Raw genomic sequence first — 144,179 nt, forward strand, 5'->3', positions numbered from 1 at the left:
CAGCCAATCTATGACATCATCATCTAAAGTTTCTTTGTCAAGTTCACCCCATCTTGTAAATGTAGTGGGAGGCTGATATTGAATAACTACCTTAGGTTCCTTTTGCAACAAATGTGGTTTTCCATATGATTTTGGAGATATTGGTAAATTCCCGATGAGTAATGTTTGATCCATTGAATATTCTCCACATCCTTGGTCCTGTATCTTCAATTTTCCTTTGACATCATCTAACAATTCATTAGGATCCACATAACTATGTGAGTGGGCCTCTCTATTGACTGGGACTTGCTGCTGTGGAGAATCCTTTAGGGTAGCACAAAATTGAAATGGATTAGGATCTCCTGGAATTGTTATCTCAGTTCCATTGTAAGGATATTTTAAACATTGATGATAAGTGGATGGAACTGCTTTCATTGCATGGATCCATGGGCGGCCAAGAATAATATTGTAAGGGAGATTGAGGTCTAGGACTTGCAGGAAAGTGTTTTCTATCACTGGACCAACTCTGATAGGCAATGTAATTATCCCTTTAGATGGGCGCTCAGCATCATCATATGCTTTGATTGTTATTCTTCTGGAAGCATCAATGTCCTTTTCTGTATAACCAAGGCCAATGACCACTCTCAAGGTACAAATATTAAGACCCTCTCCACCATCTATCAAGACTCGCCCGATTTTGCAATTATGGACAAAGACTTCAAGGTGTAAAGGATCATTATGAGGGAGCTTATTAGGTGAAATATCATTATCAAAAAATGCAACGTGTTGGGAAACAGCTAGATGTCCTATTTGAGCTTGAAACTAGTCAACATCAATGTCTGTCGGGATAGTGGACTCAATTAAAGCTTTATCTAGGACTGCACAATGCATAGGGGACATTTTCAACAACTCAAGGATCGATATTTGTGCAGGTGTCTTTCCTAGATGATCCAGGAGATTATATTGACTTGCAGGAGTTGGTTTGGGAGGAACTGCAGGAGCTCCTTTTAGGACTATTTTGGATCGAAGAGTGGTGACTGCGCAAGAAGGATCTTGTCCCTTCATTCTTAGGGCAGAAACATATTCATTTGACATGCGGAAATAATTGATGACATTATTATAACCAGTACTTGCATAATTTGTTGTTTGGGTAGAGTTTGAAGAAGATGCTTTACCTTTGTCATGATCAAGCAAAGGAGTTTTGAAAATAGTATGATCAGTGTTAGAGGTCGCATGGGGTGGATCTAACTCAATTACTTCTTGCTCTAACAAGTCTTGAATCAGATGTTTCAATTGAAAACATGATGCATTTTTATGTCCTTTTGACCAATGGTATTCACAATAGGCATTATCATTCCACCAATGCGGCTTTACCATAGGTTCTGCCTTGATATCTGGTAGCTTGATAAATTTTTCTTGTATTAATTGTTTCATTATTGATTCAATAGGCTCTCCCAATGGCATAAATTGTCGAGGAGGCCCATCCCTTGATCAGAAAGGTTTGCACTACTGGTTTTGCTCTTGGCCTTCTTGTTGAGTGTATGGTTGATATGGCGGCTGTTGAGTAACATTGCTCGCTGGTGTTTGATTTTGTTCCATAGTTGACATATTTGGAGCACTCAATTTTTTTATTGTGAATGGGGGTTGATTTGCATTCACCTCTCTTGCGTCAACAACTCCATCATTAGTGACATTCTTGTTCTTGTACCAAAATCTATTTCAGTCCCCGGAATTGTTTGTGTTGTCACTGTCTTTGTTGAGCTTAATGATTCCTTTAGCTACAAGAGTAGTTTCAATGTTCATCCCTTTCTTAATGAGTTTCTCTATAGTATTGGGACTTTTTAATTTGAGTTCATACATCATTTCTGGGACCAAATTCTGGATAAACAAGTTCACTTGTTGTTCTTTAGGTATATCTAGGGAAGAACGACTATACAAGCTTTGCCATCATTGCAAGAAAGTTACTAATGGTTCACCTTGCTTTTGCTTGGTGTTGCATAAATCTGACATAGTCACGTCATTGTCGATGTTGAATGCGAAGTGAGATATAAACTTTTGAGCCAGTTTCGACCAAGTCTTTATGTTTCTTGGCAGATGCGAATACCAATCCATGGCTTGTCCCATGAGACTTCGTGCAAATAAGTGCATTAAATATGTTTCCTCATAACTCACTTCAGTACATGCCACAAAAAATGCTCAAATGTGATCTTTTGGATTGCCATTCCCTTTATATTTCTCAAAATTAGGTGTTTCAAAATGCTTAGGGAATAGAGGCATGTATAAGCTCTTGTCAAATGGATTAGGACATAAATCCTGATCTGTATACAACTTCTTTGTTCCTTTAGTTTCTAATGCATCAACTTGTCGTTGCAACTTCTCAAGCTGTTGCGGAATTGTATCAGATTGTGGAGGTCCATCATTAATCCCAGTGGGTACTCTTTTCCAATACATAATGTTTATGATCAGTTGTTGATGCTCTGAAATGGCCATTTTTGGTGTCTCCGACATATAATGTTCTTGGTACGTCCCTTGTTGTTGTGGTTGTGCCATGCCTTGATATTGACCTTGTTGCTATGCTTCTTGTAGCCTAGGTTGATATTGCAATTGAGGGTGTTGTTGATATTGCACAGGCGCCAATTGCGGTTGTGAAGTATGATAGCTTGTTTGTCTTGGCACATATTGAGGCACATGTTGTTGTTGATGCTGACGAATCAAAATTTGTTGACTTTGTGCCAATTGTTGTCGTGGTGTAAATCCCATCATTTGCAAAAAACTTTGTTTGGGTGGTTTTTGTTGCTTCTCCTTAAGATGGGGTATGTCACTTGCATTAACTTGCTGTGTTGTTTGTCCAATCCACTATGATGGTTGCAAATTTGCATTAACTTGTAATGGTGCAGAGGGCGCTGCAACTTGTTGTCAAATGTGGTATTGTTGTTTTTGTACATTGCTTGTTTGCACATTCAATTGTACCTTTTGTGTATTACTCAATTGTTGCAACAATTGTTGTTGGTGCAAACCACTATCCGTAGTTCTTTGTGTCACCATTATCAAAGGATCTGTTGCAATAGTTTTTGGCAAATATATTGAACTTAACGGGACATAAGAACTTTTTTGCATCATGGAATTGTTTTGGACATTGGTGATATCAGGCATTCCAGTCGTGAAGCTCTCTTGCATCTTGGATTTTGATCCAATTTTATGCATGTAAGGAGCCACTTCTTGTTGAGGGATAGTTGTCAATATTTGCATGGTCTTCATTTGATCTTGTGTTACAGGTGTTGTGTTGAATAATGGATTATTTATTGTCTCAAATGGTGACTTTTGAGGAATAGTCACTGTCAATGCCTTTGAAGCACATTTACTCATCAAGGTAGGTTGAGTTTCTTGTTGCACATTTTCTTCATTTGGATGTGGAGAGAAACTTAACAGCTCACCGCCTTGTTGTTTTTGCACATTGATTTGCTCACTTGAGGAGGTCACATTACTCATCATGTTAAGATATTTTTGTGGGAACATCTTAAAGACCTTGTTTAAGAATTTATCCATCTTTTTTGTCAACTTTGGATCTTGAAGGAACATATCAACATCATCAGAAGCATCGGAATCTGATGAAGAATCTGGTTGGACATTTGGATTCATTTCTTGTTGAATGCCTTGATCTGAACCAAACCCTTGTGAAAGAGTTTGTTCCTCATGTAATGTTTGAATTTCATGTTGCAGGTTTGGTTCATTCCAATCGAAAGGTGCATTTCCTCTTGGTGTTGGTGGAACACTCCCATGTCCTGGTTTCATGGGTACAAATACTGGTTCATATAATGGAGGTGGTCCAAATTAAACCATCCCATATGGTGGTAATGATACATTTGATGAACCTTCAATTTGTACTGTTTGACTAGTTTGAAATTGTGAATTTGATATGTTGTCAATGGTTTGATACGTTGGTTCGCCCATCTTCTTAGATTTTGACCTTGTTTCAACAGGCATGTCACTTATGCAAATGCAATATTTTTTGAAATTTTCAAGGACAATGTATGATATGCAACTAAATGCAAACTAAATAAATGAGAATGCAATCTATGGCAAGAATGCAACCTATTTTTTTGGTTGTTTTTCAAGATTTTGACAAACTTATGAATGCAAATCTAAAAGAGACCCTTAGGAAATTGAAATGATGTCTAGACCTCAAAGGACAAAATGACAATGTCTCCCCTATATGCTTGGATACTAAGCTAGGTTTGACCAAATGACAATAATGACAAAAGGAGAAAAGGTTTGATAAGGTCTAGACTTCCTAACAATGACTTAGGGTTTATCAAAGATTTGGATTACTCAAGTATGACAAAACCTAGGGCATGCAAATATGAATGTATGACAATGGTATTACTCTAATGCAAGAGGACACATGCAAATGGATGACCCTTATTGATATGCAAAGGAGTATGACCTAGATGAAACCTAACCTTGGTAGTTGACAATGAATTTGCAAAATGCAAACCTAGGATGAACCTAAATCTAAGTGACATGAATTTTGAGACAAGATTTTGAAAAATGTTTGACAACCATGTTTGAAGGTGTTTTGAACTTTGTTGGATGAAATGTTCTTGTGTTTAACCTTGTTTTGAATCAATTTACCTCGTTTTTGAAATGAGATGCAATTCAACTTTTGACAAGCAAAGAAGACAAGATATTTCAACTTAGACTCAATACAATCATGCTCATTCACACATTTCTTATGGTAGGCAAGCATAGTAGGTACTTGAGAGGTAGACTCGTTATGGGATTCAAGGAGAATACATAGATGCTTGACCCCACGGGCTCCCCTCCACGGCGCTCACTTCTCAGGGAAGCCAAGCATCAATCCCCATGGAAATCTCCCCATGACGAACTTAGTATCTCTTCCAAGTATCCGAACTTGTCCTTCTCAAGCAACTAGAAGGATTTTTGGCCTCTAAATACAAGGTGTTTAGTAAGAATTTCTGTTAAGCATTACTCCTTGGTGTCACACAAGCATGATTGAGACATTAAGCCCACCAAGATACCAAACATATGTAGTCGTGCAAGCACGATTTAGACCGTGAGGTCCTACTTAGATGTTGATATGAGAAAGAGTTCAAGGGTCATCACTTCCCAAGTAACTGCAATTCCCACGTAACCCTTCCTGCAAGCTTTCACCCATCAGGTATTTGTTTATAGTGAGTTAGAATGCCAAGGTAGTCTAGCCATACTCACTTTGGGTCATTCCCTTCTCACGATGATCACTTGCTTACAAAAGCAAATGGTCGAGAAGGCAGGCCCTCTAAGGGTGACACACAATCAAAAACATGAGCATGGTATCGAAGATCTAGATTTCTGATCACCCTAAGAAGGATGAGAGCATACTCTCCTACTCCAATGTCAAACTCAACAATCAAAGAAAACATACATTCATTCCATCCTATTTAGAAATCATACTAGGTGCCTAAATATTAATTACAAACACAAAGTTTAGTTGTAGTCCAAGGCAACCTGCAAAAACCCAAGTCAAAAGTTTGATATGTTTAGTCTTTGACTATCGAACCTGCATAAAACATGTTAGTAGTTTCATTTGTTGTCTTTGTCATGCGTATGCCAAGGTTCTGCACAGAGAATCAATACCAAAAAACCAAAAAGCAGAAATAGCATGCAAAATAGAACAGTTTGCAAGTAAAAACACACTGCCTTTTACCTCTGTTTCTGTCCCTACATAGGTGCAGAATGATTGACACAGGCACAGAATGCTTGACACAGGCATAGATTATCCTTGACACAGGCGCAAAATGCTTGACATAGGTGCAGAATGCTTGACACAGGCACAAAAGTTCCCAAAAAACCCTGCATTACCCTGTTTCTTGGGTTTTTAACCTGCAAATCAACTCAAAAGCACTCAAAAGCATGGTTAAGTGGTTACTTCACATCAGGTTCACCAATTAATGTAGCATAGGAAATCTGAAATCATCACAAGCAATTCAATATTAGTCATGGCTCAATCACAAAAGCTCAAATGCAATGATCAATCCTAATTACATCCAATAGAGATATGAAAACAAGATATTCAAGATCGAAAACTTAAGCAAATCAAATGTAGACTTGAATGTCTCCTTCATGTGGCTCCATTGTCCTTCTTTCTTCTTCAAATAGCTTTGTTGTGGATCTCACCTACTAGTGCATACACATGAGATGAAAGCAAGTAGACAAGATAGTAGCGCAAGAATACTCAAAGCATGATTGATTCGACAAAGTGATTAGTCTTGATTGAAGAAATTCATCCAATTTATAGATAAATTGGAGAAAAGACAAGATTAGCATGAAATTGATATTAGAGGCAATTGATTTCAAAATGGCAAAATTGAGTTGAAGGAAGAAGGTTATGACACCTTCTATGTCATGAATTATGACATATTGCCAATGCAAAGGTTAGAGGACTAAAAGCCTATGACATCTTGCTATGCCAATAGTATGATGCATGAGAAACTCATGCTTCCACCAAAGCACAAAAATAGGGAGAACTAGAGAAAAATTAATTAGGTGGAAATTAGGAAAATTAGAAAATTAGGAAATTAGAAATGATGAAATTAGAAAATTGATGCAAATTAGGTAAATTAATTAATAATTTCTCATTCATTAATTAATTTACAAAAATAGGAGGAATTAATTAGCCAATTAAATACACATTTAATTGTGACAAGAAGACTTAGGATAAATAAATAAATTATTTAACCTAGAGGGAGAATGGAGAGAAAATGACAAACAAGGTTAAATGAATAAATCATAAAACCCTAGAAGATAAATTAGAAATGCAAGGACGACAATTAGGTCTTGATCTAAAATTGATTTGATGTCGATTCGATCATGATTTTGAATTGATAAATGATTTGATTGATAAATGCGCCAATTTACGAGGAATAATGACAAATTGATCCAAATTGACACGATTGAGAAGGACGACGATCGATGACAAATTGATTGCAAAATGACAAGATTGAAAATGATAACGATCGATGACAAATCGATCACAAAATGACAAGATTGACAAGAGGAAAAAACCCTAATTAGGATTGATGATGTCCAAAATGATGACAAATTAGCACGCACATTGATCCGATAGGATAAGATTGACCAAAATCATGACTGAAGATTGTTGTCGACAAGACCAATTTCAAAAGCGAGACAACTGAAGAATGCAGAAGAAGGACTCGATGCTCGCAAATGATAAAGACCAAATGCGTGACATAGGAGAAATGTTAATTCGACACAAAAACCCTAAAATAAGGCAATGCGTAAATGTTAAAGTACGATTCCGCAAGCGTTGACCATTTTTAGGTGTCTACACAAACAAGAAAATGTGATCCGGTGTGGACACACTTACTGTTTAGTCATTACTTCTCATGATGACTACATCTTCAACCGGTGAGGGTCGAGTAGTTTTGCAACCTCACAGCACACCGATTCATTCTTCCCTTCCAGTATTGATGTGATTCAGATAACATTTTGCCTCTTCATCACAAACAACTGCTCAAACATCTTTCTATCTCATCACACAAGTCAGGCACTAACTTGTGTATTGGTGACTCCTGAGGTCATCTTCCTTATCTTTACCGGTGTTCTGCAACACAAGGTGATATCCAAGATATCACATTGTGTACTCCTTCATAATAGTGTTGCACGTACATTTCTTCTATCAGTGATAATCCCATACTGGTTGACATCAATGAAAACATAATGCCAACATGTATTTCTTTGAACATCCTACTTCGAATCTTGTTCATTTGGAATGGCATCTACTTTAAAGACTGTAGAGAGGTTAATGATTACTTTTGAGCCTATGGAAGCTGTAGAGGCAGAACAAATTGTGTCGTATAATGCATTATCACAAGTTCTAAGTGGAGTTTTATCAAAGGTGATTTATCCAGTTATATTGATGACAAATAGAAGATTTAGGATCTCTATACATTTATACACAGATGAAATCACTTTGTGATAAGAACGAAAAATATTGAAACAAAGTATGCCAGGGTTTTCAAAAAGGGTTTTCATAATGCTACTTACTTTCTTGAATATTTCGAGGATGAGCATATTAGAATCATTTTGAGTTGAGTTCATGGAGAGAATATGTATTTAGAGAGAACTCACACAATAACTAAGGAAGCCATTCAGGCGGTAACTAGTTATTTCTCAACCGGTGAAGTACTTGTTGTCAGACAAATTTCAAAAAACATGATATTCTCTTTAACCAGTTCTACTTCTGATAAGCGTGCCTTTTCTATCAACAATATTAGAGACAAACTAGCAGCAATGGTGATAGGATACTGAGTATTTTACTCTAGTAGACTTAATAGTGTTCCATCTGCAACAATTCATATAGCTCACACAATGATTGTTGATAATGCAAATTATGATCTCTGTGAAGCCATCAAAAGGCAATTATTTCAAAATTTGCAATCTATTAAAAAGTACAACAGTAAAAAATTCAAGTATGGTCAGCTATTGGTTGGGTTATTCTTCTATTTCTAGAACTTTCTACTAGGAATTGGAGACATTGAGTAGTCAAAAGACCTACCAGTCTCTTCACAAATCAAGAAAATCATTAAGGTTGTAAATGATACTTTCCCTACAGCCATGAATAAGTATTTTAATGAATTTCAGAAAAAGATGAGCATGAGAATGAGACTACTAGAAGATGTGGTAAGGCACTTTAAAAAAGACATAGTCTTTACTGTTACCACTGACTTTTGCTTGATGCAAGCAATTGAGCCAAGAGAAGAAGAGATGGAAGGCATAAGTTATGAGGTGAACTATGATCTACTAATTGGTTATGCTAATACCCTATTAGCATCTCCCAAATACAAAAATAAGGCAAAATTGGATATTGTGGCAATCCAAAATGCACCAGCAGAAACCAATACTGCTCCTGTCACTAATGTGAAAGGAAAGAAAAAGAAAACTGACTCACCTCTAGTAATAAAGACTACAAGGGTGACTCAAAGTGTCTTAACCAAAAAGGAACCAACACCTAAAGTATATACAAAGAAGGAGAATGCACCAAAAAAGAGGAATCAAAAGCTTATTCTTCAACTAGAATCTGAAGGTTTAGATAATGAAGAAGAACCTAAGAAGGTGAAGGCTACCGGTAGAGTAGAAAAAGTAGTCAAGGAAGTACCAAAGGCAACTATGCCTATTGATATAGCATCCTTCAAGCCTAAAATCCATTTTGAAAGAACAATGAAGACACTAGGAAGAAAAAGGTTTGACAATGTCAAAGAGCATTTTGATTCCTTCATTGTAAATGAGAAAGAGCAAGTCATTCAATAGGTAATCACTCATTTATGTCATTACAGTAGATATACACATGAATTGGAAAAGGATATATCAAATTATTTATACACTATTCTTTTGAACAAATGGGAGGAAGCTATAAAATTAGAAAAAGAAATCATTGATGAAATATATGTACAATATTTTTTTGAACTTTCTAAAGATGATATTAGTGCTTTAGTTGCTTGATACAAATCTCAGTTTAAATTCAAAGCAAGAAGACTGAAGTTACTCAGCGGAAAGAAGGCAATTGTTGAAACTAAGACCCATCGAATAACCTGTAAAATCAAAAGAATGGAAGAACTCATCCAATCCTCTATGAATGAGGATAATGTTGTAGATGATGTTCTTCAACCGAAAATGGATGAAGAAGAGATTATACAATCTGATGAGGTCTATCTTCTCAAGAAAAAGGATGACTCCATTATTCATGTTGTTGATGATGTTCAAGACATGGTTGATCTATATGGAGACAACATTGCACCAGATATGGAGCTTCCTGCAATTACTGATGTACAGGTTAACTTAGTTGAGAAACTGAAAACTCAACTAAATATGGATAATCCACCGAAAATAGCACAACTAGAGAAACCCCAATCTCCATCGGTCATTCAAGTTACTCAGAAGGAGTCTACTGAAACAATTATCACACAGTCCTCTAAAAAGGAAATGAAGAAGAAGACAAAAAAAGAAATCATTAAGGTTGTATCCTCTGAACTAGCAAAGCAGAAGCAACTTGATGAAGATGGTGATGATTCTTTAAGTATTTCAGGACCTATTGATATGAGCAACCTGAGCACATCAGAAATGATGAAGATTGCAAGTGTCATGCAATCTAGAGCACATAAGAAGAGACTGAAAGAGCAAAGGGTTGAAGATGAAATAATTGAGACTGCGGTAGATATTTTATCTGGTCTGCTACCAGAAACATCTACAACACATCTACCTACACCTATTAGCAAACTTGGTCAGTTAGTTGTAGATGCATCTGATCAAATCAAGTCACAAAAGATACTACTCAACTCTATGCTAAAAAGAGTCACAAGAAGAAGTATGGAGAAAAACTGGCAAAGGATATTGATAGTGGAAAAATGGCTCCATTGCACAACAAATATTTGTTGAGCAATGATATTAAAATAGGAGGAAAGTATCTTGCTTCCACCTCTAATTTTTCTTTCTTTTATTCTGACATTTCAAAAAGACAAATAGAAATAGAGCAAGAGCTAGAAAGGATATGCAAGGCATATGTCCCACTTCAGGACTCTATATTTGCCTTTGGCAAATCTGTAGATAATTTGCATACGAGACTGGAAATCTATGATAATGAGAAGGCAAAGATACTCTAGTCTCTCAAGGAAATCAAGAGTTTTCTCACATCACAAGTAGAGATATTACAAAAATCCTACTCAAATGCAGAAGCTATCCTACCAGCTCCTGAAACTTGCACACTGGATTCAATGGAAGAATTCCATTCACAACTAATGTCTACATTCGAGTATACTAAGAATGTGTTGAAATCATGGACCAATGCTTTTTCATAATTGAAGAAGAGATACAATGTTATTTTCATGAGAATTGCTTATGCCTGAACTTTGATTTTTTAGTTTGTATATGCTAAACACTTTGATGCAAATTTTCTCTCTCTCTCTCTCTCTCTATATATATATATATATATATATATATTTCTTTTTCAATTTGGCATTGTTGTCAAAGGGGGAGTAGAAATATGTATGTGTTTTTTAGAAATTTTTTAATAATTGTATGCATTAAGGGGGAGCATGAGTATATGTGTAAATTTGTTGTGTATGGACACTTAGCATTATTACTGCAAAATTTTTCTAAGTGTTTCCATGAATTCCAAAGGGGGATATTGTTGGCTTGATGATGATTGAAATGCATTCATCATTTGTTGTCATTGATGAAACACTCAGACACACACACACACACACATGATTATATTTACTACAGGTGTAACTTTAATTATTTACACTATCAATCGATATACTTAGTGGTTAATCTCTAACCGGTACTTTGTGTCAACCGGTATGTGCATAAGAGATAATCTATGGTTATACTAAGTTGGCATCAAGATGAAGATCAAGATAGAGATCAAGCGAAGATTCAAGGACAACGGTTCATATGTTTTACTCAAACCAGTATTTGATTGTTCCAACCGGTATTTGGTAATTTGTGATGAGTTACCATCACCGATTGCTTGGCGGTAATTTTTGTGATGAGTTATGATCACTTGTCTAGATACACTGCACCTAGAAAATTGTGTTATGATTTCTTAAGGCCAACATGAAATCATAAGGTCTATATATTGACATTGCAATGAACTATTTTGATATAAGTGAAAGTGTTATGTTATGTGCAAAAGGAAAAAGAGTTAAGTTGTAGAGTATGCAGTAGAGAAGTGTTGAATATGTTTAGAAGGAACTGGTCAAGCAAGTATTGTGCTACTCATAATAGATCAAACCATTCTTGTTGTTTTCTAACAATTACAGAATAATCAAATCCCCTAACCAGGTAAGCTCTAACAAGATTCAATGTATAAATCCTTTAACAGGGTGATCCATTAGTTTGGATTAATAAATCCTCCACTAAGGTTACTCCTAACAGGGTATAAGCTTCTAATCAAGCTTTGGAATCTCTAACAAGATTTTCTCCTAGCAGAGCACTTTGTAGACCTTAACTGGTCAGTTATCTATTACTGCAAATAGTTAACTTGTGAGTTCCATCTCATCGTGGTATCATTTTGGATTGCATGCATTGTGTTTAAAAGCTTTCTTAAGTTCATCTACCAGTTAGTGTTTGAAGTAGTTTTATTTTTGGTGTCACTGATTCACCCCCTGCCCCCCCCCCCCCTCAGTGCTTTTCAAGTCCATCATTTTCAATGAGAGATGAAGGCTGAATTTATAGAGACTCAAAAGAGAGACCAATGGTCAAGATTGATTAGCAATGAGCGGTTGAGATTCTTCAAGAAAAAACACAATTCATTCAAGGTAATTGAAATAATTGAGAGATCAGATTAAGTTAATCTTGAGATAGATTCCAATTATAGCTTGATTCAATGCATTTAGATTATAAGTTTGAGTTTGCATTGGAGATAAATTTATATGATTCCATGCACTTGAGATAAAATTTAGGTGATTCCATGCACATTTCTTTAATTTTCTCAAGGTTTTTATTTAGAAAAAGCCTTTTCAATGCAACTGAATCTCTTTCCTCAAGAAAAGATTTGAGTTTTAATTTTAGAGAAAATGATTAATTCAATTTAATTTCTTTTCTGATATCTCAAGTTATCTCAATTTTAGAAAAAGAAATATCTTAAGCTTGATTTATTCTCTTAATTCAATTCTTTTATTTTGTTTTCAATTTAACTCTTTCTTTTGCAGATTAATTCCTTTTTTTGTGATAAATCTCTATTTGTAAATTAATTCCTCTTTTTCTTAAAATTAATTCCTCTTTTTATAAAGTAAATGGCAAATTGATTTATTAATTAAATATGCTAGGATATTTAATTAAATAAATAGAATAATTGATCAAAATTATTTACTTGGAATGATTAATAAATTAAATAAATATTTAATTAATATAGAGTGATTTTTTTGCCATGTAACAGTAATGATTGAAGAATTAATTAATTAGGTGCTCAAGGTTGATTTAATTGCCTCTAGTTAGGACCTTAGTGATGTTGTCAAGATTAGGGGCTCATGGTTTAGGTGACTATTTTTAGGGTATTACATTTTCCCCTCTTTGAATTAATATGTGAGAAATGCATTGGTTCAAAGAATAGTTGATGTCAAATAGATATCAGTTTTGAACTTGATATATCAGAGACCAATGAAGAGTGAGATGTTCAGCTTGATTTCAAGCAATGAAACTAAATAGATTTATTAAAGCGATACCGATCGTGAACTTGATTGAACTAGGATCGATGCAAAGCGAGATACCGTTCTTGAACTTGATGTATTAAGAAACAAGCATCAATCTAGAACTTGATTGAACTAGATTGAGTGAGAGAAGCAACTGAGTCTAAACTTGATTGAACAAGAATTGATTGAGCGAGGTGATAAAATTGATTCCAAACTTGATTGAACAAGAACCGATTGAGCAAGAGAAAATGTCCATCTTGATTTGATGTGATGAAACTGAACATCAATTTGAAGATTGATTCAGATAAGGACAAAGATTGATATGCCACTAGAGATCTCTCTATTTGACATCGAAGAATCTCAACTTAGTATAACATGATTAAGTTAGCATACCCCTAGTAACAAGGTTTGGTTGATTTTCTTTGACTGAGAAGATTTTTGCTCAACTTTATGATGAAGATTTGAAAAATTTCTCGATTTTAGATGATGATAATCATTGAAAATATGTAATGAGTATGCGCCCTCAAGAGAGAAATTGAAAGACAGTGAGAGTACAATGATTTTAGAAAATTGTGTGAAGATAAAATAGATATAGCGATGATGATTATTTGAGCACAAAGATTGATTTTGGGTTTAGAAATGATTTGAGATCAGAGTTGAATTGAGCACAAAATGATTTGAAAATTGACTTGAGGATGAAAGTGTTAAGTGGTCAATGTTGTGAAATTTTGACTAGAAAATTGACGTCAGATTTTGATTTCGATCTCAAAAATGGGCTTTGGACAGGGGATTTATCTTAGGGTACAAATTTTATGTCCATCAAAGTAAGTTTAAAAATTAGGGTTTTGGACTATATAAGGGGTTGAATGTGTCATTGTCAATTCATTTTTACCTCTCAAAGTTAAAAATTTGAAAAACCTCCTGCGAAGAAAAATGGCAATTCCGATTCAAGAGCATCGATTCGAGTGCTAGAGATAACATAATCGACCGCGGAACTATGCCCCAGCAGTAAGTCATCGATCTTAAGCCTTTGCATTTCTCAATTTTTGAATTTTTGTTGAATTTTTTGCATTTTAATTCTGTTTGAAAATGTGGTTATCATTTTATCGTTCGGTTTGTTGTTGTTTCGCATACGAGTTTATGTCACTTGGTGTTTTGTCATATGGGATTATAGGGTTTGTCATCTGGTAATTACCTTGGTATCATATGAGAGTGTTCTTATGAGACCATTTAGTCATGCGACATGAATTAAATTGTCATTTTGGTTTGTTTACTCATTTGGGTCATTGTGTTTGCTTGTACGAGTTGCTACTTATCTGTAGAAACTCGTATGGAAAACATGAAGTATTTTTTAAGGTGTAAACAACAATTTTTTATTTTGAATGTTGTATATTTGGACTCTTTAGCATGTTTATCACATTCTTAGTGCAAATTGGGTTATGCACTGACGATTTGTATGTTTGATTTTGTAGATTTAGTTGCCGAAAATTCAGTTTTGGTGTACCTTTCTGCCGATGATGAGGGTAGTGCATGATTTATCAGATGCAAAGAGAGGTCATATTGGTTTGTGTGGATTCAGATACCTATTACAGATGTTAGATATCCATGTGAATCATGGTATGTTGACCGCTTTAGTTGAGCATTTTCATCATGAGCATAACACCTTTCATTTACCGGTTGGACAGATGACCATCACGCTGGAGGATATATATAGGATATTGAGGATTTCATTTGCTGGAGATAAGGTGGATTATGATTCTACTCCATGACCAGGTATTTTGGCTCTGAGATGGATATTCCATGATGAGACTATCCTTGATTGTGCTATCACTTGGGATGATTTGATGAGTAGATATGGTGCACAGTACCCTCTAGCTTGCATTTTGGCTGGTATGATTGTTGTTTTGTGATGCCTGATAGAGGACAACATATATTTCTATGTGGTTGGGGTAGAATGCTTGAGAGGTTGTTGACTCATCTAGTGAGATTAGGGTGGGGATCATGCTTACTCATGCATATGTACCATGCATGAGGTTGTCTATCTAGAGGGGAAGTGCATGTCAACAAATGTGTTAGTTTTATAGATATGGGCATGGGAGCATATCCCGATGTGTAGACCTATTGTAGATGATTATAGAGAGGTGCACCAGCCTATTGTATGTTGTTACTCAAGTTATGTTACACAACCCCACCTGGGCAAGACTGACTATTGGAGGAGGCAGTTGGATGATTTGATCATTGTAGTATGGAGACCTTATATGGGTCTAGAGCTATGGGACGATTGGAGAGAACAAAGGAAGGATATGTTTATGACTCAACCTCTGATCAGTAGATTAGCTTCTATTATTAAGTGATTTGTCATATCTAGGGTTATGAGATAGTATGGGAGGCCGTAGAGTATATCCCAGGAGTTCACAACCTATTCTAGATATGGGAAGGAGGAGAGATGAGGATGGGCACCAAGACTATCATATGCACTGAGCATGTAGGAGTTAGCAGGTTTACAACTATAGAGATAGGATTATATAGAGGATGTGGAAGATGCAGGAATATTTCCCCAGTATAGAGATTGGATTCAGAGACATCCTTTTTCTTGATTTATAGATCCTAGAGAGCATGCATCTCTTATAAAGGAGGCTGAGGAGAATGCACCAGCACAGGCACAAGTTCCGGGTTACATATAGGGATGAGGGAAGGTACAGGGATAGAGAGCGGATGTACCTAGGCGAATAAGAGGTGATCTTGGTGCTAGCAGTAGCAAGGTACTAGCGAGAGGTCGATAGTGATAGAGAGGGGAGGGTGGATCCTTAGGAGCTGTTGGGGTTGAGGCTAGCATTCTAAGGTAGCAGTGGTTGGAGGTGATGAGGAGAGAGTGGCTCTTAGGCAGGTTAGGCAGCGGGGAGATGAGAAGGGAGGCAGAGAGGGGGAGATGGGGAGAGAGCAGGTAGTGCCAGACATAGTATGGTCTTTGAGGGCGAGGATGATAGGTTTATAGTCATAGTTGACAGTGGTGTAGATGCAGCTAGCAGAGTGAGACCGATAGATCGTTGAGATCAGAGATGAGAATGATTGATAGATTGCAAAGTTGAGAGCAGAGTGAGATGCTCTTTAATGAGAGGTTTTGCATTAGACAAGCCATGCAACTTATTATGTTGTAGCTTATAGTGTAGCGGTCCTAGTAGCACAACAGGTTGTGTCATATTCTTAGTATATGGCTTGATCTGAGGGAGCTAGGGAACCTAGATAGGACATCGGTCAATAGGCACCACCTCCTCCTTCTGGTGATGAGGGAGAGGCAGAGAGATAGATTTTTCATACCTCCTATATTTTGTTATATACCCCATTTTTGTAGCATATACAATTCTTTCTCCGATGAGACATTGTATTTAATAGTTGATATATTGAGATTATGATGAGATATATTAGCTCTTGATTTGATTTCATCGTACTTATGTTGATTGATTATGAAATGTCTTTCTATATGCTTTATTCTATATGTATGCATATCTTTTTAGTATGGATATATGTAATGAAGATGAATATGGATGGTTTTTTTTATGTCAATCAACCTAATCATAGCTACTCAATAATCCAATTTATCACTCAAGCTAATCAGAGCTACTTTATTAATCAAGCTACTCAAAGCTAATCGATCAAGCAATCAAAACTATCTATCAACCATGCAATCACTCAATCAAGACTCTATTTCATCCACAATATGTATTACACATGTTAAATCTAATCATCAAAAGTGATTTTAAACCTTCACACTTATCAAAAGTACCAACTTTGAACAAAAGCGCTAACCAAAATTGCATATGCACTAAACAATGATGCATATGCGCTATTATAAGCAAAAGCGCTATCTTTTCAAGCATATGCGCTAAACAACGATGCATATGTGCTATTATAAGCAAAAATGCTATCTTTTCAAGCATATGCGCTAAACAACGATGCTTATGCACTATTCTATGCAAAAGTGCTACCATTTCATGCATTTGCGCTAACATACAAAGCAAAAGCGCTAAAACACACAAAAGCACTAACAATATATGCATTTGCGCTAACATACAAAGCAAAAGCACTAACCAAAATTGCATATGCGCTAAAATAAATTGCAAATGCACTAATCTAAAATAAATAAAAATGAAATTTTCAAAAATTCAAAAAAGAGCACCTAAAGCATGAAATTTTGAATGAAAACTTGAAAACAAAGCTCGGGATAAGATACATACCGGATACCCATACTTAGCTGGCCGCTGATATCACCGAACTCACTCGAATTGATGACACTCCACTAGAATCACCATTTTGGCCACCTCAGCAAAAATATTCTCTCCAAAAGCTGACAAGGATAACAATGAAGTTAAAATTAGCCTTGGTTAATTTTATATTTACTATTTCAAGAGTAATTAATTTCAACAATGGGGCAATTTAATTTATTTTTTACAAATGAATTTAATAGACTAAATTTCTTATCACATTATCACGAGATTAATCATTCACACTAAATTTTTTGACAATTTCATGATCAATCTCCTGAGGGGGCACACAATCTGGATTTTCAATTTCTATTAGGCATTATTGAGACTTGATTTAATCTTTCAAACAATGTTGTCTCGACATCATTTCAAAGAAGGGCAAAATGTATACACCTAAAAATTGGCTATGAGCAATTAAATAAATATTTTATATTTATTTAATATTTATTCTTCTATTAAATAGATAATTCGAAAAGATTAAGTAATTTAATTCATTTTCATATCTTTCTATTAATTAATATTTTATTAATTAATTCATTATCCTATTCTTCCTAATTAATTAAATATCTAATATTTAATTATTTCTCTAACCAAGTTAATTAAATATCTAATATTTAATTATTTCTCTAACCAACTTAATTAAATATCTAATATTTAATTATTTCTCTAACCAAGTTAATTAAATATCTAATATTTAATTATCTTCTTCAAGCAATTAAATATCCAATATTTAATGGTTATTCTCCTATCCTATAGTCTCAAATATTAAATAATTCCTAAATTATTTAATCCCTTTATCCAACGCACCCTCCATCTCCACTTCATCTTCCCTTTGCCAACTCATCCAACATGTGGCTAAGAAAATTAATATTTTTTAATATTAATTCATGATTTATCTCCAACTTCCAAATTAATGAAATTGTATATGTACACACATTTCATAACCATTTCCTATATTCTCTCCAACACCCCCTACATCTTGGGAAGGACTTGAGTCCACTTGTCCTCTCATGCCTAAATTTCCTCCAACCATCCCTAGATTCCCTCAGTCAACAACCCAGTCAAGGTGAGATGAGTGACACTTGTCTTCTCCTTCCCCCTTTCTCTCAACCTTCACTTTTGCTCATAGCTAATCAAATCTGTAGATCTAATCATGACTGTTGATCTGAGCCACATCATTTTATCCTCTCAAAGTCTATAAAACCAAGAGCTTCAGTTGAGAGGAAGTTAGTCTTCAAAAAATAGTTTTCAAGCCAATCTTATGCATCCATGAGTTTTTGAAGCAATTAGCAATTAGCAATTAGCAAATATCATTTTAGCAATATTATCATATAATATCATTTAGCATAATCATGTAGCTTTGCATATTATACTATCAGTTAACTACAAGTTATCAGTCCATTCTTCATATGCCATCTTGGAAGCCAACAGTGCATTGTTTGAGAGCACACCATCTACAACTAGGAATAGTGGAGTTAGGACACAATGAGACATAAGCCATGAAGGTAAAATAATGATTTATTTTGGTATGTATTTCATGTAGTTTCATTGGTGGATTTTGGATTTCCTGTATGCATTTCCATTGTATTTTGTGAAACTAGCTTATTACAGGTAACATTCTGAGGATGAAATTCAAGCTCACACATTTTGGTGCCCACCATGGGGCTGGACCTCACATATATCTTTAAAAATCTCACAAAAATAAAATTAACATATTTGTAATGCAGATTCACGCATGTGTGAATTTTGACAGTGCTTTTGCATCTTAGGTTAGCACTTTTGCATAATTGGTTAGTGTATATGTCATGTAGGTTAGCGCTTTTGTCTGAAAATTAGCACTTTTGCATAATCGGTTAGCGCATATGTCATGTAGGTTAGTGCTTTTGTCTAAAAACCAGTGCTTTTGCATCATAGGTTAACGCTTTTGTATCATTGGTTAGCGCTTTTGTAATGTAGGTTAGCGCTTTTGCATCGTAGGTTAGCGCATTTGATAGAAAAGTTTGTAACCGTGATTCGAAATTAGGCTTGTAGAAGCCCACCTAAGGTTTTTCACTAACTTTTTACTATTTTGCAGGTTTTTAACAATTTCTTGCAGATTTGGAGGAGTTAAGTTAGGATTTAGTGATTTATTTTCTGGCTTTTTCAAAGTTGGTTAAAAAGAACTCGTATTTCCTTTTGGGTAAAAAGAACTTCATTTTTCAAATTTGGTGTTCTAAAAAGTACCTCACTTGTTTATGGGCTATAAAAATAATCACATTTGCAGGGTAAAAAAAACAACAAATCAAACATTTACTTTCTTCCAAAGTTAGGATTCACATCTCAAATTTTGGGCTCTAAAAAGAACAACAATCTTTTATTTTCTTGCAAAGGTAAAAAGCACAATCAATCTTATATTTTGCAAATTAAAAAGAACAATCAACTTGTCTGTTTTTACGAAGCAAGTTACTTTTTTTTGCAACGATTTTCATTTTGTTGACCAGGATTTCCAAATCCTAGTTTAGAAAATCATTTGCTATATGGGGCTAAAATAAACACCATGCTTGTTGGAGCAAAGTCTCCAAGTAGAAGATAGATCACATTGCTATGGAAAGTTAAAAAGAACACTTGTATTCCATGTATCAAAAGTGGTAGGTATATGCTCTCCCCTCAATTGGGTGACCAAAAAGCCAAACTCACTCTTTTACACTTTCTTTACTTTCAAGCAATTAATCCTTTAGAGGGCCTACCTTCCTGAGCTCCCTTGAGGGGGCCAGTGAGAGGGGAATGACCTAAAGTGGAAACGGGCTAATACCAAGTCCTTCCAATCCACTATAAATAAATAGTGTTTGTGATGAAAGTTCAAACAACATGTGCTGATAAGTTCAACCGACACTATGCTTCCCCATAAACCCTATGAAGCATAACCTCTATAGGCTGGGAACCTTCTATATTTATAGAGCTGAAAGTGCCACATGTATGGCCACATGACCGGAAGCCTTTACTAAAAACTATTTGTACTAGTTACCAAAAACCTTCTAGTTGTTGGTGCAAGAGGTCGGACCTCTGAAACGGCTCACACACATACGGTTCCTAGTAGAGATATAAAGTTTTCCATGAGGAGATTTCATGGAAACTGGTGCTTGGCTACCCCGAAGAAGTGAGTACCGAGGGTGGAGCTAGTGGGGTCAAGCATCTAAATATCCGCTTTGAATAGCGTAGCCTCGGGGGAAATTCCATGTGAGATTCAACAACTATTGTCTCAGCTTGCCATAGGGATTTGTACTTACTTGTGCTTTTCATTTATTAAAAATTGTGTCTTCTATGTCTGTAACATGTTCCAAATGGTCAAAAATTGAAGAAAATTATCATCTACAAGAGATCGAAAATCAACAAATTTATGAAAAGTGTGATCAAAAGGATAAAATGAAAAAGCATTCCAACACTTGAAACACCAACTCAAAATCAAAGTATCAAAACATCAAATTATCAAAATAATTCTTGAAGTAGGTTTATCTCTAAACCATCATGTATTTTCAAAATAGCTCAAACAACTAGGTTGCTAATCCTATAGGTTATTCCCAAAAGGTTCTATAAACATCAACATTCAACAAGCTATTGATTCAAACATCTTAAGTGCAAAAAAAAATCAACATCCTTGTCAAGTCTCTCATTGGGATAATCAAATCCTCTATCACGAAGCTTGATCAATCTATACTAGGTTCCTAATCTTGGATATATCTTTCCTATTTTGAACTTAGGTTACATCAAAACCAAAATTGCACCAACATTGGAATCAAACTTGTAAACTGTCAAATGCTTATATGACTTTTAAGTATCACATTAAGAAAAGAAAACCCAGTTACAAAGCTACTCAGAAGAGAATAAGATTCTTGTTATCAATTGCAAGATCTTACTGAAACATAGAACATTCCTACATCATTTTCATCACTACTTACATGGCTGCGGTACAGAATTTGACAGTGAAACTCTACAAAGATGTGCTTTTCAACAAAGAGACACTTTATCCCAACAAACAAACAATAGTGGTAAGATCAATAAAGCATATCTTCCTAAACCAATAATCACTTATTGACCTTATCCTCAGGAACTTTTGACAACTTTGAAATAATCACATGCTAGTTTGGACTAGAGCCCAATACAAATAGCTTAGAAAACAACAAAAAATGGAGGAAGAAGATACCACTTTTGGATTTATCACTGTTGACGAAGAAGTTGTCAATAGCACCATTAGAGACCTGGAACAAGATTTCAAATTTGATAGGCTAATGGAAAAATTGTTGGCAAAACAAAAAGAAAAATATCTCTTGATGTTGGCAAAATCTAGAGCTAAACTACCACAAGACTTTAACATAGAAAGATTAAAACAAGACGCGGAGACAAGTAACACCCAAAACACAGATGAGCAAAATAACAAAGATATGAACAATGAAGAAACAAGGAAAGAAAGGGATGACAAAAGAAAAGAGCATAGTGACAAAAAGACTCATGACGAAACAAGGAGAGACTATGCAGATAATCCCTTATCAAACCTTACTCAATAAATACAAGCTCTACAACAGCAAATACAAGACATGCAAAATGGGACAAGCTCCAAGAAATATTCGTTACAAGATATATGCCCCTATCCTTTTGATAAAAATTTGAATATGATGCCATTTCCGCAACATTGCGAGATCCCTAAATATGACAAATACGATGGAAAATCTAATCCTCAAGATCACATTAGGGAGTTTTGTACTATGAGCATGGAATTTGCTCACGAGGAAACTTACCTTATGCATCTTTTTCCTAGGAGTTTAAATGGACAATCAATGGAGTGGTTTTCAAGATTACCATCTAGAATCAAATCCTTTGAAGAACTTGTGAATAGGTTTATTTCACAATATTCCTATAATATAAGGAATGAAATAACAATGCTAGATCTTTGCAATGTTAAACAAAAGAATAGTGAATCCTTTATGATCTTTTTACAATGATGGAAATGCATTTTAATAGGTATCCCCGAGATGTACCTGATCAAGAAAAAATGGACATATTCATTGATAATCTTATCAGTGAAATGAGTTATCGACTAAGGATGCAATGTCCACCCTCTTTTGCCAAAATGATCAAAAATGGTCTGAAAATAGAGAACGCAATGGTAAATAAAGGAGAACTAAAACTTTACAATAATTCATACAATAGCAATGACAAACCCAAGTTCTAGTCAAAGAATAGGAATGTCAACAATGAAGGAAATGATGATAAGAATACTGCAAAACAACAACAACAACCAATTTTCAATCTATCAAGTCAAATCCCAAGCAACAACAATCTAGAAAAAAATAAACCCAAGTCCTTTTTCTCTAATCCTCAGAGAAAATTCACAAATATTGGAGAATCTTTAGAATCAGCTCTAAAAACTTTGCTTTCTAACAAATTGGTTGTTTTACTAGAAGCAAGAATTTTTGAACCACCAATCAAGCCAAATTGGTGGAATGACAATCATTTTTGCAATTACCATTAGAATAAAGGACACCTAACAAATGATGCCAAAGATTGAAACACATTATCCAAGATCTAATTGATAATGGAACCATCACGGTGGACAGCCATAAGACAAATGAATCACACTTGGCTTTTAAGACTCCGCGTCCAAACTATGGTAAAGGTGAATCATCTCGATTAGAAAATGACAAAGGGAAAACCAAAGTGAATTATGCTTATACATACAATGATGTAGTAAATGTGATCATTGTTAATGAAAATATATCTTCAGAACCAATCAACGTTATCACAAGAAGCAAAGCAAAGGTAACATTTCCAGGTATAGCAAAAGACCCAACGTCTACATCACAACAATACAATTTAGTAGAGCAATTACAATGAATACCCGCTCAAATATCAATTCTGGAACTTCTCAAGATTTCACCTATGCATAAGGAAATTTTGGAGAAAGCTTTAGTGGAAACAACGGTTTCAAAAGATTTGGATATAGATCAGTTCCAAAACATGGTAGGACACCTTATAGCCCCTCATTGCTTATCATTTTTTGAAAATGATGATGCATCTTTACAACATCCTCACAATGCTCCTTTGTATGTTGAAGTCTCCATTAATAAAACTCGTGTCAAACGTGTACTCATAGATGGAGGAGTTGGCTTAAATATTTGTGCATTAAGTTTGATAAAATCTTTGGGATATTCAGAGAATCCAGTGGACCCGAAAAAGAAAATAACCATCAAGGCTTACGATGAAGTTGAACATTCTTCTAAAGGAACTATTGTGCTACCAATAAAGATAGGACCCATGGTAAAGGATACATTGTGTCAAGTCTTAGACTTGAATCTCTCCTACAACATTCTTCTGGGAAGACCCTGGATTCACAAGATACAAGCAGTTCCTTCTACATATCATCAATGTGTGAAATTTCCTCATGAAGGGCAAGAGATCACTATAATTGCAGATTCTAGTCAATATTGCAATAATTTGAAGCCAACACAAGATACAAGAGTTCCACATAACATAGAATTAGTATATCCTACTAAAGAAATTCAAGAAAAGTTATGGGAAACTTTTGAAGAAAATAAATGATGAAGGAATGGGAAAGTATTCTTTGAATATATTTCCACTTTCCCCTAAGTCATATGGAAAACCTACAAATATTTAGTCGCAGACATCAAGAAAATCAAAACATATGTTTAAAGGAACCTTTGTTAGCGCTGGAACCCTTGAAGAGGAAAATGAAGACAAAAGTATTCTTAATTGGTTATACAAGGATGAAGATAAAACTATAGCAACAACAACATAAGTCAATATTCTCATAAAACAATATGGCAAAGGATATGAAATCATGCAAAAGATGGGATATGAAGGGAAAGGACCAATTGGTAAGCAACATCAAGGTATTTTAGAACCTATTTGTCCGCATTCACAATCCATAGAAGATAAATCTAGGTTAGGATATCTGAAGTCTAATCAAAAGCAACACAATACTCAACAGCAAAAATGGAGAAAGAAATCAGTTTCTAAAGGAGGCAATTGGCAAGAAAAGCTACACCAAGTGGCCAAAATAGTAGCCAATAAGAAAAAGAAGAAAGAAGATCATGGAAAGAAAGAAGAGACTACTATCAAAGGTGAAGAAAAATCTTGTCAACAAGTTCTGAAAATACAAACAAAGGCAAAATCTGAACAAGATATTCCAGAGGCAGTAAAAATAGAAATGATAGAAATCAAGGAACTTTTTGCACCACATGACATTCCAGTATGGTATAGTGGAGTAATCTTAGATCAGAATTTAGAAACAAATTTTAATGAGTATGAATGGGACCAGATGCATTATCTAGTACGTCAAGTAAAGAACATAATGAAGATCAAGTAGCTATTACAAAAAAAGACTTGTCTATTACATAACAAAAGATAAAATTAGAAAGAAGACAAGAGAAACTCAGAATTCAGAGAAAAGAGGCGTATGCAAAAAGAAAAGCAAATGACAAAAACAGTGACACAATGCCACAAGAAGCGCAAACAAGAATCACATATGCAAGAACCATAGAAGAAATAAGAGATAGTCAAGTTGGATTAACTATTAGTCCAGAAGAAGCCGAGTTTGAAAGGAGACAAAACCTATTAAAAGAATCCTCTTTATTATGTACACAAGTCTATCAACTCCAAAATGCAAATGAAGTCAATCAAGAAGAAAATTGCAGTACCAAAGACGTGTGTGTTGATATAATCCATTCATTTAAGGGACAAACATCAATTGAAGAAACACTTGAGTGTGAACTACAAATTGCTAATATTAATCTTGTTGAGACTAATTCAGAAATGCTTGAGAAAGACAATCCTCAAAAACATCTAATCTATGATAATACCTATTCTATGCTAAATTATGATCATTATGTCATGAATATTGAAACACCTAATGATGACAGCAATTATGATTTACCCCTTCTTCATCCTAAACTAATTGATTGGGATAATTTAGACAACCCCAAACTAAATGTCTTTTCCAATGATCATGACTTAGCTGTGTACCTTAACGCTATTGAACCCATCCCACCTAAGATATCTTCTACTACAGAATCAAGTGATGTTTCTCATAGTCAGGAGAATGCCAAACTTTTCAGTTGCAAAAGTGAAATAAAGCAAGGAAAGAGACCTATTGTTGAAAACCATTTCATGGCAACATTAGATCAATCAAAAGAGAAAATAAAGGGCGTATCTGATGATGAAAACCTCCTTGAGGCGTCAAAAGATGGAAAGTTTGACATTTTTCCTACATATTTTCAAGAAAGATCTGCTATCCTGATAGAACCAACAGAAGTGGTAAATATTCATACATAAAAGGATCCTAAAATACTTCATTTTGCTGCCTCATTATCAGAAAAAGAGAGAAACAAATACATGGAATTCTTTAAGCAATGACAAATAAATTTTGCTTGGTCTTATGTAGATATGCCGAGGCTTAACCCAGATCTTATCATGCATCATCTTCATGTGGATTTAAAAGCAAAACCTATTAAGAAGAAGCTAAGAAAGATGCACCCACATATTTCTCTCCTTGTCAAAACTGAGCTCAAGAAATTATTAGAAGTGGGATTCATAAGACTAGTTGCTTATCCATAATGGGTTTCAAGTATTGTACTAGTATCAAAACTAGATAAGAGCATAAGAATCTACACAGATTTCAGAGATTTGAATAAAGCATGTCCAAAAGATGATTTCCCGCTACCAAACATTGATATCATAGTAGACTTGTCAGCAGGACATGAGATGTTTCCATTAATGAATGGCTTCTCAAGATATAATCAAATAAGAATCGCACCTGAAGATCAAGAGAAGACAACTTTCACCTGTGCATGGGGAACGTACTACTGGAATGTTATGCCATTTGGGCTTAAGAATGCAGGAGTGACTTATCAAAGGGCTATGATGCATACATTTATGGAAGATTATGTTGATGACATACTCGCAAAATATCACACAAGAAAAGAACATTTGAACATTTTAAGCAAGATTTTTGACAGGCTAGAAGGATATCAATTGAGATTAAATCCAAAGAAATGTGCATTCAAGGTAACCTCTGGAAAGCTCCTTGGGTACATTATATCAGCTCGTGGCATTGAAGTAGATCCTGGAAAAGTTAAAGCTATCATTGAGATGGAGTCACCCAAGAACATAAGTCAATTGCGATCTTTACAAGGAAGGTTGCAATCAATCAGAAGATTTGTGTCCCAATTGGCCAATAGATGTCTTCCCTTTACCCATCTTCTACATAAAAATGTTCCATTCAAATGGGATCTAACATGTGAAGAAGCTTTCTTGCAAATAAAAGAATATCTTATGAGTCCTCCAGTATTGATATCACCAACCAAAGGGAAACCCTTGTTACTCTATGTCTCAGCAACAAGTGTATCATTAGGCGCTCTCCTAGCTCAACATGATGATGAAGGAAAATAAAGAGCAGTTTATTATATCAGCAGAACACTTGTTGGATATGAGTTAAATTATTCATCAATTGAAAAGATATGTCTAGCAGTTGTATTTGCAACTCAGAAGCTACGACATTATATGTTGATTCATTCTGTAAAACTAATAGCAAAGATAGATCCTCTCAAATATTTATTGAGCAAGTCAACATTAATGGGGAGACTAGCCAAATGGGTTATGATACTAAGTGAATTAGACATAGAATATGTTGATCGAAAAGCCATCAAAGGAAAAGGCAATGCTGATTAATTGGCTGATGCACCTCTACAAAATGACATGCCTTTGCACATCAAATTTCCTGATGCAGATATCTTGACAATAAGTACAAAATTTTGGGAATTGTACTTTGATGGTTCTTATACTCAATGTGGATCAGGTGCAGGAATATTTTTTATCACACCTCAAGGACATACAATTCTGAAAATGTATAGACTGAGATTTCCATGCACCGATAATACTGCAAAGTATGAAGCATTGGCTATAGGGCTCAAAATGGCCATTGAATGGAATGTCAAAGAACTACATGTCTATGGTGATTCACAACTTGTCATTAATCAAATAAATGATGGATATCAAACAAAGGATGATAAGCTTATGCCGTACAAACAACTAGTGGAAGAATTTAAAGGACATTTTAAAGAAATCACATTCACCCAGATTCCCAAAAATGAAAATAAAGTAGCAGATGTAATGGCTACAATAGCATCTCTCTTGCAAAATAAAGAGAATCAACAACATTATGAGTTTCTTATGGAAGATATCTTAACCCCTACCATTCAATCCCAGCATACCTATCAAATTTGCCATATATCAGGAACCAGTCAATCCTTATATGGTCAAACGTACCAATATTTAAAAGATCATATCCTTCCTTTGGAATTATCTCATAATCAACGAAGAAACTTTATCTATTAGTCCTCTCGCTATACCATTATTACTGATATCCTATATAGGCATGGTCTAGATGGTACATTGTTGAGATGTCTTGAAAAGGATGAATTTGAGAGAGTTCTTAATGACATTCATGTGGGTATTTGTGGTACACACTCAAGTGGTTTAACATTGGCTAAGAAACTTATTCGTATGGGTTACTTTTAGCCTACTATGGAAAGAGACTCATTCACCTATGCTAAAAAGTGTAAAAAATGTCAAATTCATGGAAATCTAATTCATGCACCAACGCAAGAGTTATATCCTATGATAGGATCATGGCCATTTTCACAGTGGGGCCTGGATTTGGTAGGAAAGATCAATCCCTCATCCTCTAATGGCCATAAATTCATTCTAGTTGCTACTGAATATTTTACTAAGTGGATTGAAGTAGTGCCTTTAACAATAGTGTCAGGAAAACAAATATCCTCATTCATCTTGAATTACATAATCTATCGCTATGGAGTTCCTATGACCATTATCACTAATAATGGAAGACCATTCAAAAATCAAGATATAAAAGAGCTATGTGAAAAATTTCATATCCAACATAGGTTCTCTACTCCATATTATCCACAAGGTAATGGTCAAGCTTAGGCATCAAACAAAACTATCTTGAAAATCCTGAAGAAAACAGTCAATGAAGCTAGAAAAGACTGGCACATTCAGCTAAATCCTGCTCTTTGGGCATACCGAACTAGTGTTCGCACTCCAATAGGGGCAACTCCATATTGTTTGGTCTATGGATCAGAAGCTATGTTACCTATAGAAGTAGAGATACCTTCTCTACAAGTATCCTTGCATGGTCTTATACCAGAAGAAGAACAAAGAGTCTCTTGCCTCCAGGAACTAGAACTGATTCAGGAATGTCGCCAAAATGCAACAGACCATTTGAAAGTATACCAACAAAGAATGGCAAGAAGCTATAACCACAGAGTCAAGCCATGCACTTTCCAGATTGGAGACATAGTTCTAAGGGAGAATCTGAGAAATTAGCAAGACCGAGAAAAGAAGGGAAAATTTAAACCAAATTGGCTCGGACCTCTTGTCATAGTAGCAACATATGGATCGGGAGCATACAAGTTATCTACCCCTTAAGGTGATTGGTTTGATGAACCTATCAATTCTATCCATCTCAAGAAATTATATGCTTGAGATATAAAGTCCTGGAAAAATCAATAAAAGGCATATAAAGTCTTGAAGAAATCAGTAAAAATCAGAAAAGCAAAAAATCCCTAAAAAGTATAAAACAATAAAAATACAATAAATTTAGATGGTGAAAACCTGGTAAACAGACACTATCTAAAAAGTGAGTTCCTCCATTCATGAGATCGCTTTGTGCACCTATCCACTCCATCCTCTCATATTTATCACTTCCATCTATCTTAGCTTATCCATTCCATCTTTCACATCCATTTCTTTGAACCATTTAGCAAGAAATATGCAGCTTACCAACAATTATAACCTGTTGACATACTTGTCATAGTCACTGTCTTAGATTTTATCAGTATCTATCAATCTGCATTTCTATTCTGTCATGGTTTGGATCTTGATCAATTCATACATCCATAATAAATTTTTGTTTCTACTGGGGGCAAAATCCTAATTCCTTTTGCTAAGGTGATCTTTTGAAAATTTAAAAATCCAAAAACATTCAAAAAACTTAGAAAATCCAAAAACATCTAGGGTTTTGAAATAGATAACAAGAAACAAATCAATCAAGGCATCTCACCAACAACTGAATCGTTAAACTTTGAAAATGAAGAATCAACCTGCAAGATATAAAGGACTATCAAAGATCATTCATCAAGATGATTATATCAATTAATGACCATAAGAACATGTGAATGACATACAAGGTTCAGTGTTTTTTTCTCAATTTTATTGCTAATCATGTACTCTATACGACTCAAGGATGTCCATGACTAGAGGAGCTATGATGGGGCATGATTATTTTCTTTGATTGCCATCTATGGTTTATCTCTTACTATGGTATGAACTTGTCTCATGATATGATCGACAAAAGATCAAGGAGGACGTTCCAAGTCATGCATGAAAGGAGATAGTCCTTGTCTGTTCTGCAAGCAATACGCAGGTCAACTTGATTCATTATATCAATTTGCTTGTATTAACTTGCTATATCAAAATCCATGTAAGAAATACTTAGGTCATCTTGAATCTTTATGTCAAGTTGCTTGTATTTTCTTACAACATTTTAAAGCTCAATGATGAAATTAAGCACTGTTACAAGATAGCATATGAAGAATGGCAGTATAAATTTTAGTTAGATCATTTCATTAGCTCATTATTCATTTGCATTATAAGCATTCATTTGTCAACTACATTATAAGCATATCATTTCATTAGCAGATCAACGGTCATAAATAAAGATTGAGTATACTTGGACAAATAAAAACAATTTACATTTAATAATTGTAGGTGCATTCATTTTTAATCATTATTCATTTCATTTTAGTTGCATTTTATCATTATATTAAGTGCGTTTCATTAACCATATAGTGTATCATTATTATTTGCATTATCATTCCATTTATCATTTAGTTGCATGCATAAAAATTTCAAAAGAAACATTTCATATAGATCATTTGTATGTACATCATCGTAAACATTAATCAATCATTCATTTGCATTTTCATATAGATCATTTGCATTTCCAACAGTTAAGTAATAATTTTCATTTGCATCCAAAATCATCAAAAATCAAAGCAAAAAACATTTATCATTGCATCATGTAAGTCATTATCATCATATAATTATCCATCTACTCATTGCATCCATCTAATCCAAGCATCTAAGCATCCATAAAATAAAAACACATAAGCATATAGAACATCATCAAATAAAGTAACATGTATAATAAAAAGCATCAACATATAGAATCCATGTCTGCATATAGATCATCATAAAACAATAAAAGTCCAAGTATACAATGATATCAAATAAACAATACAAATGCTCCAAATCAAGTCACGACTGTCCTGTACCACAACCACCTGAATCTGTCCATCTCTGTGGCTGTGGGCAAGAAGATCCTCCAGATGCCTGTCTACCATGCTCACCACTCCTCTGAGGAGGTCCCATGACCCCACCACTGCTAGTGTCCATCAACACAGTGGTCTGATAACTACCTGCTCTCTGGCTCTCTACAACTGCCTCCTCATATCATCTTTGCTAGTAGGAAGTCTCCTTCCTAGCCTAAAATAATGCTCTAACAGTGTCCATTGAGAGAGTACCTGATCCAACCTGCTGAATATGATCTAGAAGACCTTGAGTATCTTGATGTCTCCTAACAGCTGTGTCTCTCTCAGTCATAAGAGTCTGTATCTGTGCTCGAAGCTGATCAATTTGTGCTCTCAAATTGTCAATAGTATCATGCCCTGGCATATCATGCTCTGGTATAACTACATTTGGCATATCTTGCACTGGTGCAATCTACTCTGGTAGATCCTACTGTGGTGCATGAATCCCAATCCCCTCACTACCAACCTATCCAACTACTGGAACCTTAGTCTGAGTAACTCTCCAAACCTGTCATCTAATCAGGGGAATATGATCCTCAGGATCCTCATCATCACCACCATGAGCTGCAATAACTCTAGGATCTGGCTGAATCAGTCCAAAATCAATACCTCTCCCACAACCCCCATCCAATCCAGTTACCTTGCCCCTTCTCAATGGTAATCCTCTAGGTGATCTCATCCCTACCCTACTAGTATCCCTCCCAATCCATCCACCATCTATCCCAGCTATAGGATGAGGTCTATCAATCTTGCTAGTCAGTCCAAATGGTCCTCCATGGACTCTCAATCGACGTCCTCTCCATCTAGGTAACACGATCATCTAAATCATCATCGTAATCTCCTGAGCTAGGAGGAGGATCTATCGGAGCCGTAATCCAAGGAAATGGATGAGCTAATAAATACTGAGCATACTCTGCAGTAACCCCGGGATCAAGAATGTGTAATTTCATATCGTAAGCCACTCTCAGAGTAGCAACAAACTCTACAAGAGCAATCTGAAATGACAAAGATGGTCCCCAATCTTGCCTATCTCTGTATTGCCAAGCATAAATCGTCACACCAGTAGGCATAGGCTGAATGATACCAAACTATTTCAAAATCTGACCAATCAACTGTTGCTCAACAATGAAGGGTGTACGACCAATGAGATATCTACTCTGCATGATAAATGGTAATATCTATGCATCATCCATCCATGGCTCACAATCAACATATGGTCTCCAAATAATACTATCTAAAGAATCAAGAACCCAATGCCAATACTCCATCTTACCCAGCTTGGGCTAAGTAACGATGCCTACATAAAAATAAACATATGGCTACCCCTCTACATGAAGTCTATGATGGATAGGCCGAGTAATAGCAATGTGTTCCCAGCACCAGATTTGTAATAAAGTACATCCTGTCGATAAACTAGCACTCTCATCATACACAACCTGGTGTAGATCATGATATAAATGTGCTAGCATACAAACACCCCAAGCATATTATGTACGATGTTGCATCATACTCAGTAGAACCTCATCCCATCCAACTGATAAACCTCAAGATTGCCTATCAGGACATATAAATCCACCAATCAAACCAACAAGAATAACAGGAAGAGTCCCATAGTACATCACCATGTCTACCCATCGGATCTCTCCTCTACTGATGCTCTCATCAGCAAAAATGACTCTGCAAGCCTCGGTCCCAACGTGATCTTGATAATCATACTGCAATAGTTCCCCAATCACCGGGATATGCAGAATCATGTAGACATCCTCTAGGGTAACACTAATCTCACCCGTCGGTAGGTGGAAAGTGTTATGCTCACTATGCCATCTCTCAGCTAATGCAGTCAATGAACCTCTGTTATGCATAATCTTTGGCATAAACAATAAATGACGTAAACCACATGCATCTATGTGTCTAATCTCAGCTAGGGACAACTCTGGAACTAAATGATGTATGGCTGATAATTTCTCCCGACACTGGAGAACATCAAGTTTCTCCTATTTTTCCAGAGAAACCAATCAATCAAATCAAAATGACTCAATCATCAATCAATCAATCAAATCAAGCTATCAACCAATCAAATCAATCAATCAAATCAAATTGAAGCAACTTAAGCTATCAAATCATTTTAAACCTATCAACCATGGTTTATTATCAATCACTGAGTTTGATCAAAAACTCTGCTAAGCTCTTGCATCAAAAACTAAATCGGTTTCTTAGAGCTACTCAATCAAAACAAAGCTAATCAATCATCAAATATATCAATCAAGCTAATCATAGCTACTCAATAATCCAATTTATCACTCAAGCTAATCAGAGCTACTTTATTAATCAAGCTACTCAAAGCTACTTGATCGAGTAATCAAAACTATCTATCAACCATGCAATCACTCAATCAAGACTCTATTTCATCCACAATATGTATCACACATGTTAAATCTAATCATCAAAAGTGATTTTAAACGTTCGCACTTATCAAAAGTACCAACTTTGAACAAAAGCGCTAACCAAAATTGCATATGTGCTATTATAAGCAAAAGTTCTATCTTTTCAAGCATATGTGCTAAACAACGATGCATATGCGCATTATATGCATTTACGCTACCATTTCATGCATTTGCGCTAACATACAAAGCAAAAGCGCTAAAACACACAAAAGCGCTAACAATCTATGCATTTGTGCTAACATACAAAGAAAAAGCACTAAATCAGGCATTTGCGCTAACCAAAATTGCATATGCACTAAACTAAATTGCAAACGTGCTAATCTAAAATCGAAAAAATCAAAATTTTAAAAAATTCAAAAAAGAGCGCCTAATGCATGAAATTTTGAACGAAAACTTGAAAACAAAGCTTGGGATAAGATACATACTAAATACCCATACTCGGCAGGCTACTGATATCGCCGAACTCACTCAAATCGATGACACTCCACTAGAATCACCATTTTGACCACCTCAGCAAGAATATTCTCTCCAAATGCTGACAAGGATGACAATGAAGTTAAAATTAGCCTTGGTTAATTTTATATTTACTAATTCAAGAGTAATTGATTTCAACAATGGGGCAATTTAATTTATTTTTTACAAATGAATTTAATTGACTAAATTTCTTATCACATTATCACGAGATTAATCATTCACACTAAATTTTTTGACAATTTCATGATCAATCTCCTGAGGGGGCACATAATCTGGATTTTCAATTTCTATCAGGCATTATCGAGACTTGATTTAATCTTTGAAGCAATGTTGTCTCAACATCATTTCAAAGAGGGGCAAAATGTATACACCTAAAAATTGGCTATGAGCAATTAAATAAATATTTTATATTTATTCTTCTATTAAATAGTTAATTCGAAAAGATTAATTAATTTAATTCATTTTCATATCTTTCTATTAATTAATATTTTATTAATTAATTCATTATCCTATTCTTCCTAATTAATTAAATATCTAATATTTAATTATCTTATTCCTCTAATTAATTAAATATCTAATATTTAATTATCTTCTCCAAGCAATTAAATATCCAATATTTAATGGTTATTCTCCTATCTTATAGTCTCAAATATTAAATAATTCCTAAATTATTTAATCCCTTTATCCAACTCACCCTCCATCTCCACTTCATCTTCCCTTTGCCAACTCATCCAACATGTGGCTAAGAAAATTAATATTTTTTAATATTAATTCATGATTTATCTCCAACTTCCAAATTAATGAAATTGTATACATACACACATTTCATAACCATTTCCTATATTCTCTCCAACACCCCCTACATCTTGGGAAGGACTTGAGTCCACTTGTCCTCTCATGCCTAAATTTCCTCCAACCATCCCTAGATTCCCTCAGTCAACAACCCAGTCAAGGTGAGATGAGTGACACTTGTCTTCTCCTTCCCCCTTTCTCTCAACCTTCACTTTTGCTCATAGCCATTCAAATCTGCAGATTTGATCATGACCATTGATCTGAGCCACATCATCTTATCCTCTCAATGTCTATAAAACCAAGAGCTTCAGTTGAGAGGAAGTTAGTCTTCAAAAAATAGTTTTCAAGCCAATCTTATGTATCCGTGATTTTTTGAAGCAATTAGCAATTAGCAATTGGCAAATATCATTTTAGCAATATTATCATATAATATCATTTAGCATAATCATGTAGCTTTGCATATTATACTATCAGTTAACTACAAGTTATCAGTCCATTCTTCATATGTCATCTTGGAAGCCAATAGTGCATTGTCTGAGAGCACACCATCTGCAACCAGGAACAGTGGAGTTAGGACACAATGAGACATAAGCCATGAAGGTAAAATAATGATTTATTTTGGTATATATTTCATGTAGTTTCATTGGTGGATTTTGGATTTCCTGTATGCATTTCCATTGTATTTTGTGAAACTAACTTATTACAGGTAACATTCTGAGGATGAAATTCAAGCTCACACAGTTAGACCATTTGAATGAGATCCACAAATGCCTTAATGGAATTTAGATAACACATATTGAGACTCTTCAATTTTTAGACACCTAAGAAAAGTACTATCCAAACCTCACCTATATAGATTGTTAGCGATGATGACATACCATGAAGCATTTTTAATAAGGTTTGTTTTCTTATTATGAGTAAGATTAGCATGAATAATTTGGTCATGCAAGTAAGAGTAAATGTGGCTATAGAAAGATGAGTCATGTCCAATGATAGAACAAACCATCTAGGAATTAGGGGAATCATAAGAAGGATAATGTAACTCTTCCACCAAGAATTCATAGCGAAACTTGGATTCTTTTTGCTGTGGTATAGATGCCAAGGTAGCCATAGAATCTGTTGCTCTATTTATTGATCTGGGAATTTGGTGAAATGATACAAAGGCAAAGTATTTCTTGAGGTCATCAACCATTCTTTTATAGGGCATTAGTTTCTCATCCTGAGTCTGATATATATCATTGATCTAATTGATAATCAGTTAAGAGTATCCATAGATGTATAACTCAACAAGCTTCCATTCGATAGCCAACTTGATTCCATTTACCAAGGCTTCATATTGTGCAATATTGTTTGTGCATCGAAAGAGAATCTTGTAAGCCTTTGGGATTGAATATCTCTGAGGAGTGATAAAAAGTATTCTAGCACTAGAACCTTGCTGAGTGAAAGACCCATCAAAGAACATTTTCCAGGATCATTGAGTACGGTGCATGATGGATTCATCCAGAAATTTATGCACAAAGGGTGATTGCCTTCAAGGGGAGCATCAACAAGTTGATCTACAATGACCTGTTCTTTGATAGCTTTGCGTTCTATATATTTAATGTTGAATTCTGGGAGAATGACCCATTTAGCCAATCTCCTTGTAAGCATTGCCTTGGTGAGAAGATATTTGAGTGGATCAATCTTAGCCACCAACTTGATAGAATATGCTAGCATGTAGTGTCTTAATTTTTGAGAGAGGCTCTGGACCCCATTCATACTCATTTGAGTCATTTTCTGAATCATCTACTTGCATTCTTCCTGTATATGTGACCAAAATATTTAGTGGTGCAAACAATTCTTTAATATCTTCTATCTCTTCTCTCATATCTTCTAGGATTTCTACTCTTTGTAGTGTTACTACTGATATAGTTGGAACTTGATTACAAGTTGCTTCTTCTCTCTTAATTTCCAATTCTTCTTCCTCTTTTTCATACTCATCATGAATTTACTGAGTGTTTACTTCTTATGATGTTTGATGTAGTACCTTTTTCCTCCATTTAGACTGATGATGAGAAGTATGTTTTTTATTTGATGACTCCTCCAGATTGTATCAAAGTATAGCTTTATCATTTGTATACTTAGTTTGTAGCTTAATAGGTTCAACAATTCCTTGTTGTCGCTTGCCCAGAGGACCAGTACCTGAATATCCCATGTGTTAAATCATCTTATAGCTTGGACCATATTGATCAGGGGAAATCTCATAGTGTTGTACTTCTTTGTTTTCACCTTCTTCTTTAAAAATCCATTTGAGAACAACCTCCTCTTTTGTTTCATCTACAAGAGAAGTAGAGGATTGTACAAAAATACCATCATAAATGAGATTTGGAGTTGAAGTTTGTGGCTTCATAGCCTCAGATGGTTTTCTAGACCATCTTGGTGATGGAGGAAGAGACATTAGCGAAAGTATGAGTTCTATCTTGTATCCATCCATGCCAAAACCTATGATTTTCAATTTCTTTTCTAAGTCTTTCATCAATTTTTCTAAACTTTCAGCTATAGAGGTTGCTCTGTTATGGAGAACAAAGGTATCAGTACATGGTTTCAATACATTATAGGTGTATCTTGTATCAGCAGGGATACTGACTTCAACTCCATTATAAGGAAATTTTAAGCATTGATGATATGTAGATGGTACTACTTTCATTTTGTGAATCCATGGCCTGCCTATCAAGATGTTGTAGGAAAGAGGAAGGTCAAGCACATGAAAAATGACATCTTTCTACAGGTCCTACCCTAATCATTAATAGAACCATACCTTTAGAGGTTCTCTCTTCTTCATTATAAGCTTTGATTGTTATTTTATTTGCTGGATCAATGACATTTTTAGAAAATCCCAACTGTATGAATTGGAGGCACAAATATTCAACCCAACACCTCCATCTATCAAAAAATGTTTGACTTGATGTTTATGGATCATAGCTTTGATCTGTAATGGCTGGTTATGTGGGTGATTTAGTGAATTGTCATCTTCTTCAAAGAAGGTGAGGCAATGAGGCAAATGTTACTACTTACTAAGTTGCCATTAGTTTTATGTCCAAAGTCATTCTATATACTCTAGTCGGTTACTACTACTGAAACATTCAGTCGGTAAGCACAGAGCAATCAGTTATAGAAGAAAGTAGTCACAGAGCCCAGTATACACCAAGTTGTCTACCGAGTAACACTGTATGTCTACCGATCAGCAATAAAGATATACCTAGTTGATATACACCGAGTGAAACGTGTTACCAGATTCATTGAACCTAGACACACATGTGGAAACATGTTACAAGATCGAGGAACAAAGAACCATTATCACATTGGAAATTGCACTTAAAGATTGTGTATGATTTTGAGGTCATCTATCCAATGAAATATTTTGTATGGTTATTCATTCGATAAATCATGTTTGTAAGATCGAAGCAATGAACCAGATCATTGACATAAGAGATCTATTTATACAACATGAATTGGGATCAGATAGAGAGAGATATAGAGATGTATGAAGCAAGAAATGTGTGATACATAAGAAAGCACTAAGTGTTATGACTGTTACAGAGACACAAAGGTCACCGAGAAGGATTTCAGAGAACAGTCAAGGAACAGAGTAAATAGAAGGGTTTACCAAGTTACTCTATGGGTTACCGAGGTATGCTATAAGCAAAGTAATCTCATTTTGAGCACATAGAATTTTCTATAACAATTCAGATGTAAAGTTGCAGATATTTGTAAAGATTTTATTGTAATATTTTTGAGTTGTAAGAGAAACCTTTAACAAGGTAAAAGACTCTAACAAAGTCTATAAATTGTAAAACCTTTAACCAGGTGCAACATTTAGAATAAGTGTTGTAAAATCCTTTAGTAAGATAGATTTAATGATCTTGATACTCCTAATAGGGTAAGCTATCAGAAATAGCTAAACATGTAGCTCTAACTAAGCACTCTTTATTATTGCAGTAGTGAAGTTGTGGGTGCCATCCCCACTGCAGTTTTTCTCTCTAACCAAGAGTTTCTGCGTAACCAAAATATATGTGTTATGGAGTGAATCATGTATGATTGTTATCTATTTGTTTTAGCTTTATATTATGTTACACAATTTTTGGTTTATGCAAAATAGTAAAGATATTGTTCAAGAAAGGATTTGAAGTACTGATTCACCCCTCCCCTCTCAGTACATTAGCTTTCCATATTGGGCCTAACAATTGGTACAGAGATTCAATCTTGGAAAAGGGTTTAATAGCCTAAAGAAAAAGATCTTATCAATGGAAGGCTATAAACAATCTCAGAGAATTGTGTATCTACAAGAAGAGTTGGATCATGCTAATCAAGTGATTCCAGACATGCAAAGACAAATGCAGAAATCATTGAAAGTTAGAAGAAGATTGTTTGATGATTTGTAGGACTCTCAAGAGCTAGTGGAATAGATTGAGACATCATCTGAGAACAGTATATTTGAAGAGACTGAAGAGATGATTGGAGAATTGAAAGAAAAGAACAAAGCACTGACTGATCAGCTAAAAGCAATGAAAAGAGGACATGAACATTTCAGCACACAGATGACTGAAAATCTTGATGCATTGAGGACAGTTGAGGATAAAGTAAGAGATCTAGAAAGAGAAAAACAACATCTTGAAGCATTAGTATCTGAAAAGAATTATGAAATCACTAGGATGACTAGAATACAAAGTAATCTGTCAAATCAATTGGGTTGTGCACATCATGAAGCAAATCTGAAGGATAATGAGAATCAAGCATTGAAACTTGAAGTATCATGGTTGACTAATGAACTTGAAACAAAGAAGAAATCCAAAGAAACACTGAAGAAGAGTTATGAAGCATCAAAGATGCTGGATGAGCAACTGAATACAAGAAGACCCAACAAAGATGTATGACTCAGTTACAAAGGAAAAGACTCTACCGAGAAGGGAATCCACACTATCGAGAGAGGAGAATCATCAAAGCAAGCTGGAAACAAGAAAAACATCAAAGGAAAGAAGCCTATTTGCAACTACTATGGAAATCAAGGTCATATTGCCAACATGTGCCAAATTAGAAAAGGTAAGCAACTGAATGTCATTAGGTCTAATGGTTATTGTTACAATTGCAATAAATATGGTCACACATCTAACCAATGTAGGACAAAGTCTCTTAGCAATTATCATAAGGCAAAATTCAAAGGGTTTTATAAAAACTGCAATAGATATGAACATAGTACCGAGAAGTGTTGGCTTAAGCAGAAGAACTATATGTGGTCTGCACATCAAGCAAATGCTAGAGGTTACCGAACTCACACAGATCCTTACCGACAATATTTTGTAGTACCATGGGATTACAATACAAGGATATGGTGTGAATGTTGTGGAAGATATGGACATATAAGTGCCAACTGCTTTATAAGGTTTGGAATGAACAATCGAAGATCATGGAGAAATCCTGGTATAGCATGTTTTCATTGTCACAAAGTTGGACACCTGGCTAGAGATTGGAAAGATCAACCTAGAGGAGAGACTGAAGAAATAAAAGGCAAATTATAGATGATTTGGAAAAATAAGAAAATTGTGTCAAATGAAGAAAGCACCTTACCTACTGAGTTAGGTGCACCTATTCCAAATTAATCGGTAAAGGTATGAAGGGACTACATTCTATCAAGGTTAAATCTTAACAGTTCCTATTTTATCATGTACTCAATTCAAAATCTGCATAGCTAAAGATACATTAGGAAATTTGAAATTTTATCAAGTCTTTTGGAAGCTTTTCTAGTCGATAAATACAAGAAGTCTGGCTACTCGGTTAAAAGCATAAAATGAAAGTGGTACCAAGTGCATTTAATGTCTTTTGACCTAACTGCACGAAGCTCGATAAGGTATATTGTGTACTTAAAGCTTTTACGTGGTCATTTTATACTTACCAAGTTTTCAAGAAAGCAGAGCAAAGCGATTTAAAGGCGATCAAACCTCCTCCGAAGAAAAATTCAAGGTATTTACATCAATCACAACGCATTGTCAAACTAGTTTACCGATCATATCAGCTGTGAATATCTGTTTTTACATTTGCTAAGTGGGAAGCGTCTGTCATTTAAAAGTTTTCAAACCCTAAGGATCTTTTGTTAAGTAATTATCTAAAATCTGCAATGGCACCTAAGATCTAGAAGCCTGTTGTTGTTGAGAACATTGAAAAGCCCTCACTGAAATATTCTCTAACTCCCAAAGTAGCATCTGAACCAGATGATAAAATTGCATTTTCACTCATTTCGGATAAGGTTTTACTAGTTGAGGATGTCATATTGTTCACTAAGTGTCGTGTTGAGGAACTAGTACATGTTGAGATCAAGGACACTTATGATGAATTGTGTATAGATGGGAAATTGGATAGAAAGTATGAACACATTAAAATCAAGGGATTGATCGAAGCCCTAACCTATCCCCGTGTCTTCAAACCCCAGTGGGTCAAGTTTGTTCTAAGAAGAGTTCATGATGATTTCATGTGGTTAGAAGAGAAACCATTTAAAATCACTAAGGAAATCATTCATTTGATCACTGGTTACCCTATTTTTGATCATGCCCGAGATTAGAAAATGATATCACAAAAGGAATTTATCACTTTAACCGGAGTTGAATCAGATTGCAGAGGATTGAAACTGAACAATATCATAGATGCAGAGCTGAAGTTTGCCATTAGAGTAATGGGTTATTGTTTCTTCCAATCAGAAAGGGAAAACAATGTACCCTGTGCAAGAGTATAAAATTTTGAAGAAAGGAATGAAAATTGATCTTTGTGAAGTATTGTTGAAAAACCTGTTTGAGAATCTAAACACCATAAGGAAGCCGAAGAAAAACAACTCGGCTAACACTCTGAAGTTTGGATCATTGTTAGTATGCATGTTTTTCTATTTTGAGAAATTCTTTCCATCAGTCGGTAATGTAGTTTGGAAGCTACACCGACCAATCACCCATCAAATCAATGACTTCATCAAATGGCTAGGTGATAAATTTAATGATATTATGGATGATTACTTTAGCAAGTTTCAGGAAAAGATGCATAACAGGTATAGAATTCCACCCCAGTTAGTAGAGAAATACAAGGATGACATATGTTTTGAAGTAGACATCGACTACTGCTATGTTAATGTTGTGGAACTAAGAACTCAATCTTTGCCATGTATGAGTTATGAGATTGACTTTGACATCACACAATAGTAGATAGATGCTTTTCTTACATTACCAAGGCATGCTACTGAGCTGAGATATGGTACATATGAAGAAGTTAAAGAGAAAGTTAAGATGAGTATTGTAGTACCAAAGGCTACAAGGAAAGCAACAAAAATGATCAAGGCATTAATAGAGAAATTTGGTGAAGGTTCTTCCTCCACACCTGTCAAAGGCACTATAGTCATCACCAAGGAGGAATCTGAAGCTCAAGAGGCAGCTATTACATTGAGCACCGAGCTGCCTAAAGGAAAAGTTTTGAAAAGGAAGAAACATGATACATCAAAGGTATCACCGACTCCATTCAAGCGCCCAAACACAAGATCATCTGCAGCATCACCGAGTAAGAAACCAAAGAATGTTGTCGCACCAAAGGTAACAAAAACTTATAAGAAATATACTCGGAGACTCATTTTGACTAAAGAGTCTAGTGACACCGAATCTGAAGATGCAAGCAAATTTCAGATTGTTAAGAGCAAAAAGGAAGAAGTACATAGTGTTGATAACTTTTGTGCTAATATGAAGCAATATGGTGGATTTGGATCATTTAGATGTGTTAAGTATGAGTCCAAATCTGATGGAGAAAAGAGACAAATAGAAGAAGTTGTAAACCGCACTCTTTTGAAGTTCTGATTGGTCCCATTGGAAGTAACTAATTCTCTTCCAAAAGAATTGTATTTGCATATTGATAACAGGTGGAAATATGCCATCGACTCGGAAAAGAAGATGAGAGAAAGAAGTCTAGTACATCTCTTTTCAGACATGTCGGTAGATGAAATAAGTGAACATCTGAAAAAATACCACTCAAACTTCCTAGTCAAGCAAAGAGCCTTGAAATTGATGAATTGATTTTATTTGGATGTAGAGAATGAGACCAAGGAAAAATGGCAGGAAATCTTTCGAATCAAGAATGATGGTGAGCAAGTTGATGGTGAGCAAGTTGATGTTGAAACAGTTGATGTTACCAAACAGGATCTTGATATCACTGAGCAAGACCCTATTGACACTATACAAATTGATGAGGATATCATGGATACTGAGGGACAAGAATAGGAAATGATAGAAGGGAATGCATATGCCAAACTAGTATCCAGTGAGTCAGTTTTGGAGCAAGTTCAGCCCTATCCTCCGGTCACTCAGCCTATTTCAACCAAGACCCCTCAGGATACTGAACAAGGACCAGAAGGTCACAAGTCTATAGAAGGAGAAGCTACTTCTTAGGCCACCAGGGAACAGACCTCTCAAACCCCCTCTAGCACTAAAAATATTACAACCAATACCAAAAGCATAGAAGCACCGAAGGAGAAAATAGAGGCTGCAGGAATCGACAAAAGTGTTGCCTTTATCGAGCAACCTACCAAGGGTAAGCAAGCCTCACAAGCCATTGTATTGGTTCAACCAGTGAAAGGTAAAGAAAAGAAAATGAAAAAGCATAGTTTCAAATTAGATTTGTCAAAACCAATAGTGTTGCCGAATGTTGATATTTTTAAACTAAAAGGGAAAGCACTCATTGAATTTGGTGAACTATGCAAAGCCAAAGCTGAACAGGAGAAACAAATGGCTATTCAAAAGAAAAACAAAGTACTTTAGAAGGTGAAAGCATTGTTAACAGATATGCTACCTGAAGCTACAGTGACAATAGATGCAGCCATCCATATTCAACTAGATGAACTCCTAACTAAAATAGAGACATCTGGAGTAGACACATCCGAATATTTGAGCAAATTGAAGGACAAAGAGCTCGCAGCTAAACTGATTGAAGAGGTATAGAAAGCTATTTCTATTGGAAAAGTAAAACCTGTCAAATATTGCTGAGTTATCCCCTCAACTCAAGCACATTCTTTATTTATTTTAGAAACTCTATACATTCTATTTATTCATTAAAGATATCAAAAATAAAATAGAAGTGATTGAGAAAGAGATCACTGATCTCTCAAATAAGTTGACCACTGAGCCAAACTCTATTCAACATTTCTACACCAAGCTACAACAACTCATGGCTCAACAATTGGAACTTAGGAATGGAGAGCACAAGATCAGGATGGATATAATGACTCTTCAGACATTATTCATTCCTCATCTTTCATCTGTCCAAGATCATATCAACAAGGCTACCTCCCTATCCACTCAACAAGAGGGAAGCACCTTAGATGGACTAATTTCACTGTTAGCTAACATTACAGATCAAAATTCACTCATGGATAGTGTCAAGGATGCCCTCTTTGCTGCTCTCACCGATGAAAGGACAAAATACAAATCCATTTTTGACTAGTTTCCTCCACCGAATGGTAACTATGTTTTGATGTTTGTCAAAAAGGGGGAGAATAGTATCAAAGTATCAAAGTGGGAGTGTAGTATATAGGGGGAGTATACCGAGCAGAACAGAGTATTCAAATGCACAGTGTTGACTCTAAATTTTTCTTTGAGGACGAACAACCTTATGGGAAATTTAGTGTTGGGGGACCGACTTGCGCAAAGAAACATTGAATGACCTCCAGGATTGAGAAGCTAGCTCTTCCTTAGGTTTTTAGGAAAGGGAGAGGAAACAAATACTTTTTAAGAAAATGAGATGCTAAACACTTAGGCGATGCACCATATTATTAATAGAAAATGAACCAACAGAAATCAAAGAATATTTGCGACTTCTGTAAGCATCTGAGTCAAAGACATAATCAAAACCACAACTAAATTTTCTTGAAAACATAAGGGACACATTCATCACGCATTCACTAGATAACAAGTATGGAAAAACATAGTTTAATCAATGAAGTCTTAGACAAAATATTCCCAAAGTTTGTCAAAATTTTCAACAACAATAGCATAGAAAACACTATAAATAGTAAGCCAAGAGAGACATCATAAAGGCCATAGGCACAATCTGAATAATCTTCTTATAGAAAATCCCAAATATTTTTTTCAGGCTGGAAATGAAAGAAAACTCCTACTTAGCAAATTAGACAGTTCTTTTGCTTCTCTAAATCTCCTTTTTTCTTGCGATAGAGAAATCCCCCCTTAAATATGCCACTGCTTCTAAAAACAGCTCTCCTAAAAATCCAAAATTGGCACAACCTCCTTGGAATAGAAAAACATGACGTATCACAACAGAGGCCTCACCTAGCAACTCAAACTTTTCCTTTAACAGCTTGGAGGTTACCTAGAACAGAAAATATTTTGTTAGAAAAGAAAGGACTGCGCAAATGAGTGGGCCCACCCAGAAGAACAGTAAATGAGCATTGCCATTTGTCACCCCCATGCCACTTAAAAAATGGGACACCAAAAATGAACTGAGGGAGCAACATTGGGCCACCAAGTGTCATGCACATTCAGCCCTGCTAGCTAAAGAAAAACAATGATCACAACTGGGTCTGCCAAGAACTTACATCGAGAAAAATAAAAGTAAACATTTCCTAGCAACTATCAGGGGTGTTTCTACCTATGGAATAGAAGAACCCAAAATTACTGGTTCAAAGACCAAACCTCAACCCACAACGGGGTGAAAAAGATTAAAAACCTGCTTCAAGGGCAGCCACTCTTCCTCTGAGACCGTAACTTGCGCTTCCAACTCTTGGAAATATTGCTCCAGGAAAATTACTTCATCTAGGAATAGAGGTATAGGTTCATGTTGGACCTGGTTCAGGAGGGCAGAGAGCTGGGCTAGAGGATGCAAAAGACCTTCCACTTCATTCACTGAAATAGGGCTTCCCAGCCATTGCAAAAAAACTCTGTACTGTTGTAAAATATCGATCTGCTGCAATACTTGCTCAATCCATAGCACAGAACCATCCACAGGGAAAGGAGAAGGTAAGCCTAGAGAAACAAATTTCTCGACACGCCGCTTAATGTCTAGTACTAAAAATTGCAAAGGCGCCAGAGCAGCTGACACTTGCATAATTATCCTATGGCAATTTAGGAAGACATTAGGCCTTTTGATTAATTGTCGGTGATCTACAATCCCTTTCTCCCTTAGCTCCCCCTCTAGAGTGGAATAAAGCAACTGAATAAGAGTTTGGGCTATCGAGAATTTTGGACTGATGATAAGCATAGAATAATTTATAAGGTGCTCAGCCTCAGCACAGAGGGATTGTGCATCACTGAGAAATCTTAATACTGGCTGCAAAGATGGGCAGAATTGCTCTACCTTTTCCCAATGAGAAACATATAGCTCCATCAGCATGGTGGAGAAGTTTGGGGCAATCAGCTGAGGGGGTGGGATGCTCATCAATCAAAATATCTCATTATCTTTCCCAACTGTTTCCTATTGGAGCTACTAGATTTTGTTTTGCTCAATAGCAACCTGATTTTCCAAAGCTAAGATTTTTGCTTCTCTGGTCTTGATGGTTTGTTGCAACTGCAATGTATGATTCTGCTCCCGCTGCAAAAGAGTCTCCAATTCTGAAACACACTTACTGGATTGCTCAAGACTTGCTTCTTTCATTTTCATTTCAGCTTCGAAAGTCATCCTCTCATCCATCTGTGACACCTGGGCTTCACTCAGTTGATAGGCATAACCTTCTTTGAGAAGGATTTCTTTGTGCAATTGCATCTGAACCTGGGTGACATCCCTTGAAGTGGCCTTCAGTTGTTGTATCTTAGAATCTTTATCTTGCGCTTCCTCCAGGCTACATTTCTTGTCACTTCCTGACCTTTTAGCTGGGAACCAACATTGTTAAGGGCCAACTACAACTTTCCTATTTCTGTGTTTGCTTGAGCTAGTAGGCTTTGCAGACGATTGATCTCTCATACCCGGGCCTTATCTTCCTTCCTTTGCTGGGAAAGAGAATCACGGAGACTAGCGTTTTCCACTTGGAGCTTTTCTAAACGACAGCTCATTTTAATAAAGTCCATGGACACTGCTTTAGAAGTTTCTTCCATCATCCCAACCTTGTTGGATGTCGTGGCGCTTTGGAGACTAACGCCCATTGCTTGTAACTCATAATCATCGGGCCTCATTTGGGATTCTGGCTTGTCAACCTTGGGAACTAGATTTACAAAGTAAAGGCAATCTGTTTGCTTGTTGAAATGGGTCTACAGGCGAGGACGAGCATGAAGAGCACCTTCCTTCTCCTTCCTCTTATTTGCCTTATTCAAACCAACGGTTTGATCATAAACAACCTGCTGCTAGAAACTATCTAGGTGATCAATGGCTTGACCTGTGAAAACTACACCAGGAGGGACATCAAAAGGGAAATGCAAAAAAGGGGTAGTGAAGGAGGATTAGACCGGATGAGTCATCGCCAGCAGGGAAAATAATGGGACAAAAGGGGAATTCACTAATGGGAAGGGACTGGCGGATGCTGTAGCCATATTATGGGGGGAAAACTCTTTGAAACCTAGCCTGCGTGACATAGGGACCACTTCTGATGTGGGCAACTGAAAAATTGTAGGTATGGGGGTTTCAGCCAGGAGGGGAGTGGAAGCCTATGTGAGCACGTCTTGGGGATTAACCGTCATACCCGCAGAAGCCAATGTAAGAGCAGTAGGGACTGAGGTTTGCATGATAGGCGTGAGAGCAGTTGTGAGAACATCTGGAGAATGGGAAGAAGGGAAAAAAGGACGTACCTAATCGACAGAAGGCTGCAGCGACTGAAGATCTATTGATGCTGTCATTGATGTATTAGGTGCAATCTCTTCTAACCCACTGAGATATGGCTTCTTCTTTGGGGGGCCCTTAGAAGACTGCTTCTCAAACTGCCTCTTACTAGACTATGAACGAGGTCTATGAGTTGCACTGTCTAGAGAAGGAGGGATTTCTAGCTCTAGCTCATACCCCTTGGTACTTATAATCCCAACTTCCTGCTGAGCACCCATCTTGGGAGATGAGTCCCCATGCGAGGAACTGTCACCTGTCTCATCATTAGATTTATTTACTTTACTCCATTCCTGCTCGAAACGCTCATCCAGGTGTGCGTTTCCAAGGCTAGTTCTAAGCTGATTCACTTCTTGATGATAGACCCAAAAAATTTCCCTTTTCTTTTTGGGCCAGGATAAAGCTTTCATGCTTTCTAACAATGCCCGAGGAATTGGCTTCGTGGGGTTGACTCTTTACACTGGGGAATAAAATTTTAACCATGAGGGGTGATCCAAAATAGGAAAATCATCAGGACCCACATATTTGCTTGGTTCGTCAACCCGAGGGTTGGTACGTTCTACCCATGAGTCTCGAGGCTCATGCCTCACAATGTTTTTCCTTTTGCTCAAGCAGCCATCAGGATCATAACTCCATAGGTCATCAATTACTATGAAACCCAGCTGCACCAGCTTTGAAGTCAAGGTTTCCTCAGCTACCTTTCTTCTTACTAGGGTAATTGGGCCAATGGCCTTGTTATCTTTTGTGATGGAAGTATCATGCTTCCTAGCTCCAATCACTTGCTCGACCCTTACCATCTGCCTTGCCATTTCTGGAGCTAGGGTTCTATTAGTCACATGAGTAAGTAGCCGGAATGGCTCTTCAAAGAAACCATGCACGCGGATGAAAGAGAAATCTGAGCCCACGAACCAGTCGCAAGGAGGGTGTTCATTCTGCATCCAGTTCATTTGGACTTGTGAGAAATAGGCGAGAGGCTCATTGGGAATCACTCCAAAAACCTTGAGTACAGGAGCCAAGAACAAGTCCAAAAACTAATAGGAATCATAAGAGGCCAGCAACAGAGGCATCCAACAAGACATCGACAATACACTTCCCATCTCATCGAAAGTGGACAAGCGCATGAACTGTGCAAAAAAGGCTTTATTCTGATGCAGAAGCAAGTGCACCAATACTACAGAGAACCTGAAACATCGCAACTGTTGGAATTTGGATAACTGTTTGACCATGGCCTTAGTGATAGTCACGGAGAAGTCAAAGTGAAAAGGTTCCCTTTGCTTCCTGCATTTGAAAAGAAAGCCCATCATGGAAGCTGTGATATTCTGATCGCTATCATGCCCACACAACCAAGCTAGGGTAGATGAAATATCTCTGAGGTCCTCTTGTTTCAGATCACTGTATGACAAAGGGAACTTTGGAGGTTCTGCTGACAAACTCCGGTTGAGGGCATTCTGATAGAAAGTTAATGCATCTCTCCTGGTGCTCCAGAATTCCTCCATGGATCTCTCTGAGAAAACCTCAGTATTCTCCAAGATTGGGGAGTAGAGCATTTCCCTAATGGCCTCTAGAGATATGATTAGTTTCAAGTGCGAGCCGTTGACAGAAAATGAGGTAGAATCAAAATCCTCTGCACAGGCAGCTATGAGTTCAGGACAGTAGGGAACTGCGGGGACCAAAGATTGGGGAGCACCACTCTTCCAGAAATGCACTGCAATGGAATGAGGGTCATTCTTGTGATACAACATCCTCAAACAAGCTGTCTCTCTAAGGTTTTTGGGCTACTTTCAGATCTTAGGCTCGTATATGTTTTCTAAGGAATCCAAAACAATCGATGGGTTCTAAGTCGTCACTTTCTTTTTGGCCTTTGTCTTTGGATAATCTTTCTTTGGTGGGATGGCATAAGAAGAGTAAGATAGTTCCTCGAAAATATCAACCCAGAAACCCCTAGGAGCAGCTTTCACGGATGAAGCCTCTTAATCCATTAAGGTAGACAATCGACATTTTCTGGACTGCTATCAGACTGGAGATTGAGAATGGAAACTTGTGCATCATCTTCTGGCCTAACTCCTTGGAAACAAAATGAACAGATTGACGACCAGGAGAAACTTTGAGCTTTTAAATGTATGACATGCCTTGTTTTTCATGAAAGCTAAGTCTTGGCTGATACGTGCACCAACTAAAATGTAGCTGTGATCAACTTCCATGAATGAGGGGAGATGTCATTCCCACTTTCCCAAAAACTACTTGATTGTGTTGGCGTTCCTCAGGAAAAGTACCTTGGGCCAAATCTTTCTTTAATCAAGGAGATCGGCTAGGGATAATGGCCGCATGAGTTGAAATGGGCTAGCAGAGCTAGCTCATTTAAGTGGGGCGTACCTGAAAGTATGTATGGCTTTTTGTTTCCATCCATTTTTTTTTCAAAGTGACTGACTAGATGCCGATATCTTGGAAATAATCCCATTCGCATGATGCAAATTAATAGAGGTGTGACAGAGACATTAAAATGGGGCAAGGGTGAGTTCAAGTTGTCGATACTGGGTGAATATAGATATCTGCTCGCGCTTTGTGGCTTCTTTGCTGGACTATGGCCAATCTAGGCTACTGACAATGCAACTAACGCAAGCCCTTTTTCCTTTAGACTATCTAGGGGGCTTTGAAGATGTAGTTGTGTATCATGTACCTTTCCTCAGACTCCCTGTGGCATCTGACTTAGAGCACTTCATCTTTTAGAATGAAGAAGTGAGGTGGCATCCACTTATCAATGGGTTGAAAACCATGTCACTGTCCTCCCACAAGTACCATGCCAAACTAGCTGCTGAGTTTCTTCTGTGAGTGTATATGATGGTCCCTATTCTAGAAGGCATGAAATGGTATACTAGTTTCAGGGACTATATCTTCCCAAGAGTCCTATTGCCTAATCAGCCTCCTAACTTGGTGGTTATATTCATGCACGGGGAGCCTGAGAGTTCTTCTGGTTTGGAATGGTTAGGAGAAGAAGGGGACTCTGATACTGAAGAGGAGGATACTGAGACTAGCCTCTGAGTCCTTGGTAAAGCATGACTTGTGTTGGAACTAATAGATGTAAACAAGATAGAGGCCGAGGGCCCGCACATTTTGTAATAGTACGAGAAAGACTTAATATAATGATTTTGCTTTTTCTTTATCTAGTCTCTCTTTCTTTTTGGTTGCTGAGTTGAAAATAATTAAAATAAATATATACCACACATATGCACATAATATACACTATTTACATGGAAAAGGGGAAGGACCCTTAATAATAAGGCTTAAGATGAAAACCGTTAATCGGGATGGAGAGGGAGTCTCCATTCATGTCCTCTAACTGGAAGGCATTGAAACCTTTACATCCTATGATGCGGAAAGTACCCTCCCATAGGTAGTCGAACTTGGTGTGTTGACTTGGCTTTTTCGTTCTCTCATTGTACTTTATAAAAAGGTCTCCGAGGGCGAATATAACATCAGAGCTCTTTTTATTATCAAACCACCTTTTTACGACTTTTTGCCTATCTTGGAGAGCTGTGAAGGCGGCCTCCCTCGCTTGCTATAACTCCATAATCTCTGCTAGCCTTACAGCCATCGGGCCATTTTCGGTGATATCCATAGATTTTAGCAACTGTAACGTCGGGATTTCTAGTGACAGAAGAAAAAATGCATCTTTCCTGTATACCAGCTTGTGTGGGGAACTCTTGAGAATCTACTTGGGTGTTATGCAGTCAGCCCATAATGCACTCCTCAGGTGATGCTGCCACTCCCTCTTATATTCTGCACCTATCCTCTTGATAAGTCAAATTAGGTTCTTGTTAGTGGATTCCACTAGACCGTTCCCTTGGGGTTAATAGTTAGAGGAGGTTTTGAGATAAATACCTCTGCTAAGAGCCAACTGTTTGATCTGCGAGCCGGTGAATGCATGAGCGTTATTAGATATAATGGTATTTGAGGGACCATAATGAAAAGTCAGTTCTTCCAAGAAAGATAGCACCTCGTTTTCAGACGAATTCCATAGGGGAACGGCTTCAGACCATCTGGTGAAATAATCTGTGTTGGTCAGGATCCATTTATGTCCGGCTGAGCTTGAGGGATTGATCATTCTGACAAAATTGAGTCCCCATTGAGCAAAAGGTTCTTCAACTGACACAGGCCTGAGCGGCATGGCCGCTTTCTTACCCCTCCCCGTTTAATATTGGCATTCTTTACATCCTCTTACTAGAGTGTGTACATCTTTGAACATGGATGGCCAAAAGTATCCAGCTTGAGTAATTTTGATTGTGGTTGTAGGGGTGGAGAAATGACCTCCCGAGGGGCCGTAGTGAAATTCTTGGAGAATTTTATCAGCTTGGCCTTGATATACACATCGGAGTAGGACTTCGTCGAAATTTCTTTTGAAAAAAATTTCATTTATGAGGCGAAAACCGCTGTTTTGGAGTTGGTAGAATCTCCTCTTGGTCGGGGGAGATTTTCGGGAAAGGTCCCTATCTTCATGAAATTTTTCTTTTTGTCAATCCAATTTCCACTGGGGGTGTCAGGCATAAACATAACCATCTCTTCTGGGATGGTTTCGAAAACATGGGATTCACCATCTTGCACTATATACTCACATAAACCTCTCCCGTGGACCAACTTTGTGGGCTTGATGTCAACATCATATTCTAGGATCTTAGTGATCTAATTCTCTCTTTTTTCTATGATATCGCCCTGCATAATGTATTCTCTTACTATGGGGTGAGCTACATACACTGTGGTCTTGTTGCGGGCAATGAAATGCCAAAATTTTTTCAGTCCTTTTATGCCAGCTAACGCTTGTTTTTCAACAAAGTTACAACGGAGCTCATAATCTTTGATATTTTTTGAATGGAAGGTGATAGGGTGCTCTCCTCCTTTTTGGGTGTCTTTTTGAGTTAGGACCATGGCAATACTATGCTGACTGGAATAGACATACATTATGAAATCTTTTGACATGTCCGGATTAGATAATACTAGGGCTGAACAGATGGCATGCTTTATTTGGTTGAAGGTGTTTTTGGCTTCAGCGGTCCATTTGAAATGTACATCCTTCTTAAGCATGAGGGTGATAGGTCTTATTATCCCAGCAAAGTCAGAAATGAAACGACTGACAAAATTAACTTTTCCCAAAAATGACTGCACTTCCTTTTTGTTGACCGGAAGGGGGAGCTCTTTGATAGCCTTGACCCGGTCAGGGTCGATGGAGATGCCTTCTTTAGAAACTATATGTCCCAGCAACTTCCCTTGGGGAACCCCAAAAATACACTTTTTTGGGTTCAAGGAGATCCCAAATTCCAAACATTTTTAAAGGACTAACTCGAGATGATCGAAATGATCCTCCTCATGTTTAGAAAACATGGTTAGGTCATCTAAATATATTAAGATAATCTTATTTATTAGCTCTTTGAAAGCCAGATCCATGGCCCTTTGGAAAGTGGCCCCAGCGTTTGACAAGATGAAGGGCATCTTTTGATATGCAAACGTTCCCCACCTGGTGGTAAAAGTGGTCTTGTGTTGATCCTCCATTTTGACACTTACCTAATTGTATCCTAAGAAGCCAACGAGCATAGAAAACATTTCCAATCCATCTACAATGCTTAATAATTGCTCCATTGACAGCAAGGGATAATGATCCTTGAGTGATGCTCGATTCAGGTCCCAAAAGTCCACACAGAGTCAAATGTCCCCATTCTTTTTCCTCACAGGGACTAGATTGGATACCCATGTACTATGTTTTATAGGATAAATAATCCTTGACTTGATCAGTTTCTTCAACTCCTGAGCCATGAGGGATTCGATATTAGGATTAACAGGTCTCTATTTTTGTCGGAATAGCTTAGCTTTGTGAGTTTGATGGTGTGCTGAATGACGCTGGGATCGTAACCTCTTAAATCATCATAAGACCAAGCCATGACGCCTTCATATTCATCACAGTATCAAGCCAATTTTGCCATGTCTTCAGTGGAAACACCTTTGCCCACTTTGAGGATTCTTCTACATCCTACTGACATTTCAGTGTTATCTCCTTTGTCTGCTATGAGCTTTCGCTTATCCTTCTTAACATCCTCATGGTCAAACAAATTCTCCAAGGTGATCAGACTGTTGGGGAGCTTGTTGGATTTTAGCTGGATAATCTGGTCTTCATAAGCCTCTTTAATCCTAGGTTGCAGGTGGTCAGTAATTTCTCTCGAGCTTTGAATAAATAGAGAAATCTACTCATTGCTTTCAAATACCTGCCAATATGTATTATTATTAGGAATAGCCAGATGGACCACCATATTGATTGCTGAATTACCAGCCAAGAGGTCTACAGCTGGATCAAAATGGGCCCCTATGGTTGCCATGTGATCAGCTTCGATATTTAGTGTCCGGGGAATGCTGGTGATATTACAATCATCAAAACTTTCTATTAAATCCCAGACTCTGGAGCGGTAGGATCTCATACAAACGTACTTGGTGACTCTGCTAGATATCCCTCGGACTTGATGTACTACTAATTTGGAATCACCAAAAACATTAAGCTTCTTGATACCCATTTTTTCTGCCATGTTCAGGCCTTGAATTAGCCCATCATAATCTACTTCATTATTTGAACATGTGAACTACAATCAGAAAGACCTTTGGATCAGATCGCCCACCCGAGGAGTGAGACAAACTCTGGCCCTGGAGCCTATTTTGCATTTGGCACCATCAAAGTGTAGGGTCCATAGTGTTGAAGACAGCTGATCTTTGGAGAAAGGATCTTTGGTGAGTTTTGGGATTAGCTGATCCTCTTCAAAAATGCAATAAGTTCCTAGGCTAGTGGCATGGTAATTAGAGAAGGGATCAGAGTTTATGAACTCATTTAGGAAGACTTCTTGTTCGAGTGGGATTTCCCTGATCACTTCTTTGTCTTCTAACAGTTCTACCACCTTTCGCTCATCATGGGTTATAGAGGTGTGAGTAGGCTCGAAATTAATCAAGGCTTGGTCAGCTATATGCTCGGCATGAAGAGGTTCTGAAAGGATCTTCATCTTAGCACCATGTTAGGTACAGAGAATCAGGTGGGACTAATCCAGGGACATATACCCTCCTATTTTAGCAATGAAGTCTCGGGACAAACAGAGCCCAAAGACAGGGGGGATGTCGATGACCACTACTTCTTGGGATACTATTATACTTGGACATACAAATAAGGTCAAAGGGAGGCTTTTGATGAGACCTATCATCTGGACTTTATTCCCATCAAGTTGCATTACCCCTTTACTCAAAGGGTCATACTTAATGTTTAATACTTCAGCAATTTGCTTAGGCATGACCGTGGTGCTAGCACCGGAGTCTATCATGGAGTTATGTAAAAGTTTGTTTCCAACTATCAGGGTAAGGTAAAAAGGATTTGGCTTAGGTTTACCTTCTCCTTGTGCAGTGGAGGGTGAGCCTTCATTTGTCAAAGTAGTAGAGGAGCATGCCTTGTTAACTATTGAGTGGTGATCCATTCCATTCGTCTAAGAGGGTGGTGGAGCTACTGTGACTATATCTTTTTGATCATGGGACAATGCCTCCCTTAGCCAGCTTTTCTGCACTGGTATACTCAGAAGGTCCCAGAGAGAGACATGGGTTGGAGCTTTCTTCAACTGATCTACTACATCCAATGCTGGGGGAGTGAAAAATCTAGGCTCTTTCAGTTTGTAGGGGATGAATTCCTTCCTGGGATAGGTAGAAATGATGACTGGTAGTTCTGGAGGTTTGTTTATGGGTATTGACCTTATATTACTAGCATCCTCCCCGGTCAAACACCTTTTAGAGCGAAGGTTGTAGTCTAAATGCACCATAGAGGTCCCATTTTTTGAAGTTCTTTCCTCAATAGTTAGTACTATATCGTCATCCTCCATCCATGAAAAAAGTGCGTGATCAGGGGCGATTTTTGCTTCTTGTTGTAATGACATTCCTTACATCTGAGCAACAAAAGCCACATTATCCATGCCTGGGGATGTATATGTAGATTCATCTGGTATTATACCTGAGTTCCTTCATTCTGCAACCTTTTGTTGCAGATTACCCCTTGGGCAATTCTTCAGGGTGTGACCATTGTTGCATGGAAAACACCAAGAATTGGCCTTGTTCGCCAAATTATTCTGACCCACAGTCAGTTCTCTACTGCTATTTGGGTGGATGGCCTATAATGGATTAGGGACGGAGACTATTTGGCCATTCAGCAGGGTATTTTTCTTAGTCCGATAATTAGGATGTTGATAGGGGGGTCAGTTTCCTTGAAAATTTTGCTAAAAAGGAGGTTTGGTAGGAGAGACTTGGGCCCCTTTTAGGTTGATGATTTCATTAGAGAAAGATCTTAAGAGATTTTTCATATCATTGACCTCAGCAGCCAGAGAGGCAGAATGGATGATATTTTGAGGAGTGGGGAACGAATACATAGACTGTGGAATAGAAGTGCTCAGGGAGGCTTCCTCTGTTGCTTGGGTAGACATTTTGGGGAATACTGGCATTGTAGGGCGAGGTGTGAGCTTTCTAGCATCGATAAGGTTATTTTCAGCTTGAACCACTAAGTCGAAAGCTTGTGGAAGAGTGTTACCCCCTAAGGAATGGATCATTACTGATATATTGGAATTGAAAGCTTTTAGATAAAATATGAAGGCCATATCTGCCGGGGGGTGGGTGGACAACGATATCCTTTGCTAGGTTTGCTAGAATCTTAGGTTGAAATCAGTTAAGGCCTCCGTGGGAGCTCTTTTGATCGTAATGAGTTGGTGCATGAGGGATGATCTGTCAGCTTTGTCTAAGAATCTCTGAAAGAAGTGATCTCCCAACTGATCCCAGTCCCCTATGGTACAAGGGCCTAGAGATCTAAACTAGTCTAGATTTTTTCCTTTGAAAAAAGCTACAAGAAACCGCAAAGCCATGTTCTGCTCGGTGATGCCATGTATAGTACAAATAGTAGCTATGTTCTACAGATGTTCTCCAGGGGTTTTGTGACATTCTCTCATGAATTTGGGAACAACTTTCAGCATGGTTGTCGGAATGGCTCCCCAAACTACGGGTGGAGTTGGAGGGATGAGAGGGCTACCATTGTCCTAGGTCACAAAATTTTGGGGGGGAATTTGGGCCATTGCAGGGTATATGGTGGTGGGGGAACCCTGTGGAAGAGAAACAGAGGCGGAATGGACGATCACCAATGGAGGGAAAAGAAGATGAGGATTTAGGGTCATTTGACTCTTGGTGACAGGCCTATGACTCATAAAATAGTTGGGATGTGTTTTTTTTTTGTTTCAAAGGTAATGGTCCCATCAGGTGTGCCAGGAAAAGAACTGTTGACTCTAAATTTTTCTTTGAGGATGAACAACCTTATGGGAAATTTAGTGTTGGGGGACCGACTTGCACAAAGAAACACTGAATGACCTTCGAGATTGAAAAGTTGGCTCTTCCTTGGGTTTTTAGGAAAGGGAGAGGAAACAAATACTTTTTAAGAAAATGAGATGCTAAACACTTAAGTGACATGCTATATCATTAATAGGAAATGAACCAACAGAAATCAAAGAATATTTGCAACTTCTGTAAGCATCTGAGCCAAAGACATAATCAAAACCATAACTAAATTTGCTTGAAAACATAAGGGACACATTCATCACGCATTCACTAGATAACAAGTATGGAAAAACATAGTTTAATCAATGAAGTCTTAGACAAAATATTCCCAAAGTTTGTCAGAATTTTCAACAACAATAGCACAGAAAACAACACTATAAATAGTAAGCCAAGAGAGATATCATAAAGGCCATACGCACAATCTGAATAATCTTCTTATAGGAAATCCCAAATAGTTTTTTCAGGCTAGAAACGAAAGAAAACTCCTACTTAGCAAATTAGATAGTTCTTTTGCTTCTCTAAATATCCTTTTTTCTTGTGACAAAGAAATCCCTCCTTAAATATGCCACTGCTTCTAAAAATAGCTCTCCTAAAAATCCAAAACTGGCACAACCTCCTTGGAACAGAAAAACATGACGTGTCACAATAGAGGTTGCACCCAACAAAACAAACCCTGCAACTCAAACTTTTCCTTTAACGACCTGGAGGTTACCCAGAACTGAAAAGATTCTATCAGAAGAGAAAGGACTGTGGAAAAGGGGACTGCTGCGAGGAACCGCTTACAAACTGCATAAACGAGTGGGCCCGCCCAGAAGAACAGTAAATGAGCATTGCCATTTGTCACCCCCGCGCTACTTCAAAAATGGGACACCAAAAACAAACCGAGGGAGCAACATCAGGCCACCAAGTGTCATGCACATTCAGCCCTACTGACTAAAGAAAAATAATGATCACAACCAGGCCCGCCAAGAACTTACATCGGGGAAAATAAAGCTGAACACACAGTTAATTTTGACAAGAAGAGCAGTGGTCCGAGCAGTGACAACTGAGTAGTTAATATAGAACATTGATCATCGAGCATGCAAAATTAGAGTTTTGTATAGTATATTGTTAAGGGGAGTATATCTGAATATACTATTTCATTGACAAATGTATATACTATCAGTTTAGTCAAATTTTGTAAGTATATAGATTTTTGAGTTATGACTTTGAAAGAAGTTTTGTCAAACATCTCAACTAATGTCAAAAGGGGAGATTGTTACTACTTACTAAGTTGCCATTAGTTTTATGTCCAAAGTCATTCTATATACTCTAGTCAATTACTACTACCGAAACATTCAGTCGGTAAGCACAGAGTAGTCGGTTATAGAAGAAAGTAGTCATAGAGCCCAGTATACACCGAGTTGTCTACCGAGTAAAACTGTAAATCTACCAAGCAACAATAAAGAAATACCGAGTTGATATACACTGAGTGAAATGTGTTACCAAATTCATTGAACCTAGACACACATGTGGAAATGTGTTATAAGATCGAGGAACAAAGAACCATTATCACATTGGAAATTGCACTTAAAGATTGTGTATGATTTTGAGGTCATCTATCCAATGAAATATTTTATATGGTTATTCATTCGATAAATCATGTTTGTAAGATCAAAGCAATGAACCAGATCACCGACATAAGAGATCTATTTATACAACATGAATTGGGATCAGATAGAGAGAGATATAGAGGTGTATGAAGCAAGACATGTGTGATACATAAGAAAGCACTGAGTGTTATGACTATTATAGAGACACAAAGGTCACCAAGAAGGATTTCAGAGAACAGTCGAGGAATAGAGTAAACAGAAGGGTTTATCGAGTTACTCTATGGGTTACCGAGGTATGCTATAAACAAGGTAATCTCATTTTGAGCACATAGAATCTGCTATAACATTTTAGATGTAAAGTTGTAGATATTTGTAAAGATTTTATTGTAATACTTTTGAGTTGTAAGAGAAACCTTTAACAAGGTAAAAGACTCTAACAAAATCTATAAATTGTAAAACCTTTAACTAGGTGCAACATTTAGAATAAGTGTTGTAAAATCCTTTAGCAAGGTAGATCTAATGATCTTGATACTTCTAACAGGGTAAGCTATCAGAAATAGCTAAACATGTAGCTCTAACTAAGCACTCTTTATTATTGCAGTAGTGAAGTTGTGGGTGCCATCCCCACCGCAGTTTTTCTCTCTAACCAAGAGTTTCTGCGTAACCAAAATATATGTGTTATGGAGTGAATCATGTATGATTGTTATCTATTTGTTTTAGCTTTATGTTATGTTACAATAGTTTTTGGTTTATGCATAATAGTAAAGATATTGTTCAAGAAAGGATTTGAAGTACTGATTCACCCCTCTCCTCTCAGTACATTAGCTTTCCATATTGAGCCTAATAGAAAATTCAATTGACCCACCATAGATTGAAACTGATATACATCTAAATATTTAGGGACACTAGTAGTGAGCAAAGATTTGTCCAGGATCTCTTTATGAGTAGAAGAGATCTTAAGCAGTTCAAAAATGGAGATTTGAGTAGTAGTATGTTTCAATTGTTTGACAATGCTATAACCAGGAGAGGATGATGAAGCCAGTTGCTTGAATTTAGTTGTGTTCGTATCTGGTTGTCTATTTGAAGAAGTCGGTAATTTTGATGATCAGGAGTTGAAGAACTAGCTCCTTTGAGAGTAACCTTCTTTTGAGTGTGAGTCACAATATTTGTAGTTTGTGTTTTATTTTGTTTATCTTTGACCATGATCACGTTGCAATATTTAGAGTGGGAAGATTCAATCATGTTGATCACATTGTCATTGTTGGCGTAGGTGTAATTGACTTTGGCACCTCCTTTAGATTTAGAGGATTCTCCTTTCTCATAAGAAGGAAAAGGATATTTAAAATATTTATGATCAACATTGGTTGCATGAATTCCAACAATATTTTTTCCAGCATCAATAAGGTCTTGTATCTCATTTTTCAGTTTCATGCAGTTGTTTGTTGTATGACCCTTGTTTTGATGATATTCACAGTATTCATTTTCCCTCCACCATTTGGGTTTAATTTATTGATCATATAGTTTAGAGTTGTTAGGAAATGTGATTAGATCATTTGCCAATAAATTCTTAAGAGCCGATTCATACGATTCTTCCAGAGGAGTGAATTCGCGTTTAGGCTTTGAAAGCCAAGGCTTCTCTTTAAACCACTCTTTTGATTTCTTAGGAGGGTTTTCCACTGCAGTTTCAGCTGCTTTGAGGGCTTGTGTGCCGCTATCCATATTACATATTATGGGTTTTGATTTTTGTTTAACATTATCCACCACTCCATCATTAACAACATTTTTGTTGTTATCTTTATTGTATTTCCAGTATTTGTTCTTTTCTTTGGAACTAGAGTCTTGTTGTGTTTCTTTATAAAGTGATATATCTCCTTTCTTTATAAGCACATCTTCCATTCTTAGGGAACTATCTACCATTTTGTTGAATAAATGGTACACTTGCATTTGGATATTGTATTTCAATTCAAGGATTAAGTTATTGACAAAGATGTCCATTTTCTCAGAATCTGGGATAGGCCATGAATATCTAGAGAACATCTTTCTCCAACATTGAAGGAAAGTGAGAAAAGGTTCTCCTTTTTTTCTTTGGTATTGCAAAGCTCGATAATGGTGACTGGATGATGAATGTTATAGGAGTATTGTTGGAGAAACAATTTGACTAGTTCCTCAAAATACTTGATTCCCATAGGTAGGCTCGAAAACCATTTCATAGCTTGTCCTCCTAGACTCCCCAGGAAAAGGCATATGAGATATGTTTGTTCATGTATGAACTCCATACATAAAGCACAAAATTATCTAACATGGTCTTGAGGATCTGTGTTACCATCATATTTCTCAAACTTAGGAATTTCCACTCTTGAAGGAAATGGAGGCATGTAAAGGTTTTTGTCAAATGAGAATGGGCATATCATGTCCAGAGAATATTGCTTGGATGATTTATCCTTGTTTTTCATTTCTTTGATTTTAGTCTATAATGCTTGTAATTGTTTGTTTATCAATGTTATTGGTGTCTCTTCCTCTTTAGTGATAAGAGTTTCAATGTTATAATCAGTTGGAAGTTTAGCACCTTATTTAGCTAGCTCTAGAAAATGCTCTTCTTTTTCTCTAGCCATGATGATTTTCATCATTTTTCTAAAATCTTTAACAACCATTTATAACAACTTTTGTAGGTTCGGAAGCTTCAAACTTGCTAGATGAGGAATCACTATCATTAGCATGGGTGTTGATATTGTCATGGGTATTGTGTTTAGTAGCTTCTCTTTCTTGCCTTTCTCCAAATAGGGTGGGAGATAAGGGTTGATACAAAATTGGTATACTTGATGATGAAGGTTTGTTAGAGCTGGGGTCTTCTACAAAGAATGGATTATTCTATAATGAAAAGGATAATCCTTTACCTTTGGTATCTTTCTTATGAGAACTTATGGTTTGAATAGTTATTTATGCGTGATGTGATCGAGAGCTAGATGTGATGCAAAAGTTAAGATCAAAGTGGAGCTAGTTGTTCGTTTAACGTAGTGATTGAGGAAAGTGACTAAGACTCGGTCTGGTTTCATAAATGATCTATCTTGTATAAGATGTGATCTAAGTAACTTAGTTTGATTTGAGAGAAGTGACTAAGACTCAATCTGGTTTTAGGAATGATCTATCCTATATAAGACATGATCTAAGTAACTTAAGTTTGATAAGTAGTTGATTGAACTATCTGAAAGATGATCGACAAAATCGTGCAACACAACGACATGGGTACACTATCAAGATTGTTTATGCTTAGAATTAAGATGATTAGATATACGCTCTGATGGTATATGAAAGAATAAGTATCTAGTCAACTACCGATACAAACTTCACCAATCTCAAAAATAAACCTCTCAAAGTAAACTTAGAACTATCAATGTAATACCACTGTCAAGATAAAAACTCATAAGATAAACCTGTTGACTGTTACAACAAATTAACAGTAAACAACTTCAAACTCATAAACATCCAAATGCTTTTTCATATGTCAACAGACTTCATTTCTCAATGCTTCTAGTTATCATAACTTATCAAAGTAGTTAAGTAAATCAACCATAAGAACATAACCACAAAAACATTCACCACTTGACACAAATATTTTTGACATGGAAACCCAAATGGGAAAAACCACGGTGAGATGAGACTCACAAGATAACTATCTGAACTCTTCTAAAGTTCGCCCTGCTAGGAGCCTAGCCTATTAAAGCTTTACAAAAGTCCTATTAAGAACTAATCCTGTTAGGAATCACCCGGTTAAGGGATTGACTATAATGCCTTGTTAGAAGCAATACCTTGTAACGAGTAACCTCGATAGAGGATTTGAAAATCCAAGCTAATAGATCACCTTGTTAGAGGAATTGAATAACACCAAGCTTGTTATATCTTACCTGGTTAGGGGATTTCAATTTTGTTGTAATTGTTAGAAAACAATAGGAGTTTGTTGATCTGTCTGAACAGCACTACACTTGTTTGATCAGATCCATTTCATGCTCCTATCTACCTTTACTCAAACTACAGATACATCATCTGGTTCAGAAACCACACACTCAACTGATCTTTGTCAAATCTTTGCCAACTCATTAAATTAAACAACTTCATTGACCTTATAATAAAATCAATTAGGTTGGTAACACAACAAAAATCTAATTCTCATAGAGATTACAAACAAGTTGGTTCAAGTATAACCATTGGATTACATAACAATCTCTGCACATCAATCAAGAAAACCTTGATCGCTTCGTGATCACCACTTCATCGAACTTAATAACTCATCACGCACTTTACATTATATGCAATACACTTGCTCATTCACCAAACAAGAACCATTACAACAACTTGCCAAAATCTCTTCAAATTATCTTCATACAATAATCATACGTGTCATAATCATTGCCATTCATCATCAGATCATAAACCAATATAACCAATTCACCAAACTTAATGGGTTAGGGTTTATCAAAAACAATATGGAGGGTTTACCGGTTACTGGTTCAACTCACAAATTCTTCCTACCGGTTATAGTTTCCTTCACTTATTCATCCTACCAGTTACAAAACAATATTACAACAATATCAATAATATCATTACCAGTTAATTGACATCAATGACAATATAACATATCATTAATGCAATCTTCATGCTAATGCCAACACACTCACTGTAGACTAATTAGGCAAGCATAACAGTTCTCAAAAAGTGTGCAAACAAACAAGTTTCTGGACTGACAAAATCAGGAACTCGTATGACATAGTATTCAGACCCAGACAATAATTTAGCAGGTTCCAGATGACCCAGACAACTTTGTTGAACATTTGGTGGAATTGATTATGTGTTGCATTGATGTTTTGTCATTGACGTCAACACTAGCTATTTGGATGCTTTACCGACACCCTTCTGGTCCTGGTAGGTTGAGTGGTTTTTGGTTAACTTGGATCCGGCATGATCTGGTTAACTCCGGTATAATTTGGTGATGGAATTGGCTTGTTCATAATGCTTATACTCATATTTGGTCAGTTGGTTTCGGTCTAGTGATTGGATGATTATCCTGCTTACACAAAAGATTGGTTTCTGGTTCCAGCGAGGGTTTCATCGACAGATATTTTGGTGGAGCTCTTTGATTCATTGCATAATAGGTGTTGGTGTAGCTTCTAGTGGAGTTTTAGGATGTTGTTGGTAATCTTGTTCGAGACTTGGTGTTTGGATATCATTGCTAAAGTGTATGGATCTATACTTGGTCCCGGTTGATCTAGGTTATGGACTGACATTAATGTAACATGTGGACATGAATTATTGTTGTATTTTCAGAATGTCTTATGTGTTGGATATTATTTTTTTTAGTTTAAGGCCAACATGGTTTGTAATAATGTAATTGGTTTATTGTCTGGTAGCCGACCTGATTGTTTATGGTCGAGGGTTTGTATAAATAAGATGTAAGATCTCATTTTAGATCATCATGGTTATTGTAAGAGGTCATGGTCAAGGAATGTAATGTGTGAATATTGTAATATCATTCACACAAAGGAGTTGGTCGATCAATGGAGATTAAATTGGGTTTGTAAGAGGATTTAGTCCTCCAGTATTGAGCTTAACTGGAACTGTACTCAGGCATAATAGATGCTATCTTTTGCAATTCAACACTTCTTTGGATTGTAGTCTAGATTTGTATGTAGTTAGTGAGACTCCTTTTGTGATGAGAAGTGTGATCTAGGTTGTTGGCATTCCTGCAAGTGAAAGCCCCTTCATTGTAAATTCACATACTTACTACAAAAGTATTATCTGACTGTGGGTAGGCTTCCCACCATGGTTTTTCCCTTTACCGGGTTTTCCACATACAAATCTTGGTGTTGTGTGGATGGCTTTTATTCTATGATTATTGTCTATGCTTAATTGGATTAACTACTATTTTGGTATTATTGTTTTGAATTGTTAATGCTTTCGGTAATCTGTGACAACTGATTCAACCCCCCTCTCAGTTGTCTTCCGATTATTTGAATTGTCTAACAATTAGTATCAAAGCTTTGGTCCTCTCTGTAGAAAGCGTAACTGCTTGAGGAAGATCCTATGGTGACTAATAGTTCAAGTTCATCCAGTTCTTCTGGAGCTATTTTTAGAAGGGATATATCGAGGCTTGAAGGAAAAAATTATACAGTATGGAAGATTCAGATGGAGACTCATCTGAGATGTCTTGGCAAGGAGATTTGAGAGATCATAAAGAATGGTGTCACACCCTTTAATCCGGGATCTAGAAATCCTCCTCCGGTAAACCTGGACAAGGATCTTGAGAATGATTGTAGAGAAAGAGTAGCCCTCTTGTGTACACTTTCTGATCAGTAAATTATGGGATTAATAGATAAATCATCTGGAAAGGCTATATGGGATAAATTGCAGATCCTTAATGAAGGTGACCCTACAGTGAAGATTTCTAAACTTGATGGTTACCAAGTGAGATATAAAAATCTGAAGATGGAAGAAGATGAAATGATTACTACATTCATGGAAAGAGTAAATGAGATTGTTATGGGAATTCAATGTTGTGGTGGAACTCAGAGCAACAATGATATTATTTCTAAAGTCCTCAGAGCCCTACCACCAGCTTTCAAAATGAAGGCTACTGCTATTAATGAGTTGAGAACAATGGCTAATACATATTTCAATACAGATACTTTGGTTGGGAAACTATTTGATTTTGAGCATGAGGAATTTGGATCTTCTAGAGCTATGAAAATCGTGTTGGTAAACAAATTTGTCCTTCTTAAATACCTTTCAACAATGACTCTCGAATGCCCAAATTGAAAGACAAAAACTAGAACCAATAGTTGAGTCACTTGCAATGGTGAGTGCAAGTGCTCTCTGAATTTTGATATGAAGGTACAACTCCCTTCGTTGGATAAAAAATGTATATTTTCTGAATATGCTTTTAACTAGAAACCAATAAAGGCAGCTAACATCTGCTCATAGCCATGACACAAATGTGAATAACAGATTTATAATGAAGTGAATGAAGACAATTAAAACACAGTTTAATTATCCACACCTAGGAAAATACCCTTTCCAATAAGTAAAAATGCTCTGGACTCTGATCGATTCTCTCTCATGCCTCAGAGGACAAGGGGGATCAGAATACCTAGACAAAGAGTTAACAGCAGATTTCTTTCCAAATACAAATTATTTCTGAAATCAAAGTTTCAAAATCAAATGCATATACATAGTTTGATGTAACCGAAAAGACAATGAAAGGAAATTATGAGAGAGACAAAGCTCATTGTAATCAAAATAAAATATTGACAAATCCACAGATCAACAAAATCTTCTTTATTCTATCAATGCCAAAAAAATGTGAGCTCATAGACTCAACACTTCTGAGAAACAAAACTGTGCAGTCCAGAAAATAATGCTGCCTCTTCCCTTTTTACAACAGAAAGAGAAAGAAAATAAAAGAAGACCCCTCTCCTTTCTTTCATTACATATATATAACTGAGAATTTCAGCTATCAATAACTAATTCTTGAAAAAATTATTAATTAATCTTTTCTTTTATCTTTCATCTTTTTTTTTCTGCTTCGAATCTTTTATCTCAAAATTTTTAATAGACTTGTACTCAGAGATTAATAACTTTTGAACAAAATATTATTTGTTCAATCGCTCCAGTGAGGATTTAGAAAACTAGGTTTTCTAAAACCTGTCAAAATTCCAGCCCGATCCAATAGTGCAATTAAAAGTTATGCCCCCTGCACCGAGACTAATTTTTCTATCTCAGAAAAATCCACATTCTGAACCTGTGAACTTTGAACCTTGAACCTTGAATCTACGAGGTTCAATAGTTCAAGTTCAATGACCACAAACTACAAAGCCCAAAATTTGAACTTTAAAATTTTTGAACCTGCGCGTTTGAACCTATGGGCTTCAACCAAAAAGGTTCAATAGTTCAAGTTCAATGAACAAAAATTACAAAGCCTGCTTCGGTTAAATTCAAACTTTAAACTTGAACCCGAACTTTGAACTTTGAAAAGGTTCAAGGTTCAAGTTCAATGAGAGTTGTTCTTTTGGGCTTCCATAGAAAAACTTAAATAACTTTTTACTGAGAACTTCATTTTTTATGAAATTTTAACTATAGAATAAATGGGCCTAGGAGAGCATAACCCAGAAATCATTTTTGCATAGGAGACATAAGACTTGAGATTTAATTGTTTGGGTATATGGGTAAGCTAAAAATAAAACAATTAAAATCTCTCAGCCAGCATGGAGTTTGGCCATAAAAACTTCAGCATTAAAACATTAACAATAACTGATTTTAGCTGATTATGAGACTTTAGGCATGAGAAAAAATATGGGGGTAACAAACCGAACTTGATTTTCATGCATCTACATCTACAACCGGTAAGCAAGATTGGAGAGTTTTATATGCAAAAGAATTAGAAGATATGAAGAGAGAAGATGAAGAGTTAGAGCAACTCAAAGCACTATTTGCTAGAAGAGCACCAAAAGGACTGGTAGGAAGTAAGTATGAAGGAAAATAACTTTAAAATGTTTTGCATGTAATAAGATTGGTCATTTTGCATCTAGATGTCCTAAAAGAAATTTAGGATTTGAAGAATGAGTTAAGAAATCATTTAAGCCTAATAAGAACAAGTTTAGATTCAAGGAAAACAAATTTTGCTACATAGCAGATGAGGAAGTTATTACTGATTTAGATGATGAACCAGTACAAGACTCTACTAGTGGATCTGGCAATGGGAAAGAATGGGTATTCTTGGCTATCAGGGAAGATGATTTGGCACTAGAAGAGAATGTACTTGAGGAGAAGGCACTTGCTGCTAAAATTGAGGATAAGGATGAATGGGTAGCTGACAGTGGTTGTTCACATCATATGATTGAAGATAAAAGAAAGTTTCTATCTTTGCAAGAAATTGATGGTGGATTAATTAGATTTGGAGATGACAAGGCATGTATGATTAAGAGAAAATGAACTATATCATTGGATGGTAAGAACAATACTAACAATGTTTATTATGTTGAAGGTTTGAAGCATAATATTTTGAGTGTAGGACAATCGGTAGATAAGGGATTTCAATTGTAGTTCAAGCATGGAAAATGCAAAATCATTAACAGATCTAGCTTGGAGATTGAAACCGGTACGCAGATAAAAGGTAAAATATTTCATTTGAACTCCGATGAGAAGACATGTTTGATTACATAGATTGATGAAAGCTGGTTATGTCATGTAAATTTTGATTGCATTGTGAAGATCAGTTCAACTAAGGTTGTTGGAGATATACCTAAGATTATGAAGCCCTATAATCCGATATGTAAAGAATGGCAAATGGGTAAATAGGTCAGAACCTCTTTTAGGAGTATACAAGATAAATCAAATGATTTTCTTGATCTTATTCACACTGATTTGTGTGGCCCTGCTAAAGTTAAAAGTTTTCATGGTGATATAAATTTCATGCTAATCATTGATGACTATTCTACAATGATGTGGGTTACTTTTTTGAGAGAGAAATCTGACGCATTTGAAAAATTTAAATTCTTTAAGGCTAAAGTGGAAACTAAGACAGGATTGAAGATTAAATGTTTGAGATCAGATCACGGTGGAGAATTCACATCCGATGAGTTTAATAACTTTTGTGACAAGCATGGTATCAAAAGACAATTTTTAGCTCCCTGAACACCTCAGCAGAATAGAGTTGTGGAAAGGAAAAACATAACTATCTTGGATGATGCTAGAACAATGATGATGGAAGAAAATCTACCTCATATCTATTGGAGATAAGCAGTTAGTACAACAATTTATACATCTAATAGAGTACATATCAAAGGAGAAACCGGTAAGACACCTTATGAATTATGGTTTGGCAATACACCTACAGTTAAGTATTTTAGAATCTTTGGTAGTAAATGTTATATCAGGAGAGATGATGCTATTGGAAAATTTGATCCTAGAAGTGATGAAAGCATATTTCTTGGTTATTCTAATGAAAGAAAAGCGTATAGATGTTATAACAAGAGATTGAAGAAAATAGTGGAGAGTGCTAATGTCAAAGTAGATGAGTTGAGCAAAAGTCAAATCAAAATTTATGAGAAGGAACCAGTAGTGGAAATAATTATATTTGAACCGGTAGTACCTTTATTGGAATAGAGAGTTGAACTAGTTACACCAGCAACATCAGAAAATTCTACAGTAACTGAAGAATAGGGAAGAGGAACACAGAGTCAGAAGACTCCTAGGTATGTGAGATTGAATAATTCTTATGATCAAATCATTGGGGATAAGAGCTATGGAGTGATGACAAGAAGAAGACTAGAAAAAATGAGGCATGTTTAATTTCACAAGTTGAACCGGTATCAGTAATTGAGGTATGTAAAGATGAATTTTGGTTAAAAGCTATGGAAGAAGGATTAGATCAGATTGAGAAAAATAACACATGGACTTTGGTTCCCTGGCCTAGAAATAAAAATGTTATTGGAACTAAATGGGTTTTTAGGAATAAATTGAATGAGGATGGTAAAGTTATAAGGAATAAGGATAGATTGGTTTGTAAAGGATATTCTCGGAAGGAAGGAATTCATTATGGAGAAAATATTGCACCTGTAGCTAGGATTGAATCTATAAGATTATTTCTTGCCTATGTTGCTTATAAAACTACAAGGTTTATCAGATGGATGTTAAATGTGCATTCTTGAATGGGGATCTTGATGAGGAAGTTTATATTGTGCAACCTGATGGTTTTGCACTATCAAATGATACTGATATGGTTTGCAGGTTAAGGAAAGCTTTATATGGATTGAAACAAGCACCTAGAGCTTGGTATGCAAGGTTGGATAAATATCTTTTGAAGTTTGGTTTTACTAAGGGCAGTGCTGATAGTAATTTATATTATAAAATCACTGATGATGATATACTAATTGTTGAAGTATTTGTTGATGACATTATTTTTGGAGGTGAAGATAAATTATGCATAGAATTTTCTAAGCACATGGAGAAAGAATTTGAGATGTCTATGATTGGTGAGATTAAATTTTTCTTAGGTTTGCAGATTACTTAGACTAACAAAGGTATTTTTATCTGTTGAACTAAATATGCTAAGGAATTATTGAAGAAATTTAGTATGGGAGATTCTAAACCGAAAAGTACACCTATGGTTACAAGTGACAAATTGACAAGGAAAGATGTTTCTGCACGGATAAATCCTACAAGATACAAATCTATGATTGGAGGTCTACTTTATTTAACTCAGACTAGACCTCACATTATGAATTTTGTTTGTATTGTTTCAAGATTTTAGAGCGATCCTAGAGAAAATCATGACATGGTAGTGAAAAGGATTTTTAGATACTTGCAAGGTACATCAAAATATAGTTTGTGGTATCCTAAGGATGATAACTTCACTTTATGTGCATATACAGATGTTGACTGGGTTGGAGATGTTGATGACTGGAAAAGTACTTCTGGTGGAGCTTTCTTTCTTGGAAAGAAGTTGGCTTCATGGATCAGCAAGAAATAGTCATGTACTTCTTTATCTACTATTGAAGCTGAGTATGTTGTTGCTGCTACTAATTGCACACAAGTTTTATGGATGAATCAAATGTTGAAGGATATAAAGGTGAATTGTGATGCACCAGTAGTTATTCATCATGATAACTCTGCTGCTATTGATATATCAAAGAACCCGATATTTCACTCTAAGACAAAGCACATATCTATCAAGTATAACTTTTTTTAGGAGAAGGTGGAAGCAAATAAAGTTAAACTAGTTTATGTGGACACTAAAGAATGGATTGCAGATATTTTCACTAAACCTTTATCCAAGGAATCTTTTGAGTACCTGAGAGACAGATTTGGGGTTTTCGGCCCTCTCACAAAGACTTGATTGATGTGGTTTGGCATTAGTCTAGTATGCATTAGTAGAGACACTATCCATTCCGGCACTGATGTGGGATGCTACTGCTTAGGGGGAGTAGTCAGCTTTGAGATTCAGAGGCTTATGTTTTTTCTTTGATATTTCTGTCAGATTTTTGGCATTGATGTCAAAGGGGGAGAGATAGTAATGTGAAAAAGAAAGTCAGAACTTTACGGTGATATTATTCATAGGAGGAGAGACATTGATATTCAGAGCTATATGCAAGAGATTGTTGGCTATCTTCCACAGGGGGAGACTTGTTTGGCATTTCTTGTTACGTAGATGTTTTTCACATCTAGTGTTGCCATCAATGCCAAAGGGGGAGATTGTTGGCCATTTGGTGGAATTGATTATGTGTTGCATTGATGTCAACACTAGCTGTTTGGATTATTACCGACACCCTTCTGGTCCTAGTAGGCTGAGTGGTTTTTGGTTAACTTGGATCCGACATGATCTGGTTAACTCCAATATAATCTGGTGATGGATTTGGCTTGTTCATAATGCTTATACTCATATTTGGTCATTTGGTTTCGTTATGGTGATTGGATGATTATCTTGCTTACACAGAGGATTGGTTTTTGGTTCTAGCGAGGGTTCCACCGACATATCTTTGGGTGGAGATCTTTGATGCATTGCATAATTGGTGTTGGTGCAGCTTCTAATGGAGTTTTATGATGTTGATGGTAATCTTATTTGAGAGTTGGTGTTTGGAGATCCTTGCTAAAGCGTATGGACCTATACTTGGTCCCGGTTGATCTAGGTTATGTGTTAGATTCAAAGACAGTCCCAAAGACACTAAGAGGGGGGTGAATCAGTGTCTTACTGATTGATAGAATATTTAAACTTATTAATAACTTTACAACCCAAAACATTATACCGGTAAATAAGAATTAATGCAGTAACCACAAATAATAGAGACAACATAGAAACACACCATAACACAAGATATTTTAATGAGGAAACCCAGTGTGGTAAAAACCTTGGTGGGATTTGTGACCCACAATATTTACTCATTGACCAATGAATAAATACTACTTACAATAGGGGCCTGTACATGCAAGAAGGCCAACATCCTAGAGCTCACTGCTCAAATAAGAGTCTCACTAACTACAAAATGGATAATAAAATCCAATATAATGCACTACTTTAAAACAATATCTCTAATGCCAGGTTCAGTATCAGTTTAAGCTCAGATAGATACCTTAAACGAAAACCTTCGTTGTCACTAAACATTTATTTTCTACCATACATATCATATGTTTCCTATCAAAATGACCTATTAGATCTCATACATATATGAGTCTTTTACAATATACCATGTTGGCTTACAAAAGATAATTATATTACAATAAACAAAATTTCATCCCATGTCGGCTGGAGTGTCGGTATGGTTTGTTTCCGATGTAAATTGGATGCCAGTGTAAGCACCTGTCAGTGCCGGTGTCTATCGGTGCATGTAGAAACCTATTACCAGTGGGTTGCCAGTTGGTTTCCATTAATGACAACATCAATTATTCTCATAAGAGTGTAGAATGCCAAAAATCTCCCTCTTTGGCATTGATGGAAACACTCATGAGAAAAATCCAAAACTGTTATCCCAAAATTGAAATCCAAAAAGATGTGCTCCCCCTGAGCAAGTGATCTCCTCTGTGTATGCATTTTTCTCCCCACTACTCCCCCTTTGACATCAATGACAAAGGATGCCATAGTTAATCAAAAGAGTACAAAAGTTCTACCTCAAGGTTTGTAACCGGTTGGTTACTATCTGAAAGATGTCTGCCAAAAATAGATTCAAACTCTGCATAAACTTGTTGCTATCATTTAGAGTTACCTCTGCTTGATGGATCGTATCGGTGCGATAGTGCGTTTTCTGTTCTAGTGATCGCTCTCCTTGAACTGTTGCCTTAGATAATTCAACTCTCTAAGTAATAAGATTGTCCAATTTTGGACCATGTTTACTTTTGAGTTCCCAGGCATTGGACCTTATTCTTGCCCTTTCTTTCTCAAGTTTCTCCAACTTCTCCTCAAAAAGTGCCATTTCTTGCTCAAAAACTGATATAAGTCCAGATGAACTATTATATTATCTGCAATGTCATCAATTTCCTTTTGTGTCTTTTTGATCTCCTCATCAATGTCCTCTATCAAACAGTGAGGTTTACATGCTTCTCTATATAACTCCTTATACTCCAAAATTGTAGAATTGAGTATCGCTAAAAGTGTATCCAAGTGATCGGTACATTTCTTTATGGTATTTTCATATAATGTGTTTTTCTCTTTGTCAAATCTCTCCTTAATGGTATCCTCATTCACCTTATCTATGGTTATTACATTATTAGCAATAAATTTGGACAATGTGTCCAATTTCCCTAAAGAATCATTAATGTGATCTATCTTGCATTTGGTGCAATCATCTTTAGAATAGGTAATGTGTTATCAATTGCCTTAAATACTAAGGCATTGCAATCTATAATCCTCTTATTGGAATCCAATAGAACCTCTATTATGTTAGTAGGTCTAAATTCACTTGTAGATGTGCTCGGTTCTATTGTGGGTTTCTTCTCAACAAATGTTTGACCAATTATCTTCACTATATCCTCTTTGATTCTATAAGATGCATCCACTTTACTTATATTTTCTTCTGGTGGATTTGTCTGTGTCTGTACCTCCACCTTTGATGGTTTCTTAGATTGATTAAGCACCTATGTAACTTCCAGTGTCTCAGACTCAACATGAACCTCTTCCTTAGATTGTTTCTATGTCTGCACCATTGCCGGTTTCTCAGATTTCGGTGGCCCTGTGCTAGTTGTCTTGTCCTCTATTGGTTTTTCAGTCTCTAGTTTCTCTTCTTGAGCCGGTATCTCAGTTTCCTAAGAGTCAATAGTTTGTGTCGGTTTCTCTGAAATCTTGTTGTCCTCAACACTATGTGCCTTAACCTCTGTAGTCTCTTTGTCCACCACAATATTTATATTCTATGTATCCATATTCATTGTAAAGAGTATCTCAGAGTCTGGGTTAGTATCATCATGAGTTATACCTTCAGTAGCTATATCTGGTGGTTTAGTTGTATGTATCGGTGATGTTGAAGGTGTGTCCTGATCTGACGGAGGGATGTTATCTGTTATTTTTATAGAAGGTACACCACCTATTTTACCTTTTCCCCTGTCTTTCTGATATACTTTGAATGTCTTTTCCACTTTTGGTCTATTTCTTTCTTCTTGATTTTCCTTCTCAACAAAAAATATGTCTCATTTATCTACAGTCTCATCAGTAATTTCTTTGACCCTTCCATCCATCAGGCTCACTTGCCGGTGTCCATTGATAAATAATGAACGGTTAGCTTCAGAAATAAGCTCATCTATCTCTTCTCTAGAATTTGCCAGATATACAGCCAATAGTGCTTCAACTTTCAACCTCTTGTCCAGTTCCATCACAAATAGCCTTTTAGCTTCCAATCTCATGTATAAATCATTGGGTAATTCATCAATTACTTCTATCAAAACTTTCTTGTAAATATCCAAATGTAGAATAATGCTTTCTTCAATGGTTTGTTTGTCATAATCCTTAAAAGAATTATACCATTTATTTACATTTATTAGATTACCTTCCTATGTAATCTCATTCAGTAAATCATCCAGTGTGGGGGTAACCGGTGTCTATTTCTTCTTAGGTGTAAGCTTCTTTTGTGGTTCCCTAACTGTCTGCTGCTTTTTCCTTAGTGTCCTAGTTTTCTTAGGTGAAGGAGATGGCACCAGTGTGGTTTTCCTTTTCCTTTCCACTGTCACTATCAGAAGATGTTACAACTGGTGAAACATGTGCTTCAGGTTGCAGTCCTTCAAGCTCACTTGCTGATATACCATTGATATTCATGAAATTCTCTTTGACCTTGTTGGAGGCATCTCTGATAAACTTTTCTCTTCTTTTTGTCCTCTTCTACTTAGATACATTACTCTCAATGGTTTCTGCACTACCAAAGAATTTCTCAGATGGCTCCCTTGCTGCATCAAGTAGAGCTTTAGCATATGTCTCCAGAATAGATAGGTTTACCTCATAACCCATTGTAATACCCTAAAGTTGGTCATCTAAACCATGGGCCCCTAATCTCGACAACATCACCAAGGTCCTAACCAAAGGCAATTAAATCAATCTTGAGAACATTAATTAATTCTTTAATCATCAAATGTCACATGCCAAATCAATTACTCAATATTAATTAAATACTTATTTAATTAATTGAATCATTCCAAGAATATCATTTTGATAAATTATCCTATTTAATTTATTAAATATCCTAGCATCTTTAATTAATTAATAAATTTGCCATTTAATCATGCAAGAAAGGAATTAATTTATTACGAGAAAGGAATTAATTACAAAGCAAGGGTTAAATTGAAAATAAAATAAAAGAATTGAATTGAGAGAGAAATTAAACTTGAGATATTATTTCTTTCTTCTAAATTGAGAACTTGAAATCAGAAAAGCAATTAATTGAATTATTAATCATTCTCTAAAATTAGAACTCAAAGCTTTTGAGAAAAAGAAGTTCAGTTGCATTGAAAAGACTCTTTTCTTGAATAAATCAAAGAATTATCTATTTTTATCACAAATGCATGGAATTAATTAATTCTTATTTCTAATGCAACTTGAACTTCTTATCTGAATGCATTTCAATTAAACTATAATTGGAATCTATCTCAAGGTTAATTGAACCTGATTTCTCAATTATTCAATTAATTCTAAATTATGCTTTTTCTTGATCTCTCTTGTGAATTTCTATAAATTCAACCTTCAGCTCTCATTCAAATCACCCCAGAGATTCTTGAGAAACACCTTGGAGATTATTATGCTGATTTTGCTCTAGAGTCATTGAAGCTATTGTGCTTGCTTTTTTGAGATTATTTGCATCTTAGTTTATATTATTCCATATTTAGTTTATTTTATTATTGCTTGAATCCATTATTGCTTGAATCGTTATTGCTTGAATTATTCATCGATCTTGCATCCATATAGTTTAATATAATATAGATTAAATCCTTCATCTTGGTGTAGTCTAGTAACTGATATTGCTTATAAAAATCTAAGAGCAATCTTATACTCGCATCTTTTAGAAGGCAATTAGTCACTTTGTTATGGTTTATTATTTATTGATTATTGATTTACTAACCATACATGTAATGAATTAATTGAAGTGTTGTTCCTGCAACTATTAGACTCTTATTTCACTTTTTCACACACGCATTTCTTGCGCCCACCGTGGGGCAGAAGACTACATTTTTTCGCCTCCAAGACTGACTACTTATTTTTATTTTTTTTTGGATTTTCTGAATTTTTGGATTTTTGTCTGTACAGGTTCCGTGATTTGTCGTACGATATTTCCCATAGGCCTAAATGACAAATTGCAAGTGTCGTACGATCAGGTAAAAATTGTCGTACGATTCTGTATTCTCTTGGGTAAAAAATAGATTTCATTCTTCAATTTTCTCATTCAATTTTTTATTATACTAACGACTGACCTTGGTTGTTTATCTGTCTATCTAAGAATTTTTCACAACCTAATCAATTTTTTGCAGAACGCTTGTCGAAGAATATGCTTGTCGTACAAAGACAATATGACTATTGATTCGTTGTCTTTGCAGGTTGCCTAAGGAGATTCGTGCAAACATTGTGTATTCTTTAAATTCATTTTTAGGCACCTAACTTGCTATCTGGTTAAAGAACAAATCTGTATTTCATGTTTTAAGTAAATTCTGAGAGGTAGGAGAGTATGCTTTTGTCTGTATAGACAATCAGAAATCCAGACCCTTGAGGTATTTTCTTTAAGTTTGAGATTTGTACATCTTTAGCAAGCCTGCCCTCCCGAGGAGCTAATAACTCTTAAAGCCGTTAGGACCGGTGTGAGGGGAATGACCCAAGTGGGAACAACTAAACACACGGTATTCCAACCCACTATAAAATAAACGTGATTTGATGAAAATCAAGTTAACGACAGTGCTCGGGAATAGCTCTCCTCAGTACCTTCGGGTATATTAAACGTTGGTTTTCAAGGCTGGGAGACCTCTTAATTGAGTTTATATCTCGAAGCACCGAACGAACCCCTTACTACTTCCAATTCAAAATTAGAAGCTACCCGCTTCACCTCTAAAAGGGGGGATAATCTATGTGCAAGAGAGATAGTAACTCTCCCAAATACTTGTCATTTTGTGCCCCCATTAGCATTTAGAGTCAGCTAATATGGTGTGTACTAGCTATTGGGTGTGTACTTGAGTCTACAAGAAAATTTTTTATTCTCTCACAAAATTTTGTAGGGTTTGCATGTTGTGATTGGAGTTATTATTCATACTATGTGTCTTCTATGTTTTCATCCCTGAAACTGAAACTGAAATACCAAAACTGGAGAAAATAAGAAACAACTCAGTGGTCAAAAACTCTGTCCAAAACTAGTCTATCCTAAGTTGAAACTCTGTCCAAAACTAGTCTATCCTAGTCAAAACTCTGTCTGTGTGACAAAATAGTATACCTCAGTGATCAAAAACTCAGTCCACCTCTAAACTACTCATCGCAAGTCAGCGATCAAAACCCAGTCCATCTCAAATCTGGTCATAGTCAGTCATAGAAAACTCAAAAATTTACCTCTATCCAGCAAACAATCATACGATTCCTCTGATTTATCATCTGGTTTCATATCCTGTGTCATATGAAATTTCATTAGTCCTTACAATCTATCGTTTTATCCTGAATCCTGTGTCATATGAATCCTGATTATCTGTCGTCTGATTCTGAGAATTGTCATTCGATCCTGAATCCTATGTTGTATGATAAAACATTATATTGATTAGTCTGTCATTCTAGACATACCCATCTATCGTGCGGTACAAGGCAGCAACTCATATGAAACACTATTGTTGTCATCCTGAAGCTATTGAATTGTCATCTGGTCTTGAGAAACCTGTCATATGAATCTCTGATTTTGTCAGTCTAGAATAGTCAAACTTGCCTAAAATAGTCTACAGTGAGCATAAAACTGGTTATCATCATCCTGAGCATAAACAGATCAAAATAGTGTACCTCTACCATTTGTGTTGCATGATTTGTTGATCATCTTTCAGCTAGTTCAGTCAGCTACATATCAAACCTAAGTTGCTTAGATAAAACGTCTTATATAGGATAGATCTTTCTTGAAACCATACCGAGTCTTAGTCACTTCTCTCAGATTAACTTAGATAAATGTTTTATATAGGATAGATCATTCCTGAAACCAGACCAAATCTTAGTGCTCCTCTCAAACAATACGTTAACTGAACAACTAGCTCTGAATTTGATCTTGACTTTTGCATCACAAACAGTTTTAGGTCACCCCAATCAATAAAATGCCTATGCAAGCCAAGAGTTCTTGTAAGAAAGATGCCAAAGGCAAAGGGAAACCCTTTTCATATAAAGATAATCCATTTTATGAAGAGGATCCCCTGACTAACAAACCTTCATCATCAGAGATACCAGTTTACAACCAACCTTTATCTCCCACTATACCTAGAACATAACAAAATGACGAAGACAACCTTAGTATTCATGAAACCTATAATGATTCCTCATCAAGTGAAGCTGAAGACTGAACCCCCCAAAAAAGATATTCATAAATGTCAAAAGGATAAAGATTTCTGAAAAATGATGAAGGCTATCATGGTTAGGGAAAAAGAAGACTATTTTCTAGAAATAGCAAAACAAGGCACCAAACTTCCCATTGGATATGACGTTCAGACTCTCGTCACTAAAAAGGAAGAATCACCTATAATGATGGTCCATAGATAATTACTAGCTTTATGGACTGAGCTCGTAGAACTCAAAAATAAGGATAAGTCCCCAAAACAATATTCTCTGGAGACAATATGCCCATTTCCATTTGACAAAAACCTATACATACCTCCATTCCCTTCACGAGTTGAGATTCCAAAATTTGACAAATATGATGGTACCTCAGATCCTCAAGATCATGTTAGATAATTTTGTGTTGCTTGCATAGAGTTCATGCATGATCAAATTTATCTCATGTGCCTTTTTCCGAGGAGTTTGGGAGGACAAGCTATGGAATGGTTCTCAAGTCTACCTAAAGGGATGATTTTTTTTGAAGAACTAATCCAACTATTTTTACTACAATACTCCTACAACATTTGACATCATGTTACTATGATCGAACTTTACAATACCAAACAAAAAATAGGGGACCCTTTTCTCACTTTCCTCCAATGTTGGAGAAAGATGTTCTCTGGGTATTCACGGCCTATCCTAGATGCTGAGAAATGGATATATTCATCAATAATCTGGTCCCTGAATTGAAATATAGTATCCAAATGCAAGTACACCCATCATTTAACAAAATAGTAGATAATGTTATCTGAATGGAAGATGTGCTTATAAAGAAAGGAGGTATCGCGCCTTGGAAAGAAACACAACCAGGGTCTAGCTCCAAAGAGAAGAACAAGTATTGGAAGTATGGCAAAGACAACAATAAGACCGTTGTTAATGATGGAGTAGTAGACACTGTTAAAACCAACTCAAATCCCATGATATTCAACTTGGCTAGTGGCACATAAGCACTCAAAGCAGTTGAAACCACAACAGAAAATCCTTCGAAGAAAACAAAAGAGTGGTTCAAAGAGAAACCTTGGCTTTCGAAACCTAGATGTGAATTTACTCCTTTGGAAGAATCATACGAATTTGCTTTCAAAACTCTATTGGCAAACAACTTGATAAAATTACCAGATAATTCTAGGCCAAATAATCTGGAAGTTAAACAAAAATCGTGGAGAGAAAATGAATACTGCGAATTCCATCAGATTAAATGTCATAACACAAACAACTGCATGAATCTCAAACATGATATTCAAGATCTCATAGACACTGATTAAATTGTTGTTGGGAATCACCCAACAAATGCTGATCATAAAGATTTTAAATAACCCTTACCTATTTATGAACAAGGTGATTCTTCAAAGACCAAAGGAGGTGCCAAAGTAAATTATACTTACACCAGCAATGACAACATTATCAACATGATTGAGCCTTCCCAATCCGAATATTGCAATGTGATCATAATCCAATATAGACAAAATGAATCATGATATGAAAAGTCTATGATCCATTCTCAAAAGAAAGTAACTCTCCAAGGAGCTAGTTCTTCAACTCCGACTCAAACAATGTCAAACCTACTAGCCTCGTCAAACAAACAAAAATAATCAACATTTGATAAATTTAAAAGGCTAACTTCATCATCATCCTTTGGATATAGCATTGTTAAATATTTGAAAAAGACAAACGCTCAAATTTCCATATATGAATTACTAAAAATCTCTCCTGCTCACAAATAAATCTTGGACAACACCTTGCTCACCACTAATGTTCCAAAAGATTTAGACATTGATCGGTTTCAATCCATGGTGGGTCATCTAACTTCACTTCACTATCTAACCTTCTCTAAAGAAGATGACAACTCACTAAATCATCCACATAACTAGCCATTGCACATTGAAGCCATGATCCATAAACACAGAGTCAAACATGTTTTGATAGATGGAGGCATTGGGTTGAATATTTGTACTTACAGTTTGCTTACACAACTAGGATTTTCTGAAAATGTCATTGATCTAGGCAAGAAAATAACAAGTAAAGCCTATGATGAAGAGGAAAGGACCTCTAAAGGTCCGGTATCATTACCAATTAGGGTGGGACCTATAGAAAGAGATGTCATTTTCTAGGTACTTGATCTTTCTCTGTCATACAATATCTTACTGGGCAGGCCATGGATTTATGAAATGAAGGCAGTTCCATATGCATACCATCAATGCTTAAAATTTCCTTATAACAGAGTTGAGGTCAATATTCCTACTGATACAAATATCCCCTGTAATGCATTGAAAAAAGGTGTTGATACCTTTGTGCCTCATAATAGAGCAGCCTCTACAAATGAAAGTTCAGAAGCCCTGATGAAAGACTTGGAAAAGAAATTGAAAATTACCAATAGTAGCATGGATGGATACAAGATAGAACCAGTACTTTCATTAGTCTCTCTTCCTCCATCGCCAAAATAGTTGGGCAAACCATCAGAGACTATGAGAACACAGACTTCAACTCTAAATATCATATATGATGGTCTTTTTGTAAAATCTTCTACTTCCCTGGCAGATGAAATAGAAAAGGATGTTATTCTAAAATAGCTTTTTAAGGAAGATAGTGAAAACAAAGAAGTATGGCATTGTAAGATTTCCTCAACACAATATGGTCTAGGCTACAAAATGATTCAATGCATGGGATATTCAAGTACTAGTCCCTTGGGAAAACATCAAGAGGGTATTATTGAACCGATTCAGCTACAAACAAAATCAAAATGATAAGGCTGGACTGGGGTACAATCCAAAAAAGACATCAGACCAAAAACATGCTTCTTAGTCTAAGTGGCAAAAAAGGATATTACCTTCAACATTATAGGAAACAAACACTCAACAAACTCAAGTAGAGTGTGTAAAAGAAAAAGAGGAATCAACAATCAAGAAAGAAGAAACAGTCAGCACTCAAGTTCTGATGGTGTCAGCTACAACAATACAAGGAGTTGAAGTTCAAGAAGATATGAGAGACGAAGTAGAAAGAATCAGAGAATTGTTTGCACCACTAAAAGTTCCAGTCACATACACTGGTAGGCAGCAAGTAGATGATTCAGAGACTAACTCAAATGAGTATGAATGGGGTCTAGACCACCTCTTAGATACATCCAGTACAGAAACTCCAGAAGAGTCTAGCAGTATCATAGATGATACTCAAGAGATAATGCACTTAAAGCTAGAAAAGGAGATACAGGAAATCAGACTAAGAAAACAAATAGACTATGAACAAGGGCTGAAGGATGGAAGAATACCAGAAAGTTTTTCATCTATTATATACCCCTCTAATAAAATAGAACAAATCAAGTATGGGTTTACACAAGAAGAATTGGAAGCTACAGAAGCAGAACCGATCATTAGTCCAAAGGAAGTTAAATGTAGTAGATGACAAGAAGTCACAAAACCATCAAGATCATGTCAACGGGTGTGTCAGATACAAATGCTAAATGAGCCAAATCTTGAAGCAACTTGCAACATTAAAGCTGTTGGTGTTGATACCATACATACATTCACTCAACCACTTGAAGAAGGCTCAGAAAATTCATCCAATGACTCTGAGGACTCTGACAATAGTCTTGTTTATGATAATATCTACTTAGCATCAAACTCTGAATCCTCTGATATAAATGGCAAGAATCTGTCTACTAATCTTGTTACGATCGAACCTCGATATGAAGTTCAGCCTGGCATAGAGAATGATGCTACAAGTAGGTCTATTGGATTAGGTCAACTAAATATTAACATGCACTTTAATAATCATGTTCTGACTTTTCCTAGTCTTGAGACATTTACGCAAGGTATCCTTCTAGAACTCAACTTTTTGATCCGCAATGGTGATGACAATACTGCAAACTTCCTTGAACCTATCCACGCTCTATCCTTGGTACATCCTGAATTAGTTGACTATAGTCTACAAGACCAACCCATGAATGTACCTACTTTTGCCAATGACTACACACTAGCCTATTACCTAAATGTAGTTGAACCCATGTAATCTTCCACCAGTGAACAGAGTGAAAACATGACTGAAATAGATATCAAGTATCTTAGTCACAAAAATCAGAAAAATAAAAATAAAAGATCTGATGGTGAAAACCGCATTGTGGCAGTATCAGAATCTAAAAAAGAGAAAATAAAGGACGTACCTAAAGGTGAAAACCTCTCCAAGGCACCTGAAGGTGAGATACTTGATATACTGCCAAGTCACTTCCAGGAGAGATCTTCTATATTGATTAAGCCAACTCAACCAGTGAACATTGGGAGTCAAGAAATACCACACATCATTCATGTAGCTCAATAACTATCAATAGAAGTATTGAACGATTTCACTCATCTCTTTTCAGAAAAGAAGATCAATTTTGCATGGACGTACTCTGATATGCCAAGCCTGGATCCTGATCTTATCATGCATCATCTTTTTATCACACCAGGAGTTAAACCATTCAAGCAAAAACTCTGTAAGATGCACCCTCACGTGGCATTACTAGTCAAAGCTGAGCTAGAAAAACTGCTAAAAGATGGATTTATTAGAGCTATAGACTATGCAAAATGGATTCCAAACATAGTACCTATGTCAAAGGTAGATAAATCTAGTAGGGTTTGCACAAACTTCAGAGATCTCAACAAAGCTTGTCCAAAGGATGACTTTCCATTACCAAACATTGATATGATAGTTGATATGACTACTGGGTATGAGATGTACTCACTAATGGATAGATTCTCCAGCTATAATTAGATCAAAATAGCTCCTGGAGATCAAGAAAAGACAGCTTTCACTTGTACATGGGGAACCTTTTGCTGGAATGTCATGCCATTTGGGTTGAAGAATGCAGGAGCAACTTACCAAAGAGCGGTAACAACTATATTTCATGATATGATGCATAAGAATATGGAAGACTATGTTGATGACACTTTAGTAAATACTATGAAGAGATCCATGCATATTCAAGAGCTAGGCCCTATACTAGATAGAATGGAAAAATTCAAACTTCGGCTAAATCCAAAAAGGTGTGCATTTAGAGTGACATCTGGTAAACTAATTGGCTACATCATTTCAAAGAAGGGAATCGAGGTTGATCCTGAGAAGGTCCAAGCTATAATGGAAATGCCGCCTCCTAAGAACATCAATCAAATGAGAATTTTATAGAGACATCTCCAATCAATCAGACACTTCATTTCTCAGCTGGCAAACAAAGCTCAACCTTTCACAAAAGTATTGAGGAAAGGAGTAATATACAACTGGGATCGAGAATGTTAACAACACCTTCAATAGATCAAAGATTACCTATCCAACCCACCAATACGGATGCCACCAATTTAGGGAAAACCATTGATCTTAAACATATCAACCATGGATTCCTCATTAGGGGCACTTCTGGCACAACAGGATGATAATACAAAAGAGAGATCTATATATTACATCAGCAGAACATTGGTGTCTTATGAAATGAACAACACTATAATAGAAAAAGCATGCTTGGCATTAGTCTTTGCATCACAAAAATTGAGACATTATATGTTGGCACATTCCATCAAGCTAGTAGCTAAGATTGATCCGCTCAAGTATCTTCTTAACAAAGCAACACTCATCGGAAGATTGGCAAAATGGGTCATGGTTCTTGTAGTTTGATATTGAATATGTGGAATGTAAATCCATCAAAGGATAGGTAATTGTAGATCAACTCGCTAAAGCTCCACTTGAAGACACTCAACCACTGCATATAGAGTTTCTAGATGAATCAATAATGCACCTTACTCAACAATCATGGAAGATGTTCTTTAATGGATCTTTCACCCAAAATGGTTCTGGTGCTGGAATACTATTTATCACTCCTCAGAAATACTCAATCCTGAAGGCTTACAAGATTATATCCCCTTGCACAAATAATATTGCAGAGTATGAAGCTTTCATAAATGGGATCAAGCTAGCTATTGAATGGAAGGTTCTAGAGCTACATATCTATGGAGGTTCTCAACTAATTATCAATCAAATCAATGATACATATCATAATCAAGATGAGAAATTGATGCCTTATAAGAGAATGGTTGATGATCTCAAGAAGTATTTTACTTTTGTATCATTCTAGCAGATTCCTAGATTAGCAAATAGAGCAATATATGCTATGGCCACCTTGGTGTCTATACCTGAGTTACAAGAATCTAATTTTCACTTTGAATTCTTGGTGGAAGAGTTACATTACCCTACCTATGATTCTCTAGAGTCCCAGATAGTCTTTTCTATTATTGGACATGACTTATCTCGATATAACCACATTTACTCTTATCTGTGTGACCAAATTATTCCTGAAAATCTTACCCGTAATGAGAAAAGGAACTTAACCTGAAATGCTTCATGGTATGACACCATTGCTAACGATTTGTTTAGGTGAAGTTTGGATGGTTACATTTCTTAGGTGTTTAGAAACTGAAGAGTCTAAACATGCATTATCGGAAGTCCATGAAGGTATTTGTGGATCTCATTTGAATGGTCTTACTTTAGCTCAGAAACTACTAAGGGCTAGTTACTACTAGCCAGACATGGAGAAGGATGCTATAAAGTTTTCTAAAACCTATGAAAAATGTCAGCTACATGGAAATCTCATACATGCTCCAACAAGGGATCTCATACCCTTCATCACACATTGGCCTTTTTAGCAATGGGCCTTTGATCTCATTGGTCAGATCTATCCTGCATCATCCAATGGACTCAAGTTTATCATAACTGCCATTAAGTACTTCACTAAGTGGGTAGAAGCAGTTTCACTCATCAAAGCAACCGGTAAACAAGTAGCTCTGTTCATTCTAAACCATATCATTTGTAGGTATGGGATACCTTTGTCCATCATGACTGACAATGGACGAAAATTAAAGAATAAAGATCTGGATGAGCTCTGTGAGAAATTCAAAATTAAACAACACTGGTCATCTGTATATTACCCTCAAGGTAATGGACAAGCTGAGGCATCTAACAAAAACCTATTGACTATCTTACATAGAACAGTAAACAAATTTGGGAAGAATTGGCATCTGCAGCTCAATCCTACATTATGGGCTTATAGAACAAGTATCAGAACACCTTCTAGGGCTACACCTTTTTCTTGGGTGTATGGGTCCAAAGCAGTATTACCTATTGAAGTAGAAATACCATCTCTAAGAGTTTCTTTGCAAGGTCTTGTTACTGATGAAGACTATGGGATATCTAGATTGCAAGAACTTGAATTGCTGGATGAATGTTGGCAAGTGGCATTTGATCATCTCAGAGTGTATCAAAAGAGAATGTCCAGAGGATATAACAAGAAGGTTTGACAAAGAGAATTTCAGGTTGGTGAACTGGTTCTGAGAGAAAATCCTAAAAAATCAACAGTTTCAAGATAACAAAGGGAAGTTTGAACCCAACTGGCTGGGTCCCTGCATCCTTACTGTAATATTTGGCTCTGGTGCCTATCAACTCACAACATCAAAAGGAGTACAGCAACATGAACTGATTAACACTATCCATTTGAAGAAATTCTTCACTTAGCATTCTCTGCTTCAGCAACCTGTACAGCTGAAAAAGTCCTGAAAAAAATAAAAATAAAATCATAAAAGGTCCTGAAAAAAAAAGAAAGAAAAAAGAGAAAAAGAAAAGAAAATGCCCTGGTCAAAACCTGGTAAATAGGCACCATGGTAAAATAAAATAAAAATGAATCTTTTCCAAGTAGGTGAAAACCTGGCAAACAAACGCTTCTTGTACTCAACACTCCATCTATCAATGCAATGTTGGTATTTCCCACTTTCATGTATCTTTATTATCTCTTGTACATATTTCAGTCACATTTGTGACATCCTGGTTTGGTGGAACCCTCATGGCTTGAAAATGATCAATGTCCTGGTCTTAGGTTAATCAACAAAGCACATTACATGTCCTAAGCAGTATCAACCAAGTCATCTTTCCATTAGTGAAACCTGGTCATCCACTCTGAGTCAGTCACCTGTCTCCTAACTACTGAAGAGTTTTATCACCGAGTACACAAGCAAAACAACATTACTAAAAACAGTCACTAAACAGTTTGAGCTATGAATGAAAATTTTCTTTGTATGCTATCTTTTATATTGATTTTCTATTATTAACCCTCTGAGTAACTAGAGGAAGTCTATGTTGACTAAGAGAAGCAAGGATTGGGGGCATAATATTTTCTTTGTTTAATGCTTGTAGGAATGATTATGATGATCTAGAAAAATCTAATAAGTTGGGTGTCTGTGATAAGAGCCTTCACATCAAGGTGAAATAGCCACACATATCTTGACTCTACTTACTTGAATGCTACAGGTGATAACACAATGATGAATGAATAGTACCAAACCATTACTAAGAGGGGGCAGGGTGAATCAGTATAGACAAAAACACACTCTTGAACCGGTTTGTCTGCAGACACTATGCATTGATAGACAAATAGTGACACCGGTTCTTAAACAGATTACAACCAGCAAAACCCAGAATAACTAAGACAAACATAAACCGGTTGACACTTATCTTCTCATACAATCTAGCACTTCATTTCCACTTCACCCTAATGCATGAACAGGTAATCTACCATCAAAGATATACATATAAGCAACTAGATCAATATGATTCACTGCTAGATAGAAAACAATATAGCATCACATGAAAAAGACATCACACATGACACACATATTTTTCACGTGGAAACCCAACTAGGAAAAACCATGGTGGGAATGAATACTCACAAGCTTGTTTTGAACTCTTTAGAAGTCCGCTCTGTTAGGATCCTTGTCTGATTAAAGACTGATACAATGGGTTCTGTTAGGAACCAATCCTGTTAGGGATCACCCGGTTAAGGGTTAAACCCTATTAAAGGTTACCTTGTTAGAGGATTTCAAGAACTCAATGGTTTTGAGTCACCCTGTTAAAGCTACCCTATTAAGGGATTTCTCAACTGTTGAAGTGGTTAGAGATCAACAGGTATTACAATGATCTGGTAACAACACTCAATGCCAATGCAGATCTGCTTAAGCTCCTCTCCACCTTCTGCACTTACACTCTACAGGTATCACTTCTCTCCTTTGGTTTGGCAAGAATCACGTATCTCTTCTCTTGGACACACACACACAACTATGTGCCAAGCACCCTAGAAAGAGTCACAACATCAACCTTATAGGAAAATAGATAGGTCGGTATCATAAACCCTAAACCCTAAACCTATTAGGTTAAGGAATTCAAACAGTTCAATCCTGACTATTGAGCACACTGCATTAATCTCCGTCATTCATTGTCCACCGAGTTCATGGTGGCTGATAACCTATCACATGTTATCACCGTTTATAGACTTTGCACATTCCCGAGGTAGATAGGGACAATCTTCTTCATGCAAGATCCTTCACGCACACAAGGTTTATGTGGCAACATGATCTGTTCTTTGTTATCATTTTAACTCATCACACAAAGTCACTGGTTGAGCCACATAGGCTTGAAGCACTTCAACCAGAAACCCTAAAGCTAAGATTACCAACCGGTAGTCATACAACGCTTCCATGTGCCGGTTCCCATCACCATATGCCGGTTCACCTTGAACAAGCACACCGCTTCACTTTGGCACAAATGTCAGTTCACAGTGTTATACCAATTCTCACATATGCCAATTCTCACCTCTTCAACATATTGACATCACAGTGTTATACCGGTTCTCACCTCTTCGGCATATTGACATCAATGACAACATAGAATGTCATTATGTCCTTATACCGGTTCACATAATGCCAACAATCTCCCCCTTTGGCATTGATGGCAATATACAAAGATATCTCTCCACTTCACATCTTCTCCACTTCACATCTTCTCCCCCTTTGACAACAATGCCAAAGTGGAGGCACAAGATTCCCTATTCCATTATGCTGCTCCCCCTGAGGAGTAGCATCCTTCAACACATCAATCCAAAATAAATTTGACTATGCAATACCTTACTGATGTGGAGTATATGCTTTTAGTTTACCTCCTGAAGGGGCAACACCCCTAATTCACCTCTTAAGTACATAAATGTAGCCTTTGGGAGAGGCTTGGTGAATATGTCTGCTAACTGCTCCTTACTGGAAACATGTTCCAGTGCAATCTCTTTGTTCTGAACCTTTTCCCTTAAGAAATGATACTTAAGCTCAAAGTGCTTGGTTCTAGAATGTAAAACTGGATTCTTGGAGATATTAATTGCACTTGTATTGTCACAAAATATACTTACCAGTTCAGATACATGAACTTTGAAACCATTTAATACATGCTTCATCCAAATTGTTTGAGTGTAGTTCATGAAAGCTGCAACATACTCTACTTCCGCAGTAGACTAAGAGATACAACTCTGCTTCTTACTCATCCATGAGACCAGTCTACCACCAAGAAAGAATGTACCACTGGTTGTGCTTTTCTAGTCATCTACATTACCTGTGCAATCAGCATATGTGTATACTTTTAAGTTAAAATCCTTGCTATATGGATACCACAATCCAAAATCAACAGTTCCCTTCAGATACCTAAGAATCCGCTTGACTACAACCAAGTGGGATTCTCTTGGGATTTTCTGGAACCTTGCAGTAATGCCTACTGCATGTGCAATATCTGGTCTACTATGCACTACATAATGCAACTTACCAATCATTGACCAGTATTCCTTCTCATCAACTAATGTTGAGTCATCCTCTTTGGATAGTTTACAATCGGTCACCATCGATGTACCAACCGGTTTGCTATCTTCCATGCCAAAGGTCTTCAACACCTCTTTGACATACTTGGACTAAGTGATAAAGATTCCATCTTTCATTTGTTGGATCTGTAGTCCAATGAAGAACTTAATCTCCCCTATGAGTGACATCTCAAACTCTTTCTTCATCTCATCTGCAAACTCATGACTCATCTTGCCATCTCCACCAAATATAATGTCATCAACAAATACCTAATAGATCAGGATCTGATCTCCTTCAAACTTCAAGTAGATATTGCTATCTTCACTTGTTCTCTCAAATCCAATCTTCACAAGATGGGAATGCAGACATTCATACCATGCTCTAGGTGCTTGCTTTAGACCATATAAGGATTTATGTAGCCTACATACCATGTCACTGTCTTCGGATAGGGAAAACCCATCTGGTTGCTCTATATACACCTCCTCTTCAAGTACACCATTTAGGAATGCAAATTTTACATCCATTTGATATACTTTGAAACCTTTAAAAGCTGCATATGCAAGAAGCATACAAACTCCTTCCAATCTGGCTACAAGAGAAAAGGTTTCTCCATAGTCTTCTCCTTCTTCTTGAGCATATCCTTTGCACACCAATCTGGCTTTGTTCCTAATCACTGTGTCATCCTCATTCGGCTTATTTTTGAAGACCCATTTCATACCAATGACATTTTTATGCTCCGGTCTGGGTACCAAAGACCATGTACCATTTTTCTCTATCTAGTCAAGTTCCTCTTCCATTGCCCTAATCCAGTCTTCATCTTTATGTGCCTCTTTTAATGTTTTAGGCTCAAATTCATAGATCATACATGAGTTTTCTCTAACCTTTCTTCTTGTAAGGATTCTTGCATCCTTATCTCCTATGATCTGCTTAGGATAATGATTCAACTTGACATACCAAGGAATGGTCTTGATGGATTCCTCTTGTTTTTCTTCTTCATCCTCATCTCCATCAGTATCAACATCTACATCTACTAGTGTAGGAACACTGTTACTGGTACTCTATTGACTGACAACTGGTTCCTAGAAGGTTACAACCGGTTCATATACCACTTGCTTACTGTTAGTTTCCTCAGTTTTCTCAGAGGTTTTATCAACTCTTACATTGATGCTTTCCATAATTCTCTGGGTCCTATTATTGAAACACTTGAGAGCTTTTCTCTTGGTGGAATACCCTAGGAATATTCCCTCATCACATTTAGCATCAAATTTGCTCTGGTGTTCACTCCTCTTGATGTAACATTTGCTACCAAACACTCTAAAGTAGCTAACCATAGGTGTCTTACCGGTCCAATACTCATAAGGGGTTTTATCCTTACCTTTCTTGATGAGTACCCAGTTCATTGTATAGACTGCAGTGCTCACTGCTTCTCTCCAAAAGGTGTGAGCTAACTTTCCTTGAATCAACATGGTTCTAGCTGCTTCAACCATAGTCTGATTATTCCTCTCTGCTAGGCCATTATGTTGTGGAGTCTGGGGGGAAAATAGTTGCCTCTTGATGCCATGTTCTTCACAGTACTTGTTGAATTCACTGGAAGTGAATTCCCCTCCTTGATCAGTTCTCAAGCACTTGATCTTTTTACCACTTTCCTTCTCCACTAATGCTCTGAAAGCTTTGAACTTTACAAAAGCTTCAGACTTATCTTTCAAGAATGTGACCCACATCATTCTTGAGCAATCATCAGTGAGAATCATGAAGTACCTATCACCCTGCACACTCCTAGTTTTCATAGGACCACACAAATCAGTATGCACAAGATTAAGCAAATTGTCAGTAGTGAAAGATTTACCTTTAAAGATTGAGGAAGACATCTTCCCCAATTGACATTCTCTGCACAAGGTATTATCTGGTTTGCTTAGCATTGGCAATCCTCTAACTGCCTTGATCTTACTAGCCTTCACAATGTTATCAAAGTTTACATGGCAGAGTCTCCTATGCCATATCCAGCTATCATCAAATTTAGCCATGAGACATGTACTTATATTTGCATTCAGCTGAAATAGATTACCTTTGGTTTGCATGGCGATGGCCACCAATTCTCCATTCTTTCCTTTGATTTTGCACACTCCATTCTTGAATTCAAGAGTGAGACCACTATCATTTAGCTGGGCAACACTCTAAAGGTTGTGTCTGAGACCATCAACCCAATACACATTGTCAGCACTACTCTTTCCATTCAGAGAGATGGACCCTCTGCCTTTGACCATGCATGGTGCATCATTACCAAAGCGAACCACACCACCATCATATTCTTCCAAGGATAGAAACTTGCTCTGGTCACCAGTCATATGGTGAGAACAACCACTGTCGATGATCCACTCATTGGAATTATCAAACAGGGAGACAAGAGCCTTCTTGTCTGACATGTCTTCTTTGACAGCAACAAACACAATATCTTAATTTTCTTCATCCTCGGATTCCTCATCTATGACACCTTCATCAACTGCCACAAAACAGTTTCTCCGGTTTCCTCCTTTGAATTTCTTGAACCTTTCTGGTCTGTCCTCGTTGTCGCCATTAGGATAGTTTACAACAATATGTCCTATCTGGTTACAAGAAAAGAATTTCAAAGGAAGCTTACCTCTATATTTGTCGGTTCCTTTAGGAAGTTTCTTGGCAAGGATAGCTTCAAATGCCATTAGAATCTCCTCATCATCCATTTCCTTGCTCTATCTTGGTTCACCACTAGTGCTAGCTTCTTTTCCTTTTCTGGATGGTATAGCAGAAGCTTTAAAGGCTGATTCAGTCTTTGAAACACTGCCGTCAAAGCTATTTAGCTCATAGGCTATCAACTTTCCAATGATGGAGTCTAGGGACACCTTAGTCTTGTCTATTGATCTCAGCTCCTGGATAGCAACAACCCTTATTGCATAGACCGACAATAGGGATCTCAAGACTTTCTTACCACAATGGAATCTTTGATTTTACCACCTGCACTCTTGATATCTCCAACAACGGTTTTGATTCTTATTCCATACCGTTCAATGGTCTCACCTTCAACCATCTGCATGTCTTCAAACTTCCCTCTAAGGCTTTCTTCCTTAGCTTGTTTTACATGCTCATCACCGCCATAGATATTTTCAAGAGTATCCCATACCTCTTTGGGATTTACCTTATCCTAGACATCAACAAACTCAATGTCAGATAAACTACTAATTAGGGCTTCCATGACTTGCCCATTCTCCTGCATCTCTCTCTTCTGGTCATTGGTGAGAGTACCAGTAGGGGCAACATAGGCATTCTCAACATAGCTCTAGTGTTGAGCACCCATGCTTTTGATGAATATCTTCATTCTATCTTTCCATATACTGAAATTTTCTCTGTTAAACTTTGGACCTTCCCTCTTCATCATTAGACTAGGATCTTTAACTCAAGCGGTTAAGCTTATAACACAGAGGACCTAGAGGATGCTCTGATACCAATTGATAACACAATGATGAATGAATAGTACCAAATTGGTACTGAGAGGGGGGGTGAATCAATACAGACAAAAACACACTCTTGAACCGGTTTGTCTGCAGACACTGTGCATTGACAGACAAACAGTGACACCGGTCCTTAAATAGATTACAACCGGCAAAACCCAAAATAACTAAGACAAACATAAACCAGTTGACACTTATCTTCTCATACAATCTAGCACTTCATTTCCACTTCACCCTAATGCATGAACATGTAATCTACCATCAAATATATACTTATAAGCAACTAGATCAACATGATTCACTGCTAGATAGAAAAAAAATATAGCATCACATGAAAAAGACATCACACATGACACACATATTTTTCACGTGGAAACCCAACTAGGAAAAACCACGGTGGGAATGAATACCCACAAGCTTGTTTTGAACTCTTTAGAAGTCCGCTTTGTTAGGAGCCTTGTCCGGTTAAAGACTGATACAATGGGTTCTGTTAGGAACCGATCTTGTTAGGGATCACCTAGTTAAGGGATGGCTAGAATACCCGATTAAGGGTTAAACCCTATTAAAGGTTACCTTGTTTGAGGATTTCAAGAACTCAATGGTTTTGAGTCACCCTATTAAAGGATTTACAACAAGCCTGTTAAAGCTACCCTGTTAAGGGATTTCTCATCTGTTGAAGTGGTTAGAGATCAACAGGTATTACAATGATCTAGTAACAACACTCAATGCCAATGCAGATCCGCTTAAGCTCCTCTCCACCTTCTGTACTTACACTTTGCAAGTATCACTTCTCTCCTTTGGTTTGGCAAGAATCACTTATCTCTTCTCTTGGATACACACACATAACTTTTTGCCAACAACCCTAGAAAGAGTCACAACATTGACCTTATAGGAAAACAGATAGGTCGGTAGCATAAACCCTAAACCCTAAACCTATTAGGTTAAGGAATTCAAACAATTCAATCCTGGCCGTTGAGCACACTTCATTAATCTCCATTGTTCATTATCCACCGATTTCATGGCGGCTAATAACCCATCACACGTTATCACCGTTTACAGACTTTGCAAATTCCTGAGGTAGATAGGGACAATCTTCTTCATGCAAGATCCTTCATGCACACAAGGCTTATGTGGCAACATGATCTGTTCTTTGTTATCATGCTAACTCATCACACAAAATCATTGGTTGAGCCACATAGGCTTGAATCACTTCAACCAGAAACCCTAAAGTTGAGATTACCAACCGATAGTCATACAACGCTTCCATGTGCCAGTTCCCATCACCATATGCCAGTTCACCTTGAACAAGCACACCACTTCACTTTGGCACAAATGTCAGTTCAGAATGTTATACTAGTTCTCACATATGTTGGTTCTCACCTCTTCAGCATATTGACATCACAGTGTTATATCGGTTCTCACATATGCCAGTTCTCACCTCTTCAACATATTGACATCAATGACAACATACAATGTCATTATGTCCTTATACCGGTTCACATAATGCCAACAACAGGGAGGTTCCCATCATTTCTTTATCATGCAATTTAAGTCCCTGCGTAATCTGTCTAAGGATATGAACAAAAAAAAAGGGTCATTATAGACAAGATAATTAATATTGCACATGAAAAGAAAGGAACTCTAATCTGCCTGTTATGTTTGTTATGCTTAGTGATGGAACTTTAGCATTTTAAATCCAGTGACTAGGTTTAGGTTGCATTTCATTTTGCATCTCATTTTTCATTTCATTCTGTATTTTGTGAATTTAGAGTGATTTTGGTATGGTAATAATCTCTTTATCTTTTGAATGAGAGTTGGATGCATCATCATTTCTTAGTGAAGTGGTCTCTTTTTCATCATTTCTCCGATCGAGTACTTGTGTATTGAGATGTTAGCTGCATACATAAGAATCTTATATAGATTCAAACATTTCATTATCACTCATTTGCATTCATCTTATTGCATAGAAAAAAGAAAATTTGCATTACTCATTACTCATTTTCATCATTTATTTGCATATGAAAAGAAACAAAAACAAACATTCATATTCATTTGCATTTACATACATCCATGCTAAATAAATATGCATACATATAGAATAAAGCATATAGAATACATATCATAATCAATCAACACAAGTACTATGAAGTCCAATCAGATCTTGTATATATATAATCATCAAGTCTCAGGGTACAAAATAATGTCAAGTGACATATACAAACTCCCATCGGAGCAAGAATCGTAAGGGATACAAAAAATGCATGTCTACAAAATATCTCAGACCTACCAAAAAAAAAAATATCTAGCTCTTGGCCTCTCCCTCATCACCTGGTGGAGGAGGTGGAGCCTGCTGACTGGGATCCTGACAAGGTTCCCGAGCTCCCTTAGATCGAGCCATATACTATGAATATGGTACAACCTGCTGCGCTACTAGAACAACTACTCTATAAGAAGCAACATAATAAGTTGCTCGACTGGTCTGATGAAGAACCTCCTGCTAAAGAGTGTCCTGCTCTACCCTCATCACTACAACCTGATGATCACGCTTTGGTCTAAGATCCGCTAGCTGACAATCTCTCTCCACTCTAATATCCACTAGCTGATGATCTCTCTCCACTCTAAGATCTGCTAGCTATCCATCTCACTCCGCTAGTTGAGTCTGTGCCACTATCAGCTATGACTGCAATCCCGCTAAGCGTACTCTCATCGATCATGTAGTGGCATCCCCCTGATCCCTCGCAGGCTCTTTGCCTCCATCTCCACCTCCATCACCTCCATCTCTACCTCCAGCTCCCCCCTGCTCCTCTCTCCTCTGCCAAATATGTCTTGTTGCTACTCTCTCCTCCTCTCCTCCAACCTTTGGCACTCTCACTCCACTAAGTCTCACTCCAACCATACCTAGGGATCCGCCCTCTCCTCTCTGCTATCTACCATCAGCTGGTACCCAGCTGCTGCTAGCACTAGGTTCACCACCTACCCGCCTTGGAGCCTCAGCTCTCTGTCCCTATCTATGTCCCTATCCCTATCACTATGCAGGGGCATATCTCCTCTATGTGAGGTACTTGCTCAGCTGGATCCATAAATCTTGGGAATGGATGTTGCTGGAACCAATCCCTATATTGGGGAAAGACCCTCGCATCTACAATATCATCCATATAGTCCCATCTGAGATGTTGTAATCCAGTCAACTCTTGCATACTCAAGGCATAAGATAATCTTGGTGCCCATCCTTGCCTCTCCTCATCTGCATAACAAGAAAATGCAGTGTACTCCTGCGAGATCCCTTGGGGTCTACCATATTGCCTCATCACTTAGGAAACAATGAATCGCTTGACTACTATTTGTGATCTACCAATGAGTGGGCGAGTCACAAACAAATCCTTGCCTACAACCCTCCAATCATCCCATGGCTCTAGACCCCTGTACGGTCTCCATGTCACAGCTATCAAATCATCCAGCTGTCGTCTCCAAAAATTTCTCTTGCCCAGATGGGGCTGAGTAACATATCCTAAATATCTATATACAATGGGCTGACCAAGATCTCTGTCATCATTTACAATCGGCCTACAAACTGGGAGGTGCTCCCAGGCCCATACCCTGTAAAATCAAAACTCCTACAGCCATACTCTTCCCCTCCCTATATACAATCTCATGCATCTTCCGATACATGTGTGCTAATATACAAGAGCCCCAGCCTAACCTCTGAGGGGTCTCAATAAGCCTCTCCAACATCCTACCCCATCCACACAAAAAACCCTGCTGTCTCTTGTCTGACATCAGAAAGAAGCTGATAAAACCTGCCAAGACGCAAGCTAGTGGAAAGTCCTCACTGTACCTAGTCATCATCATGTCCCAACTAATAGAATGTGTTAGAATATCTGGGTCCTTGAAAACATGTCTAATAGCTAGTAACCCAGGAAGCTACACTGCATCATAATCCACCTTACCCCTAGCAAAAGGGATACGGAGAATCCTGTATACATCCTCAGGAGTGATGGTCATCTCACCAACTAGAAAATGGAATGTGCTATGCTCAAAATGGAATCTCTCTACAAGTGTAGTCAGCATTCCATGGTTCACACAGATATTAGGTAAATCAAGAAGGTGGTTCAATCCACACAAATCAATTTGAGCCTAGTCAACCTCTTAAAACTGATGCACTAATGTCATCGTCGGTGGATAGACACATCTGAAAAGAATGTGAGGCAATCAAACCTGCAAAAATCAAATAACAGAGCATTAGAAAACATTTCAAATTAGCCTATAAGAGAAGTAAAACATCACGCAAATCCAACTATGTCAACTGCAAAATTAAAATTTCAAGTTTGCACCTTCAAAAATGCTCACTGTTTTCCAAATGACAAAACACAGTAGGGGCAGAAATTCATACGAATCAGAAATAGGTCTAGTATGACAAAAGACTCCCATACGACACAAGACTAGCCCTAGCACGACAAAAGGGGCTCTTTTGAATGTTTTTGTATGATACAAGGGTAGGCCTAGAACAACAAACTAATGGACTTAAATGATAAAAGAAACTTAATCAGTTTTTCATACAAGACAGGATCCTGTCTCGCATGACAAAATGAGAAAACCCAACTTCAACGTGCCAAAAATTGAAAAATCCAACAAAAAAATTCAAAATTGAAACCATAAACAAGCTTAAGATAGATCACTTACCGCTGGCTCATAGTTTCAAGGTCAATTATGTCATCTCTGGTGCTTGAATCGATGCATATGAGTGGGAACCACCATTTTTCTTCATAGAGGCTTTTTGAAATTTAAAACTTAAAGGGTTAAAATGAATTGAAAATGACACTTTTACCCCATATATAGCCAAAACCCTAATTTTTCAACTTTCTCCGGTGGACATGAAAATTGTACCCTTAGCTAATTTGCCCACTTTGATTCCATTTTTGGGATTGAAATAAAAATACGAGATCATTTTCCTATTCAATTTCACAATTTGAACCACTTAGCGCTTTTACATCAGAAGCTCATTCTCGCTTCAACTTTGCGCTCAATTTCTCATCATCAACATTGAATCTCAATTCAATTCTACATATCACTTTGCGCTCAATTTGTCATCATCAACATTGAATCTCAATTCAATTCTACATATCACTTTGCGCTCAATTTCTCATCAATCAACGCCGAATCTACAAAAATTCCTCTGAATCAATTTGTGCTCAAATAATTATTATTGTCAAAAATTGCCTAAAATCATGTACCCTCGCTATCTTTCGATTTCACTCCTGAGGGGACATGCTCATGACCTCATGACTTCACATCTTCAAAGTCAAGAAAATTTTCAAATCTTCATCAAAGTCGAGCAAAAAAAAATCTTTTTTAACTAAAGAAAATCAAATTCTTATTGCTAAGGGGCATCTCAAATTCATCGCTTCACATCAAGTTGAGATCTCTCGAGCATTTGAATCGAATCAATCGCTAGGGGCATATCAGTTTCATCACTTCAAATCAAGCTGATATTTGTCTTCATCTAAATCAGTCTCTTAACGTTAATTAGTTTCATCGCTTTACATCAAGCTGATTATTCGTTTAAACTCAATAAAGGGTTTAAAGAGTATCTTCAATCACATGCTCAATCTAAGCAAGTGTTCAATTTCATCGTATCAAATCAAGCTGGACAGTTTATCTTCGCTCAACGTGTCTTGATCCATCAAGTTCAAGAATGATTCTATCTTTGCTCACTGTGTCTAGTTCAATCAAGTTCTAGATCAGTAAGATCTACTTCTTGATCAATCAAGTTCAAGTTCGGTATCTTTTCTCTCTATTGTTCCTAGTTTAATCAAGTTTGGGATCAGTTTTGCTTTAATCAACTTTGTTCGGCTTCTTTGCTTCAAATCAAGCTAAACACCTCACTTTTCATCTAGTTTGTGATCAATCAAGTTCAGAACTGGCATCTCCTAGACATCAACTATTCTTTGAACCAATGCGCTGCTCGCACATCAATTCAAAGAGGGAAAAATGTAATACCCTAAAATTGGTCATCTAAATCATGGGCCCCTAATCTCGACAACATCACCAAGGTCCTAACCAAAGGCAATCAATTCAATCTTGAGAACATTAATTAATTCTTTAATCATCAAATGTCACATGGCAAATCAATTACTCAATATTAATTAAATATTTACATAATTAATTGAATCATTCCAAGAATATCATTTTGATCAATTATCCTATTTAATTTATTAAATATCCTAGCATATTTAATTGATTAATAAATTTTCCATTTAATCATGCAAAAAAGGAATTAATTTATTACGAAAAAGGAATTAATTACAAAGCAAGAGTTAAATTGAAAATAAAATAAAAGAATTGAATTGAGAGAGAAATCAAACTTGAGATATTATTTCTTTCTTCTAAATTGAGAACTTGAAATCAGAAAAACAATTAATTGAATTATTAATCATTCTCTAAAATTAGAACTCAAAGCTTTTGAGGAAAAAAAGTTCACTTGCATTGAAAAGACTCTTTTCTTGAATAAATCAAAGAATTATCTATTTTTATCACAAATGCATGGAATTAATTAATTCTTATTTCTAATGCAACTTGAACTTCTTATCTGAATGCATTTCAATTAAACTATAATTGGAATCTATCTCAAGGTTAACTGAACCTGATTTCTCAATTATTCAATTAATTCTAAATTGTACTTTTTCTTGATCTCTCTTGTGAATTTCTATAAATTTAGCCTTCAGCTCTCATTCAAATCACCCCAAAGATTCTTGAGAAACACCTTGGAGATTATTATTATGCTGATTTTTCTCTGGAGTCATTGAAGATATTGTGCTTGCTTTTTTGAGATTATTTGCATCTTAGTTTAGATTATTCCATATTTAGTTTATTTTATTATTTCTTGAATCCATTATTGCTTGAATTGTTATTTCTTGAATTATTCATCCATCTTGCATCCATATAGTTTAATATCATATAGATTAAATCCATCATCTTGGTGTAGTCTAATCATAGGTATTGCTTATAAAAATATGAGGGCAATCTTATACTCGCATCTTTTAGAAGGCAATTAGTCACTTTGTTATGGTTTATTATTTATTGATTATTGATTTACTAACCATACATGTAATGACTTAATTGAAGTATTGTGCGTGCAGCTATCAGACTCTTATTTCACTTTTTCACACACACACCCATCTCAGTAACCCAAATAGTTCTAGGGCTTACTGCTTCCATCCAAGTTTCATCTCGCTTAATGATAAAATAGATTTTCTTGTCCTACTTATCAATTATGCTCTGCGGTAGTGTCTCTCTTGCTCTCATCTTAGTTTGAAATATTTTGAAGTAGTCTATAATGTTCTTATCATAGTTAGTGCTCATACTGGTGAAAGATTCATGTATCTATTTTCCTACCGGGATGTCATAACCAAAATCTTTGTGACCTATGTCAGGTATCTCTTTGGTAAAGTATAGCATCAGGCATACTAGTAGGTTTCCAAAATGGAAAGTACCTTTCTTGTCTCCCTTAATCTTCTTTAAGTTATCAATCAGTTCATCTTTAAGCCTTTCACACAAATCAATTTTAACATTATTGCTCACCATCTCATATATATTGTGAATACAAAGGATAGAAACAAAATTTAGTCTATTTGCATGTGTTGCTTTGTATCCTAGTACCATACTCACATATTTTACATTTATATCCTTAACATCATTCACTCTAAGTGACCTCTTATCAGATGTGGCTCTGGTTAACTCCAAAACTCCCTTGGTATATTTTCTTGGTTTTATCAAGCCTACTACCAGTTGAAGGTAAACCAGTAATTGCCTTAATTTCCTCCTTGGTTATTTTGTAGACTGAATCTAGCCATATGAACTCTCCATGGACTCTTCTTAATACAAGTCTTACAACTTCCTTTGGAAATTTAGGAATGTTTAGAATCTCTACAAAACCTAAGTCTTCCACAATCTTATGTTCAGGTTTAATCATACCATTTCCATCGATAATAACCTCATTAAATATTTTCTTTAAATCCTCAGTCCCTAGGTTTTCTATGTTGCAATGTATGTAGATTCTAGGGTCTTCTGCAAATGCTACACCCTTCAGAATTTTCAAAAAATCTCTGACAGAATCATCCTATTTTGTAATCTCAGGGATAATCTTAAACATGGGTCTAGGGCATTTGATGTTTTCCACAATGATAGGTTTTGCAATAAACTAAGGAATAGAAGATGAAGTTGCCATTATGATAAATACCTCTTAATTGAAGTTCTCTAAATGCCTGAAAAATCACTTCGCAGGTTCACCTTAGAATGCCCTTGCTCTGTTTTGCACTCTCTGATGTTTGAATGCTCGGTGAGTCAAAAATGAAGGATCTCTGATGTTATATAATGAAATATATTTCAACAAACGCATTAAATGCTCGTCGGTTAAGTGAAAACTTAACACCTGTCGGTAAAGAAGAAATGTATCTTCTCACCATCAACTATGGGTAGAATGCATGATTTTCAACTTGATGCAATACCCCCTAAGGATTATTCCTCACTCAGATGAACAATCTCCTATTGGTGGAGGATTACTCTATTCTACCGGTGCAAAGATAGTTTCATCAGTTATCTGTTCACTCTTCTTGATCCATTGTTTTAAAAATTCTTGCTTTACTTCATCTACATTTTCTTTGCCCTTCAAACTAGATCCTTTATTGTTTGCTGGTGTATTCTTGCTTCTACAAAATTTTACAATATGTCCAATCTTGTTACATACATAACAAGTTACATTATTCCTCTGAATAGCCTTTCCATATCCTTGACCGGTTTGTGAGCAACATTAATTAGATAAATGCCCAAATCTTCCACAAACATAGCATTTCACATTCATTCTACAATTTTCTGAATTATGACCAACTTTGTTACATTTGGAACATTGACCAGTGGGTGAGTTTGTATTCTGCTTATTTCTAAATCTGCACTAATTTGCTCTGTGACCATATTTATTGCAATAAAATATTTCCCATTAAATTTATAAGCATTAGGTTGTCTTACCGATTTGTTTTGATCTTGATTATTTGCAGTACCAAAACTTCCTCCAATTTCAAATCCAAGTCCATTTGTATCTCCATCAGGTTTATGTCTTTTAAGCATGTCATCAAGCCTTTCTGAACTTTTTTTGAATTTGTCTTTGTGTTCATTTGCAGTGACCAACTCACTTTCTAGAATTCCAACTTTTCTTGTAAGCTCCTCCTTATCATGTTACATGTGAATCAAATTTGTCTTTAGCATATCATTTTCATGACCAAGTCTCAGATTTTCATTTCCTGCATCATTAAGTCTCCTAATCAAGTCTTCTTCATTCTTCTTCCTATCTTCAATATCCTTACATAACCTCATAGTCATATCTTGCATTTTATTCTTTATATTACTATTTTCTTGTCTCAACTTATTTGCAATGTCTCTAAGAGTTTCTTTTTCATCATCATCATTCTGCATCTTCTCATGAAGTTCCTTTCTCTTATTTTGTGCTATAACAAGGTTCTCTTGAAGTCCTTTTATGAATTCATGTGCAATCCTCAGATCATCTTCAAGTTTGATATTCTTCAATTTTTCTACATCAAAATCTTCAAGAGCTCCTCCCAACTATTTTCTTAAGTTCTCCATCTGTACCAGTGTCAGAATCTCCCTCAAGCTATTAGAATTTTGCAAATAGAGGACCAGGCTCTGATACCAATTGTTAGATTCAAAGATAGCCCCAAAGATACTGAGAGGGGTGGTGAATCAATGTCTTACTAGTTGATAGAATATTTAAACTTATTAATAACTTTACAACCCAAAATAGTGTACCGATAAATAAGAATTAATGCAGTAAACACAAATAACAGAGACAACATAGAAACACACCATAACACAAGATATTTTAACAAGGAAACCCAGTGTGGGAAAAACCTCAGTGGGACTTGTGACCCACAATATTTACTCACTGGCCAATGAATAAATACTACTTACAATAGGGGCCTACACAGGCAGGGAGGCCAACAGGCTAGAGCTCACTGCTCAAATAAGAGTCTCACTGACTACAAAATAGACAATAAAATCCAATACAATGTACTGCTTCAAAACAACATCTCTAATGCCAAGTTCAGTACCGATTTAAGCTCAGATAGATACCTTAACCAAAAACCTTCACTGTCACTAAACAATTATTTTCTACCATACATATCATATGTTTCCTATCAAAATGACCTATAAGATCTCATACATATATGAGTCTTTTACAATATACCATGTTGGCTTACAAAAGATAATTATATTACAATAAAAAAAAGTTCATCCCATGTCAGTTGGAGTTCCGGTATGCTTTATTGCCGATGTAAACTAGATGTCGGTGTAAGCGCCTGTTGGTGCCGGTGTTTGCCGGTGCATGTAGAAACATATTTCCAGTGGGTTGACAGTTGGTTTCCATCAATGACAACATCAACGATTCTCATAAGAGTGTAGAATCCCAACATTATGGACCGACATTAATGTAACGTGTGGACAGGAATTATTGTTGTATTTATGGAATGTCTTATGTGTTGGATATTATTTGTTTTAGTCTAAGGCCGACAAGGTTTGTAATAATGTAATTGGTTTATTGTCTTGTAGCCAACCTGATTGTTTATGGTCAAGGGTTTGTATAAATAAAATGTAAGATCTCATTGTAGATCATCATAGTTATTGTAAGAGGTCATGGTCAAGGAATGTAATGTGCGAATATTTTAATACCATTTAGACAAAGGAGTTGGTCGATCGATGGACATCGAATTGGGCTTGTAAGAGGATTTAGCCCTCACATATTGAGCTTAACCGAAACTGTACTTAAGCATAGGAGATGCTATCTTTTGTAGTTCAACACTTCTCTGGATTGTAGTCTGGATTTTTATGTAGTTAGTGAGACTCGTTTTGTGACAAGAAGTGTGTTCTAGGCTTTTGACCTTCCTATAAGTGTAGGCCCCTTCATTGTAAATTCACATACTTACTGTAGAAGTATTATCTAACTATGGGGAGGCTTCCCACCATGGTTTTTCCCTTTATCGTTTTTTCTACATACAAATATTGGTGTTGTGTGGATGACTTTTATTCTGTGATTATTGTCTATACTTAATTGGATTAACTGTTATTCTGGTATTATTGTTTTGAATTGTTAATGCTTTCGGTAATCTGTGACAACTGATTCACCCCCCCCCCTCAGTTGTCTTCCGGTTATTTGAATTGTCTAACAAGTTTATGATGAGTTGCTACCCATACTTGCATGACAGGTTAGTGTTCTCTAGACAAAAATTTGATGAGGATAATGATTACTCATATGACAGTATACCTAAGACTAGATGACAAACTAACAAGATAAATTCAGGCTCATACAAAAATAGGCATATAAAGAGATGATAAAAGAATAGACTCGTACGACAATATATATATAGCTAGATGATAATTTAGTAGACTCATACGATAGAGGAATGGATAGGGACTAGTGTTTGACATGGATAGTTTTGATCACTGAGTTTTTGATGTTGTTGATTGTTTTCTCCATTTTCAGTTTCAAGGATGAAAACATAGTAAACACGCAAGATGTATAATGACTTCAAGAACAGCACACTAACCCTACAGAAGCTGGCTTAGAGAAGAAAACCTTTGCTTGCAGACTCAGGTACACACCCAATAGCTAATCATAATACAGTCGTCGAGTCTCATGTAATGGATTCTCAACGTTGTATTAGCCAACTCTAAATGCTAATGGGGACACAAAATGGCAAGTATCATGGAAGAGTTACTATCTCTCTTGCACACAAATTATCCCCCTTTTAGGGGTGAATCAGGTAGCCTCTATCTTATAGTTATTAGTTAGTAATTTCATTCAAAATTACCCCTTGAAGTCACGTAAGCATGATTGAGGCCTATAGCCTGACAAGGTACCGAAATAACCTGTAGTCACGTAAACGTGATTGAGACCACGAGGCCTTACAAAATGCTCGATATGAGATATCTCAAAGAGAAAACTCAAATAATCCCATCCTTTGAGACTTTAATCACCATAGGCCTATTTATTATAGTGAGTTGGAATGATCAGGTCCAGCTATACTCACTTGGGTCATTCTCACAGGGTGAATACTTTTTCCCACTATGACAGGCCCGCTAAACATATACAAATATCAAACTTAGAAAAAGCTTCGAGGGTCTAGAATTCTGATTGTCTGTGCAGTCAAGAGCATACTCTCCTACCTCTTAGATTTTTCTTAAAACACAAAAGATAGATTTGTTCATTAACCAGATAGCAATTTAAGTGCCTAAAAAATTAATTTAAAGAATACACGAAGTTCACTTGAATCTCCTTAGGAAACCTGCAAAAACAATGAATCAGTAATCATATTGTTTTTGTGCGATAGGGGTGTTCTTTGACAAACATTCTGCAAAAACTAGTTAGGTTGTCAAAATCTCTTAGGCAGACAAAAAACAAGCCAGGGTTAGCATTAGTACCATAAAAATTCAATAAGAAAAACTCTAAAATTGCAGACTGTTTTAATACCAAAAACCAGAAAATTGTACGAGTATTCTCACCTAGCCATACGGTAATTCGTGATGGACCGTACGAGACCTGTAGATTGTCATTCGACCATCTGTGAAAACTTGTATGAGTTTTTGTAGTAACTATACGGAAAAAACCAAAAAAAAAATCTGAAAAATAAAAGTAAGTTGATCTGTGAGGCCCAAAGATGTAGTCTTTTGCCCCACGGTAGGCACCAAAAATGTGTGTGTGAAAAGTGGAATAAGTATCTGCAAGATGTAAGACACAAAACTTCAATTAAGTCATTGCATGCATGGTTAGACAGATATAATCATGAATATAAAAACCATAACAAATTGACATATTTCCTTCTAAAAGATGTGAGTATAGACTTGCTCTCAAATTTGTCTAAGAAATACTAGTGACTAGACTACATGAAGATGAAAGATTTAATCTATATGAGCACAAGAATAAGCTAAATGTATGCAAGATTAAGTTGGATGAATGAATATTAAGCTAGATGAAATCAAGCAATCATAATTAAACTAAATATGCAAAAAGCTAAACTAAGATGCAATAATCTCAAAGCACAATTTTTCAATGACTCTAGAGCAAAAATTGCACAATAACAATAAATCTCCAGTGTGTTTTGAATGAGAGATAAAGGCTGAATTTGTAGAGACTCAAAAGAGAGACCAACGGTTAAGATTTATTAGCAATGAGCAGTTGAGATTCTTCAAGAAAAAAACACAATTCGAGATAATTGAAATAACTGAGAGATCAAATTAAGTTAATCTTGAGATAGATTCCAATTATGGCTTGATTCAATGCATTCAAATATAAGTTTGATTTTGCATTGGAGATAAATTCAGTTGATTCCATGCACTTGAGATAAAATTTAGGAAAATCCATGAACATTTCTTTAATTTTCTCAAGATTTTTATTTAGAAAAAGCCTTTTCAATGCAACTGATCCTCTTTCCTCAAGAGAAGATTTGAGTTTTAATTTTAGAGAAAATGATTAATTCAATTTAATTGCTTTTCTGATTTCTCAAGTTATCTCGGTTTTTGAAAAAAGAAATATCTTAAGTTTGATTTCTTCTCTCAATTTAATTCTTTTCTTTTGTTTTCAATTTAACTCTTTCTTTTGCAGATTAATTCCTCTTTTTGTGATAAATCTCTTTTTGTAAATTAATTCCTCTTTTTCTTTAAATTAATTCCTCTTTTTGTAAATTAAATGGAAAATTGATTTATTAATTAATTATGCTAGGATACTTAATTAAATAAATAGAATAATTGATCAAAATGATTTACTTGTAATGATTAATTAATGAAATAAATATTTAATTAATATAGAGTGCTTTATTTGCCATGTAACAATAATGATTGAAGAATTAATTAATTAGGTTCTCAAGGTTGATTTAATTGCCTTTGGTTAGGACCTTGGTGATGTTGTCGAGATTAGGGGCCCATGGTTTAAGTAACCATTTTTAGGGTATTACAAAACCAAGCAACTTACCAGGACCAAAAGGATATCGATAAATCAGCCAAAACAACTAGTGTTGACATCAATGACAAAACATCAATGCAACACATAATCAATTCCTCCAAATGGCCAACACATGCGACACCCAAATTATAAGAAACATTTCAAGGCAAGATTTGCAAGTACTATTATTAATGACATATTAAACAGTTGGAAGCACATAAAGGTGGCGACGAAGGCTGTAAAACTTGATACTATCATGTTTCATAGGAAATTAAATGCACCACCTTTAGGAGTCGATCAGAGTAATGCATGTCATTATGATATTCCTTGTCCCAGTTGATTTTCCCTCATGATGGTGAGCTACCATTTGATAATCCAGACTTAAATTAGCCAACAACTAAGCAAGGGAATATTATCCTAGGATTGCGGTCTCTTGCATGGAAACAACGAATTGAATTTGCCGAATATAGAAAAACTATCGCTCTACTAGAAAAGATTGCGGAGCAAGCTAGAAATCATGAACATCATTTGGAAGAAGAAATTATGGCAAGAATGAGACCTAGTAATTAGTTTTTTGGACATGGTGCTTAAAGGAAAGGGACCCATGATTCAGCTAGACATGGAGCACATTCAGGACAACATCCTTTTCAACTTGACCGACCTTGCTTGAGAACTTATAGAAGATGAAAATGAATTTTCAGCCATCCTTTGGGTGCCCATTGAAGAGAAGACAAAGGCTGAGAGGATTGACAATCAGATTGCAGGTCAAAACCCGATGCCTAATGAAGAAGAAAAGTAAAGCTAGTAGTTGTTTATAATGCAAGGGTTCATGATTTTAATAGGGATTTTTCCCTTAAATATGTTTAAAGGTGGTCATTTTTAGAGATGATTACTGTGAAATGAACCATTTCTTGGAAATGGAAAAAAGGGATTTTAGTATAAAAAGATGATAGTATAGATAAGAAAGGAAGGAGGAAGGGTTAAAAAAGACAGTATAGCTTTCTTTTCTACACAGTTCTATGGTACATGATATTGAATCTATGAACTCATATTTTGATATGGAAGGAATTATGAAGATGCTTTTGAATCTTTCAATTTTGGAACTTTTTTCTTTAAATTGTAATGGACTATGTTTCTTTGCAATTAATTCCAGTGTCATCCTACTATAACGGATGGTGTATTTATTTAATTCTAAAACTTTGAATTTAGATTAAATCATCTATTAAAGGGTTTCGCTTTTCTTTATTTCCCTAGATATGATTTGTGAGTGTGGAATAAGTAAACTTTATGTCATTTATCTACATTAACTTCATTATAAAATCATCTTCTACATCTACTTTCATGGTTATGGGTAGGTGATGGTTTGACTTTTTTTCTTTCTGGTGAAAAGCATACCCTTTGTTTCCATTTATTGTATATCATCTGAAGGTAGTTGAACCTTGTTAAACAAGTAGAGACAACTTGTAAATACCATTGCAAGTGACTCAATTGTTGGTCATATTATCATTGACATGGGGAAAAGAGTATAAAATAGAAGTGACAAATCTGTTAACCAACAATTCCTCAAATACATCATTCTTAGTTGAAGCCTAAATGGTATCTCCAATCTGAAATTTTTGGAATAGATCAACCTTGGTGAAATCAACAATTAACCTAGAAGAAGTAATGGGTTGGAAAGATAATGGTGTGGCAAGTAGGATTTTCAATGAATCATCCAATGTACTAGAGCTAGTACTGGCTTCCACCTCTTAAATGGTGTCAATTGAAGTGACACATTCTTCAGATGCTACCTTTTCCTCTTCTTTCTTGTTTTTTGACTTATCTTTAATTTGTGAATTATTGAGGGGGACATCAACAATCTTGGAAACATCTACCTGAGGATTTTCTTCCGTTGGAGTATTAATATGAGCAATATTATTAGAAATAACATTTTCAGTGGCAATGCTATCATTGATAGCTTCAGTAGACACAATTTTTATAGCTCTTGGTTTGGGATTAGGATTATCAAGGGGTAGAATGCCAATTTTTCTGGCCATGCCTTTGACTAATTTTATAGTTTATGCCTTCAAATTTTCTGTTGCTTCCATGTTTTCCATAAGACAATCTATTCTATTCTTGGTTCATAGCTCAATCTTGCATACTTGTTCAAGTGAGGGTTTATTCTCCTTAGTAAGAGTATTTCCAACAACTTCCAAGGCATATTTTTGTATTTCTTGATCCTCTTGAATTGCCTTATTCCTAATCTTATTCGTTGCTTCTCAAAGATCTTTTGGAATATCCTTTCTAAAATCTTCTAAGGCTGAATTTATTCTAATGCAATATTGAATGAAAGATTTGATGATTGTTTCCTTATCCTCATAATTAGCATTAGTGTACATGTTACCTACTTTTAATCCTCCTTCAAAATCTATCATATTATACAAAAATTCTATGTCTAGGGAATCCATGACTATATGCTTACCTTTACCTTTCCGGACTTGAATCCTGAATCCTTCTACTTCAAATTCTTCATATTTTTCTTGCTTAAATTCAACATCATGATCTTCCTTTTGACTTCTCTTGTATGGAGTTGATGTGGGAGTTCCATTTTTCCTCTTGGCCAGATTCTACTTCACCTCCATCGAAGATGCCTTCTCCTTGACAAGGGTATTGGATGAGGCATTTATCCTACTAGATCTCATGACCTTATCAACTTCTTCTTTAGTAATTCTCACTTTCTTCATAGATTCTCTAAATTTTTTTTTCATATTTCTCTTTCTTTCCTTCTTGGTTTGCTCCATATGGATCTTCATGGATTTTTCTTGAGTTATTCCATATCTTTCCTGAGATTCATAAATGAGACTCTCTACTAGGACTTTTGAAATTCCTTTCAACATATCTTCTGAGACTTCATAGCCTAATACCAAACTATAGTGGGTTCTTAGAATAATGACTTCCATTATTTTTGTAATTTATCATGATCATATTCATCCATCTTTAGTTGAATATATACCCTAATATCCTTAGTCAGTAGGACTCCAAAGTGAATGCTTGAAAGTGCACCCGCTGAATCATTTTCAAGTAATTTGTTCGAGTATTTCTTGAAACTTGGTCGGCTCTGAGTGCTGATATCAATGACAGTAGGAGTAGCCATGGATGCAAATGCTAAAAATAATAGATTTGCAAGAAACCCTAACCCTTGAATCACCTTTTCACTCTAAAAATCTCTTTTGCTTCAAGTGAGAAATAATTTAGCAAGTTCTCCTTTCAACCTTTTTTGACCTAATTATATGCAATAAATGTAGAGAGAGATATAGTGCATCTTTATTGACTATTTACTCTATTTGAGTCCATAGAGACCTTCCAAACCTCTGCACTCTAGCGTAGTGTAATGCTTTTCACCAAAAGCTTCACCACTATGATTATATCAACACATTGTAACTCTACAACCTTGTACTCTTTAGAACATGACAAATATTTTATGATTTACTCTTCCCATTTATTATATTGGTCCATGTAGTACATGTGAAGTAGGTTTTCCAGAATCTGATTTGTCCTTTCTGTTTGACCATCAGTTTTAGGATGGTATGTAGTACTAAAGTTTAGTTGAGTTCCCAAAGCTGATTGAAGAGTTTTCTAAAACCTTGAAGTGAATCTAGCATCTCTATTTGATATGATTTTCTTTGCATCCCATGAAACCTAAATATTTCCTTAACAAAGTGCCTTGCCAAAGTAGGTGCATCATCCATCAAATTCCTTGGTATAAAGTGTGCCACCTTTGCGACTTTATCAATTACCACCATTATTGTATCATGCCTAGAAGGTGACATGGGAAACCCTTGCACAAAGTCCATACTAATAACTTGCCACTTGTGTTGAGGTACATCATGTAACTATAATAGTCCAGCTGGATGTCTATGTTCTTCTTTTACCCTTTGACACTCCAAACATTTAGCCACATACCTAAACTATGTCATTCTTCATCCCTTGCCAAAAGTATAGCTTCTTTATATCTGCATAAAGTTTATTAACCTCTGGGTGTCCTGACTAAGTGGTATTATGGGCCTCGGATAAGACTACCTTCCTTAAGTCCCCTGAATTTGGAATATAGATTTTGTTATTGTACCTTAGTAATCCTTCTTCATCTAGTGTGTACCCTTCAACCTTAGGATCTATTGGGTCATACTCTAAAGTCAATTTTACTTGCTCATACCATGGATCATGTTCTTAGTTTTGAATGTTTCTATAGTCATCAAGTGTCTCCTTCTAGTCAAAGCATCTGCCACCCTATTTTCCTTCCCCTTAATATATTCGATTTCAAAATCATATTCACTCAAAAATTCTAAACACCCTCTTTGTCTAGCATTTAAGTGGGGTTGGGTAAAAATATACTTAAGTCCTTGGTTGTTTGATTTTAAATCAAAGGGCTTCCGAAGTAAGAAGTGTCTCCATTTTTGTAGGGCATGCACAGTTGCTACTAGTTCTAAGTAATGGCGCACATAATTTACTTCATGATTCTTCAACTTCCTAGATTCGTAAGCCACAACCCTAGATGACAAAAGGTTAAATGTATGGAACCATTTCCCAAGTTTTTGCCTTGATGACAAATGGGTTAGAATGGTGATGGGAAGCTTCCATGATGAGTTTATTTGACTTGAAGAATCATTTCAGATTACTTATTCCCACTTAATCTTAATTGTGTTTGGTTCAATTGCATACTTTGATCATCTATCCAAATGGGATAGGAATCCATCCAACCAGGATGGGAATATAACCATTGGGTTAGGCATCTGTCCATATGGGACATGGGGTTTCATCTATCCAATTCAGGATAGGCATCTACCCCAATGGAGTAGGGATCTATTCAAAGAATAGGAAATGCTCTGGATAGAGACTTTAGACTTATCAAGACCATCCAGGTCCTGAGTCACTCTCTAAAGACTATACTCTCCTAATAGGAATGCATTGAGGTCACCATCTTTAGTAGTATATACAAAAATAAATAAACAAGATTGAGTTCCACCTTAGAATTTGGCCTTAATTCTCAAGAAGTCAAGTGAATCCATACGGGATCCCTTTCGAGTACGCATTGAATTATTTTTAATCTTTGAATTGGTGTTACTATACCCTCTGATTGAAAGACCAAGAAACTTAAAAAAAAACATGATCAACTCATCCTTAACCAAATGCTAATCCCCATCCCTGAACATCTGAGTACAAAGGACAACTCCGTCCCTAGACTGCCTACAAACCCATTTCGACATGGGATCAAAGTGTAGAGTATGTAGTTTTGGTTTCTAACTATGGTTTAATGTAAACTATATGGTGGGTACATAACCCTTTCTAGGTTCAATGTCCTAGATAGTTTCTTTGTGGTTGCTACCCATGATAGAATCTCTATAGAAAAAAGGCTCAAGGTGGCCTTCTTCTTGTGCTGTAAATTAACTAGTCCTATTTCCTATTAAATACGTCACCCTTAATCCATTTTCATCTGCCAAAAATTCACCAAAAAAATCAATCTCCAAACATCACTCACAACCAAACCCTAATGGGGTTTTTCTAAGGTTTAACTGAGCGGATGCAAATTCATTTTAGATTATCGATCCAAAGGGGATTACCTGCCCCTTGGATTTTAACTTCCAAATGACCCTTATTTCTCCCCAGAGATTTAGAGGGACAATGCCACATACGTCGTTGTTGTATCTTTATTAGGCGTTAAGTGCATTAGTTCAACATGATGACATTACTTGTAAGCGGGACCTATATGTACCATAGATACCGAATGTTGCTAAGTTTTTTGGTTTCAACTCCTCTTGTTTAGTTGTCTACTAGGATTTAAGTAAATCAATATACCAGCAACTATGAAAAAATAAACTATTATATACATGAAATTATTGCTCGAATTTAAAAACTAAGGTTTAAATTTTATGTAAATAAATGGTGTTGGCATTGTGTTGTCATTAATGTGAACTGGTATAGGATGACTACAAGTATAAGAGATGTATGTGCAACATTGTCATGGAGGATTACAGGATGATATATCTTTGATATCACCTTGTGTTGCAGAACACTAGTTAGGTAGAGAAGAAGAAGAATATCATTCAAATGAATGTTCACTGGAGTCATCAGTACACAAGTGAGCATTTGACTTGTGTGGATAAAATGGGCAGGTTACTGGTACAGTCTATCACTGGCAAGGAAAATATGTCAACTAGTAAGAGTTGTGTTGATAGTGAGTTGTTTCCAACTGGAAAGCTTATGACCAGTGTACAAACAGGAATGCCTCAAGTGGAAGATGATGAAGTCCCAAAGCATAAGATTAGAGATACACACCGGATCAGCATGTGAGGACAAGGTGTGTTACCAGGATAGAGAAGGAGAGTTTAATTGATGAGTTTGCCATCTTGGCAAACCAGTAGAAAAGAAAACTAGTCAAATCAAAATGAGGCTCTATAGTTGCACACATGGAGTTACCAGTATGCAGATGGAAAGTGGTGTTCCCATAGATGCATAACGGATGGTGATAGTTGGAATGAAGATATCATGCACACTACCAGTATAAAGATAGAGACATGCAAATTAGTAAACAAGGAGAATACCGACATACAACCAAGTGGACAGAGAGACAAAGGTGATGTGTTCTCGATCTGATAAGATGCACATCATGTGTCCTTTGAGAGTGCTGCTAATGATCAGGCTGACAAGATCCACCAGCATAAGGAAGGAGAAGGTCGATTACATGGTGTCATCAGGATGGTTACCAAAATGTCTGGTGATCAATTAAGATGTTCCACTGATAGAATAGAAAAGGGTAAGACAAGTTGTAACCGGTATGTAGGCTGGCTATTTCTTTGTGATAATGTTTGTAATGAAGAGGCAGATTGTCAGAGACATCACAAACCACCAGAGGTGAAGTTGGGCTACCAGTGTGGTGTATGTTGCTGGATAATAGCATGTTGAATATATTGACAAGCGTTTGAACTGGTATGGAGTTTTATTGGTTCTCATAGATTTAACCGACCCTAAGTCAGTGAGCTAGCTATGTGATGGTGAATGTTTCCAAATTGACATGGCAGTCTAAGCTAAGGTGGATGTCGACTTGCATGCAATAGTAGATGGGGTGTACAATGACGAGGTTGTTGTAGAGTTGGTGGATATTAATGGTTGACGCCGTAAATCATGGGATGTGTTGTAGAGGCGTTGCAAGATGTGTGCCTCAAGGAAGGTCAAACAAAGGTGATCAATGAGATGCATCAATTGATGCAAAGTGTCTAGATGCAGAATGAAGTTGGTGATGAAATCTGTAGAACCATTTATGATGATTGATCTTGTGTCTTGCCGACTGACTGTGCATGTTTGCTAAGTTTAGAAAACGTGTATTGGAAGGCACAATAATGGTGGTGATGTGCAGACAACTATCTTGGAGATCAGATTGAATGAGATCTGGCTGGATTTGGTTTGCCTCAAGGTTGATGAGAAACCCTAACCACCTAAAATTTGGATTGGCTTTTGGCAGGAAAACTAGGTTATAAATATGCAAGCCAAAATCATTGAAGGTTGCTACTAAAGGAGAGAGTATTGCCGCTAGATGAAAGAGTGTTGTTGCATGAAAAGATAAATTAGTCAAGTGCTCATCAAGGAGAAAGAGAAGAGACTGAGTGTGAGGGAGAACCAGGTTGAAGTGTTCAATTGACAGCAGTGAGCGGTAGTGGCCATACCAGAAGAGAAGAAGTGAAGGAAACTGCAGAGAAGGAAGGAATAGAATCGGTGAAGAGCAATAGAGAAGTAGAGAGAAGAGGAAATCAAAAGAGAGAACCAACAGAATGATAGCCGACAGAGATCTGGATACAAGATCCAACAGAGAGATTTGAAGAAGAGTTACAAAATCCATTTGTAAAAATAAAATAACTTTATTATCAAGATATGTTTATGTATTCACTAAGTTGTAGCTTAGTGTAGGGGTTGTAGCTCCTTGGGTTGGTGCCTGTTTGGGTTGGTGCCCATAAACTACAAGAGTGGTACTCCTTAGGTTGGTACCCTAAATGTTATAACCAAAGTGTTTCATTGTGAGGCTAGATTGGAGCAGTAGACTCCAGCAATATTTCTCACCGAGGTTTTTCCCATCTTGGATTTTCCTCGTATATGTTGGTGTTATGGGATGTCCCTTTATGTGTGCATGCATTTTTATTAGTCTCTCCACTAATCGGTAAGTCTACATTGAGTTAGATCTAATAACCAATATACACACATAGGATAGTTAAAGGGAAAAGATTGAGAACCACTAATTCACCCCCTCTCAGTGGTGCATTATGTTTAACAATTGGTATTAGAGCCTAGGTTCCCAGTCAGATGAGCTTTCTTCAGCTTGGGTACATTCTGGCTTAAGGACACAATGGTTTGTTTAGTGGCAATTCCTACTCCAATTTTTGATGGTTCAAACTATTCTATTTGGATTTGTAGAATGGAAATTTATCTATCCTCTCTAGGGTTTGATGTGTGGATGTCTATTGTAAATGGTTGCCCTAGAAAAGTTAGTCCTCCCATCGGTCCTGAAGTAGAAAGAAGATCTAAGTGAAATGTTGAAGCCATGAAGGCTATATTCAGTGGACTTATCAGTGACATTTCCTCATAGGTGGATAAGTTCAGATCTACAAAAAGTCTATGGGAGAGACTGAAGAAGGTTTATAGAAATGAGCCATGCACTGCTGAATTAGATTTTGGAAGCGTGAAGAACAACAAAGAAGACACATGTGGAAGTCTTGATAGCAGATCGATCAGATACTGCAGTTTTGATGAAGAAGAAACTCATCTCTTCATGGCACAAGAGACAAAAAGTGAAGTGCACACATTAGAGTGTGACAAGACAAATAGATCCCACTAGCAGGATGTGTTTGGGAGTGATGTTGAAGATGAATCCGAAGTAGATCTTTAATGTGAGCTGGTAAGTGCACTAGAAGAGATGCAAAATGTTAGAAAGAAATTTAAAAGGTACAAAGTTCCAGTTCATGAAGAATGCAGTCGATTGAGAATATGTCTTGAAGAATCAAATAATAATATCTGCATATTGACATCTCAACTAGAAGAGACAAAAGGATTGACTAGTGAGTTGAAATCAGTCTTTGATGCTAAGGAGAGAAGATGTGAGGATCTCCAGCAAGAAGTGGAAACAAAGGAAAAAGAATGTCACAACCTAAAAGGAGAAATGGAGAGAATCAGGAAAGACCTTGAGAAGTGTCAAAATGAGCTCAAGGTAAGGATCTTGTATGATGGTAGCACTAAGGCCTTGGACAAAATGTTGAGTAAAAAAGACACACCAAGGATACCAGAGGACTAGGGTATGTTGCCGGTGAATTCCCCACAAGTGAGGATGTCTCTCACAAGGACACTTAGTTTGTCTCCTCTAATGGAGATAACAAGGGCCAAACCTTCACAGTATGAAGTGCACCAAGAAAGAAGGTTGGCCTTGCTACAACCAATGAGGACTTGAGGCTAAAAATGAAGATCGGTGCAACAAGAATAAACAATGCAGATCCTAAAGGAAAGGGAAAGCTGAGAGAAGATGGGATCACCAAAAACAAGAATGCAAGAAAGAAGTCTAAGAGATTCCCCACTGATGGAAGGCAAAGAGATGTAGCACCCTAGAGAAGTGGAAGTGGAGAAGCCAAACCAGTCAAATCACCTTATGTTTGGCAAAATGAATTTGTAAGTAATATGTCTTCATTCTCTGATTACTGTTTTTCTTGTAAAGGATGTGGCCATAGGGTAGAGGAATGCAAAAATATGTCTAGGAATAGAAATTGTGTTCTTCCTAGGAATAGCCATTCAGTCTATAGAAGATGTAATGCATTTGGGCATAGACCATCAAAATCTAGAAACATGCCTAAGCCCACTCCCGATTATGCTAACCAGAGTCCATTTTTTGCCTCAAGAAATATAAATCATATATGTTATAACTGCAATGGATCTAGCCATAGAAGTAATGTGTGTAGGAAGAAGATGTTTCATGTGCATGGCAATTGGCATAACAACTATGCCCAAATAAGAGATGCTCTTGCTAGATTAAGAAGTCAGTTGAAACCAATAGCGATAATGACATGACCTTGAGAAGAAGATCAAACCAATCTGATAAAAGCTCTTCAAATCATCCAGTTGGGATGAGCGCAACATGTTTCTATGGCAATGTAACCTGTCACATTGTAGAATATGAAAAATGCAAACACCTATCGGCAGAAGAAGATGAGACTTACTCCAAAAGCTATAAATGAGAAGAGGCTAAATTCCAAGCAGGTATGGAGGAAGAAGGAAGAGAACATGATCATGGACCGACACTATGCACTCAATGCACATGTGATATCTCCTAAAGTTTAAATGAGATACAGATCCTTAGGGGGAGATATATGTTGATCAGATCATTCACCCCCATATGTTGAGAAGGACAAAGGAAAGAATGGGAAGTCATCGACATGATGAAGACGTTGAGATAAAATAATGTGTGCAATTGACATCTTGGCTACACACTCACATGGGTGAGATGGATCACTGCTGCAAGTGTCAATCTATGATGTGACACCGGAAGGAGAGCTAGTTGACAAAGTATACTAGAAGAGATACTAAATTGGTACAGTAAACTGACAGGTGGAGTATGGTGTCGACAGGGACAGTTACTAGCATTGAAGAATATGTGGGTAAATATATTTCGACTATGTTGTAGTGACTCTGGTGGCCTGGACAGATGAATTTATGTCTCTAATGATATTGTAGACACCTAAAAATGGTCAACGCTTGCGGAGTCATACTTTAACATTTGCGCATTGCCTCATTTTAGGTTTTTGCATCGCATTAACATTTCTCCTATGATTTGCACTTGGTTTTTATCATTTGCGAACATCGAGTCATTCCTCTACATTCTTCATTCATCGCACTCTCAAATTTGGTCTTGTCGATAACAATCTTTAATCATGATTTTGGTCGATCTTGTCAATCTCTTATCAACTTGTCAATCTCATCATTTTACGATTGATTTGACATCGATCGTCATCCTTTTCAATCATGTCAACTTGAATCAATTAGTCATTGTTCCTCGTTAATTGGCGCATTTATCAATCCAAAATCATGATCGAATCGATATCAATTATCTTTCATCAAGACCTAATTGTCGTTCTTGCATTGTTAATTCATCTTTTAGGGTTTCATGATTTAATCATTTAACCTTGTTTGTCATTTTCCTCCTTTAGGATTAATAAATTATTTATTTATCCTAAGTTTTCCTGTCACAATTAAATGTTCATTTAATTGGCTAATTATTCCTCTTTTTAAATGAATCAATTAATAAATGAAAAAGTATTGATTAATTCACTAATTTCCTAATTTTCTAATTTTCCTAATTCCTCTTTTTCTAATTTTTCTAATTTCTTAATTCCTAATTTCATTTCTCTCCTATTTTTCTCCTAATTTCATGGGAATGACATAGAAATTTGTCATAATTTGTCATAATTGACAATCAATCAATCCTTGCATAGCAATTTGTCATAATTTTGTCATAATCATCAATCAATCAATTTTGCATAGAAAGTGCATAATTAGTCATAATTTGTCATATTGATTTGCAATTTCCATTTGAATTGAATCATGCTAATTTGCTCCATTTCTTCAATTTTTCTATAAATTGGATGAATTTCTTCAATCAAACTCCTTGATTCTTGACCCCTAATTAGATTATCAAATTTCTAATCACTTTGTCAGATCACGCTTCGAGTACTCTTGTGCCAATGTCAATCTTGCTTTCACATTAGGTTTATGCACTTGAAGGTGAGATCCACAAACAAAGGCTATTTGGAGAGGAAAGAAGAACAATGGAGCCGCGTGAAGGAAGCATTTAGATCTACATCTGGTTTGCATAATCTTTAGTTTTGAATGTTTCATTTTCATGTCTCTATTGAGTGTGTTTAGGATAGATCATTACATTTAAGCTTTCATGATTGAGCTAATGATTATTATGTTTATGTTGTTTGTGATGATTTCTAGATTCCTATGCTACATTAATTGGTGAACCCAACGTGAACACTAACCTTCTAATCCCTTTTACTGTGTTTTTTTAGTGCTTTCAAGTTGATTTGCAAGCCAAAAAACCCAAAAAATAGGGTCGTGCAGGGTTTTCTGGGGACTTCTGCGCCTGTGTGAAGCAACTTGCGCCTGTGTAGAGGACATTTTGTGCTTGTGTCATGGGTTCTGTGCCTGTGTCATGAGTTCTGCGCCTGTGTAAAATCCAGAACAGAGGTAAAAAAATCCAGTGTTTACTTGAAATTTGTTGTGTTTTTGCATTCTATTTTCTGTGCTTTGGATTTTGGTACTAATTATCTGTGTAGAATCTTGGCATACGCATGGCAAAGACAATAAATCAAACTACTAACATGCTTTGTGCAGATTCGAAAGTCAAAGAATAAGCGTATCAAACTCCTAACTTGGGTTTTTGCAGGTTGCCTTGGAGAAACAATCAAACTTTGTGTTTGCATTTAATTTTTAGGCACCTAGTAATTTCTAAATAGGTTGGAATGAATATTTGTTTGCTTTGATTGTTGAAGTATGACATTGGAGTAGGAGAGTATGCTCTCATCCTTCTTAGGGTGATCAGAAATCTAGATCTTCGATACCATGCTTGTATTGTTGATTGTCTGTCACATTTAGAGGGCCTGCCTTCCCGACCACTTTGCTTTTGCAAGCAAGTGATAATCGTGAGAAGGGGATGACCCAAAGTGAGTACGGCTAGAATTCCTTGGCATTCTAACTCACTATAAAAAAATACCTGATGAGCGAAAGCTTTGAAGGAAGTATTACGTGGGAATTGCAGTTACTTGGGAAGTGATGACCCTTGGACTCTTTCTTATATCAACATCTAAGTAGGGCCTCTTGGTCTAAATCATGCTTGTGCGACTACATTTGTTTGGTATCTTGATGGGCTTAATGTCTCAATCACGCTTGCATGACATCAAGGAGTAATGCTTAACAGAAATCCTTACTAAACACCTTGTATTTAGAGGCCAAAAACCCTTCTAGTTGCTTGAGAAGGACAAGTTCGGATACTTGGAAGAGATACTAAGTTTGCCATGGGGAGATTTCCATGGGGACTGATGCTTGGCTGCCTTGAGAAGTGAGTGTTGTGGAGGGGAGCCCATGGGGTCAAGCATCTATGTATTCTCCTTGAATCCCATAATGAGTCTACCTCTCATGTACCTAATGTCTTTGCCTACCATAAGAAATGTGGAAATGAGCATGATTGTCTTGAGTCTAAGTTGCAATATCTTGTATTCTTTGCTTTTCAAAAGTTGAATTGCATCTCATTTCAAAAAGAAAAACAAATTGATCCAACATAAGGTTAAACACAAGAGACATTCATCCAACAAAAAGTTCAACAAGGTTCAAAACAAACACCTTCAAACATGGTTGTCAAACATTGTTCAAAATCTTGTCTCAACATTCATGTCACTTAGATTTAGGTTCATCCTAGGTTGCATTTTGCAAAGTTCATTGTCAAGTACCAAGGTTAGGTTTCATCAAAGTCATACTCCTTTCAGTAAGGGTCATCCTTTTGCATGTGTCCTCTTGCATTAAAGTCATACCATTGTCATACATTCATATTTGCATACCCTAGGTCTCTTCATTAAGCTTAGGTCATTATCATATCATATTAGGGTCACTTGCATATTAATTGTCCTTTTGCATATAGTCTCAAAAACTAGGTTTTGTCATACTTGAGTAATCCAAATCTTTGATAAACCCTAAGTCATTGTTAGGAAGTCTAGACCTTGTCCAACCTTTTGTCCTTTTGTCATCCATGTCATTTCGTCAAACCTAGCTTAGTATCCAAGCATATAGGGGAGACATTGTCACCTTGTCCTTTGTCACTTAGTCCTTTTGTCCTTTGAGGTCTATACATCATTCCAATTTCCTAAGGGTCTCTTTTAGATCTGCATTCCAAAAAGTTTGTCAAAATCTTGAAAAACAACCAAAAACATAGGTTGCACTGTTGCCATAGATTGCATTTTCATTTATTTAGTTTGCATTTAGTTGCATATCATACATTATCCTTGAAAAATCCCAAAAATATTGCATTTGCATAGTGACATGTCTATTGAAACAAGGTTCCAAGCACCAATGATGCAACAAAGTTTGACATATCAACCAACAATGCAATCAAATTTTAATCCAAGGCAATCACAATTATATCCAACCCAACAACAAGGCAATATCGATCAAACTTATCATGATGATGTAAATGTCCAAATACAAAAACTAGAGGAGAAACTAGCTCAAGAAAATGAGATTTTGGAACAAAGAGTGAAAAACATTGAGAAGAATAGATCACAAATGTCCAAAATGTTTCAAAAATTTCCAGGTCGAAATCCAAAGATTGAGCCAATTGATGTAAGATCTCTTCTTGAACGATTAGACATACCAGCTCTCCTCTCCCAAATAGAGATGATGAAACAATTTCAACATTATGTGCCTCCACAACAAGAACAAGAAGGTGTTTACTATCAATCTGATTTTCAACCAATACAACCAATGGCTCAACCAATTGTTCAACATATACAACCAATACAACCAATGGTCCAATTTCAACAATATGTCCAACCAACTATACAATGTCAACAAATGGTTCAACCAATGGTGGAATATCAATGTCAACAACCACAACCAAACATTCAAAATCAAAGGTTGCAGCACACACCAACCCAAGTTTCAAACATGTCAGAACAATTGAACCAAGTCCAATATCAAAACATAAAATCAAACCAAAAACAAGTTCAAATTCCAGATACTACTATGTCAAAACCTCGAAAGAAAGGTGGCTTTATTGCAATGCTCTTAAGGAAATTACCAACTGAGTTCTTTGAGGAAAATCAAGATAATACACTTATGTCTAGCAATGCCTCATCCCCCCACAAACAAATTGACTCTCCAGTGGCATCTATCCCTACACCTTTAGAAGTTTCACAAGAACCTTCTATATTGTCCTCATCAAACAATACACCTAAGGATGAAATTATCCAAGAGCTATCCATAATTGATTGCCAAGATAATCCAATTCATGATGCACATCTTTGTCATATTTCAGAAATACAAGACCCAATGCCACCATGCACTTTATTGCCATTACCTCTTTTAGAGGACCCCATTCAAAGTCCCTCTTCCTCATGTTCAAGCATTGATTCCTTGTCAGAATCCATCACAAATGTTCAAAGTGCATCCCCTTCATGCCAAAAAATTGATCCCTTGTCAAAATCCTCCATGCATATCCAAAGTCCAACCCCATGTCAAGAGGATAATTAAGAGCATGAAGAAATGAGTCCTAAAGAAGATCAAGATCAAGATCCTAAAACCTTATCATCCCATCCAATTGTTGACCAAGACTCCATGTTCCCAGACACTCATGATGATTCCCCTATTCTTGTCCATCCTATCCAAAGTCCTATTGACACTCCATTCCTTGAGCAAGATCAAGATATCCCAGTCCATCCAATCCCAAATGATCTCCTTCCATTTCATGAAAAAAATGTCCTTTCAAATCCCATTGACATTCCACTTCCTAAGAAAGATCAAGATATCCCTTCCATCCTTTCCGATGATCCAATTGAAAGTCAAGAGCAAAGCACCTTTAAAGAGGATTCCAATGATCTTCCTCCTTGTCAAGATCAAATTATTCCTTTTGTTCCTCCATCTCCTTGTCTCAATGCTCCATATACACTCCAAGATCTCATTCCTTTTGATGATCCCATTATTCCTCCCATTCCATCTCTTGAAGAGCCTGTCATTGAACCATGTCCACAACGCAATCCTAGTCCCCTTCATGATCCTAATCCCCTTCATGATTCTAATGTGTCAGTGCAAGATGTTCATGAACCCTCGACATGCATAATGGGTTCTTCCACTTTAGTCCAATCTGATCCATTTCAAGATCTCATTATTTCTCTCATATCATATCCACCTCATAATGGACTCGTGTCTTCTTCCCAAAGAAAAGAGTATCCTACAAGTCAAGATATTCATAAAGGAAAAGGAGTAGATCTCCATAAGCAAGAGCCCCTCCATATCAAAGAAGATCTTAAGGGTCATGTCTACACAACTCACTCTCAAGACGTTGGTATCCCTCCATCAGAATCCAAACATACACCTTCCCCTTCATATCTTCCATCCATCTTAGGTCCTTATATCCCTTCATCCTTTATGCAAGGTCAGCAAAGGCACACATCCTTGAGTAAATTTCATCCATCCAAAAGAACTCCATTTCATTCATATCCATCCACACATTCCTTTCCCCCTCCAAGCAATTTGGATGCCAAGTATAAAAGTCATAAGTCTAGCAATACACATGTATTCAAGGATCAACATGTCCAATATAATCGACATGTCAAAAAAAAGAAAAATTTGATCTATAAAGAAAAAGAAATATCCAAAAGGCCACAAAGGCCCACTGAGAAAAATAAAGCAAAGTCAAAATATATATGGGTTCCTAAATCCCTTGTGCAAGCAATGCACTCCAAGGAACCACAAAAGCATGAAAAATCAAAAACCATGTGGATCCCTAAGCAACTCCTTGAAGCACAAAAGCCTAAAGAAAAATCCAACTTGGCATCCAAAGTTGCTATTCCTCCATCCAAACCTCTCAAATTTGTTCCTCCATCACCTTCTTCATCCATTTTGGGGCCTTATGTCCCAAAATCCATAGCCTTTCCTTTGTCAAAATCTCAATATCCAAAATACGTCTTTCCTCCATCAGTCCATCACCCCTCAAGGTGTGTGCCAATGTTGATCTTGCCTTCATTTCCATCCAGTGAAGCCCAATTCTTCCAATACCCTATCCATTATCCAATGCATATTTTCCATCCTTCGATCCCTTTGATCCAATCCTTTACATAAATCCTCGCCTTAGTTTCATCTCTTTTTCCATGTCCTTATCCTACCAACGTCTTTGAGCATACTTTTAAAGGTCATGGTCCATTTTTTTTCAAGGCTACTATCAAAAAAATAAAAGAGATGCTTGAGTCCTTCTTCCATCCCCTATCATGTGTCCATCTTCTATTGAAAAAGCTCAAAAATGAAAAATCAAAAAAAAAAGTGAAAAAAAAAAATTACAAAAAAAAAAAGTAAAGCAAAGAAAAATAATTCGTCCACTGGTGAAAACCTGGCAAACAGGCACTTTGGGCAAGTACCGTGATGAAAACCTAGAAAACAGGCATCATGCGTAATCTATGAACTTCTTGCACACCACACTTGGGGGCAGGTTTCCTCCTTCATATCCTATTGCCCTTCATTATCCTATCGAACCCCTGTCATTACCCTTCATATCCTATTGTCCCTCATGTCCAGTTTCCCTTTCCACCTTTGATCTTGACAAGGCTGACGATCGTCATGAGCATCATGTATCTTGTTTGCATCTTTTAGTCTATCATAGCTTTTGGTCTTTATCCATTTGCTTATTATAACTTTTCATCCATATTCCCTGTCTTATTGCAACTTTCTGCCACTATCCCTTAGCCAATCCTGACCTTCAGTCCATGTCCCTTATCCATTCTTGGTCTTGCTTATCCTATCCATATCTTATCACTATCCATACACTCTTTCTATCCCTTGATCTTGATCTGACATAAGGATGCGAAATGCAAAACATGGTTTCAAAAACCTCTTGACATGTCCCTCATGCCATGTTCCTACTTTACATTGTCATATTCAGTCTCTTGTCCCATCACGCAATAGCCCTTGAAAATTGCATCCGTATTGTCTCCATAATAAAAGGCCTTTGTCTTCCCTCTATCCACCATCATTTCAGCAAGCCTATTTATTCACCTGTCATATTCCTTGCCTTGCTAGACACTGGGGGCAAAATCTCTAAAAATTGAAAACTGTCCTGAAAAAAGATCATAACAAATTGAAAAATGTCCTGAAAAAACAATCATAAAAATCGAAAAATGTCCTGAAATAAAAACAAAAAAATCAAATAAAGTCCTGAAAAAAATGAACAAAAAAAAAATTTCAAAACATTCAAATTCCAAAAACAATTCCTTTGGCATTTTTCATTTTGTCAATAAATATCCCCTTTGTGCATAAGACAAATCACTGAGCATCCCTCCAACAACACACAATCATACACATTGTGCTTTAATGAAATCACGCTTAAACAGATGACCTTTTCAATCAAACCAGACTTTCAACCTGATCAAAATTGTCATATCACTCAACCTCAAAATCATTTGTCCTTGTCTCTACTATCATGGGTCTTATACAGGATGTGGTATACTCGAAACCAGACTGTGTCCTATCTTAGATGGGGTACCACATGTCCTGAAACCAGACAGCATGATCATCCTATTAGCACTTTCAACTTTTGACAATGAAGATCAAGATGTTTTGTTTGATTTGTTGGAATTTGTACATCTTATCTTTTTACTAATTTATCTTTGGCTTCGATCATGTTCCTATGTTGCTCGATGATGTCACTGAGTGATTTAGAGTGACCGGGATGGTTCATGGTCCTTTTCTTTTTTGTTGTGATTGTTGTTTGTCTGTGATGTGTCTGTCTTTTGCAAAAAGGGTTGCATTTCAGCTCTGGCCTTCAATGCCATGATGCTACGCTTCCATTTTGCTATATTAAAATAAAGGTTCTCACCTACAAAGTGCATTACTAAAAGCAAGTTTTTCTTCATCTCTAACTGTCCTCTATCTAATTTCTTCTTACTAACATTTCTTCCGTTAGTCTTGGCAGTCCGTTTGATCCGTTCGAACCTCTCATCTTTTGTCATTCTTATCGATCAATTGGCCTCTTCTCTGCATGTTTCTGGCCAATTCCTCGAGGGGGCATGCATATGTCATTGTTATTGTCTAGGGCATTTTCATTATTGTTCTTTGAAACAACGCTTAAAATCGCATTGTCTCAAAGAGGGGCAAAATGTAGACACCTAAAAATGGTCAATGCTTGTGGAGTCATACTTTAACATTTGCGCATTGCCTCGTTTTAGGTTTTTGCGTCGCATTAACATTTCTCCTATGATTTGCACTTGGTTTTTATCATTTGCGAACATCGAGGCATTCCTCTACATTCTTCATTCATCTCGCTCTCAAATTTGGTCTTGTCGATAACAATCTTTAATCATGATTTTGGTCGATCTTGTCAATCTCATCATTTTACAATCGATTTGACATCGATCATCATCCTTTTCAATCATGTCAATTTGAATCAATTAGTCATTGTTCCTCATCAATTGGTGCATTTATCAATCAAATCATTTATCAATCCAAAATCATGATCGAATCGATATCAATTATCTTTCATCAAGACCTAATTGTCGTTCTTGCATTGTTAATTCATCTTTTAGGGTTTCATGATTTAATCATTTAACCTTGTTTGTCATTTTCCTCCTTTAGGATTAATAAATTATTTATTTATCCTAAGTTTTCTTGTCACAATTAAATGTTCATTTAATTGGCCAATTATTCCTCTTTGTAAATGAATTAATTAATAAATGAAAAATTATTGATTAATTCACTAATTTCCTAATTTTCTAATTTTCCTAATTCCTCTTTTTCTAATTTTTCTAATTTCTTAATTCCTAATTTCATTTCTCTCCTATTTTTCTCCTAATTTCATGGGAATGACATATAAATTTGTCATAATTTGTCATAATTGACAATCAATCAATCCTTGCATAGCAATTTGTCATAATTTTGTCATAATCATCAATCAATCAATTTTGCATAGAAAGTGCATAATTAGTCATAATTTGTCATATTGATTTGCAATTTCCATTTGAATTGAATCATGCTAATTTGCTCCATTTCTTCAATTTTTCTATAAATTGGATGAATTTCTTCAATCAAACTCCTTGATTCTTGACCCCTAATCAGATTATCGAATTTCTAATCACTTTGTCAAATCACGCTTCGAGTACTCTTGTGCCAATGTCAATCTTGCTTTCACATTAGGTTTATGCACTTGAAGGTGAGATCCACAAACAAAGGCTATTTGGAGAGGAAAGAAGAACAATGGAGCCGCATGAAGGAAGCATTTAGATCTACATCTGGTTTGCATAATCTTTAGTTTTGAATGTTTCATTTTCATGTCTCTATTGAGTGTGTTTAGGATAGATCATTACATTTAAGCTTTTGTGATTGAGTTAATGATTAGTATGTTTATGTTGTTTGTGATGATTTCTAGATTCCTATGCTACAGATATCAAAAGTTATCCTAAATGATAGTGTATTGAACCAGTTGTCGATCCCATGGGTGTGAAATATTATGATGTCAATAGGTGCGAGAGCTGGCATGGAGTCAATGTGACTTGGCATTGTGGTCAGGTATGTTTATGTTACAAAGATGGGATGGATGTCATGGAAGTGAAAGACCATTTGCATGTACAGATGCTCACTTCCACCAGTACAAAGTGTAGTTTGGGGTATCAGTTTAGGACTTGATAGAAAAGGAAGAACAGAGGGTTGTGATTCAGGGGGAGTTCATAGTCACATCTTATGATTGGTGCCTGACACACTTGACATAGGAGGAAATCAAGTGTCATTGATGTTTCATGGTGGATCAACATACAAGGAGATGTGATTTACCTACACAGGGGGAGAATTTTTCAAACTGTTTGGTGTCTATTCTCTAGTTCATGAGCTTATAGTTGAGAGGTTGTAGAGCATAGTGGTAAAAAGGGAACAAGCAACTAGTACAAAAGAGGGAAGAGAGAGCTTGTAGTATACTGAATGTCAAGACCCTTTTCCATTGTTTTCAAAGGGAGAAAAATGATTTGTAGTATACTGGATACTACATGTGTGTTGACATCAATGCCAAAGGGGGAGATTGTTGGCATTGAGTTGTCATTTATGTCAACTGGTACAGGATGACTACCGGTATCAAAGATGTATGTGCAACACTGCCATGGAGGAGTACAGGATGAGATATGTTTGATATCACCTTGTGTTGTAGAACATCGATATGGTAAAGAAGAAGAATGTCATTCAGATGAATATTCACTAGAGTCACCAGTACACAAGTGAGTGTTTGATTTGTGTGGATGAAATGGATAGGTTACTAGTATAGTCTATCACCAGTAAGGAAAATATGTCAACTGGTAAGAGTTGTGTTGACAATGAGTAGTTTCCAAATGGCAAGCTTATGACCAATGTACAAACAGGATGAGCAAGGTGCTTGAGTTGTTTTTTGTAATGAAGAGGCAGAATGCTACCTAAATAACATCAACACAGGAGGAGAAGGATGTATAGGTCACTGATATGTTGTGTGGTTGCGGAACAACAAGACTCCCACTCGAATAGAGATGTAGTCACCATGTGAAGGGATGACTGATAGTGAATGTGCCCACACTAGAGCACATGTGCCTATTTGAAGATAATGTTGCACAAATAGGGAAGCCACATGAGTGCATTGAAAGATGCAGATGACAAAGAAACACTCCACCGATAAGTGGAACTTATCTCCTATTATGCATAGTGTGCATCATAGTTCTATGAGATAAGGAAGGAGACGTAAAGGCAGGTGTTTGAAGGTTCACACCAGATCTATCAGTGAATCAATGGAATAACTCAAGTGGAAGATGATGAAGTCCTAGAGTATAATATCAGAGATACACACCAGATTAGCATGTGAGGACAAGGTATGCTATTGGGATAGAGAAGGAGAGTTGAATTGATGAGTTTGCCATCTTGGCAAACTGACAGAAAAGAAAACTAGTCAAATGAAAATGAGGCTCTGCAGTTGCACACATGGAGTTACGAGTATGCAAATGGAAAGTGGTGTTTCCATAGATGCATAATGGATTGTGATAGTTGGCATGAAGATATCATGCACACTACTGGTATGAAGACAAAGACATGCAAATTGGTAAACAAGGAGAATACCGACATACATCCAAGTGGACAGAGAGACAAAGGTGATGTGTTCTCAGTCTGATGAAGATGCACATGATGTGTCCTTTGAGAGTGCTACTGATCTTTGGGCTGACAAGATCTACCTACACAAGGAAGGAGAAGGGCGATGACTTGGCGTCATCAGGATGGCTATCGACATGTCTGGTGATCAGTTAAGGTGTTCCATCAAAAGAATAGCAAAGGCCAGGACAAGTTGTAACCGGTATGTAGGTTGGTTGTTTGTTTGTGATAATGTTTGTAATGAAGAGGTAGATTGTTAGAGAGATCATTAACCACCGGAGGTGAAGTTGGGCTACCAGTGTGGTGTATGTTGTCGGATAACATCATGTTGAATATACTGACAAGGGTTTGAACCAATATGGATTTTAGTTGGATTCTCATAGATTGAACTAACCCTAAGTTGGTGAGCTGGTTGTGTGATGGTGAATGTTGCCAAACTGACATGGTAGTCTGAGCTAAGGTGGATGTTGACAAAGGTGTCACATGGAGTCAAGGTGGTGGACTTGCATGCAGTGGTAGATGGGGTGTACATCGACGAGGTTATTGTAGAGTTGGTCGATATTAATAGTAGACCCCATAAAACATGGGATGTGTTGCAGAGGCATTGTAGAGGTGTGCAGCTCGAGGAAGGTCAAACAGAGGTGATCGATGAGATGCATCGATTGATGCAGAGTTTCTAGATGCAAAATGAAGTTGGTGATGAAATCTATAGATCCATTTATGGTGATTGATCTTGTGTCTCGCTGACTGACTGTTCGTGTTTGATAAGTTTAGAAAATGTGTATTGGAAGGCACGGTAATGGCAGTGATGTGCAAATAGTTGTCTTGGAGATCAGATCAAATGAGATCTGGTTGGATTTTGTTTGCCTCTAGGTTGATGAGGAAACCCTAACCACCTAAAATTTGGATTGGCTTTTGGTGAGAAAACTAGGTTATAAATATGCAAGCCAAAATCATTGAAGGTTGCTACTAAAAGAGAGTATTGCCGCTAGATGAAAGAGTGTTGCTGCATGAAAAGATACATCAATCAAGTGCTCATCAAGGAGAAAGAAAAGAGACTGAGTGTGAGGGAGAACTAGGTTGAAGTGTTCAACTGATAGTAGTGAGAAAACCGGTAGTGTCCATACTGGTAGAGAGGAAGTGAAGGAAACTACAGAGAAGGTAGGAATAGAACTGACAAAGTGTAGTACCGGTAAAGAGCAGTAGAGTAGCAGAGAGAAGAGGAAATCAGAAGAGAGAACTGGCAGAGTGAGAGCTGACAGAGAATTGGATAGAAGATCCAATAGAGAGATTTGAAGAAGAGTTACAAAATCCATTTGTAACAAGAAGATAACTTTAGTATCAAGATATGTTTATGTATTCACTGAGTTGTAGCTCGGTGCAGGGGTTGTAGCTCCTTGGGTTGGTACCCTAAATTAGAGATTGGTGCTCCTTTGGGTTGGCTCCCATAAACTACAGGAGTGGTACTCCTTAGGTTGGTGCCCTAAATGTTATAACCAACGCGTTTCATTGTGACGCTGGATTGGAGTAGTAGACTCCAACAACATTTCTCACTGAGGTTTTTCCGATCTTGGATTTTCCTCGTATATGTTGGTATTATGGAATGTTCCTTTATGTGTGAATGCATTTGTGATTAGTCTCCCCACTAACCGGTAAGTCTACATTGAATTAGATCTAATAACCGGTATACACACATAGGATAGTTAAAGGGAAAAGATTGAGAACCACTTATTCACCCCCTCTCAGTGGTGCATTGTGTCTAACAAAAGGAACATAACAAATCAACTTCTTTAGAATAGTAATTTTTTTGAAAGAAAACTATGGTAATAATTAAAAAATTTGAAACTTGAACTCAATACATGAAAGTACTAATTGCTTGGAAACTATGGTACTTGTAAAGATAACTTATGAAAATGATTTGAATTACTTGCAAGATATAATTGTTTTGGAACAAACCATTACACTTTAAGTATGAATCCTAATAATTGAAAGGTACTAAATTGCTTGAAGAAAATTAAATGATTAACTAGCAAGAGTTTGGAAATGAATTTAACACCTCCTTATTTGAAGGGAAAGACTATTTAATAATAAGTTCAATGAGTCCTTCTATTTGAAGTAACATAAATTTCATCTACAAATGATAAGCTTACTTTAAATGTGGATCCTAATACTTAAAGTTTACGAAATTGCTTGAAATAAATTTAAATTATCGAATAATAATACTTTGGAAATGAATTTAATGCTCACATGTTCGAAGGGGAAAAACTATTCAACAATATGATTCAAAATAACCACATTATTCTTATTTACTAATTGTTTGAAAAAGAGATTAGAAAAGAGTCTATACACTTGCTAGTTAACCAAAGTAAATAACACTCAGTCTCTTAATAAACAATTCTAATCAATCTATTTCTAGTTGGTTTTGAGCTAATGTCAAATCCTTTGCAAGATTATAAAGTGATAACTAACTTCTCCTTCCACTTGAGGTAACATCAACTTTATGCTTGGATATTTTCTACAAATAATAGCTTTATCAATTTCAAGTACTTAGAAGAGAGCTAATGATTGCTCCTAAAATTGTTGTTTAATTTTCTAAGTGATCATGGAATAGGTTTAATGAAAATCATTTTCTTGATTAAGATAGAATCCAATAATCTAGAGAAATGAATACTAGCTTTATTCAACTTCCAAACTAAGTTTCATTACAAACAAAAGATGAGTATTTAATTTTGAGTTTGGTCAAAAGTCAAGTTTAACATTCTCGTGTAAAAAAAATTCACAATTTTTGTTTCCTTTCCATTTACTAAAACTATTTTGGTTTTCAAGGATTAGAATTATTTGGTGAATAAAAATACTTTTTTTCCCTTTTCCCTCTCAATAGTTTTCAAATATTTAGTTTTCAAAATAATTTTTTTTAGCATCCTAATTAATACTAATGTTCTTGCAAAGTAGATTAAACCATGCAACTTATTACTCTGCAACATAAATGTAACTACACCTTTACTAGCCTTTTATGCCTTTGATTACTACTAAAATTTATTTGAGATTATCTAGTGATACTCAATGATAAAGAATTAATACTTGGATTAATTTCATTTATTTCAACTTGTGCAAAAGCTTTTCAAGGTGCATCATGGATGCAATATCCTTTCGCATTCCTTTGTTCTCTTAAATCAAAAAAAATTATTTTATTATATACTATATCTACATCCTAAGAAGAATTAATTCAAGGTAATAGATTTATTAATGTTTGATTTTCCATCTCAATCTCATATATGTTAATTTTCCACTAGCCTTTTGCAAAATTTATCCATTTAAAACCTTTCCCCATCATTAAAGAGAAAATATCACTTTAGAAAAAGATATTTGCTAAAGGAACAGTCCAAATTTGCAACTTAATTAAACTCCAATAAGAAGATCATTGACATGAGTTAGATTCATTATTAAATAGACAAATTTACTATTCACTAAGAACAAATCCCCTTTTCAATCCTAAACCGGATTTTTATTCTCAGTCATCAAAAACATGGCTCTATAAGCGAAAAATTGTCACAATTTCTATGCAACATCTAACCTGTCGTCAAGGCCTCCGTATGGCAACTTTTGGGGCTATGCAAATTGATTCTATATTATTGCTAGTAGACTCTAGGATGATGGCCATAGTCTTATCTCAGAAGCAGCAAAAATGCAAGAACAACAGACCTTCTTCACGAAAACCAAATATTCGCTGATAGAGATGGGAAGGGCTCCCCCTCCTCCCCTATACATTGATGACCAGAATTGGCAGAAGGTTCGATGCAAGCAACCCAAATGCCCAGCTAGTGTGGTGACTCAACAGCCAGTATCCGAAGAAGGGTTTTTTAAAACCTACCCATTAAGACAAAACCATTAACCGGGGAAACATTCTTTGGCGGAAATTTACAGAAAAGATTATGAGGGGCAAGGAAACCCTTTCTAGTCATTCACTACAACACCATCAAAATCCATCAGTGGACAAACAATTTAAGGGTGACCAATCGATGCGTCCATCAGCCATAGAGGAAAGGCTTGTGATAGAAATCAACAATCAAACCCTATCAAAGTATCAGAGGCAATGTAAAGAACTCGTTATCTTTGCTCGATGGGAAGGTATTGGTGTTCTAGTCGAACAAATTGCTGAATGGTTAAAGACATCCCTTTAGGGCCAGGTAAGTATCGACTCCCTCTCTAAAAATTTCCTTTCAATAGAATGTAGCAATCGAGTTTGAGAAATAGGTTTCTAAATGGGGATATTCCGGCATATAAGGGTTTTTGCTTAGAATGCTAGGAATGACAACCCCTTTTTGATCCATCCCATTTAAAACCTTTTATGGTAAATAGAGCAATATCAATTGATAACTTGCTAGTAGAATTTACTAATTTAGAAATCTTAAGAATGATAGGCAATAAGATAGGGAAATTTGAATGTGTCAAGAAAACCCCATTTAAATTCTCAAACCATGTTCTCATGGTGAATATGGATATCAATATCAAAACTTTAAAAACATAGCTTTAAAAATCAATAACCATATTTTAATCATCGAACCTTCCTTTTATAATGGCCCCATCACAAATGATATTTCCAAGAAATCCTTACCTATGATGTCATACCCTCGGATAAATCATAATAAAGAGGGTGTCTTATTTAAATTTATGGAAGGAATTGGGGGTTTCACTCTAGAGGGCAATGAGTCTTTAAAGATAGAAACCAAGCATCAAGCCTCTGCATCAAAAAAGGCATTGGATTGTTGCTTTGAGTCCTTATCTAAGGACTCCCTAAAGAAGAAATCAAACTCCCCCTTCCTCCCATCTCTGGAAGTAGGCATGACAAAAATAGATGAACCCTAGAACAAGGAACAAGATTTAGAAGATGGGGAGATTAGAGAGCCACCAATGCAGAAGGAACTGTCGTGTATATGCACTCTAGGGGGAATTGTCAACTCTGGAGTAAGCATAGACTCGAGGAAGGAAATAGTGAGCCTGAGGACTTCAACAGAAGTAAATTTATCCCTTTCAGAGCAACCATTGGTGAAGGTTAGATGTCCCCCTGCTATGGATAATGGATCTAATCAAGAACAACCGACAACTCAAGATAAGGATATGAAGGATAGTGGGGGGGCAGTGGAAATTAGTCCACCCCTAAATATTGATTCGGTGGTGGCTGAAGAGGAAGAGAGGGAACAAGTAGCAAGGGAAATCAACATTATTTCCAAATTTATTGGGGAAGAAGTAGTTAATGACCTAATGGAACAATTTGTTGATGAGGTTTGTGATTCCAAAGAATTGGAAAGGCAGAGGGAGATTTATGTGAAAAATTCAGTGGATAGTGCCAGAGTCAATATGGAAACAAAAGAACTATTCATGGTCCTAGATAATTTGGAAAATGAGAACCCAAACATTCTAGGCATTCATAATACAGAGGAGAGAAAAGACTCTCCCGACTGTGCCAAGTCCATCAAAAAAAGGGGTAGGAGATCCCTTATTGAATTGAGAGCCAAGGATGGGGAAGCTAGGGGCCAACCAAAAATTTCATCTCTATTTAATGTAGGGGAGGGGAAGTTCCTCCCCAGAGAGCCATGAAACTCTTATCGTGGAATGTTAGGGGCATGAATGCCCCTAACAAGTAGTGTATCATAAAATGTTGTATCAATGAATCAAAACTAGACATAATTCTAATCCAAGAAACTAAAATGAACTCATTTGAGATAGACCTCTTTGAGAAGAAATTAGGTTTTATAAAACTAAAGTATTCGCCAGCCCTTGGGGCTTCAGGAGGCTTAGAAATCATCTAGGATCCTAGATATTCCTCATTTACACCATCAGAGATAAAACATAATTGGATAGGTGAAAAGGTAACCTACTATAATAATAAGTTAAGATTTAACTTGATCAATGTATATGGTCCTATTCAGAATAGGGATAAAGCTCAAGTCTAGTGGGAACTTGAGACTTTCCTAAGAAACAATCTGAATGAGATGTGTATTATTGGAGGAGATTTCAATGCCATCACTAAGGCATCAGAAAAAAGAGGAGGTAGTAACAAGCTACCTACCGCGACATGGGACTTCAATGATTGGATCAATAGGAATTCCCTGTTGGAAATCCAGATAGCAGAGAACACCTTTACATGGAACAACAAAAGGAAAGGCTTTAGCAATATTGCTGAAAAGCTTGATAGATTTTTTATCCATGGGGGGCTCATGAATTTCAATTACACTATGGAAGCAGAGATCCTACCTTTATCCGGTTCTTACCATTATCCACTCCAACTTAACATTATGATAGAACAAGGACCTAGAAACTGCCCATTCAAATTTGAAAGCATGTGGTATAAGGATGATAACATCATCAACCTGATTGAACAATGGTGGAGTGAACCAGTATTCTTAGGCTCAAAGATGTTTATTGTGGCAAACAAATTGAATTTAACCAAAAGGAGACTCTTGGAGTGGAATAGAGAGCACTTCGGCAACATCTTTGACAAGAAACTTTTAGTAGAAAAAGATCTCAAGGATGTTAATAAGGAAGTTTTTGATTGGGGGATGGATGAACCTCTCTTCTTAAAAGAAAAAATAATACTAACAGAGTATGAAAATATTCTGGCTAAAGAAGAAATCTTCTGGAGACAAAAATCCAGGGAAACTTGGCTGAAAGATGGAGATCACAACACAAAGTTCTTTCATAATAGCACCAAGAAAAAAAGATGGGTAAATCAAATCTCTAACATTAAGAACTAGCAAGGAGTTAATCTGGTAGACCCATTAGAGGTGGCAGTAGAAGCTGTAAGGTTTTTTGAAGGCATCCTTAACAACACTGGTGGCTCCAACCTTAGGGGCCAACATAATATAATTAGAAATATTCCAAAACTCATTAATGCAGAACACAACAGATGTCTGCTTGAGAAATTTAAAGAGGAGGAGGTCAAATATGCCCTCATGAAAATGAATCCAGATAAAGCTCCGGGCCTAGATGGCTTCCCTACTAGCTTCTTCCAAAAATGTTGGGATTTATGGGTTTGGAGATAATGGAGGCCTTAGAGGGTGTTAGAAACTTGGGTAAGATTCTGAAGGAGATCAACAATACTTTCTTCGTGCTGATTCCAAAAAAAGAGAAATCAGAGGGCTTTAATGATTATAGGCCCATAGCCCTATGTAACACCCTTTATAAACTTCTTACCAAAATTTTAGCAACTAGACTTCAAAAACTTCTCCCTACCATCATTAGTGAAGAACAAATAGGCTTTGTGTCTGATACATCAATCTATGATGGGGTAATCATAGCTCAGGAAGCTATACATTCGGTCCAGCTTAATGGAGCACCAAGCATGTTAGTCAAATTAGATATTAGTAAAGCTTATGAAAAAGTCGATTAGAGATTTTTATGCAAATGTTTGGAAGCATTTGGCTTTACCAAATCTTGGATCAACCTTATTTTTGAATGCATATCCACCCCCAAATTCTCTATCATGGTCAATGGCACACCTGAAAGTTTTTTTATTAGCTCTAGGGGACTTAGGTAGGGAGACCCTATGTCTCCTTTCCTCTTCATCATTATGGCATAGGCTCTTGGTAGGTCTATATCAAAGTCTAGGGAAGAGGATGGGATCATAGGTATACCCATTACCAGTGGTCTAGCTCCCATTACCCACCAACAATTTGTAGATGATACAATGTTTTTTGGGCGAGGAGACATTAGGGAAGCAAGTTCCTTCAAAGGTATCCTCAAATCCTACATGGAAGCCTCGGGTCAAGAGGCCAATTTGGAGAAGTCAGCTATGTTTATGTTCAACATAGAAACTGCATCCGAGGAAGAGATATGCAAGGTCTTGGAGATCAAGCTTGGCCTTCTCCCTTGCAAATATCTAGGCATCCCTCTGGGTAAAGGAAGCAGGACATCTAAGTCTTGGGACCATATGGTGGAAAAAATCAAGATAAAGATTAACACTTGGAAAGGGAGATGGTTGTCCTCTGGAGGAAGGGCAACCTTGGTCAAATTAGTTCTAGCAGCAATGCCCATTTATCAACCAAAAAAATGGGATGAGCTAAATAAACACCTTAGGACTTTGTTTTGGAAAGGTGCCAGTGAAGATAAAAAATTATCACTCCTATCTTGGGATAATATTTGTAGACCAAAAGAAGAAGGTGGTGTCGGCATTAAAAATATCATTGACCAAAGCAGGGCCCTTGGGGCAAAGTTAGTATGGAGAATGTTCAGACATCCCCATTTAAAATGGGCAAGAATCTTGTACCATAAATACCTTAATGAAGATAACCCTATCCAAATATTTAGAGAAAAAAATCCACTAAGAGGCTCTCACATATGGAACTTTATGCTGGAATGTAGAAATATTATCACAGATAAACTAACTTGGAACCTAGGGCCAGGGGAAGATGCCTTGTTTTGGTCAGACTCGTGGGGAGGGTATAAGGCGATCGAGAAAATGTATGACTTTGGGCCTACAAGAGCACTCCTAGAATCAAATAGAGGGAAGTTGATCGAGAACTACATCTCCCCCTCAACGGAGGGAGCAAGGTGTCAATGGATAGTCAGAGAAAATGAGGGTATCCATGTAAGGGATAAAGACAAACTCATGGCAATTCTAAGAGCAAGAAACATCTCCTTTAGTCTTGGCAAGGATAGGCTTGTGTAGGATGGCTCCATGAATGGGGAATATAACTCCAAGGATGGGTATTCTCACATTGTAATACCCTAAAAATGGTCATCTAAACCATGGGCCCCTAATCTCGACAACATCACCAAGGTCCTAACCAAAGGCAATTAAATAAATATTGAGCATATAATTAATTCTTTAATCATTAATTGTCACATGGAAAACTAATCACTCAATAATAATTAAATAATTATTTAATTAATTAAATCATTCCAAGTAAATCATTTTAAACAATTATCTTATTTATTTTATTAAATATCCTGGCATATTTAATTAAATAAATCAATTTGCCATTAAATCATCAAAAAGAGGAATTAATTTAATTAAATAAATCAATTTGCCACAAATATTCAAAAAAGGAAACAAATCAAGAAAGAGGAATTGGAAATTATGAGCACAAATCTTCAAAAATAGAAATAAATCAAAAAAAGGAATTAATTGACCAAGAAAGAATTAAAAATTGAGAAAAAGAAATCAATTGGAGATAATATTGAAAAAAACAAATTAAAAATTGATTAATAATCTCAAAGAAAGCAATTAAAACAATTAAATCTTAAAATTGAATGAAATAGAGAATAAATCAGTTTTTCTTGATTTAATCTTAATTTTAGTTCAATTTCCTTTAAAACTGAGAAAAGCATCCAATCACATCAGTTCACCTAGATTGTGCTTCCTCTTGGAAAATCTTCCCCGCTCATCATCATTTGATCTCGACCTTTGGTTTCTTTATGAATTTTCTATAAATTCAGGCTCTCATCTCTCATTCAAAAATCTTGGAAAATATATTGTTATTATACTATTTTTGCTCTAGGTTCATTGAGAATATTGCATACATATTTAGATCATTTATCTCATTTATTGATTAAATCTTGTTAGATTAATCTTGCATCCATCTAGCATTAATATCATGCTCATATAGATTAATAGCCTTCATCTTGGTGTAGTCTAGTCACTGGATTGCTTATACAAATCTGAGAGCAATCTTATACCCGCATCTTTTAGAAGGCAATGGGTTAGTTTGTTATGGTTTTTCATATTCATGCTTATATCTGACTAACCATGCATCTAATGACTTAATTGAAGTGTTGTTTATTCCAGATACAGATACAGGTCCACTTTTCACACACACATTTTTGGCGCCCACCGTGGGGCAGAAAATTACTTTTTTGGCCTCAGAATCATTCTTTTTATCCTACAGGTTTCATCCGTACAGTCTACGAAATATCGTACGAGCAGTTTCACTGCATCGTACGACATTATATTGAAGCTTGCCATTTATCATACGACACAATATTATATCCTGTAAATTGTCATTCGAATCAGAAGATGGACTCGTATGAAATACTTCTTCTGTTATCTTCTGTCGTTCTGTATTGATTTCTGACTCCTACGATAAAAGTTTTCTGTCGTTCCATTTTATGATAATTGTCATACAATTCTGTTCTTTGTTAGATTAAAAGAAAGTTTCACTTTTCGGGGTTTTTCTTGAATTAAATTTGGATTATGCTAATGCTAACCCTGAATTGTCTTTTGTCTGCTTGAGATTTTCACAGCCTGACTAGTTTCTTGCAGGATGCTTGTCAAAGAATTTATCAATCAAACATATGCCTGTCAAAGAATAAAAACAACATGACTACTGATGCGTTGTTTTTGCAGGTTGCCTAAAGAGAAATCAATCAAACATCATGTATTGTTTAATTTTTTTTAGGCACCTAACTTGCTATCTAGGTAATGAACAAATCTGTCTTTTATGCTTTTTTGGAAAATTCTGAGAGGTAGGAGAGTATGCTCTTGTCATTCTAAGACAATTAGAAATCTAGACCCTTGAGGCTTTTTCTTTGTTTGAGATTTGTACATCTTTAGCAGGCCTGCCCTTCCGAGGGGTTGAAAAACTCTTAAAGCCATTATGGCTGGTGTGAGGGAAATGACCTAAGTGGGAATGACTAAATGCCAAGTACTACAACCCACTATAAAATAAATGTTATTTGATGAAAATCAAGTCAACGGCAGTGCTTAGGAATATCTCTCCTTAGTACCTTCGGGTATATTGAACCTTCATTTTCAAGGCTGGGAGACCTCTTAATTGAGTTTATACCTCGACGCGCCGAACAAAACCCTTACTAGATCCAATTAAAATTAGAAGCTACCCGATTCACCTCCGAAAGGTTGATAATCTTTGTGCAAGAGAGATAGTAACTCTCCCAAGACACTTTCCATATCATGCCCCCATTAGCGTTTGGAGTCGACTAATACGGCATTGAGAATCCATTGTGTGAGACTCAGCGGCTATATTTTGATTAGCTATTGGGTGTGTACCTAAGTCAGCAAGCAAATGTTTTCTTCTCTAAGCCAACTTCCATAGGGTTTTCATGATGTGATTGTAGTTACTATTCATATTGTGTGTTTTCTATGTTTTCATCCCTCAAACTAAAATTGGAATACTAAAACTAGAGAAAACAAATCAACAAACTCAATGATCAAAACTTTGTCCGTGTCACAAACTAGTCTATCTTGGTAAAAAATCAGTCCATCTCAGAATTGGTCATACTCAGTTGTCATACCCAGCCATTGAAAAACTCAGAATTTTGTCTCTATCCTATTAATAGTCATACGAGCTTGGTCATTTCTCATCTTGCATCATATTCTGTGTCATACAAGTCTACTAAATTGTTGTGCAAAGCTCAATTCTCTGTCGTACGAAACCCAGAAGTCTGTCATTTCAAACTAAATCATGTGTCATACGAAACATAACTGCTCAGAATTATTTTTCATTCAGGACCTACCCATTTGTCATACGATACTAGGCATCAACTCGTACAGAATAGAACTGTCATCGTCCTGAACCTGTTATACTATCGTACAATTTCAAAATTTTTGTCATATGGGTCGTTGATTTTGCCAGTCCAGAACAGTCAAACCTATCCAAAATAGTCTACAGCGAGCCTAAAATTGGTTATCATCCTCCTGAGCATAAACAACCTTGATAGTGTACCTCTGTTGTTGTGTTGCATGATTTTGTCGATCATCTTTAAGCTAGTTCAAACAAATATCTTATTAAACCTAAGTTAACTTAGATAATGTCTTACACAGGATAGATCATTCTTGAAACCAAACCAGATCTTAGTTACTTCTCTCAATCACTACGTTAAATGAACTATTAGCTACAATTTGATCTTGACTTCTGCAACACATCTAGCTCTTGGTCTTGTCAGTTACAAATGCCTGTTCAAACCAAAAATTCTCACAGCAAAAGGGACAAAGAAAAAGAAACACCCTTTGTGTCAAAAGACAATCCATTCTATGTGGAAAATGTCTTTTACAATAAACCGTCCTCATCACAGATACCAATTTACGACATACCAATCTTTGGTTAACCCCTATCTCCCACCATGTTTGGGGAAAGACAAGAAAGAGAAGCTAATAAATGAGACACTCATGATGACTTTAGCAATCATGCCACTGATAGTGATTCCTCATCGACTGAATCTGAGCTTCCTGAACCTCCTGAAGCCGAAGTACATAGATGTCAGAATGATAAACAATTTCAAAAAATAATGATGGTCATCATGGCTAGGGAAAAAGAAGACTTTCCTAGAATTAGCAAGGCAAGGTGCCAAACTCCCTACTGGTTATAATGTGGAGGCCCTTGTCGCTAAAGAGGAAGAGACACCATGGGGAAAAATAAGCAAACAAATGCAAGCATTACAAACTGCGGTCACAAGAATAGAAGACAAAGATAAAACACCAAAACAATATTCTCTGGACACAATATGCCCATTCCCATTTGACAAAAACCTTTACATGTCTCCATTTCCTTCATGAGTTAAGATCCCAAAATTTGACAAATATAATGGTACCTCAGATCCTCAAGATCATGTCAGAGAGTTTTGTGCCACTTGTATGGCCAATGCATGATCAAACGTACCTCATGCACCTTTTCCCAAGGAGTTTAGGGGGTCATGCAATGGAATGGCTCGCAAGCCTACCCGTAGGGATAAAAATGTTTGAAGAACTAATCCAACTATTGTTACAACAATACTCATACAACATTCATCACCCAGTCGCTATGATAGAGCTTTGCAATACCAGACAAAAGACAGGAGAACCCTTTCTCACCTTCCTCCAACGATGGAGAAAGATGTTCTCTAGATATTCACAGACTATCCCATACCTTGAGAAAATGGATATCTTTGTCAACAACTTAGTCCTTGAATTGAAGTACAGTGTCTAGATGCAAGTACACCCTTCATTGAACAAAATGGTAGATAACGCCCTCAGAATGGAAGACATGCTTATCAAAAAGGGAGATATATCACTTTGGAAAGAAACATCACAAGGTTCTAGCTCTAAGGAAAAGAGTAAATACTGGAAATATGGCAAAGATAGCAACAAGAATGTCGTTAATGATGGAGTGGTAGATACTATCTAAGCAAAAACAAAATCCACAATATTTAACTTGGCCAGTGGCACACAAGCACTCAAGGCAGCTAAAACTACAACAGAGAATCCCCCAAAGAAAACAAGAGAATTGTTTAAAGAAAAACCTTGGCTTTCAAAGCCTAAGTGTGATTTTACTCCTCTAGATGAATCATATGAATTGGCTTTTAAAAATTTATTGGAAAATAATTTGATAACATTACCAGAAAATTCTAGACCATATGACCCAGAAATGAGACCCAAATGGTGGAGAGAAAATGAATACTGTGACTACCATCGGAACAAGGGACATAGCATAAACAACTGCATGAAACTCCGACATGAAATCCAAGATCTCATTGATGTAGGTAAGATTGTTGTTGGAAATCACATGACTAATGATAATCATAAGGACTTTAAAGATCCCTTACCCACTTATGAACAAGAAGATTCCTCAAAATCCAAGGGAGGAGCTAGAGTCAATTATACTTACACTAACAACGATAATGTGATCAACATGATTGAATCTGCTCAAACTGAATATTGCAATGTGATCATAGTCCCATATCACCAAAATCAAGGACAAGCTGCTAATGCCATGACTCATGCTCAAAGGAAGATTACTCTCCTAGGAGCTAGTTCCTCAACTTTTGATCAAACAACATCAAATCTACCAAATAGACAAACAGACACAATCATGGCTAAATCAAAACAACTGGCTTCATTGTCTTCTCCTAGTTATAGTATTGTTGATCAATTGAAGAGAACCAATGCTCAAATCTCCATTTTGGAACTACTTAAGATTTATTCTCCTCATAAAGAGGTCCTGGACAAGGCTCTACTTACCACCAGTGTCCCTAAAGATTTAGACATAGATCAGTTTCAATCTATGGTGGGCACCTGACTTCACCTCATTATCTCACTTTCTCTGAAGAAGATGATAACTCACTGAGTCACCCACATAACCAGCCATTACACATTGAAGCCATGATCCATAAACACCGAGTTAAACGTGTTTTGATAGATGGAGGCGCTGGGTTGAATATCTGTACATACAATCTACTAACACAGCTGGGATTTTCTGCAAATGTTATTGATCCAACAAAGAAAATAATAATCAAGGCTTATGATGAAGAAGAAAGAACCTCTAAGGGTCTGGTGTGATTACCGATCAGGGTAGGACCTGTAGAAAGAGATGTCATTTTTCAAGTCCTGGATCTTCATCTTGTTGGCATTATGTGAACCGGTATAATGACATAATGATATTGTATGTTGTCATTGATGTCAATATGTGATATGAAGTGATCCGTCATATGTGATATGTGAGAAGAGAGAATCGGCATATGTGTGAACCGGTGTATATGCCAAAGTGAAGTGGTATATTTGTTCAAGGTGAACTGGCATGTAGTTATGGGAACTGACACATGGAAGCATTGTATGACTATTGATTGGTAGGTAGTTTCCACTTCAAAATTTCTGATTGGAGTACCTCAAGCCTATGTGACTCAATTGATGATCTTTGTGTGATGAGTTAGAAGTATAACGGAGAACAGATCATGTTGCCACATAAGTCCTGTGTGCGTGAAGGATCTTGCATGAAGAAGACTATCCCTATCTACCTTGGGAATGTGCGAAGTTTGTTAAACGGTGATAAGGCGTAATGGGTTATTAGCCGCCATGAAATCAGTGAATAATGGATGATGGAGAATGTCTTGAGATCGATTCAAGATTGTTGCATTTAATGTAGTATGATTCAATGGTCAGGATTGAACCATTTGAATTGCTTAACCCAACAGGTTTAGGGTTTAGGTTTTTTGCTACCGACCTGTCTATTTCCTATAAGGTCGATGTTGTGTTTCTTTCTAAAGTTGTTGGCAAAAGTTGTATGTGTGTATCCAAGGGAAGTGATATGTTATTCTTGCCAGACCAAAGGAGAGAAGAGATACCTACAAAGGGAATGTGTAGAAGGTGGAGAGGAGCCAAAATGGATCTGCATTAGCATTGAGTGCTATTACCGTATCATTGTAATTCCTGTTGATCTTTAACCACTTCAACAGTTGTGAAATCCCTTAACAAGGTAACTTGAAGTTATTGAGTTCTGGGAAGCTATAGAGCTCAAGAGATCCTTTAGCTATTGAATTCTTCAAATCCTCTAACAAGGTAACCCTACTGGGTTTAACCCTTAACTAGGTGATCCCTAAGAGCGTCGTTTCCTAACAGAACCTATTGTATCTGTCTTTAACAGGACAAGGGTCCTAACAGAGCGGACTTCCAAAGGGTTCAACAACAAGCTTGTGGGTATTCATCCCCACCATGGTTTTTCCCAGGTGGGTTTCCACATGAAAAATATGTGTGTCATGTGTGATGCTTTGATGTTACCTATTAAGCATATGATGGTTTTGTGTTTTATGCCTGTCAATAAAACAAGTTGAACTAGCAATTGTGAAGATATGATGATAGATTACCTGTTCGTACATAAGGGTGAAATGGTAGTGTAGTTCTAAGTTGAGTAGGAAGATAAGTGAGTAACTAGTATATGATTATTTTAGTTGTTCTAGGTTTTACCAGTTTTACTCTGCTTCAAACCGGTGTCACTGTTTGCCAGTCATTTGGAGTAATTGTTGTTGAACCAGTTTAGAAACTGTATTTTACCTATATTGATTCACCCCCCCCTCTCAGTACCAGTTTGGAACTATTTTCTCATCATTGAGTTATCAATTGGTATTAGAGCGTCCTCCAGGTCCTCTGTGTTTTAAGCTTAACCACTTGAGGTAAATATCCCAGTCAAATGATGAAGAGGGAAGGTCCAAAGTTTAACAAGGAAAATTTTGGTATATGGAAAGATAGGATGAAGATATTCATCAGAAGCATGGGTGCTCAACACTGGAGTTATGTTGAGAATGTCTATGTTGTCCCTATCGGTACTCTCACCGATGACCAAAAGAGAGAGATACAAGAAAATGGGAAAATCATGGAAGCCCTTATTAGTAGTCTATCTGACATTGAGTTTATTGATGTTCAGGACAAGATAAATCCCAAAGAGGTATGGGATGCTCTCGAAAATAT

Source organism: Cryptomeria japonica, chromosome 2, assembly GCF_030272615.1.
Source record: "Cryptomeria japonica chromosome 2, Sugi_1.0, whole genome shotgun sequence".
NCBI lineage: Eukaryota > Viridiplantae > Streptophyta > Pinopsida > Cupressales > Cupressaceae > Cryptomeria > Cryptomeria japonica.